At 38.2% G+C, this 144179-nt stretch overlaps 1 protein-coding gene across 1 annotated transcript; it reads left to right on the forward strand.

Annotated features, from left to right (window-relative positions):
* Positions 1-54880: 54880 nt before the first annotated feature.
* Positions 54881-119436, forward strand: TXLNB (taxilin beta). Its single transcript, XM_032339363.1, has 10 exons — positions 54881-55034; positions 57277-57720; positions 65896-65987; positions 72096-72266; positions 87775-87969; positions 89791-89910; positions 93850-93924; positions 100218-100310; positions 116735-116830; positions 118085-119436. Exons 2-10 carry the CDS (start codon positions 57291-57293, stop codon positions 118916-118918), a joined length of 2106 nt encoding a protein of 701 aa, XP_032195254.1. The 5' UTR covers positions 54881-55034; positions 57277-57290; the 3' UTR covers positions 118919-119436.
* The last annotated feature ends 24743 nt before the right edge of the window (positions 119437-144179 follow it).

The raw sequence follows: 144179 nt of genomic DNA on the forward strand, positions 1-144179 counted from the left end.
TCTAGAGGTCCTACATATTAGAGTAAAAATGAAAATGTAGTCCTACTTCCACTGCAGTCCTATAAACTATTAGAATTTACATAGACTGTTGATGGGATTCTGTCTCTGAAAGCTACCAAATTGAGAATAATTTAGTAATAAGATAAGCGATATTTTTAGTTCCAGTGGCACAATTAGTTTTGGACTCAGTAAAGGTCATCAATCTTAACCAAGCAGAATTTGTATTTTTGCATATATTATTCAGAAATGATGTATTTGAACTTAAACCTTAAATTAGAAAAACAGAAAGAAGTTTGTCCAATTAATTATATCCATATTTGGACAGACGAATATGTATAACTTTCCAGGTAATAAATATCCTTATCTTCTATCTAGGATCTTATTTATAATTTACTATTTCCCAGGAGATAAAAGCTAGATTCTATCAGAAACCTATTTCCCTTTCTACTCAGTTGTATGGCACAACATTGTATTTGTAGCTGAGATACACTTATTTTGGATGTCTACTTTGGCAGGTCCCTTGTGGGGTACAGGTAGGGGTGGGGGTAAAAATTGATGGGAAAAGAAATTAGGCTGCCAGCTCCTGCCATGTGCTTTCAACTCAAATCAGCTTGTTATTTCCTCCACACGTCTTCAGCCAGCATATGGCAAAAACATCAGTTCATTTTCTCTTCCCTTCATGAGTGAATTGAGGTCATCTCTTGTGCAGTCATTATTCAGTAAGGATTATTCCGTAGGATGATTTGATTTCCTATTGTCTTGTCTACTCTTGTTTCCACCTATATTTACATCTCATTGACTCTCAAGAATAATGTCTTACTCAGCTCTATTCCATCTGTTCCTGGATATAATGAAGATTCAGTTTCTAAAGTGCTCTATTCCTGCATCTGAGTCTCATCCCAGCAGTCTCACTTATGGACTATCTGACCTTGGCCAAGACAGTTATACCCTCATTGGCTTCAGCTTCTTCTTCTAGACAAAGGGAATAATTATAACTATTCCCTTTATTAATGTGCTTTGAAAAATCATGGGGGATCATTGGAATGTACAAATTTAATTGTCGTGGCTATGCATCCACACGTAATCTCAGACATATTCAGTAGATTGTCATTTTGAATTAGTGGATATTCAAGGATGATACCTGAGATAGTCACTCAGCATGTATGAGCACCTGGACTGTCCAATAACTAATTTGTTCAGGCTTTGTAGTTACCTTCTCATCAGCAAAAATTGACATTGAGCCGTAGAAACTTGGTTCCTTTGTTAAACATGGACACCTTGGGCCAAAGCAAGCCATATGCAAGTGCTGTTGGAAAAATTGAAGACAACATTAAGAGAACTAAGAAAGTAATAATTATTAGTCAGAAAAATAAAGTTTTAAATATATTAAAGAGTGGAATCTTGAATTTGGCCATGTGACTCTTGATTTGATCATTAGTGACTCTATTATGTGAAAGACTCTGCCATATTTATTGGATATGAAAGAAGAAAAAGTGATTGAAGAAACTATTTCAGCTAGAACGTTAGCCAGTGCAAATATGGAAATTTGTGGGGGGAAAACTGTATGTTAAAGTACTTTTGTAACTTGAAAAATTCCAGATGGGTTCAGCTGTCTCTCTCTTGAATGCTAAGAACCTGCTATACAAGGCAGTGTGGAAATTCTGGGCATGTTATTATGGTCCCACCCAATGAGATAATGCTGATCATATAGAAACTACTTTTAAAAGATTTTTTCTTCTAACTGCTACATAAAAAGTCTAAGTATTTAAAACTCCCTAGAGCTCATATTCCATATTCCTGACTGAGAAAATAGTAAGCTGTTTAAATTACTCCTAAGCATTTGTTTAAAACTAATGACTAATTTAAAAGTGACTATGATTGTGTATAAATGCTCATGTCTTTCAATTTATCTGCTTTTCTTGTATGAATCTATCCTAAGAAAATAGTCCAACATATAAATGTTTATTGATTACAGTATTTATTTTTTATGTAGTGAAAATATCCACTATTAAGGGGATGATTCTGTAAATTATGGTTTAAACATGAAAGAAAAGTGCTGTCATTAGAAATGACCCTTTAGCAGACTTTAATGAAAAGTAGAAATTCTGTGACAAAAAAATTTAAAGTTCAGAATAAAAATTCATTTACTGTTTGATTTCAGCCACATAAAGATGTGTATCGATAGGGGTGCCTAGGTGGCTCAGTGCATTAAGCCTCTGCCTTCAGCTCAGGTCAGGATCTCAAGGTCCTGAGATCGAGCCCCACATCGGGCTCTCTGCTGAGCAGGGAGTCTGCTTCCTCCTCTCTCTGCCTGTCTCTCTGACTACTTATGATCTCTGTCTGTCAAATAAATAAATAAAATCTTTTTTAAAAAACTGTATTGATAAAAGTCTGAATGCAAACCTGTAAAAATGCAATAGTTTTCGAACACTGAAACAAAGACTTCTTTATATTTGATGAACTTTCCAGGTGCTCTATGATGTATACATGTCACCTTTACAGTCAGGAAAAAAGTTGAAGGGAAATTTTAAATACTCAGTCTTTCTTAAAAATAACAATATTATCTGCAGGAATGATGAGCAAATGAAACACTACCCCATGTCAGGAAGTGGAAGAGTGGTTGACAATCCACAGTACCTGTGCCCTACAGGCGTGTAAATGTCTCCCAGCTCCCCATTTGCCACTTATGAAATGTTTGTTTATGAAGCTAGAATGTTTCCAAAGCTAGTAAAACAGAAATCACTGATAGTATCAAGAAGGAAATTTGAAGATGCTTCTGTTACTATCCAAAGCAGTTATTTATTTACAAATATTAGACTAACTAGATACTGGGTACTGTGTGCATAGGGCATGGGGAAATAACACAGCAGGAGTACTGCAGCGTTTACAGCCTCATGGTAGAGCTACATGGGAAGCAAATCATCATTTAACCCAAAGCTAGAAAGGTTAGGGTTAGCAAAGATGAGGGTTAGCAAAGCCAAACCGAGGACTAAGTCAGGCATGGGGCAGTCTATACACCAGCTCTTGGGTGGAAGAAGGTGAGTACCTAGCATTCTCCAACATCCAAGCCTCCTTTTCTTGCCTATTCACAAAGGATTCTACTGTTCAGTTCCTTTGTAACTGGGTGGAGCGATGTGATTTTAATTCTGTCCAGTAAAATGTGAGCAGAAGTGACATCATATCTTCCAGGCTAGTGCAGTCTCTGTCATCCTCTGACCTTTAACTAAAGAGGTCCCGGGCATGCCTTGGGTGGCTCACTTGGTTAAGTGTCTGAATCTTGATTTGGGCTCAGGTCATGATCTCAGGATCCCAAAATCATGTCCCAAGTCAGGCTCCATGCTCGTTGGGGAGTCTGCTTGAGAGTCTCTCTCTTTTTCTCTCTCCTTCCGCCCCTCCCCTACCACTCATGCCTGCTCTCTGTTTCCCTCTCTCTCAAATAATAAATAAATCTTTAAAAGATCCTGAGATCCAGGTTACAGGATCATGCTTCAGTCACTGAAAAACCACATGGATGGCAGTTGTCCTGGGGAGTCACATGGACCCACAGCTGACTGTGCATTGATAAGAAATAATTATTGTGCTCAGCTGCAGAGAATGGGGAGTTTTGTATTTCTAGTGTAACTCAACCTATCCTGTCTTAAACAGGGATTATATTTATTTATCCATCTATTTATTTATTTACTTATTTATTTGAGAGGAGCGGAGAGAGAGAGAATCTCACAACCCTGATACCATGACCTGAGCCAAAATCAAGAGTTGGATGCTTAACCAACAGAGCTACCCAGGTGCCTCTAAAACAGAGATTTTAAAGATCAAAATAGTATGATTAAATCAAGTAAAAGGGATGTACATTTGGAAATAAGAGTGTTAATTTCCTCAGCTATGGCTGACATCGTTATTACGTGGTTCCCAAAGGGATGCATTCCCCAGCGTTAGCAGTTGGTGCTGACTCCTTTTTTATTTTCCCCATGACAGGTTTCTGGAACACATGTTTTCCCAGCCCCATTTGTTTAATTTCTGCTCAGACCTCCCCTGTTGCAGTTATGTTTATAGTATATTTCTCAATAGACTACCACCAATCCTTAACAACTCTTTCTTTGAAGACTTGTCTTGTAAATGTAAAACTCAAATTTTAATGCCCAATATGAGGTTTCTTTGCTTCATTTTCTAGAACACTGTCATCACATGTATTGGCCATGTACAAGATAAATAATGTAAAGAGAAGGCACAGGAAAGACTACAATGCTGCAACATAGTAAACTCAACTCAGAGTACTGGTGCAGTGGAGAGGTGCCTGGCTGGCTCAGTCATTAGGCATCCAATTCTTGATCTCAGGGTTGTAAATTCAAGCCCAACATTGGGTGTAGAGATTACTTAAAAAAATAAAATAAAATCTTAAAAAAAAAAAAGAATAGTACAATGGAGAACATTTGGGGCATGCTACAGAAATGTGCATTGCCATGGGTGCAGATTACAGTCTGCTGAATTACTTTTCATTGTTTAAATATATAATAATAGTTGACATTACACAGGGCTTACCATGTGTTAGTACATTAGAACAGAAGAACATTTGGCACTTGCATCAACTCTTACTTCAAGAAATTAATCAAAGACTGTTCCCACTTACAATATCCTAAAACCAATGAACAATAAAAACTGTATAGTCGTTTCCTCTAATGAGATGCCATTTCTGAATTGAAATTTTCACTCTTGTTTCTTTAGTTTGTTCATTTATATTATAAATGGTTTCTTTATTTAAAGAGGAGATTTCCACAGTGTGGAGGACTTAGCCAGTTTCAGCTCTGACCTTCCTGCCACACACCAGGACTGCTGAGCCAGGCAATTTCTGTTTGGCTCAATAATAACTTAAAAATGTAAATTAAATTAAATTAAAATAATTTTAAAATTATTTTAAAGAGTTGATTAGAAATTGCAGAAGAAAAACTTAGTGTGTTTGAAAGCATAGCAATAGAAACTATCCAAAATTATCATTCCTCAGGGCCTTGCTTATCTCTTATGTTTGAGGTTCTTGGCTCTGCTGGAAAGATGAATCATATGTTGGGACTAAAATATTATATCATTGCATATTCCAAAAATAAAGAAAACTATTTTTCCTGAGAAAATAATATTTTATTCATTCATGTCTTGAACTTTCTGATCAGATCTGTGCTACAAAAAATTCTTGGTGATATTGTGTTCTCTTACAAAACTTTATCTTGTCATATCGTCTCATAAACATTATTTGCTGGTTACAGGAAAAGCAATATAGAATGATTAACAGATAGAATGATAAACAGATAGAATCCCAATAAGTCTAAGCCTGTGACAAAAATTGGCACCATGGTCTTCTGCTTAGGACCAAGATAGAGTAACAGATACTAGATCTACTCTCTTGCCTAACCCTGGGCATCAGGAAAAAAACATCAATGACTGAGAAATGAGGAATAAATCAGGTAAATCTTATGGTTGCCTTCACGTGGAAATTAAGGAATTTCCAGGCCACGGCACAGAAAAAGAACCCAGGAACTCAAAGCAGGCCCCTTGCATCAAGGAGAAGGAATTTAGAGTCTCAGGAAAAAAAGGTAGCTAGAGTTGACAGGCAAAGTACTAGAGACTATGGCTGGGAAAGAACCACCCAGAAGTATTAGAACTCACCATGCTTAGTGTTCACCCAGGACTGGGAAGAGTGCCTGTTCCCACTAACTAGACTAAAATACTTCATAATTCACAAACTATTTGGTAAAGCATCTTGCTTCAGTAGTGTGGGATGATTAACCTTGACAAAACCTTACACTAGGACTGCTGACCACATCTTAAAAGCAATTCATGAAAGAATCAAATATTTTCAAGTAACCTAACTGCATCCCAGAACAATGTTCGAAAATATTTTCACTAACATAAGAATATCCATCACAGAATGAGAAAAAAATCTACAATGTCCAGCATTCCATAAAAGATTATGAGGCATGCAAAGAAGCAACATACAACCCTTAATGAGGAGGAAAGTCAATCAACTGAAAACAACCAAGATATTAAAATTAGCAGAGAAAGACATTAAAAGAGTTGTGTTTCCATATGATCAAAAGGACAGACACAGATGATATAGAAAAGACCTAAATCAAATTTCTGGTGATAAAAATTTTAGTAATGAGATGAAAAACAAATCAAATGGAATTAAGAGTAGATTAGAAAAATAGGTAAGATGCTTCACAACAATGTGAATATTCTTAACACTATTGAACTATGTACTTAAAAATAGGAAAGATGGTAAATTTTATGTGATGTGTTTTTTACCACAGTAAAAAATTATTTTAAAGAGTTGCAGAAGAAAGCTGCAGAAATTGCAGAAGAAAAACTCAGTGGTTTGAAGACATAGCAATGGAAACTATCCAAAATAAAGCAGAGAAAGAGAAAAAATAATAAGAGTGTCAGTGAGCTGTGGACAACTTGAAGGTACCATATTTATGTATGTAGTAGAAGTCTCTGTAAGAATGGGTGACAGAAAGAAATTTGAAGAAACAATGACAATAATTTTCCAAATTAGGTGAAAACTATATATCTGCATATCCAAGCTCAACGAATCCAAGAAACAAGATTTAGGAAAAGAGAATACACCAAAACACATCATAATTGAATTTACTGAACCAGTGATAGAAAGAAAATTGTAAAAGCAAGAATAAAGCAAAAACAAACAAACAAACAAACAAAAAAGACCTGTTAAGTACAGAGAAATAAAGATAGAGAGATGATAGCAGATTTCTTGTAGGAAACACTGCACATGAGAAGACACTGAAGCAACATCTTTAATGTATTGACAGAAAAAAACAAAAGAGAAAACCTGTCCACCTAGAATTCTACACTAAGCAAAATATTTTTTAAGAGATAAGGCGAAATAAAGACTTTCAAATGTACAAAAGATGAAAAAAATTCATCATCCACGGACTTGCTACATAAGAAATGTTAAAAGAAAAATTTCAGGAAAAGATAAGAAAACAAAAAGGAAACCATAGAATTAGAACAAATAGAAAACAAACGGCAAAATAATAGGCTTCAGCTTAACTAACACCTAAGCGCCCCAGTAACTTAATTGTCAAAACATCCCAGTTAAAAGGTAGAGACTGGGGTGCCTGGGTGGCTCAGAGGGTTAAAGCCTCTGCTTTTGGCTCAAGTCATGATCCCAGTGTCTTGGGATCAAGCCCCTCATCAGGCTGTCCCCTTGGTGGGGAGCCTGCTTCCTCCTCGCTCTCTGCCTGCCTTTCTGCCTACTTGTGATCTCTCTGTCGAGTAAATAAATAAAATCTTAAAAACAAAAAAAAAAAGGTAGAGACTGTCAAATCAAAAAAATTTTTCAATGTAAGACCCACCTATATGCTGCATATAAGCACTGCATAGAAAATGATAGAAAAAGATGTACCCTGCTACCCCGAAGTAAGGAAAGCTGGAGTGGCTATATGAGTATCAGGCAGAATAGATGTTAAAGCAGAGTATTATCAGCTTTTTCAAAGGTTATTTCATAAGGATAAAGGAGTTAATACCTCAAGAAGGTATTAAAATATAAATATTTATATAATTGATAACAAAATACTTGAAGCAGAAACTGAGAGAACTACAAAAGTGGACTAATCCACAATAGTTGGAGATTTCAATATTCTTCTCTCAATAGTTTGCAGAAAATCTGCAAAGTCAAAGAAGAGTTAACAACATAATCCATCAATTCTATTTAACTGATATTTTAGAACACTCCAATGTACAAAAGCAGAATATATCTTTTTTTTAAGTGCTCATGAAACACTGACCAAGATAGACCATATTCTGGGCTATAAAAAAGTGTCTCAATCAATTTAAAAGATTCAAGTTATACAAAGGATGATCTCTGACCATAATATAGTTATTAGAAATCAATGACTAGAAGATCTTTAGAAAATTTCAAATATTTAAAAACTAAATAACACAATTCTAAATAACCCATGAAACAAATAATAAGTCAACAAGGGAATTAGAAAGTGTTTTAAACTAAGTAAAAATAAAAATAAACTATTTCCAAATTTGTTAGATGTGTTTTAAAAAGTACTTAGGGGAAATTTATAGTATTAGAAAGTGAAACTCAAGTAACAGTGGGAGAAAAAATGAATCAGATCAGAAAGCAATGAAATAGAAACACAAACCCAGCAGCGAAAATAAATGAAACAAAAAGCTTTGTTTGAGAAGATCAATAAAATTAGAAAATCTCTAGCCAGGCTAATCAGGAAAATAAAGAAAGTAGTCATAAATCACCAAATTCCACAAATAGATGTAATAACAGTCTAGATTCTACCAATATTAAAAGAACAATAAAGTAATATTACGAAAAACTTTATGCCAATACATTTGACAGCTTAGAAGAAATAGAAAAATTCCTTGAAATACACAAACTTCAGAAAAAACAGGTAAACTGAACAGCCCTATGTCTTTCAAAGAAATTGAATTTGAAGCTAAAAACTTTCCCACAGAGAAACTTAAGGCCCAGATATTTTTACGGGTAAAATTTGCCAGACATCTAAGAAAGAAACAATACTAATCACAAAATATTGCAGAAGGTCAATGAAGAAGGAATACTTCCTAACTCAATGAAGCAAGCATTACCTTATACTAACACAAGACGAAGACCTCAAGAAAAGAACACTACAGAGTAATACCTCTCATGACATGCAAGTAAAATTACTCAACAGGGATATTTTTTTTTAAAGATTTTATTTATTTATTTGACAGAGAGAGATGACAAACAGGCAGAGAGGCAGGCACAGAGAGAAGAGGAAGCAGGCTCCCTGCTGAGCAGAGAGCCTGATGCGGGGCTTGATCCCAGGACCCTGAGATCATGACCTGAGCCAAAGGCAGTGGCTTAACCCACTGAGCCACCCAGGCGCCCCTCAACAGGGATTTTAGCAAATTGAATTAAAAAATATGTTAATAGGCTACAAGGACCAAGGGGGAGGATGTTATCCCACAAATCCAACAATGGTTTATCATTTAAAAATCAATTAATATATTTCACTATATCAACAAAATAAAAAGAAAAAAAAAACACATGATAATCTAAATAAATGCAGAAAAAGCATTTGATAAAATCCAATTTCCATTCCTGGTAAAAATTCACAGCAAGGGAACTTTTTCAACCTAATAAAGGGGAAAAGGACATCTATGAAAAACCTAACTTCATTCTTAATAATTCTTAAGCTAACTTCATTTTCATAATGAAAAGCAAATGTCTTTCTTCTATGATCAAAAATGAGACAAAAATGTCAACCTCCCCAATTTTAGCCATCATTTTATTCGAGGTTCTTGCCAGCGCAGAAGGTAAAAAGAAAAAATAAATAAATGAAAGACATCCAAATTGAAGAGGCAGAAGTAAAATCTATTCGTAGATGACATGATTGTCTGTAGATAATCCTATGGAATTGATAAAAAGCTACTAGGACTAGCAAGTAGACTCAGCATGCAAGATCAATACACAAAAATCAGCTGAAATTCTTTATACTAGTAATAAACAATCAGAAATTTTAAAAAGCAATACCACTAATGATAACATCAAAATGTGAAATAGGGGTAAGTCTAACAAAAGATGTGGGAAACTTGTACAATGAAAACAATAAAACATTGCTAGGGGATGTAGTAGAATTTTTACGTATATGAAGTGGTAAGACCATGTTCCTGGGTTGGAAAACTTAATATTGCTAAAATGCCAATTCCCCTCAAATTGATCTATAGATTCAATGCAATCCTTATCAAAACCCCAGCAAACCCTCTTGTGGAAACTGTCGTTTATTTCAATACCAAATTTAAAGGGAAATATATAGAAACTGGAATAACCAAAACAAATTTGAAAAAATTGCCAAAAAATAGCCAAAATTTTTGAAAAAAAAAAAAGGCACAAAGTTGGAGAACTCTCAAAACCATATTTCAAGACCTAGTACAAATCTATGGTAATTAAATGGTATGTGTTTAACATAAAGACAGACAAAGCATTACTGGAACAGAATAGAGTCCAGAAACGGACCAACAGATACATGGAAAACTAATTTTCAACACAGATGCAAAAGAGACAAGATAATCTTTTCAACAAATATGCTGAAATAATTGAGTATTAGTATGCAAAAATATGGATTAATCCATACATCTCACTATAAATACTAATTAACTCAAATGAGATCACAAATCTAAAAGAAATCTTACAACTATGTGAATTCCAGAAGAAAACAAAGCAATATCTTTGTAATCTTAAGTTTAACAAGACTTCTTAGATAGAAGCCCAAATGTAAATTTTTTTAAATCGCTCAGAAATTACGCTCTTTGAAAGACACGAAGAGAGTAAGAAGCCACTGACCAAGAGAAAATATTTTTAAATCATATATATGAAAAAACACATGTGTTTAGATTACATAAAGAACTTCCAAACAACCCAATTAAAAAATGGGAAAAGACTTGATTGAAAAAATTCTTCACCAAAGAAAATACACAGATGGTAAATAGAGCCAAAAGATGTTCAATATCATTAGTCATTAGGGAAATACAAATTAAAGCCAAAATGAGACCCTCCCACATACTTAATAAAATGGCAAAATTAAAAACTGACCATATGAGTGTTGGTGAGGTTGTGGAGGAATTAGAACTACCAAACATTGCTGACGAAAACGTGAAATGATGTAAAATTGTACAACCCTTTTGAAAAATAGCTTGGCCATTTCTTAAAAACAAACTATATCCCAACCATACAATGCAGTTTTTCTACACCTAAATATTTACTCAAAGGCAAACAAAGCATATGTGCACACGAAGTCTTGTATATGAATGTGCATAGCAGTTTGTCATAGCAAAAACCTGGAAAACACACCTGTGTCCATGGACAGGTGAATTGGGTAAATAATTTGCAGTATACCCATCTAATGGGACATGCATCAAATATAAAAACAAATGAACTATTGAGAGACACAATAACATGGATGGATCTCAAAACAATTATGTTCAGTGAAAAAAGGCAGAGAGGAAAGAATACATACTGTGCTCCATTTACATAAATGTTTAGAAAACAGTGAATAATCTATAATAGTCTATATAATTTATAATAGTCTAATTATTACCAAGAGGCATGGAGAATCTTCTGGAAAAAAATGGGTATTTTCATTACCTTGACTGTGGATTGGCTCACCAATTTAAATATATGTCAAAACTTACAAATTTTATACTTTAATTATGTGCATTTTCTTTTATGTCAATTATACCTCAATAAAACTGTTAATAAAAATCTTGCAAGCTAATGTTCCCCAATTGCATAAAATTTACTTTGAGTCACCATCCAAAAACTTTATAAGGTTTATTTTTCCTCTTCTCTGTTTTTACAACCCTGGGAGTTAATCTGACAGACAAATGTCCACAAATTCTATCTGCCAAAGACCACAAATTATCAAATCTGTTGTCAAAGATGGACAACCGCTGGCTTGGGGCTTGATATATGAGCTATGGAATCAACACATTAAACCGTGATAATTTTCCAGAATTACCCCCAGTTCAAGTTAGCACATCTGCCAAGCTACTACTGCTTCTTATATGCAGTATCATTGTTACTTCAAATTCTTGCACACATCCCACAAAATGGCACTATTTTATCAGCGATCATTTAGAATCACAGTGATCGCTTTGGGTGAACTCTAGCTATTTCCCAAAACTGTCCATCTTAGAGTCATTTAAAGCAAATGGGCAGTCAAATCCCTAATGTTAAATGTACTGTTTTTTTTTTTTTATTATTGCTATAGAGAAGCTTCTAAACAAAATTCTGATCCTCTAATAACCTTTAATTACAAAGGAAGCTCCAAAAGCCCATAGCTTCACAGAGACTGTCTTTTGATCCAATGGCAAAGACCTACCTTGCCTCAAGGTTATAGCAGCCACTGCCAAATTTATGGTGGCTTCTGCTGGCACAGTTTCAAGGTCTTCCTTAGAACTGGTGTTATACAATTTGGCACTTAAATGAAAATAAACATTTCCAGCAAACTGGCTTATATCCTACAAGATAGTCTTGCTCACTCCTTGTTGCTTTGAAATGTTCCCTGGAGTTTCGTGGGTGAAATCTGAAACCCGCCTCTGTACTCAGAGGGCACAGAGAGACTGAACAAAGAGGTGAGCACTCCAGGTTGGTAAGAGGCAGATTTAAAAAGCAAAGGGAACTTACATACAAAGCTTGTCTTGGACAGCAAGATGAGCGGATCCCTACGTCTGTTAGCCAAACTTAAAACTTTATAAAGAACACCTAACTAGGTTCAGTCATGTAAGCCTTGCAGATGTTCTCAACAAATCACTGTCCCAAGATTGTGTCCTTGGAACAGCCTCTGGGAGCGAGAAAGGAAAGCGGAACCCACATTCCAGGGGTGGGGGACCTGATTGCCCAGGTCCCACTCAGGGGTCAACTGGTAGTCACGTCTTCTCAATGACCTCTCCCAATAACCTCTCCCAACACTCCTTTATAAATTAGTAGCCACTGTTTTAACACTTTCTACCTTGCTGCTTCCCTTCTCAGGATAAAGAGAAATGCACACAACTAGGGGTAACATCATCTATGACACCTCCTTAAAATTAGATATCCCTTGGGCAAGATTGATATTTAGGGGAAGAAGCCTAAGTTGAATGAATTAATCCTGAAATAATATTTTTTTAAAATCCTGATTTGATTAAGTTTATTCTGAATTGGCCAAATTAAATTTTTCACTAGCTGGTGAAAATTAATATTTATGACAGAAATTAATTTTGATAATAAAAGAATTCTTAAAGTTGTATTTCATGCACAATTAAAGTGCAAACTGATACATTTGCATCCATTAAAACAGCTTCCTTCCCTGCTAGGAGGAACCAGGTTCCTAGATGATTTCATTTGGACAGGAATGGAGTGCATTCTACAAGTTCCTAGATAAGGGTCTCAGGCTAGAATTTAAAATAATTCCACAGCAAGGATAAAGGAGGTTATGGAACAAGCTGATTGAAGGCTCTGGAACAGAAATAGGAACCTAACCCAGATTTACATCCAAATTTATTTGAATCCAAACCCATGTTCACTCTCTTTCTAAAGAGGTAGCCCAGGGTTTGAAGTCCAGTTCAGCAGTCTGGAGTCTGGGCAATATGGCCTCTTACATAAAAGGAGAGATTACAGTGATCTTCAAATATGAGAGAGCATCTGTGAACACCTGCCCTTAGCAAGTGTTTAACACCTTTTATTTAAAATAATAAGTATCTAGTAGAATGTCAGGTGATGTGTACCCTCCAAAAAAGGAGGCTTTCATACCTAATGATCAGTTTTCTGGTCAAGGAGAAGTGTAGTCAAATTGGCAGGAAAGAGGCAGCAGGAGTTTTGAATGGGCTGCACATGATTAGGTGGCGGTCAGAGGGAGTCAGGAGAATATTTATACTTGCTTTTTCAGCTTCTGTCTACAGTATTACTCACTGCATAAATCTTGCAGGGGCTTTGTTGAGACCAGTTCTAAGTGCCTGCAGAGCTAACGGCCCCGCCTTTTGGATATTATTATTTCACCTACCTCTGTTGGGAGACAACTAATAGAACTTCCCATTAAAGGTATTTCTGGATTCAAAATTTACTCATTTGCTGCTGTCGCCTGATCTGATCTCCTTACGTATTCGCCAGTGTTCAATGATTTCAGTTTCATTTGTTCTTGTGTTTTACCTCAACTCATGTTTTCCAGCTACTCCATTCACCATCCAGCTTCCCCTGACCCGCCTCAAGAACAAAAAAACAACCATCCCAAAAACCTTTCTGTATGTTTCTAATACCAGCCTTACCCATATGTTATAGCCTCTAAGATTATAAAATCAATACAAATATTTTTCTTTTGAGACAGATTTCATCATCACAGCCATGAAAGAAACATAAGATGATTTTTAGTGTTGATTTTTGAAGATGAGGACGCCTAGGGAATGGTCTGTTTGTTGGAAGATGAGTCACATTTGGCAAAGGTTTAAATGAAACTGCAAATTTGATAAATCTGTCCAAGGTTTAAGAATATTCAGACATCTTTCTTCTCAAGAAAATCCCCATGGATCTCTTCAAGAACAAAAGCTTCTCTACAATGGCTTCAAATGATTCAGACATAACTTCCTGCATATACGCCACCAAAGGGATTTCTTTACTTTTAGTAAGACCATTAGCTAGCTTGCCAAATTCTTCAGCATAACAAAATTATAGGCCGTTTCTCTCTTGGGCATGCTGAAATGGTGAAAATTGCCCGGAGAAAATTGAAACCCTGATAATTGATTTTCTTGCTGTTTTCAAAAGACCCAAACCTTTCTAAGATTAAATTGAAACTTTTCGGGAAGAACACAATCAAGACCATAGGGAATACTGCTAGATTCTTAGAACAGTTTCACAGCTAAAACCTATACATGACATTTCTTGAGACACAGATTTAGAATTAAATTATTTTTCTAAAATAGAACTCTTCTCTTTGGGCTTATGAAGAATCAGCTAATTTAGTTATGCTATTCACTTTGTACTTAGAATCTGGGAGCCAAGAATTAAAATTATTAAAAAAAAAAAGGTAACTATTGGCTGTGAAAAGAAATTCTTCATATTATAAACTTAACATTGAAAAATAAATCTATCTCCCCATTAGTGAATTTCAGATAGGGACTTTGTTGACCAAATGACTGAGATATGAGACCTTTAGTTTCCCCAAAAAATACACTTCTAAGTGATTAGACCATGTTGTCAATGTGATTGTGGGGTGTATATATTTCCAAATCAAGATACTTTATGGTTGTCCCAAGACACAGACTGGATCACACAATACCATTGTTAGTTGATACATGAAAAACCTGTTCAACAGTTGAAGGAAACTTTATACATATATGGAAGTCCTTACCATATAAACACTTGGTTACCTTTTCTAGGATAACTGTATTCCACAAGAATATCTGGACTATTAAGAAAAGTTCTTTGAATCATTATTTCTTGAACATGAAACACCAAAATTTAAAATCTCAACTGATATGAATGTCCTTTATTTCTAAAGACCTAGATGAGAGGAAAGGGTTCATGAAAACACCTATAAGGTTATTGCCTTCAAATACTGGCCGGCCTTGTGCTTGGAACAACCACATTCCATCTTAGAGTGAATATTTATTCTTTTTGCCCAGAGCATCCCATCTCCCTTATGGTGGTAGGTAAGAGTACTCCAGTTTTCCTTTGAGGGAACAAACTCATCCCTACAGCATGTGTGTGGGAATAGTCACTCTACTTCAGATGTGGGGACTCAGCCAAGTTGCTCATTTTGCCATGTACTCACCATGCTCCCCACCTAACCCTAGTGATTGGTTGAAGCATGGGACGGGCCCAGTAACCCAAAGTGAGGCCCAGGAAGAGTGTGTGTGCATCTCCAGAAGTATGAGGAAACTACAGTAAGTGATTCTCTTTCTGCAGAACTTAAGAGAAGAATATTATGGATCTTAGTCCATTGAGGGCCACAGAGTAGATGCTAGAAAGGGACCCTAGTGATACTGTTTAAGCACAGAATTAAGCAATACCTAAAATTAGCTCCATTTCATCAAAAGAAACATTAAATGTTGTCAGTTCAACCTTCAAATATTTGCAATGAAAAAAAAAATCCTAATTGGCATTTGAGCTTCTGCACTGCTCAACAAAAAACATACACATTTTATATCTTGATAAGATTGTTATAAACAAGTTTCGGAAGGGAACTTTCATTAACCTGAGAGAAAACAAACACAAGCATAAATAGCTATGTGTAGTTTATAAGTTGTGTATACAACTATCCGTTTTATAGCAAAGTTGCAATGTTTTAAATTCAAATACTTTTTTTAAAAAGAACTATAATGAAGGATCTTGAATAGAGCCAATAGGATCAATAATAGGGGTAGATTAGGAACATAGTTTCCATATTATGGCTTTCACAAGAGCATCATAAAAATAAAAACACAAATTCCAGTTTTGACCAATGATTTTACTGTTATTTTACACGGCTTTATAGGTCATAATCATCTCTCCTCATTCTATAATTCCAAGACATTTTTCCCATTTAATAGTTTATTTGAACAAACATTTATAGCTGGATGATGATAGTTACTCAGTCACCTCAAGAGGAATGTTGACTCAAAGACACCTTTCTGCTTACAGAATCCTTTAGAAACTATCTTGAGAGTAGGGTGTCTGGGTGGCACAGTCAGTTAAGTGTCTGACTCTTTTTTTTTTTTTTTTTTCAAAATTTTATTTATTTATTTGACAGCAAGGGAGGGAACACAAGTCGGGGGAGTGGAGGAGGGAGAAGAAGGCTTCCAGCAGAGCAGGGAGCCTAACATGGGTCTCAACACCAGAGTCAATCCCAAGAGCAGGGATCATGACCTGAGCCAAAGGCAGACCCTTAATGACTGAGCCACCCAGGTGTCCATAATCATCTGACTCTTGGTTTCAGCCCAGATCCTGATCTCAGGGTTGTGAGATCAAGCCCTACATTGGTTTCCACAGTCAGTGCGGAGTCTGCTTGAGATTCTCTCTTGCTCTCCCTCTGCCCCTCCCACTTGTGCTTGTTCTTGCTCTCTCTTTAAAATCAATCAATCAATCAATCCTTAAAAAGGAAAAAAAAAAAAAAAAGAAAGAAACTGTCTTGAGTGACATGTCTCAATCCTGGCCAATTCTTTACTCTCATTAGTATCTCAAGTATAGTTTCCTCAGAATGGACTTTATGAAATCAGTCTTATATACAAAAGATAATTCTGCTGTCACTCCAAGTTATAAATTCTTTAGAGCATTTTATTCTTTTGAAAGTATAGGACAGATTTCAGATGCCGGGTCTGGGTTTCTCACTGTGTTGTAAGGAGAAAAAAAAGATGACCATCTGACCACAAAATACTACTTTATTTTTCCTTCATTCTCATGAAGTATTCAAATTAAAGTCAGAATCATATTGGTATTTGTTAATCACTTAAACGGTGTTCTTCCCACTTGTATGATCTTGGTATCAAAGAAACCAGCCTTTAAATTCTTAACATGCTGGCAAAATGAGAAGAGGTAAGAGTAATATTCTGAAAGGCAGAATAAAAGGGTTAAAATGTACTAAATTTTGAAAACATTAAAATTAAATTTTAATTTAATTTTAATTTTAATGTTTTCAAAATTTAGTACATTTTAACCCTTTCAGTTTTTGTGTATGTATGTATGCATGCAGGTGTGTGTGTAAAGGCTATTATTTAGATCTTAGTTAAATAGCATCTATTCAGCCTTCTGAATAGGAAGATGGCCACATGGACAATAGGAAGAAAAATCTGCATATCAAGTCAGTTGATCCTGCAGATAATGGTATGTTTGGCAAATCATTCTTAAAATGTAATTCTAACCAAAATCAGATTTAGAATAATGCCCTACTGAACCCAGAAATTCAGGGTGGAAACTTGAGTAGGAGACATAGAAAAGAACGATTTTTTTCTGTTCATTTTAGGATCCATTATCATAAGTAATATTTGAAAAAGTATATATTGATTTCTACTTAATATCTTTTCTTAATAAACTTTGCTTTTCTCTCAGATTAGTTCATCTCTTAGAAAGCAACATCCACATAGTATCTTAACTCCTCCCTGAAAAGTCTTTGCAAAAGTTTAACACTATCCTTTCAGTATCTGTCAATGGCCAATATATAAAAATGGTCTGATTCATAGAACTTTTTGTGTCTCATATAAAATAATATTTAAAGGTAATGTCCACTGTGTTATCATTGCTGTATGGATCAATGGATCCATGTCAGGAATTCCCCCTGGAACATAATTTCTGCCTGCTTTGCGATGTCAAGAATACCGTTTGCTTGTTTGTTTTCTTACAATATATAGATATTTCTTCCATAATATCGAAAGAGACCTCTAGAATCCACTAGACTTCCTTTTGGTCTTGTCTACTAGGAAACTAAAAGTGTATATTGCCAAATTTAGTTTAAATTATATTTACATACTGTATTGCATTAATGATACAATGTTAGATTTCTGTGGCAGTAAATTTATTTCTATTAAAATTCTGGTCACTCTTTCATTCTTCATATTAATTGCTTTGTCTAATATCTGGGAAATATCCAAATAGTATGAAATTTCCAAGTTTTATTTGGAAGTAAGGGTAAAGTAACATATTTTAAATATATGTTACCTTCTTAATTTACATACAGTTAAATTAAAGTTGAAAAAAAATCATGTATATGAACTTTCTGGTACTAAAGCCAAAAGCATTGTGAAACTGGAGAGTAGTTTTCTTTATAGTAAACCATAAAGAAAAGGCTAAAGCTTTTCCCTAAAAACAGATAAGGAAACACATCTAAGTGGTGATTAATAGTAAATGAAGTAACCTGAAATGAAATGTCCCATGTCTTCTGATATTGCTACTCTAGATTTTGCCTTTATTCATTGCTTGATTTATATTGTATATATACTGTCATCAGGAAAAAAAAATGGTTTCCCTCTCTCCAAGGGAAGTTCAACCCTTTTAACATACATGCAACTCTAAGGGAGGAAGGGGACACTATTCATCCAGTAGTGTGTTCATTCTTCCAACAAATATTTATTAAGTACTCGCTATGTATTAGGCATTGCATTTGCAACCTTATTCTTATGGAACTTCCTACCAAATGGAGATAGATATTAAACACACAGAACAAAAATGTCAGATAAATGTACAAATAAATATTCAGGTCAGATAAATATCTCTATATATAAACATAAATATGTCAAAATGAGAAGTGCTATGCAGAATTCAAAAACAAGATGTGAAGAGGAAGAACACAGGAAAGGCAATATATATCAGGGGATCAGGCAAAACAACTCAGAGAAAATGACATGTATGCTGGACTCTGGAAGAGCTGTATGAGTTAGCAAGGTCAAGGAGGGCAAGAGCGAGAATATTCTTAGCAGAGAAAAAAGCTGGCAGAAGGGCCAGAGGCAAGAAAGATCCTGGCACCTTTAAGGAACTGAAAGACCAGTAAGGCTCAGCTTAAAGAATGAGAGAGGAGTGCAGAAACATGGTACAGAAATGAACACCTGTTTAAACCACCAGATCAGTCAAATAAAGCCAACAATAAGGCAGAGAGCAGTAGATATGACAGACTGATTGCTCTTAGTCTCTCATTGTTCCTTGACTGAAATAGAAATTTATGTATGTGTTTTTGGTCATAATTTTTAGTAAAGTGAGTTTTTCAAAAAAGAGATAATAAGTCCATGGCTGCTTGGTGCTCTCAGAGGCTGAGTTGTTCTCTCCTTAGTCAACAAATATTTATTGTACTAGGGCTCGGTATACAAAAGTGAATAGAGGAAACACCTCTCCTGCCCTCATGCAGCCATCAGCCTAGGGAAGATAAAGCCAAGCAGGCAGACAAGCATGGGGGACTTTCTCATGGATGAGCAGTGGTAAAGGTGGCCATTCCATGGAGGACGGAAGGGAGAAAGCAGTGTGGTTGAAGCCGGTGTGAAGTTTAGACAGGAGCCCAAGGCCCTGGTGGGAGAAGGAAATATTCCCCATCTAAGAGACTTGGACTGAGAAGTATGGGAGGGGGGCTGTTCTGATGCCACCACATCGGTCTTGCCTGGAGTAAATCTCTCCTAGTTCTTGATTAACCTAAGAACATTTTATTTTCTTCTCCTCATAAATAGGAGGTACTACTGACTTGGGGAATGATTCAGCTTAGATCAAGGATTTTTAAATAAACAATCGTTTTACTGCAATGTAAAATATTTGACAATTAAACGTCAGATTGTTTGACTCTGTGTGTTTGCCTTTGAAGGAAATGGTGGTTATAAGTGGGCATAAAAATTAACACCCCTTGAAGAATGAGGAAGTGACTCTTGCAGTTAGTAAATTGTTTCGGTCTCTGACCACAGAAGCAGAGGCTAGCATCAAATTTGATTTACAAAGTAAATATAATTTCTACAGTTGGGTTCAGCCTTTTATTTCTTTAAAGGATATATATTTTAGTTTGCACTGTGAAAAACACAGATTAGCATTTTTCAGAACATTAGAGATCAAACATAGTATCATAAAAGGAACTCATTTTACCTTCTAGTCACAGATGATGATCTGTGTGACTAATGTCACTAAGTCACAACATGTGACTAATTTTGGGGGCTCTGCTCTTACCCACATATTATTCCATATCTGTTTCTTTATGGCAGCAGAAGACAAGACTCCAGCACTCGTTCATCTGTGAGATAAGAATATGAATATACCAGAATTTTCTCTATGCTATCTGATCAAGAACAACAGTCTAATATTCTTGACTCTGGGAAGTATTGACATACGTTTGAATTCAACTCAGGATTTTTTTTTTCAAAATAGGCCTTAATCATTAAAAAATCATTCTATATTCAAATTAAAACAATTTAATAGAACTTTCCTTTCCAGAAACAATAACATAAGGAGCAAGGCATTTCATAAACTGTGGTCCTAAACTAGTCACAGTACAAAAATAAATAGACACTAAGTACACCAGTCAAACAGAGACAAAAATAAGTATAAATTAAGTACACTAGTCAAACAAAGACTCTCTGTCCCTTGAGCTTGAGAGGAAGTTGGACAAACTTTGGCCTGGGGTTTCCCAAACCAAATTTAAGCTCAGGCTGAATGTTTAACATTTGGTGCTAGGATATGGTGAACAAAGATAGAAATCATAAATTAATGTCTATGTCCCAGAGTGCTTTTCTTTGTTTTTGTTTTTCAAAGGTTTTATCTATTTGACAGAGAGAGAGAGAAAGAGAGAGAGATCACAGAGGGAGAAGCAGACACCCTGCTGAGCAAGGAGCCCCATGCAGGACTCAATCCCAAGACCCAAGCCAAAGGCAGACAATTAACCAACTGAGCCACCCAGGTTCTCCCAGAGTGCTTTTTAAAGTAAAAAGTAGAGTTGTGAGAGTTAAGTACACAATGACCTGAACAGAACCCGTCTGTATGGAGATGACAATAAACAGGATGGGGTGGCGGGGGTGGGGGACTCCTATTCACCTTCTCTGCTCAATGCTCCTGAGGATATATTTTGGTGTATAACCCTGCAGGCACCAGACTGGACATGGGATGGGCCCTGACAAAGGCAATCCATGGAGTATCCCCTACTGGAAACTAGAATGGACCAATTTTGAGAAATAGGGGCTGAATCAGTCAGAAGTGAAGGATGGGAGCAGATGTGAAAGGAAGTTCTGTAGTAGACTATAAAGCCTTTGCAAACTGAAGAGGAAACAGAAATTATGAGTAAGCAACGGAAGTTAGTAAATCAGTCTAGAGAGGAAAGTGGAGCAGATGTGCAGAGGGAAGACAATGAGACACAAACTATGTGCCTCATCTCATGATTCTTGGTGACTTTCCCACTCATCCCCAACTCAAGTCCACGTATGTCCCCATTGTTATATAAGTAAGTTGAACAGTAAACAAACGTTTTTTCTTGGGTCACTATAATCAATCTCTAGAAGTTCCTTGCAAAAAAAGATGTCCTAACCATACACTAATCAATCCAAGTCTCTACTTCATCTTGTGCTGACCCAAACATCAACACTGAGAAAATTACTTCCTATGTCTTTAAGTGAAGAAAAAACATAGTCACTTACCCAAAAGGAAGCTTCTTACTGAAAAGACAACTGACATTCCTCCTGATCTCTCACAGAAATCCTGGCTTAATATTTGAAAATGAGGAAAGACCCAGAGGGCATAAGGGATTTAGGGAAATGGACATCCAAAAAGTAATTACCCCAAGATTCTCTGTCCTGGGACACTCGCTGTTCGGTTAGCGAATGTTTATGCAGGACTCAGCATGGGGGGAAAACCTGACAAAAATTCCTGCTCCACGCAACACGCAGATTAGAAGAGAAGATAAAGAACAAGCAAAGTAAGTAAGTATGATACACAGTGTGTTAGATGAGTTCTAAAGAGTAAAGCAAAATGAACCATGAAGATACAAATCTGGGGGTGGGGAATATTGATATTTTAAAGAGGTGACAAGGAAGCATTTGCTAGTAATGTAAGTTTCATATGAAGAAATGGAGAAAGGGAAGGCTCTCTCCTCACAGACATCTGTGAAAACAGGTTTTAAGACAGAGTAAACAGCAAATGCAGAAGCTCAATGCAGGGTGTTGGAGTGTTGGTAGAAAAACAAGGTAGGGAGCATGGCTGCAGTGGAATAAATGAGAGAGAGGTGAGTGAGGTCTGGAGGTCTCAGGGGACCAGGCTTTACAGAGTTTATGGCCTTTGACTTTTACTTTGAAGGGATAGGAAACCACTGGAGGATTTAAGCATAACAGTAATGCAACATAATCTACATTTTAACAAGATCACACTGACGGCTGGATTGAAAGTAGATGGAAGGAGGCAAGAGCAGAAGAAGGTAACAAGTAAGCGCAGATGCAGGTAACAAGACACTATCTTAATAATTCAGGGGATAAATAATGATGATTATGGCAGGGTGATAGCAATGAAGAGATGAGAAGTGGTTGAATTCTGAAAAAAGAACTGAGAGGACTCGGTGCTGGATCAGACGTGAGAAAGGAAAGAAAGAAGGGAGTCATTTGGTCTGAGTCACTAGAAGAATGGAGTTTCCATTTTCCATAATGTAGAGGACTGGAAGAGGAACTTCTCTGGAAAGGAATTTTAAACGATACATTTTGGACATGTTAAATTGTTTATGTCCAACAAATATGCCCAGGTGGAGATGTCAGTAGACAGTTTGATATATAAATCTGGAGTTCAAAAGGGTGATGGGGTGGAAGCATTTAGGTGGAGTCAGTATAGATAGAAAAGAGGTCCGACCACTGAGCTCTGCAAGGCTCCCACGCTGAAAGGCTGTGTGTCAGTTAGAATACAATCCACTGGATACAGTAGAAAGCCCAAATAACAGCATCTTAAAGAACGTAGACAACTGGAAGTAAGACCTCCAGAGCTAGTAGGCAATCTATGATATCAACAAAGACCCTGTTCCTTTTCCTCTCTGTTCCACCATCCCGAACACATGGCTTCCATCTCCACAGTTGCCTCAGAGGTGCAATATGGCTGCCATAGCTCCTGGCAGTATACCCATTTCAGGCAGGAAGAAGGTGAAAGCAGAAAAGGGCAGAAGAGCTCTACAGGCAGTGCCACCCAGTGACTCCTGCCTACACAAATGGAGAGGAGAAGAGATTCTGACTCTGAAAGCAAACTCCTGGATGAGAATCCTGTCTCCGCCATTCATAGATGCGAGGTCTTGGGAAGTCAATTAACTTGGGCAAGTTGATTAATCTCTGCCACAAATTTGCCCTCTGAAAATGAAAACAATAATAGCTCTTACATAGACATTGGTGTGAGGAATAAATGAGATAATATGCTTGGAAAATTCCCTGCCCAGAGTAAATGCTCCTGAGTGGGCTGATGTGGTTATGTTTCATTTAATAAGCCAAGGGGTAAGGGAGGCCAGAATACAGATTTTTATAAATTCTATGTAGACCACTAGTAGTGTCTTCTATAGAAGAGAATGGCATAAAATGGTGTAAAAACTTCTAGACTAGAAGTCCTATGTCTGGCGCTGCTACCCGTTCAGTGCAGTGTTTTAGATAATTCAACTATCTGAAGATGACTTTAGGCATCTGTTAAGAAGAAATAAAAAAACCTGCCCAGATTTCTTCTCTAGGATATTGGAGGATCAAATGAAGTATACATGAAGCAGAGTATTTTCTTAATTATCATAAAATTCCTTCCCATTCTAACCCTACATATGCTTTCTTCCGCTGATGTTACAATTTACATTTTATATTTAGTAAAGTTTTCATGAAAGTAACAGACTTTTCTTGGAAAAAAATGAAAACTACAGAAGTATGTGTAGAAAAATTAAAATTATCCATAATCCCACCCATGTAGCATGCTTCCTCACATTTTTTCCCCTGTGTCTGTGTACATAAACATTTGTGTATATCTACAAAGGTACATTTCATCCTACAATAACAATTTTTTAGCTGATGAATAATTGACATTTTATATTAGTTTCAGGTATACAACATAATGATTTAATATTTGCTCATATTAAGAAATTATGACACCAATAAGTCTAGTTTACATCCATTACCATACATAGTTACAATTTCTTTTCTTCTGTTGAGAACTTTTACAATTTACTCTCTTAGAAACTTTCTATTATGCAATATAATATTGTTAATAAAAGTCACCATCCTGCACATTATACCCCCATGACTTATTTGTTTTAGACTAGAAATTTGTACCTTTGATCCCCTTCACACATGTCACTCCCCACCCCAAACTCTGCCTCTGACAACCACTAATCTGTTCTCTATATCTTTGAGCTTGTTTTTTTTTAAAGATTTTATTCATTTATTTGACAGACAGAGATCAAAAGTAGGCAGAGAGAGAGAGGAAAGCAGGCTCCCCACCGAGCAGAGAGCCCGATGCGGGGCTCAATCCCAGGACCCTGGGATCATGACCTGAGCCGAAGGCAGAGGCTTTAACCCACTGAGCCACCCAGGTGCCCCTTGAGCTTGTTTTTTGTGGGTTTTTTTTTTTATTCTACATATAAGTGAGATCATACAGTATTTGTCTTTTTCTGTCTGACTTCATTTAGCATGATCTCAAGGTGAAAAACGACAGTTTTAAACTCACCTTACCCCTTGATCTTATATCATGAGCATGACCCCATGTCATTAAATGGTCCTTAAGAGCTACAAAACATTCCTGTTCATAAATGTGTAATAATTCTATTTTTATCCTGTGGGTATTTCAGTTGCTTCCAATTTTTGTTATTATAAATAAGCCTGTAATGAACATTCTTATGACTAGAAATATTTCAGCATCCTCTGATTATTTATTCAAGATAAATTATTAGAATAAAAATAACTAAATCCTGATAATGAATATTTTTAAAGCTTTTATTACATTTTGCCATATTGACCTCTAGAAATCTTGATCAATTTTACATCAGTGCGTTAAGAATGTGTTATCAAGGAGTTCTTGGGTGGCTGAGTCAGTTAAGCAGTCAACTCTTGATTTCCGTTCAGGTGATGATCTCAGGGTTGTAAGATAAAGCTCCAAATCAGGCTCTGTTCTGGGCATGGAGCCTGGTTAAGATTCTCTCTCTCCCTTTTCCTCTGCCCCTCCCCATTTGTCCATTACTGTAATTTGGAGTAGGAGACAGATAATATTGTCATCTAGTTCTTTTAGGTTTCCTGATCAAGAGGAGCCACACTTAGATTTGATTTAGAGACCCCTATGAACCATCCCCTAATGAAGAAACAATCCCACACCAGAGACACTGGAATTTGAATTTCATACTGTGACTGAGTGGGACTTTAAAGATATTACCCTCAGAGAAGAGCTGAGTATATTTTGTATGCAGGAAGCAAAGTAGCCTGAATTTAATTACCAGAAAGGTGGATTGTGGTGGTCATTTTTCCCAAGGTAGATTTGTACTTCCCCTGAAAGTTGAGGCCAAATGACTGGTGTTGGCCTCACTGGTGTTGGAAGTGTGGATAGGAGTGATGATTTCTTCACTGGCTACTGTTAGCCAGGGAAATACAACCATGTGTTCCCTTTCAGAAAGTGGTACTTTCTGAGGTCTGCCACATTTGTCCCCCATCTCTGCATGTGCCATGACATAGTCTCTATCTCCTTCAGTAATTATTCCTATTTGTTCTCAGTCCTGCTCACTCAGAGGAGTGCCCTTTTCTTTTGAAAGTGAATATTGATGGTAATTTCCAATATCTTCCTCACTGACCCTCTTCACACTGTCCATTCTTCTCTATAACGCAATAATTTATCAAAGATTTCCATGAAGATTCACTGATCTCAATTACTTTTGGCCATATTTCCATACAATACAGATTTTGTAGGATTTGTTTCTTGATGACCATGTGGCTGTAGTGTGTTTTTAAATTATTTTTAAAAGAATCATTATACAGTAATATTGATCTTGTGGGATTATATAAAATCCCAATACATAAAAGTCCATTTCCACAAGACTTAACACATATTTGTAAAAACACCACCATAATCTATATACAGAACAATTCCATCATCCCTAAAATCTTCCCTGTGCTATCTCTTTACAATCATACCTTCCCTACCCTTAACCTCTGGCAACCACTGATCTGTTCTCTGCCATTACAGTTTTGTCATTTAGAAAATGTCATATCGTTAGAATCCTGTATACAAGCTTTTGAGACTGGATTCTTTCACTCAGAATAATGTCTTAGATCCAAGTTGTTGTATGTATTCATAGTTGGTCCTTTTTTACTGCTTACTAGTATTCCATTATCTAGATATACCAGAGTGTATTTATCCATTTATCCACTGAAAGACATTTTGTTTCCAGTATTTTGTCACTGTGAAGAATTCTACAAAATTCATGTATAGGTTTTTATCATAAATAGGTGTTGAATTTTGTCAAATTTTTTTTTCTGTATCAACTCTTCAGACTAATTATATGGCAGATTGCACTGATTGGTTTCCAAATATTGAGCCAGTCTTGCCTTCCTGGGATAAACCTCATGTATTGTATTATTCTTTTTACATATTAATGAATTCAGTTTGCTAATATTGTGTAGATTATTTTTACATCATTTCCTCTATCCTTCCATCATTAAATTTTCTAATTTAATTTTAATAGATATGAGATCAAATTTATACTTCCTCTTGTTTTTCTTTTTTGGGTACCATTTTTGTCTGGTGTTAGCATCAGAATAACATTGATCTCATAAATTTCATTGGGAGGCATTCTCTCCTCTTTAATTTTCTGAGATTATGCAGAATTGGTGTTATTTCTTTAAATTTCAATGTAATTTGTCAGTGAAACAACATGAAACTAGACATTCCTTTTTCAGATTTTATCCAGCAAATTTAATATCTTTCATAGTTATAGGACAGTTCAAGTTATCTATTTCTTCTCAGGTGAGTTTGGGTAGTTCTTGGATTTTTTAAAATTTGGTCCATTTCATGTACATTATCAAATTTATGCACATGGATTTTTTCTTAAGATTTTATTTATTTATTTGACAGAGAGAGAGAGATCACAAGTAGGCAGAGAGTCAGGCAGAGAGAGAGAGAAGCAGGCTCCCTGCTGAGCAAAGAACCCAATGCAGGGCTCGATCCCAGGACACTGAGATCGTGACCTGAGCCGAAGGCAGTGGCTTAATCCACTGAGCCACCCAGACGCCCCTATGCACATGGATTTTTTTTTGTGGTGTTCTCTTATTATCTTTTTAATGTCTGCTTGCTCTGTAGCTATATTCTCTGTTATAGTTTAATTTCATTAAGGTCAAATGTGAAATGTTTTCCCACCTTCCTCATTGCTCTGTATGATTTCTGGAAGAAAAAAGTGGAAACATTTACAGCTAAGGTTCTTCTGCATTCTTAGTAAAACTGAAATATGAGAAAAATTTCCCTCAGATTTCCAGTGCCTCTTCTCTAACCCATGTCTAAGAATTTGGATTTTTGCTAAGAGTAACATATAGGAAAGAAAACAGTTCACTGGCAACAATTGTGTTTCTCCAGGACTGAAACTGGCAAGTCATAACCAGCTAGCAATAAAGGAGATTGTCTCTTGCACTGTAAATATTCTTTGTGGTTTTTAGAAGTTACTTGGAAGCAGAAAACCTAAAGGAAGAATGGGTAAGTGCTCAAAATTATTATAATTTTAATTTTCTAATTGAATTTTAATAGATATGAGATCAAATTTATACTTCCACGTTGGTAATAGGACCTATGTCTTATGTAATATTTTGGAAAATACATAGACTTAATTACTAATTAAACGCTGTTTCTTGGGGCGCCTGGGTGGCTCAATGGGTTAAAAAAAGCCTCTGCCTTCGGCTCAGGTCATGATCTCAGGGTCCTGGGATCAAGCCCCACATTGGGTTCTCTGCTCAGCAGGGAGCCTGCTTCTCCCTCTCTCTCTGCCTATTGTGATCTCTGTCAAATGAATAAATAAAATCTTTAAAAAAAAATAAAATAAAAGCTGTTTCTTAGGTAACTCTTATTTAAGAGGAGGGGAGGAAAGTTGGTAACAGGGCATTCATATTTACTTAAAAGATTGAATAATTTAAAACATTAGATTTTAATCACTTTAAGAAAATTTATGTTAAAAAAGACATGAAGTACTGTTATAAATTATGCTACAAATTATGAAATATTTTAGTTCTGTATTATTGACATAAGCAAAATATTGATAAAGTAGTAGAAATATACTTTTTAAACTGATAATCTTTTGACATTTTACCCACCTAATGGCCATTTTAGTGTGCTGTTTATTGCTGACTTTCTAAATTTGCCTATTGTTTCCTGTTGTAATTCTTTGTCAAATTCTTCAGATTTTTAAAAAGTGGCCCAGATTGTGACTTATTAATGTGCAGTACTCATCAAAACATAATAAATCCTGAACAATGCTGCATTTTCTCAGATCCCCCTAAAAAATTAACTACTTTTAGTGAATTCATCATTTTAGTCTATCCATTTATAACTTAATATTTGAGAGTCTCTCTACCTTAATCAATGCTAATGTGGATTTACTGGCAATAAATATGCTCAGATTTTTGTCTGAAAATCATGTCTTTATTGTGTCTTCACTTTGGAAAGATAGTTTTGCTGCCTGCAGAATTCTAAGTCGGAAAAAAAAAAGAATTCTAAGTTGGCAGTGTTTTCTTACAACATGTTAAAAATAGCATTCCATTATCCTCTGACTTTCATCACTCCTTGGAATAGATGCGTTTTGTCCTCTGGATACATTTAATATTTCCTTTTTGTCTTTAATTTTAGGCAGTTTTACTATAATGTACCTAGGTATGCTTGGGTTTTATAGAGATTCTTGAATCTTTGCTTGATATCTTGCATCAGTTTTGGACAATTCTTATTAACTACTTATTCCCCATTCTCTCCCCCTCTTCTCCTTCTGGGGCTCTAAATACACATCGAAAGAATGTCTCACCATTTGTTAGATATATCTTGTTCTCTTTTGTATTTTTTGTCTTTTTCACTTTACACTTTTTTTTTTTTTAAGATTTTATTTGTTTGAGAGAGAGAGAGAGAGTACATGAGCAGGGTTGGGGGGTGGGGCAGCAGCAAAGGGAGAGGCAGAAGCAGACTCCCCACTGAGTAGGGATCCCAATGCGGGACTCAATTATTGAGGATCCTGAGATCAGACCTGAGCAGAAGGCAGATGCTTAACCAAGCCACCCAGGCATCCCTTCATTTAACACGTTTACTTGGCAGCTCAGTAATCCTCTTCTCTGCTCTAATTTAAATTAAATTTGTCTGATGAGATCTAATTTTGATATTTGTGTTTTCCAAATCTTGAACTTTGATTGGATTGTGTTTATAGGTTCCAGCCTTCCTGTGGAATTCTCTTTTTATCTATTTTCTTAAATATTAATCACAATTATTTAAAAGTTTCTATGTGATAACTCTAATACATAGATCAACCAAAAGTCTGTTTGCTTTGATTTACTTTTGTTCTGGCCATTTTGTCCTGTTTCCTGGAATGTCTAATAATTTTTATTGAATGCCAGTCATTGTGAACAATGAATTATATGGGCTCTGGATAACATCCTCCTTAAAAGAAGTTGGGTGTGGAGAGAAGTCAAGATGGCAGAGAAGTAGCAGGCTGGGACAATATCAGGTAGCAGGAGATCAGCTAGATAACTTATCAAACCATTGCGAACACCTACAAATCCAACAGGAGACTGAAGAGAAGAAGAGTAACAATTCTAGAAATAGAAAATCAACCACTTTCTGAAAGGTAGGACCAGCAGAGAAGTGAATCCAAAGCGATGGGAAGATAGTCCGTGGTGGGGGGGGGGGGGGAGTCTGGCTCCTGGCAAGCGACAGAACAACAAAGCCCCAAATCAGGACTTTTAAAAGTCTGCTCCACTGAGGGACATTGCTCCAGAGACTAAACCGGGGTGAAGCCCACGTGGGGTCAGCGTGGCCCCAGGTCCTGCGGGGTCACAGAAGGATCGGGGGACTCGCAGGTATTAGAGCGGGGAAGCTGGCTACAGAGACAGAGCCAAGGAGTGAGCTCTCAACTCGGAGTTACCTTGAACCGTAATCAGTGGCAGAGGACACTGCTCTGTGAGTGGGGTCCCCACAAGATCTGAGGAGACACCCCCTGGAAGAACTCAGGGATCTGCGGGGTTCAGAGACTCCAGGTAAAGCTGTGTGCCAGAGACGCTTGGTCACAGGCTAGGTGAGCTTGGAGAGCGGCTGGAGGCCAGGGAGATGGGAGTGAATGAGCACTCCTCTCTGAGGGAGCATTGAGGAGTGGGGCCCTGAGCTCTCGACTCCTCCAGGCCAGAGATTGGAAGGCCGCCATTTTCATTCCTGTCCTCCAGAAATCTACAGAAAACATTCAGGGAACAAAAGCTCCCAAAAGCGAACCAGAGCAGATTACTTAGCCTGGCCCCTGGTAAGGGCAGTGCAATTCTGCCTCAGGCAAAGACATTCGAGAATCACTACAACAGGCCCCTCCCCCAGAAGATCAACAAGAAATCTAGCCAAGACCAAGTTACCAAGGAGAACAGCGGAATTCCAGAGGAGGAGAAAGCAAAGCATGGAATTCATGGCTTTCTCCCCATGATTCTTTAGTCTTGCAGTTAATTAATTTTCCTTTTAATTTTATTTTTTTCTTCTGCTTAATTTTTTTTAACTTTTAGCCTTTCTTCTTTTAACTTTTTTTAACTAGTTTATCTTAACAATACCTTTCATTAAAAAATAATAATAATAATAATATTTTTTGAACCTTCATTATTATAGTCATATTTTATCCTTCATTATATCTAACTTTATTTTTTGTATACACATAGGGTGTTTTCTTCTAAAAAATTTGGGGTACAACTTCTTCTAATAGATCAAAATATACCCTAAATCTGGCTCTGGGCTTATTCTATTCTTCAGCCTGAGCAAATTCCCTCCACCTTCTTTTTCTTTATTCTCCCAACCAACTTACTTTATCAACTCCTTTTTTAGAAATTAAAAAAAATTTTTTTTAATTTTCATCTTTTTAGGCCTATTCTATCCCTTCATTGTGTTCACCTTTATATATGTTTTTCATTCTTTAAAATTTGGGGAGGCAGTTTCTTCTAAGAGATCAAAATACTCCCAAAATTAAGAGGGTGACCCTGTTCTAGTCACCAGTCTAAGATATATATATATTTTTTTCTTTTTTTATATTTTTTCTTTATTTGTTTGCTTTTTTTCTTTTAATTTTTTTCTGAACTTCTTTTTATCCCCTTTATCCTCTCCATGATTTGGGGTCTCTTCTGATTTGGTTAAATCACATTTTCTTGGGGTCTTTGTCACCCTTTTAGTATTTTATTTGCTCCTTCATAATGACAAGATGACAAAATGACAAGGCAGAAAACTCACCACAGGAAAAAAAAAAAAAAAGAAAAAAAGAACAAGAGGCAGTACCGAAGGCTAGGGACCTAACCAATACAGACATTGGTAATGGTAATAATGTCAGATCTAGAGTTCAGAACGATGATTCTCAAGGTTCTAGCTGGGCTCGAAAAAGGCATGGAAGATATTAGAGGAACCCTCTCTGGAGAGAAAGAACTAAAATCTAACAAAGCTATTAACGAGGTGCAATCAAAAACGGAGGCTCTTCCTGATAGGATAAATGAGGCAGAAGAGAGAATTAGTGATATGGAAGACCAAATGACAGAGAATAAAGAAGCTGAGCAAAAGAGAGACAAATAAATACTGGACCATGAGGGGAGAATTCGAGAGATAAGTGACACCATAAGACGACACAACATTAGAATAATTGGGATTCCAGAAGAAGAAGAAAGAGAGATGGGAGCAGAAGACATATTGGAGAGAATTATTGTAGAGAATTTCCCTAATATGGCAGAGGGAACAAGCATCAAACTCCAGGAGGTGCAGAGAACCCCCCTCAAAATCAATAAGAATAGGTCCACACCCCATCATCTAATAGTAAAATTTACAAGTCTTAGCAACAAAGAGAAAATCCTAAAAGCAGTCCGGGAAAAGAAGTCTGTAACATACAATGGTAAAAATATTAGATTGGCAGCTGACTTATCCACAGAGACCTGGCAGGCCAGAAAGAACTGGCATGATATATTCAGAGCATGAAACTAGAAAAACATGAAGCCAAGAATACTATATCCAGCTAGGCTATCATTGAAAATAGAAGGAGAGATCAAAAGCTTCCAGGACAAACAAAAACTGAAAGAATTTGAAAACACCAAACCAGCTCTACAGTAAATATTGAAAGGGGTCCTCTGAGCAATGGGAGAGCCTAAAAGTAGTAGATCAGAAAGGAACAGAGACAACATACAGTAACAGTCACCTTACAGGCAATACAATGGCACTAAACTGGTATCTCTCAATAGTTACCCTGAATGTAAATGGCCTAACTGCCCCAATCGAAAGACACAGGGTATCAGAATGGATAAAAAAACAAAACCCATCAATATGCTGCCTACAAGAAACTCATTTTAGACCCGAAGACACCTCCAGATTTAAAGTGAGGGGGTAGAAAACAATGTACCATGCTAATGGACATCAGAAGAAAGCTGGGGTGGCAATCCTTATATCAGATCAATTAGATTTTAAGCCAAAGACTATAATAAGAGATGAGGAAGGACACTATATCATACTCAAAGGGTCTGTCCAACAAGAAGACCTAACAATTTTAAATATCTATGTCCCTAACATGGGAGCAGCCAACTATATAAAACAATTAATAACAAAATCAAAGAAACACATCAACAATAATACAATAATAGGAGGGGACGTTAACACTCTCCTCACTGAAATGGACAGATCATCCAAGCAAAAGATCAACAAGGAAATAAAGGCCTTAAATGACACATTGGACCAGATGGACATCACAGATATATTCAGAACATTCCCTCCCAAAGCAGCGGAATACACATTCTTCTCTAGTGCACATAGAGCATTCTCCAGAATACATCACATACTGGGTCATAAATCAGGTCTCAACCAGTATCAAAAGATTGGGACCATTCCCTGCATATTTTCAGACCACAATGCTCTGAAGCTAGAACTCAATCACAATAGGAAATTTGGAAAGAACCCAAAAACATGGAGACTAAATAGTATCCTTCTAAAGAATGAATGGGTGAACCAGGAAATTAAAGAAGAATTGAAAAAACTCATGGAAACAAATGATAATGAAAACACAACTGTTCAAAATCTGTGGGACACAACAAAGGCAGTCCTGAGAGGAAAATATATAGCAATACAAGCCTTTCTCAAGAAATAAGAAAGGTCTCAAATACACAACCTAACCCTACACCTAAAAGAGCTGGAGAAAGAACAACAAAGAAAGCCTAAACCCAGCAGGAGAAGAGAAATAATAAAGATCAGAGCAGAAATCAATGAAAAAGAAACAAGACAAAACAAAACAAAAGAACAAATCAATGAAACTAGGAGCTGGTTCTTTGAAAAAATTAATGAGATTGATAAACCGCTGGCCAGACTTATCAAAAAGAAGAGAAAGGACCCAAATAAATAAAATCATGAATGAAAGAGGAGAGATCACAACCAACAGCAGAGAAATACAAACAATTATAAGAACATACTATGAGCAACTCTATGCCAACAAATTTGACAATCTGGAAGAAATGGATGCATTCCTAGAGACATATAAACTACCACAACTGAACCAGGAAGAAATAGAAAACTTGAACAGACCCATAACCAGTAAGGAGATTCAAACAGTCATCAAAAATCTTCAAACAAACAAAAGCCCAGGGCAAGATGGCTTCCCAGGGGAATTCTACCAAACATTTAAAGAAGAACTAATTCCTATTCTCCTGAAACTGTTCCAAAAAAATAGAAATGGAAGGAAAACTTCCAAACTCATTTTATGAGGCCAGCATCACCTTGATCCCAAAACCAGACAAGGATCCTATCAAAAAAGGGAACTACAGACCAATATCCTGGATGAACACAGATGCGAAAATTCTCACCAAAACACTAGCCAATAGGATCCAACAGTACATTAAAAGGATTATTCACCACGACCAAGTGGGATTTATTCCAGGGCTGCAAGGTTGGTCAACATCCGCAAATCAATCAATGTGATACAACACATTAATAAAAGAAAGAACAAGTACCAGATGATACTCTCAATAGATGCTGAAAAAGCATTTGACAAAGTACAGCGTCCCTTCCTGATCAAAACTCTTCAAAGTGTAGGGATAGAGGGCACATACCTCAATATTATCAAAGCCATTTATGAAAAACCCACCGCAAATATCATTCTCAATGGAGAAAAACTGAAAGCTTTTCTGCTAAGGTCAGGAACATGGCAAGGATGTCCATTATCACCACTGCTGTTCAACATAGTACTAGAAGTCCTAGCCTCAGCAATCAGACAACAAAAGGAAATTAAAGGCATCCAAATCAGCAAAGAAGAAGCCAAACTATCACTCTTTGCAGATGATATGATACTATATGTGAAAATCCCAAAAGACTCCACTCCAAAACTGCTAGAACTTGTACAGGAATTCAGTAAAGTGTCAGGATATAAAATCAATGCACAGAAATCAGTTGCATTTCTTTACACCAACAATAAGACAGAAGAAAGAGAAATTAAAAAGTCAATCCCATTTATAATTGCACCCAAAACCATAAGATACCTAGGAATAAACCCAACCAAAGAGGCAAAGAATCTATACTCAGAAAACTATAAAGTACTCATGAAAGAAATTGAGGAAGACACAAAGAAATGGAAAAATGCTTCATACTCCTGGATTGGAAGAACAAATATTGTGAAAATGTCTATGCCACCTAAAGCAATCTACACATTTAATGCAATCCCTATCAAAAATCTCATCCATTTTTTTCAAAGAAATGGAACAAATAATCCTAAAATTTATATGGAACCAGAAAAGACCTTGAATAGCCAAAGGGATATTGAAAAAGAAAGCCAAAATTGGTGGCATCACAATTCTGGACTTAAAGCTCTATTACAGAGCTGTCATCATCAAGACAGTATGGTACTGGCACAAAAACAGACATATAGATCAATGGAACAGAATAGAGAGCCCAGAAATAGACCCTCAACTCTATGGTCAACTAATCTTCAACAAAGCAGGAAAGACCGTCCAATGAAAAAAAGACAGCCTCTTCAACAAATGGTGTTGGGAAAACTGAACAGCCACATGCAGAAAAATGAAACTGAACAATTTCCTTATACCACATATGAAAATAGACTCAAAATGGATTAAGGATCTCAATGTGAGAAAGGAATCCATCCAAATCCTTGAGGACAATACAGGCAGCAACCTCTTCAACCTCAGCCACAGCAACTTCTGCCTAGCAACATCGCCAAAGGGAAGGGAAGCAAGGGCAAAAATAAACTATTGGGATTTCATCAAGATCAAAAGCTTTTGCACAGCAAAAGGAACAGTTAAGAAAACCAAAAGACAACTGACAGAATGGGAGAAGATATTTGTAAATGACATATCAGATAAAGGGCTAGTATCCAAAATCTATAAAGAGCTTAGCAAACTCAACACCCAAAGAACAAATAATCCAATCAGGAAATGGGCAGAGGACATGAACAGATATTTCTGCAAAGAATACATCCAGATTGCCAACAGACACATGAAAAAATCCTCCACATCACTCGGCATCAGGGAAATACAAATCAAAACCACAATGAGATACCACCTCACACCAGTTAGAATGGCTAAAATTAACAAGTCAGGAAATGACAGATGCTGGCGAGGATGCGGAGAAAGGGGAACCCTCCTACACTGTTGGTGGGAATGCAAGCTGGTGCAACCACTCTGGAAAGCAGCATGGAGGTTCCTCAAAAAGTTAAAAATAGGGGCACCTGGGTGGCTCAGTGGGTTAAGCCTCTGCCTGCAACTCGGGTCATGGTCTCAGGGTCCTGGGATCAAGTCCTGCATCAGGCTCTCCGCTCAGCAGAGAACCTGCTTCCCCCCTTCTCTCTCTGCCTGCCTCTGCCTACTTGTGATCTCTATCAAATGAATAAATAAAGTCTTTAAAAAAAAAAAAAGTTGAAAATAGAACTACCCTATGACCCAGCAATTGCACTACTGGGTATTTACCCTAAAGATACAAACATAGTGATCCGAAGGGGCACGTGCACCCGAATATTTATAGCAGCAATGTCCAAATAACCAAACTATGGAAAGAACCTAGATGTCCATCAACAGATGAATGGATAAAGAAGATGTGGTATATATATATATACAATGGAATACTATGCAGCCATCAAAAGAAATGAAATCTTGCCATTTGCGAGAAGGTGGATGGAACTAGAGGGTATTATGTTTAGAGAAATAAGTCAATCGGAGAAAGACAACTATTATATGGTCTCCCTGATATGAGGAAGTGGAGATGCAAAGTAGGGGGTGTTGGGGGTAGGAAAAGAATAAATGAAACAAGATGGTATCGGGAGGGAGACAAACCATAAGAGACTCTCAGTCTCACAAAACAAACTGAGGGTTGCTGGGGGAAGGGAGGTTGGGAGAGGATGGTGGGGTTATGGACATTGGGGAGGGTATGTGCTATGGTGAGTGCTGTGAAGTGTGTAAACCTGGTGATTCACAGACCTGTAACCCTGGGGCCAATAATACATTTTAAAAAAAAAAAAAAAGAAGTTGGGTATTTTGCTTGTTTGTTTGTTTGTTTCCTAGGAGACAAAGAAGTTGTTAATCACTTTGATCCAATAGGGGATTGAGATTATTAAAATCGAAGACATCTTTGGAAATATCTGAATATAGTGTTTGTGTCTCTGAAACACTGTGAAACTATCCTAAGTTAGTTTGCATTTTCTGCTTTGTTGCTTACATTCTCACCCTGTGCAACTTACCAAATATCCCAAAGAAAAATAATTGCAGAATAATGGACTCACTTCCTTGCAATTCCCTTTATTCCAAGGTCTTAACTTCTCAAGTCTTAGCTACCTTGGCCATGTGGAAACCCAACTCCTGCCTACCCAACTTTGTGAGCATAATAAAAGTTCTAAGACTTCTCTTTCCATTTATCCTCTCATCTGTGCCCTTACCTATTAGAAAACGGCTTGAGAGGACCACCAGTAAAGAAGGTCATGTTTGCATCAATGCATTGCTCTTGTTTCCAGGATTTGATCCCACTAATCCTAATAGCCTCAGTTGTTCTCTGATGCCTCCAAAAGCTGGGAGGGAGGAGTTTAAATTTTAATACATTATTTTTTTTCATTGTTCTTTTTAGGGTAAGGGAGTTAATCTGATATAAACTACTGCGTCATAGCTAGAAACTTCCTTACAAAATTTTTGCATTATTCTCTATATATTCTTACCAAATGTATTTTCACCCTGTCATTTTAACTCATTATTTCAGTGAAAGAGATTTTACTATTATCATTTTTGTATAAAACTTGGTTTTTTAATTTCTTTCCATTGATAAAAACTAATACCATTTACACATTTTGTTTCTTTTCAGTCTGTAACTTTAATCTCATAATCCAAATTTTCTCTGTAAATTCTTTGTCTAAAACAGTATTCACTATAGTTCTCTTGATTAAATGGCTTATTTCTAAAGTTATAAGAAAGGAACTGTGATTTTTTAAAAAACTGGCCTGCATACCTTTTGTTCATGCCAGAATAAATTATTTTTCTTTTATCATTTGTTTTATTCTCAGAAGAATTTCAAGCCCCCTTGCCTAGATATCCATCCTTGTGTTTCATAGTTTTTGTAATACATTCTACTTAAACAGAATCTGAAACTCAAACTTCTCTGGGATGCCATAAATATTCTACTTGTATAAAATTTGTATTCAGAAGCTGTTTCTTTATTATGTCATTCATATAAGTAATAAGAGATGGCAAACAAATAATTACATGGATGCTGACTTAATCCAAAGAATTCAAAGATCATGAGTTTTACTCATAATTTACTTTCATGCCTGTAACAAATTCTTTAAAAAAAAATTTTTTTTAATACATAGTATTATTCCAGATAAAATTATTGTAAGGTTTGAAATCCCATTTTGTAGAGAAGAAAAGTCTTATAAATGAATACTAGGGCTACCTGCAACACAGAAGTCTTAAAAAATAAATCTGCAGCTGTGTTAGTACCCAGAATTTACCTTAACAGCATGAACTTTCCCCCCAGTTGTTTCTGAAAGCACCACTGAGCTTTGTCATATATGCTCCACAACAGATCCTGCTTGTGGTCTTTCTGGCCCAAACTCCTAGTCAAGGCACTCTTTCCCTTTCCCTGATATGAGTTCTCCATTCTGTAGGAGCAGCTCCACTGTGGAAAATGGCCATTGCTAACACCTAATCAGCCTAGGGGACAGACTTTTCCCTTAACTAAGGGATGCAGCTAAGTTCAAAATGCAGCAGATGATGACAGCATACTGTAGTTTTTTTGAAGTGTAGCACCCTCAGAAAAGCATCTTACAAATGCTACAAATGCTCTAGAGGAAGTTACCTTCACAGTTTAGACTCCACTTATTTTCAGGGTCCATATGGGTGCTCCCAAACAGAGTGAACGTAGTAAGGGTCAGGTTATTCTAACCCCAGGAATACTCTGAATATAAGTGTACCTAAGAGTCCAGATCACTCAAGACAAGTTGAGAAGGAATGATTTTTTTTTTTTCACTCTTCTTTAAGTCTAAGGTCCTAAGATCTGTTGCTCTTGCTCAAAGATGACTGAAGAAGAAACATCTTCACAGGAAGGTCCTGCCCTTGACCATAGGAAGGGCCTTGCATAAAGATCCCATCAGAACAATGACACCAAACAGAGTAGTACAGTATTGGTCATCCCGGATTCTGTCTTTTTTTTTTTCTTTTTAAGATTTATTTATTTGAGGGGGGATGGTGGAGAGGCAGAGGGAAAGAGAATCTCAAGCAGATGACCGGCTGAGCATTGAGCCAGAGGAGGGGCTTCAGGTGGGGGATCCAGGCAGGGTCTCCCCACAGGGCTCCACCTCACAACCTGAGATGATGGGCCAAAACCAAGAGTTGGGCCCTCAACTGACTATGCGACGCAGGGGACCCGAATGTTTGCTACTTTTTAAAAAGTTTCTCCAGCTTCTACTGATCAAAATTTCAAAAAAAAACATTAGGGCCACTTTGTCAACCAATGTCCTCAATGACACAAGACAGGGTGGTGGGCAGAAAGGTATAGGGTTGGCTAGCTCATCTAGAGGCTGGAAAACTTATGTTCTTACCTTAGCTCTAGATTAATTGTTATTTAAATAATTATTTCATTGTTTATGATATATTAGCATTTACTAAAAAATGCAGTAAGACCTGACGGTGTCTGGCAGTGAAGCAGAATGGCAGTTTATTTGTCAGTGCGATGATAATAAAATTTATCAAAAGAAATTTTTTTTTAATAATTAAAATACTTCTTCATTGGGTAGCTGGCTACCAATTGGGAATATGGCTCTGAAAGCTTCGTAATTGGAAAGATGAATAGAATAGCAATACTTTAACTGCCAGAAATTTTTATCTGATAGACTGAATGGTGGGAGTGGGAATTTGTTTTTGGGATAGATACCTTCTTTTTGGGGTCAGTTTCCCTGGTCTAAAAAGAAAAAAAGGTCAAGGGAGCACAGGGCCTGGGTAAGGAAGGCAAAGGGGAAGGCCCAAGTCAAGGATAACAATGCTAAGGGTGTACCTGCTCTCCCTTTGCCTGGACTCTCTGCGCTGGTCTTGGAATGGCTAATTCTTTCTGATCATTTGAATTTCAGCTCAAATATCACTTCACCAAGGAGGACTTCTCAAATCACCCTGTGCACAGCAGCCTCTAAGATGACTTCTTATTGTCAGGATCTCCAAGGAAGGAAAGGAAATAACTTTTAAATGAATCACTAAAGAAAACAAAATTACTGGTTTATTTTTCCCCTCCTTGTATGTAGAAGTACCATTGTTTATCAGTCATTCTAAGAAATTTATAGCTCTAAGCTCTAAATTTTAAGCAAAATTTCAAGAAGAAATTCCCATATTGTTTGTTAGATAAGAATAAACATACTGAATTTTTTCTGCCATCTGATGCTGAGATAAAAGACACCATCTTTGTTCCCAAGAAACACAGTCCAGTGGGGTTCTAGGCAAAATAGATCACTGTGATGAAATTGGATGAAAGGCTGCAATCATGGCTATTCTCCTAGGTAGATCTTACAGTTCCTACTTGATGCTCATATTAATATATTGTTTCAACCCTTTTAAGTTTTTCTCTGCTTAATTCTAAGTCTTTGGGGGATTGAAAGGTGTATACATATTAAGAAAGATGATTCCCTTTCTAATCTATAGAGATTATTTACTGATAGAGACAAATGAAGGCTCTGGATCCTTCTCAAGACCCTAGAATTAATGCAAAACTCTACTTATAGTAACCATGTTCATAATTTCACAACTCTGAGAGAAGTGATCACTCAGCTCACTTTCCTAGATTTACATTATAAACAATTTCTAATTCTTCCATCTACCTTTAGAAATCTACAGATCTTGTCCAGGATGATCCGTTTGATGTGCTTGGGATTCTTAAGCTATGTAAATAACTCCTTGCCTCTAAAGACTTACAAATTGAAAATATCATAAAATATGTAGATGCTTTTTCCATTTAATTTTTTTCATAATTGAAATTTGTGTTCCTTGATCAGTCCATAGATGCTATGAAGCTACTTGTAAATAATTCTTAATATAAACACTGAATGTTTAAAAATTCATGAGCTATAATCCATAGCAATTTTTTCAGCAGCTTTCTATCTTAAAATTTGTAGGCAAATTGTTCTTAAATAGAGGATCTCAAATACTGGTATTTTAAAATATTGATGATATTGATGATGTTAGATCTAATTTCCCTCCGACTTGTATTTTAATGCATATACACAAAAATTTCTACTCTTTGACAGCACATGAAAAAAGTAATAAGGAAAACTAGAGTACCAGCAACAAAGATGTCACAGTTCGAATGAAAAAACTAAGAACAGGGAGCAGGCATTGAGGGAAACGATTCTACTTTAAAAATGGATTTTAAAAAAGTAAATCATTTGAAATACTTGTCATGCCCAATACATGATTATGACTTCAAATTGTTCTTTAGTTACACTGCACATTGTAGGCTATTCAAACTGCCCTTCTGCAGCCTATGGAGTATTAACTTAACACAAAAGATAATCATTCACTTTTTAAAGAAGATTTGCAGTGAAAGGGGGAAAAAAAGGCACCTACTTAAATATGTTAAAAAGGGGGGGCAAGTAAAATAAGGGGTGGAATTTTTTTCTCCTTCAAAATGTCTTCCTTGGGGCACCTGGGTGGCTCAGTGGGTTAAAGCCTCTGCCTTCGGCTCAGGTCATGATCCCAGGGTCCTGGGATCAAGCCCCATATCGGGCTCTCTGCTCAGCGGGGAGACTGCTTCCCCCCCACCACCACTGCCTGCCTCTCTGCCTACTTGTGATCTCTGTCTATAAATAAATAAATAAATAGAATATAGAATATAGAATATATAGAATATATAATAAATATAAATAAATAGAATAGAATATACTTTATATATATATATATATATATATATATATATATATATATATATATATATATATAATGGAATACCATGCAGCCATCAAAAGAAATGAAATCTTGCCATTTGCAACAACTTGGATGGAACTAGAGGGTATTATGCTTAGCGAAATAAGTCAATTGGAGAAAGACAACTATCATATGATCTCCCTGATATGAGGAAATGGAGATGCAACGTGGGGAGCTTGGGGGGTATAAAAAGAATAAATGAAACAAGATGGGATTGGGAGGGAGGCAAACCATAAAAGAATCTTAATGTCACAAAACAAACTGAGGTGACGGGGGGTGGGGAAGGGATAGGGTGGTGGGGTTATGGACATTGGGGATGGTATGTGCTATGGTGAGAGCTGTGAAGTGTGTAAACCTGGCGATTTACAGACCTGTACCCCTGGGGCTAATAATACATTATATGTTTATAAAATTTTTTTTAATTAATTTTAAAAAGTCTTTCTAGAGCTACCAATAATTTGCATTTATAAAGAATTGGTACAAATACCTCTGGATTAGCAAGAAGAGACATCCAAGGACCATAGGTGAGAGCTAGTATATGATACTAACTGCTCTTCACTTTTAGCTTCTCTGGTTTCTGCAGGCAGTCTTCTATTGTTTCTTTTTTTTTTTTTTTTTTCCAGCATAACAGTATTCATTATTTTTGCACCACACCCCGTGCTCCATGCAATCCGTGCCCTCTATAATACCCACCACCTGGTACCCCAACCTCCCACCCCCCGTCCCTTCAAAACCCTCAGATTGTTTTTCAGAGTCCATAGTCTCTCATGGTTCACCTCCCCTTCCAATTTCCCCCAACTCCCTTCTCCACTCTAAGTCCCCATGTCCTCCATGCTATTTGCTATGCTCCACAAATAAGTGAAACCATATGATAATTGACTCTCTCTGCTTGACTTATTTCACTCAGCATAATCTCTTCCAGTCCCGTCCATGTTGCTACAAAAGTTGGGTATTCATCCTTTCTGATGGAGGCATAATATTGTTTCTTAGTGAGCCATCTCAACCTTTTCGCTTTTGCTTGCATTTATTTTTGTCTGAAGATTTGTCCTATCCTGTTGTCTTCTGGGGTTTTGTTTCAATGTGCACGAGCAAGCTCAGCCGACAGCCTTGCTGTTGCCCCTTCAAATCTTCTTGTCCTGCTCCATCTGTTGAAATGACCTTCTTTTGCTCCCTGTGGTGGCATTTGCCTTTCCATTTTCCTTCAAAGACATTTGCACAGGACACATTCATTCCCATGTGCATCGTTTAAAAAGTGATGCAAATGAATTTTGGAATTTGGCGATTGACTGACTTATAGCCACAAGTTATGGAGTCTTTCTACTGACATTCTTACCTTGTGTCAGAAGATGCCATCGAACTGATATATTGAGGATCAGCTAATTTCTGTAATCTTTACAGGTACAATAAACAAGTCAATAATGCTGAGTAAAAAACAAGGCTTAGCAGTAATAAATTCTAGTCCCTTCATCTTTTTTCAAATGCTTCATGTGATTTTTTTCCTTTTTGTTCATCATTAGGGAATCATGGTTTTTTAATAGATTAAATGTATGTAAGTTGACTAGATGATTTGTTACAACTTTGGCTTTTTTAATGTCACAACTTTGACTAGTGGTAGCTTCATTTAAGCACGTTCCTGTCTTTCTGATATGACTTCATTTATTTTGAAAGATTTCTTGCTTTCTGGCAGAAGAGGATTCAAACTGTCCAAGCTATATGTCTAGACCATGCATAGACAGATGTTTCTCCAAAGATCTTTAGTTTCTTTTAATGAAAAAATAGAGACACCAAGAACTGAATAATAGGGTGCAACATAGGGTAACATTGTTCCTAGGTTATTTCAATATCAAAGCTACAAAAGTTTTCTTTCTTTTCTTTTTTTAATCTTCTTTTGAAGATTTATTTATTTATTTTGGAGAGAGAGAGAGAGAGAGAGAGAGAGAGAGGAGCCTGATGTGGGGCTCGATCCCAGGACCCTGAGATCATGACCTGAGCTGAAATCAAGAGTTAGACATGTAACCAACTGAGCCACCCAGGTGCCTCAAAAGTTTTCTTTTAAAGTTTATACTGATATTTCTAATCCTGTTCTAAAATTACAATGTTCCTCTGTAATTTGATGAATTCTATAATCGTAGCACATTTTCTCTTACATAAGAATAACTTCTTTTCTTTATTTGACTAAGACTTCCAAAAGATACATCCTAATATCAATATGAACAATAAAGTCTTGAGTGAAGCTCACCATTCTGTATGCAGTCACTTTTATTTTGAGAGCATGATCCCAGAAAAGATGTGCATTCCAGCTACTTGGTTCTAAGTTCATTCTGAAGGCTTCATTCTTCATAGCTGTGAGATGCTTGTTTGACAAATGGTTTAAGTTTCACTTGTCTCAACTGGTTTTGAGTCTGAGGTCTTGGCATCCTCACAGCTGCCAATTCTGTGTCGGAGGAAGAGGAGGCTTTGGGTCACTACTTCTTTCTTGGTGCCAATATTCAGCTTTGGAAGGGAGCCCAAAAACTAGCCCAGTCCACTCTGAGAGGATGGGAAGAGTTTTGACCTCTGATCCACTAGGACTTTATGAGCAATTAGAAGTATAAATTCATTATCTAAGTGCATGCTGGACAAATTGATCTTTCTTACTCCTCTTTAATTTCTAGTAATTTCTATTTCACACATTTAATTAAATTTTAGCTCTCCTAAATTTTGCCTTTCCCCTGATACTTTTTAAATGTATCTTTCCCTTTTTCCTGAGCCACAAGCACATCCTTAAATATACCATACACTATTTCTTCATTTCCTTAGCAAATGAACATATCATGGAGTGTTTTATTTGCATTTTTTGAGCCCAACTGATTCCTCCCAGTTCCACTTCCATCCAGGGCCAGGTCAGCTGAAAGTGTTTAATTTTCTGTAGGGAGATCAAGGAAAGACTTTGTGTGCAAATACCATGATGTGTAAATTTGGGCTTTTGAGGTTTAGACACAAAGTCTCTCCTTTAACCTATAATCAAAACTTCGTGTGTTTTGAATATATCTCTTGATAAATTTTCATTTACCAAGACACATGTCTTTAATTACAGGTGACACTGGTATAGAACTCGAGTTTCTCAGGGGCCTTTGAACAAATAAAAGTACCCATTACTTAATATGTTAGGAATACAAGCTTCCAAAAATGACTTTGAGATATCAGAAGATAAGCAGAATATAACAAAAATAAGGAAGTTCAATAGAAATACTATGTACATTTACCTAACATAATTGTATACTTTCACTTGTTTTTATGCAGAAGTCTAATCTTGTGTCATTTAACCTTACTGAAAAAAACACAAAATCACATTAAATTTTCCAGTCTCATTATACACTGTAGGTATGATTACACTTCAAAATTTAACAGATTTTCAATACAGAATTACCCAATTTAAGAATAAGTAGTATAGAAAACCCACCAGATTATATTTTTGTTGTTGCTGTTATTCAACCCTTATCTTTCTAGAGCTGGGGGTTTTGCTATGAGGACAGATTTTAAACTGCCACTTTTTCCTCCTCTCAAAATTTGACTCAGGCCCAAGCTTCCTAGGTCTTCCTCGGCCTTAAGTTTTCTTATTGGCACAAAGTCAAATGTCTGTTTTTGACCTTACGTCTATGATATATAAAAAAAATTTATTTGAAGCAGCTTAATTCATATAACATTTAACTTCATCTACATACATATATGTTGCCATCTTATTTTTTAGCTAAAGACATATAACTTCATTCAAACAAAATATTCAAATACAAATTCTTTATACATTCTTTGACCAATAAATCTTCATTATTTCAATTAAGTGTATTTTTTTTTTAATTGTTGGCTTGTTGGGGCACCGGGATGACTCAGTTGGTTAAGCAGTTAAGTGTCTGCCTTTGGCTCAGGTCATGATCTCAGGGTCCTGGGATTGAGCCCTTTGTCCTAGGGCTCCCAGCTCAGCAAGGAGGCTGCTTCTCCCTCTCCCTCTGCCCTTCCCCCTGACTCATGCTCACGACTCTCTCTTGCAAACACACTCTCTCTCTCTTTTTCTCTCTCTCTCCAATAAATGAAAAAAATCCTTTAAAAAATTTTTTTGGCTTGTTGCCTCCCCCCCACCACCCTGCAAAAGTTTTTCATTCTTCAGATTCTAAGATCTCTGGATTTTAAATTTTGAATTTTGAAAAGTTATATCAGTAGCTTGTTTTGTTTTGTGTTCAGGCAGTGTTTGGCCTGTGTTCAAGCACCAATTTCCATGAACAGGTTTCTTCTGGTGAGGGCTCTCTGTCCCATTCAGTGTGGGACACTGCAGGACATTACTTCTTTTGGTGAGGACCCAAAACCGTTAGTGTTACACTGTCCTCTCCTAATCTACAGGGAAATAGTGATCATGCCACAGGAGCTTCTTCTTATTTCTAGACAAATGATAGAAGTCTTCCCGGCATCCCTAGAGGAGGGATGGCTTGTGGGATGTCATAGGAAAGTAGATACAATGCAAAGAACAACAGCAGAGATTGCAGAAGTTGACCTGGGCACTGACATCCCCAACAACCAGGTATCACTACTTTTTAATAATAGTTGACATTTTCCCCTTTAAAGTGCTAAAAGATATTACCTTTTGCCCTCAGGGATGCTATACAGATCCCCAAGATGATTCCCTTGAATTACCCTTCGTGTTTTTATTTTTTTGTTACTTTATCTATTTTTATCTTTATTTTTTTAGTAGGCTCCACACCCATTGTGAGCTTGAATTCACAACCCTGAGATCAAGACCCAAGATCAAGAGTCAGACACTCAACTGCCTGAGCCAATCAGGCACACCCCATCATGTTTTTAATGCTTTAGCAAAACTCTCTTAGATACCTATGAGAAAGGCAAGTAGGAATTTGTCCTTTCCAGATACCATGATTCCATCTGGCCACAGTCCAGGTTGAATGTAGGACCACCACGACATACAAAGCTGGGGAGACCCTTTAGTTTCATTGATGACCCCTGGGGTTAAAGAACAAGCCAGCTCTGACAGGATCCAACTACAGTTTGGCACCATTACTGATTAATTAAATTCTGAATGGATATTGAATGGGTTCCACTAAATGGTTTAAAAATGAATAGAAGAGGTGAGGTGCTTCCTTCCCAGTCCTTGAAACTGAACTAAGGAGCACAAATGGTAAATGAATCTAGACTCTAGACTAGGAAAACGAGTCACATAAAAGATCATTAAGAGCTGAAAAGGCTCTTAAAGATTAGATAGGCAGATAGACAAACTCAGTTAATGGTCTGACTCCAAAACAATAAAGCCTAGGCATCCCATACCACAAAAGGGACGTAGGGAGGAGACATAATAAGGAGGATAGAAAAGTGTCAGTGGTCTAAGCATTTGCTCACTCAGTCCTATCCCGCTGATCACCTCTGCCATTCTCAGGGTCTATGTTGTTCTAGATCTTATCAAAACCACATCAAATTATTGTGGAGGAAAAGGCTACATACTTAGAATTTAAAAATAGGTCCAGACTTTCTAAGAAGAACTACATTGCAAGAAGGAAGGAGAAGAGAACTCACCAGCTTATAACTAGGTGACCACCACACCCCTATTTTTTAACACATCAAAATGACAGGCTTTTCTTAAACACAAGTTCAACCTTAAACCCTTTCTGAGAATTGCTCTGTAATCAGCAGGGGAAAGGGTGCTTTATGACACTCAGGTAGGGGAGAGAAGAACTCATGACCCTCACAGAGGAGAATCAAAAGAACCTTTGATACTAAACAGAGAAAAGAAAAATGAACCTTGTAGTCATTAGTTACCGAACCTCAAAAAAGAGTTTTTGAAAGACAAGCCTTTGTCAAACCTTTGAAAGGAGGCACAATTGCTTGGGGTAAAACACCATGGATCTATCATTTTGGAAGACTTTATTCCTTTCTTTAATACTTGACAAGTAGGGCTGTTTTGTTTTGTTTTGTTTTGGTTTTTTCACCAAAATGTCATCTACCTAGCAGCAGGTCAGGTGGCTCTGGACAAAACCCCTGAATTCAAGGGAGATGGCAAGATGATCTGTGAGGTTCCTTCCCTTGCCAAGATTCTACAGATGCCACAGAAGTCATCAAATCCCAGAACAAGAAGGAATGAGAAGAGGGGAAATGTTGGGAGGGGGGATATACCTGACAGGGAGTCACAGCCCCAAACCACTGGTGGCTTGGCAACCTTACAGATGGGATCATCAGCAATTGGTATTTTCAATCTGTATCATTGCCTTCTTGTTGCCATTAATTTAGTGACCACAGTTCTTTTAAATGGGATGTATAGCCCGAGTTTTCTGTAGGGAACATGAGCCAGAGGAAGTGGGACACCAAAAGTTATGACGCCTCTGGAGTTCAGGAGCATCTGTCCCCACAGTTATGTTTTGAATATTCAAATGTCAGCAGTATTTTCCTATTGGTCTGCATCAATAAACAGACACTTACCTGAGGAACATCCTGGAACTCTGCTGGGCAAATCGCTGATGACACATGTTTTAGACAGGACAAAGGAGAAAAATGTCTCCATGCTTCAACCATGTGTCCTTCAAGCAGGCACTCAGAGGCTGGAATGGTAAAGCCCATTTCAGGACAATGTCATTGCTGCAGCCCTTGGCAGCTATTAAAATTCAGTTTTACCCTCAGTGGACACATTCTAAATGAATAAGACAACACAAAGCCCCATGCTCCCAGATCTCTACTATACTCAGCAATTTGGTAAAGAGGGGGCTTTTCAAAGATGAGAGAACCAAAATTATACATGTGACAGACTTCATTCTGACCTTCCTTGAACAAAATATTGACACAAGCCAAATCTCCCTTGTACAGTGCATGCAGCAAAATCTTGTTAATTCAGATTAAACAGAGAATCAGTGTAAAGAACCTTACTCTAAAATGTATCTGCATTATTTATAAGAAGAAATTCATGATTAAATTATTATCATGAAAAAAAATTTAAGTGTAATCAAATAAGGCTATTGAAGAAGTGGAGCTCCTTCCAAGCACAAGTGTAGCACCCAATATTTATGCAAATTTCAAATGATTTATTTTATTCATGAAAGCTAGTTCACATTGCCCTTTCTAGAGATAATCCTGTTTGGTTAATTCTTGTTTAGAAGTAATAAAACCAAAGTCTTTTCATAGGATGTAAATCATAATTTTCACTTCTGGAGACCAACTGTACATAAGAAGTACAAATTAAAGAGGCATCACCACAAAAATCGAACATTGTAATTTGTTGCATAGATTTTTGTATTTAGACTTATTGGAAATTATTTCTGTTGACCACAATCCTGCATTTTCTCCTTTTCCAGAAACACAGAGGTGTTGTCTGGTGAGTAGGAACAGAATGTACAAAGATTTGCTTCTTACCCCAAGAAAGTCTAATTCAGGCCAAGAATATACCATGACCAGGATATAATATAATAAATTCTCACATTTAACCTTGCTTCTATATAGCAACAATTTCAAAATGCTATTAGTGTAGAAAATATTAATTTCCATTTCACGGGTTTCACTTCAACATGTCATTATTTGAATCAGTTTACATAGATTACGTGTTCATTATATAGACCATATTTACTATGTTGGTCTCAAAACAGCCATATAAAATAGGTAGTCCCAGTTTACAGAGAAGAAAATTGAAGCTGAAGAAGTTAAAATATAGTCTAAGGGGGCACCTGGCTGGCTTAGTCTGAAGAGCATGAAACTTTTTATCTCAGTGTTATAAATTCAAGCCCTATACTGGGCAAGGAACCTACTTAAAATAAATAAATAAATAAAATATAGTCTAAGTAAAAGACAGATCTGGAATTCATATGCAACTACCTGAGTTTCACACTTATAATCTTAATTATTAAATGATTTCTATTTCTCTTAAATTCACAGTAAAGAACTATAAAATTAATAAATGCATATTTGATAAAGGTCTTAAATGAGTCATTTCATCTAATTTTCCCATACCCCATGCAGAAGTTTCTTCTTCAGTATATCTAAAAGAAAGAAAAATCAAGGCTTTATGAGATATTTCTGGTACTGAAGCTTTTGATTTTGGCTGCTAGTTCATTTCATCATTGGACAACTGTGATGGTTAAATAGATCTTCCTGACTCCAAGATGGCTTTATAAAAATCCTTCTGATCTCTTTTTCCTCTAAAATTCTATAGCAAACAAGAACAAGACATAAAAACTTATAACACCAATGAAACCAGAAAAATTGAATCCATAAACCCCAAACCGTAATGAATGAGGACTAGAACAAAAGACAGAATCGTAAATAATCGAACAGAAAAAGGATGCTTAACGGAAATGGGTTAGTGAGCTGAAGGAAAGGTAGCAGGAGAGTTAGAAACAAATAATTTTCCTGGTAGACTTTGAAAAGACTAAAGAATTTGAGGTTAATACTCAGCAAATAGAGGTACTATCAAAAGTAGTAGTAGGGGGGCGCCTGGGTGGCTCAGCGGGTTAAGCCGCTGCCTTCGGCTCAGGTCATGATCTCAGGGTCCTGGGATCGAGTCCCATATCGGGCTCTCTGCTCAGCAGGGAGCCTGCTTCCCTCTCTCTCTCTCTCTCTGCCTGCCTCTCTCTCTGTCAAATAAATAAATAAAATCTTTAAAAAAAAAAAAAAAAAAAAAAAGTAGTAGTAGGGCTGGGTTGTTTTGTTTTGTTGGGTTTTACTCTTTGTTTTTGTTTTTTTTTTAATATTTTATTTATTTATTTGATAGAGAGAGATCACAAGTAGGCAGAGAGGCAGGCAGAGAGAGAGGGAAGAAGCAGGCTCCCTGCCGAGCAGAGAGCCCGATGCGGGGCTCAATCCCAGGACCCTGAGATCATGACCTGAGCTGAAGGCAGAGGCCTTAACCCACTGAGCCACCCAGGCGCCCCACTCTTTGGTTTTTAATTAAGGGAGTGAACAGTCAAACCCAAGCGTCCACAATCCCACCTCACAAAGTAAAGTAACTTCTCTCCACCTTTTCAGGATACATAAGGATTGTTCTCTGGGGAAGCTTAACCAGAAAGACTCTCTGTTCACGGATATGAGGCCCAGAGGAGGAAGAAGGTGAGCAATAATGATAAAGGGGGAAAGAAGTTAAAGTTATTAGTCTCTAGATTTAAAAACCCATTAAGCATCCAATACAATAAATGAAAAAGATTCACATCAAATTTTATCATTGTGAAACTTCAGAAAAAAAGGGATAAAGAGGAGATTCTAAAGGTTCCACAAAGAGAAAAAAAGAAAAAAGGATCATACAAGAGATCAAGAATAAAAATGACTCCACTTTCAAGGAAAAAAAAACTGGAAACCTAAAAAAACAAGGGAATGAGCCTTTAAAAATTCAATAAATATGTCAAAAAAAAGTTTTATTAAAAAAGGGGGTTTGTTTGTTTGTTTACATTTTGTAAAAAAGTTTACATCTAGCCAAGCAATCAAGTAAGTATAATGGTAGCAAAAAAGGTATTTGAGACATACAAAGTCCCCCATAAATGCTTTCTCAGAAAGCCAGCATACAATATGTTTCAATAAATGAGGAAGTATAACATGAAAGAGGAAGAATGGGAATCAGGAAACAAGAGAGAAATAAAGGGAATTCCCAGGATGACATCAGGGGAAGTGCTAGGACCACAGCTGTGCAGCAAGCCAAGACTGTGCACCAAATTAGGCTATAGCAAGAAGTCAAGTCTCTGGGGATGTTTGTATGTGGGGGTAGTATCTCCAAGAAGATACTAGAATGTATAAATTGTCTGAGAGGTTTTACCTTGGACAAAATTGCTTAGCAAGGCATTTTACAGAACTTTTGTGCAGTTTGGGGAATACAGAGTACTCTCAATACTAAATAAATGAAAAGAAAAGGTAATCATTAACTCCAGGAAAAACTAAAAGTTACAAAAGAATGGAATTATATATAATCACCGTGCTTTACCCAATTTAGCAGTGAACATATTTCAACAATGAAAATATAGAATATTAATATGAGTTATATTTTATGAAGAAAATGAGGGAAATGGGGTATAGTTAAAATCTTGATTATTATGGGAAGACAGTAGGTAATGTCAAAAACTGACAAGCTGACAGGCAACAATCTAGGTGCCTTATTTATAAAGGAAAAAGTAAACCACAAAAGAAATAACCTGTGTTGGTTTAATATTACTATCCCTGGGGAACATGACAAGGTTGAAGAAACAGGGTGGAGAGAGGGACAAGGGATTATTGTTTCTTGTGATAAACTTTTTGTATTGGTATTAGAAATTAGACTTTATATTTTCTTATACCATTTGCATAAAAATTAAAATGTTATTTTCCAAAAAAAATCCTTACAACAGCTCAAAGGAAAATCACTGAGTTCTGGGGTATCTAAGTGGCTCAGTCAGTGAAGTGTCAGACTCTTGATTTTTTAGCTCAGGTTATGATCAAGCCCTGTGTCAGGCTCTGTGCTCAGTAGGGAGACGGATTGAGATTCTCTCTCTCCCACTCCCCTCTCCTTCTGCCTCACCCACTTCACTCACAACAATAAATAAATAAATCTTAAAAAAAAAAAAAGGTAAAATACTATTATTAATTTATTAAGTAAGACCCATAATAATAATACTATTATTATTAACTAATTAATTAAGGCCCAGTTCTTTGGGCCTCTACCATGCTACAGATGGGTTCTAGAGAGCTACAAGTTTGTGTGTTTTATTCATTTCAATAATAATTGAAAATGTATAAGTCTGTCCTGGATCACCTAGATAACTGGCATTTGGTGCCATCACTATCACGTGTGTATCTATCAACTTAGCTCGAAGTAGTGCAACTTTTTTTTAAGTTTTTATTTCAATTCCAGTTAGTTAACATATAGTGTAATATTAGTTTCAGGTGTATAATATTGTCACTCAGCACTTCCATACAACACCCTTGCTTACCACAAGTACACTCTTAATTCCCATCACTTATTTAACCCATCCCCCCACCTCCCCTCTGGTAACCATCAGTTTGGTTTCTACAATTAAGAGTCTGTTTCTTGGTTTGCCTCTCTCTTTCTTTCTCTCCCCCCACCCCCCGCTCTGTTCATGTGTTTTGCTTTATAAATTCCACATATGAGTGGAATCATATGGTATTTGTCTTTCACTGACTGACTTATTTCACTGAGCATCATACTTTCTAGCTCCATTCATGTCATTGCAAATAGTAAGATTTCATTTCTTTTTTGTGGCTGAGTAATATTCCATTCTTTTTAATATTTTTTTTCTCAGATCTAGGGTTAGGATTAGGGTTAGGGTTATGGCCAGGGTGAGAGTATTCAAGTAGCATTACTTTAATAATAGCAAGAAAGTAAGAAAGAGCTATAAATGATACATTCGTATCAAAGGAAGTCCAGTTGAAATGATAACAGGTAATGTGTATGAAAACTATGTAACCATGTGGATGGACCAAGTGTTGAAGAAATCAAGTCATTTCATAAGGCACACTCTAGAAGAGTATCATAAACTCAAGAGGACCAGCAGGCAGTACCATATTCATGTTGCAAGTAGCAATTTGGGTTCAGCAAATATTACCTGTCACATAAAAGTAATATTTATTTGAATAGTCCATATTTTTTTTGTTGGGCTTTTAAAATAATATATATTTAAAATTTGTATCATATAATAACTATAAGCAGAAGTTTATATCTATTTTTACATTAGTACATATTGATACAATGGATAATAAAATAACTTATTTCAATCATGGTAAGTTCTCTTTTTTGCTTTATTAATTTCAATATTAAATTATTCTGCTAATCCATACATTACTTAAATTTGAGAACGGACTTACTTTTTGTATTCACTGAGATATCTAACTATATCTGTTTAATGCACTCCAGTGTGCCACCCATTTGTGGCCCTCACCAAGGACACATTAATTTAGAAAGAAGTACTTTTTTCTCTCACCCATTTTAGTTTACCAACCCTATCATCAAATGATGCGTATTGTTGGGAACAGTTATCTATATATAACTTATACCTCCCCTGAACTCAGAGAAAGGTGTGAGAAATTGGGGATGGAATATTTTAGTTCTTCTTTACTACTGTAACAATTTACCATGAATCTAGCAGCTTTAAAACAACACAAATTTATTGTTTTACAGTTTTGGAGGTAAGAACTCCACAATGGGTTTCACTGAACTAGAATCAGGTGTCAGCAGAATTGCATTCCTTCTGGAGGATCTAGAGAATAATCCACTTTCTTCCTTCTCCTAGCTTCTAGAAATTTCCCAAATCCCTATTTCTGGCCCCACATCACTCTGACCTCTTTTGGAGTCCTTTTCTGACTCTGACCCTCCACTTCCCTCTTTTATCTTTAAGGACCCTTGTGATTACAACAGGGCCCACCCAGATAATTATGGATCATCCCTCATCTCAAGATCCTTGGTTTAATCACATATGCATAGTCTCAATGTCTCTTTCATCTTGTAAAGGAACATATTACCAGTTCCTGGGATTAGGATATGGACATCTCTCTGGTGGCATTATTCTGCATACCACAATGGGTGTCATTATGCCAAGCCAGTCCCAAGAGCAAGAAGTCTGATGGAGGACCCATGTTCTCTAGAAACAGAAGGAAAAGGGCATGGATGTAAGGTAAGAGAAAGGGGCATTTTAGGGTGAATGAAGAGAAGGTTCTTTTCCTGAGAAGGACTAAGGAGCAAATTGAAGACATAAGAGGGATGGAAAAACTTGGAAGAGCAGCTGGTGGAAAAGGCTCCAACTCAGGAAGAAAGAGTGACTACCTCCCCAGGGCTTATCTGCAATGTGAAGGCGGTAACATGCTTAAGGTGTGGGATGTGAGGCCAATTACACCAATTACCATGTTTCTGAAGATGCCACCAAACCCAGCCCCAAGAGAGCCACCTCGACTAGTATTTCAAACTTTACAAACAAACCGAAGACATCAGAATTCAAGTAGTTCTCCCACCTCCTTTTTGTTATGCCATTGGATTCTCCCCTGCCAAGATTCCTATGAGAAATCTGATGCTAATTAGACTTGCATAAGAAGAGAAAAAAAAGAAGATGAATCATGGACCACACTGGAAATAAACTAAGAAATAAGAAAATATGATCTCTGCCCAAAAGAACAGTGAAAAATTATACTTACAGAGGAGCCTATAGTGAGAGTTTTAATTTTTTAAAGGACAAAACATGGAGAGTCTGATATGATCTACCAGCTGCTTCTCTTTGCTCAGATACTTGCCCAGGAGGCAGCTACTGAAAGTTGGTGTATTTCTCTCTTGCTGTGTCATACACTGTTCCTTTCCTTCCCCACCCCCTCCCTGCTCTCCTGTCGCTTTGGTGCCTGTGAGTGTGTGTGTCGTTTCTCTCTCCTGAGTTAAGAACACAGCTGCCTGCCGTTCTCCGGCTGGCTGTCGCAGCTTCTCTGACTAGCTTTTCGCAGCCTCCTGCCTCTCCTCTTTCCGCTTAGCTCCTTGTCTTCTGGTAAGTGTGACAAACACTCCTCCAAGCCCTGTAAGAAGTTGCAGGGTGCGGTTTGTGGTGTTCGAAACTTGCAACTTTGAGATTGCCCGTGAACTGTGCAAGAACTTTCCATTGTTTTATTTATAATTGAAATGTGTTACTCAGGAAGGTATGTGGGTGATAATCTGCTGGATTCCCCATACAAGTGAAAAATTCTCAAAGAAGGAAAAAAAAAAGCAATAAAGTGTATTAAGAAGATAAAATTTAGAAATAATTTCTTGCTGTTAATTAATTAATATGGTAAGGAACAATTTAAAAGTAGCGGAATTCTTTGACTTTTTTTTTTTTCCTTTTTGTTGTTTTATCTTGAGGCTACTTTTAGGAATTGAACTGTCTTGTGGTTTACAAAGATTCAGTTATTCTGTTTTAAAGTAAATGTGGGCTATGAGTTTAAAGGATATCCATGGAATTAATATTAAAAACACCATTGGCTGTGGCCTCTGAGGAATGAAGAATAAATCAAATACAACCCAACTTTTGCAATTAGACTAGCCATACTAAAACTCCTGTGGAAAGTCAGTTTTAAATTCATTGCTTTGAAGTTGGGTTGACTTTAGATTTTATTCCATCCTCAGAAGCCTCCCTAACACTTTAAAACCCACATATGTATTTAAGCCAGTACATGTTTACTGCTTTTAGTTTTGATTTTAAAAGGATTCTCTTCCCTTGATTCGCAAAGAAGAAGGGCTAAATGCCATGGCTCCTTTTAGAAGAGCTTAAAATAACTTCTGACTGGACAGCAGGTGCCATGTATCTTTCTCCGATTTAGGGGAGGGTAAGTTATATATAGATGAGTGTACCCAGCAAGTAGGGGTCAGGATAAGGAAATGCCAGTGACGGAAACAATAAGGCTGTTTACTGCATCGTTTCATCATAAAGTTGGTGCATTCAAGTGGCCAAGAGAAAAAAGTACTTCCTTCAAAGTGAATGAGTACTTAAGTGGGCGGCCTAGGACTATAGGTTGAATTTTCCGTTCTTGTTGGAGTCCAAGCACTTGACAGCGCCTGCCCTGAAACAAAAGAGGAAGCTATGCAGTATGGGGAACAGTATGTTTTGTTTCTCCTCTCAGGCCACTACAACAGCAAAACCTGTGCATCATATTTTTATGCTGTTAATTAGCAGCATGACCATTAAGCACCATTTACAAATAAAATGCACCATCACTTAAAGGCCTAGGTCAACTCTATTGCAACCCGAGAAATGGAGATAGCCAGAAATCCTGAAATTCTTTGACTCAGCGTGGTCTTCAGCCCCTATTTTCAAAGAGGCCATATTATATGGGTTATTTCTCAAGTTCATTCCCTCCCTATTCATTAAACATTGCTATTTCTTAAAAATTACAGTTATCCTAGAGCTTCTTGACTGAGAAAAAAAAAAGAGTTGTAATCTTTTTCTTTTCCTAAAAGAAATTCAGTTTTTATATTGGAACAAAAAAGTATTATAGAAATTCAATAAATTATTATCTTGACCATCACCATGGTTCCAAACTAGTTTGTTGGTTAATTATTCCCTTCCTCCATTCTCCATTTTATTCCAAAAATGAAGCTAGTTTGAACCTCAGAAAACATATTTTATTGACGGATAATTATGTGTTGCTTATTTGAAAAAAGGAAAATACTTGAAAAACAAGAAAGTATTTCCTGTATATAGTATAATAATTCATTTATATCAATGTACTCATATTTATCAAATCTTCACTTATGAATTAGAATAGAGTTTAGGACTGCTGTTGTTATGAGTGCTTTTAGTAAGCTCTGTGGCTCTTGTATTAAATGTTTTAACTTTGAAATAAAATAACACCACTTTAAACATTTTAAACACCACTTTAAACATTTAAGACATCTCTGTACTTACAATGACCATAAGTCTACATAGAATAATGTAAGAGAGGGGTAACACAAGTTGGCTTAAGCAATATGATAAATATAAAATGAAAAACAATATCTTGAATTATTCCATTAATGTCAGTGAAAGGAATTTCTACTGGAATTAAAGACCAAAACCAAAAATGTGCTAATAGTGTGAATTGCTTTGGAAAAATGTCTCCCACTGTTTCTACCTAACTAATTGCAACATCAAGGGTTTGTGAAAGTACATTCATTTTATGTTAGAAATTATAATTAGTAGGTGGCTTTTGGGAATATCCATACCTTTTACATTTAACTGCGTTAACTATATAAAACTTGACTATGCTTACCACTAGATACTATTCCCAGTATGGAGGTGAATCACTCTGTACAGCTCTCAGGAGAACCCCAGTCAACACCTCCAGGGGACAGTTCATCATTACTGAGTCAAAATGGCCTGGAGAAGCAAGATGATAAGGATTCCTCAACCACACTCCAAACAACGGAGGATAAGGCAGGTGTGCAGTCTGAACAGGGAGTTCAAGATATCTCTGAGGAACTAAATCGACAACTGGAAGACATCATTAACACCTATGGGTCTGCTACTGAAAAAGAGGGTCCCGCCAAGGCAAAGGAGCCACCTGAGAACATAGAACCACTGGACAATGAGGATTTGGACGGTGATGAGGCCACTGAAGAGACGGAGAGAGAACACTTGTCTTCTGGAGAACCAACCACAACCAAAGAGCCTGTCAGCAATAAAGAGCAAAAATTGGAAAAGAAAATCCTTAAAGGACTAGGCAAGTAGTTATGTTCTAATGCATGACTTTCCTTTGATAATTCCTTCATCAGGAAGGGGCACTTCCTCCAACCTTTACTAAAAGCCGCATCTCATTTTTGGATTACTGTAACAGCTTCCTGTAGGGTCTCCCTACACTTCCTTTGCTATACTTGGTGCTTAGCCGCATCCTCTCAAAAGAGAAGTGAACTTTTGAACATGTTACTCACCTACCCTGTTTCCCCAGTGGTTTCTCACTGTTCTTAGGACAAAGACTAAAATTCTTAACATGGTCTCTCAGGCCCTAATGGTCTAACCCAAATTAGTCTCCCTAGCTTTACCTCCCATCACTCTACACAGCATCTGCTTCCTGGACTCTCTGCCCCTATCACCACCACCACTATTACTGACTAATGGCTAATCATTCTTATCTTCTCTATCAGTGGTTTGAACATAGCATGCTTTATCCACAAAGCCCACATATATCCTATTTTCTCTACCTAGAAATCCCTACATGTTCAGCCCTTTGGGCACTTAACTTAGCATTTAGTTCACAATTCAAGTGGCATTTTCTTAGCCCAACTCTAGATAAGGTCTTCTTGTTTTCCATTTCTATTGTATCTTTTATCTTTCCTTCTGAGCATTTAGCAGTATATGAGAATGTTACTTTTTGTGATATTTGCTTAATGCATGTCTTCCCTTTCCCTAGCTTGTTTTAGCTCAAGAACAGGGACTGTGTGTGTATTCAGACATCACTGAATGCCTAGTGTTTAAGATAGTGGATGACACATGCCAGGTGATCAATAAATATTTGTTATAAGGATGAACGAACAAGTAAATGAAAGGGAAATTGCTTAAAGCAAAGCTAGTAGAATCTGGATTTAAACAAAATATAAATATAGAGATTGTTTATATCTAAAATGATTACCAGATTGCTGAGTTGTATGTTCTATTACTATATAAAATATTTTTTATTTCACAAAACTCTTCAAAAGGTATCAATTATAGAATGTCAAAAATTGCACAAAATATTTTTATTCTCATTAGTTTATTGATTCAGCAAATATGTATTAATACCTCATCTTTATGAGGTACTGTACTAAGTAAACAAAGGTGAATAAGTCATCAAGACCCTTTGGTTAAGGAGCTCTAAGCATGGAGAGAAAAACCTTGTTTTTCTAATTGTAATTGTAATCTAATATGTTTTATAGGATACTGCTAAGAACAGGCATGGGAAAATTTTAGGTGACCATGTGGGATTTTACACCAAAAATGGCTGTGAAAGAAAGATGAGTTAATTTATTTGCTAGGTTGAAAGCATGTTACTGTACATAGGAGAACACCTCTGTCTGTCTTCCTTGGTGAATTTCACTGTGACACTCTGTACAAATACCACTTTCTATATGATACATTCCCAGACATGCTTAGTAAGGGTTAGCATCACCTTTCTTACTTCTCCATTAAATTTTATGCATCAATCATTTGTTTATATACCTGCCTCCCAAGGGAGGCAGAAAATCTATCGGGGGCAGCTATAATGTCTTACTCATTTCTTGAAGATAGTGTGGCAAAGTGAAAGGTCATGGGCGCTGGAGTCAGAACTGGGTTTAGATTCCAATAACCAGGTATCTATAAATCCCAAAATATGTCTGCTGGCATGGGATATCACTACCTTACTTAAAACCCATTGTGGGCAATGTTTTCAAGAAGGGCTAAAAGACACATTTAAATAGGACATTTGACTCACCCAACATAAAGAATAAAATAACCCAAATAATACTTTAAAAATATCTACCAAGTTGCAAAGTGCAAGACTGGAATCACTCAAGGGTACTGGATATTTGGGAAAGAGAATGAAGTTGCTCTATGTTCAAAAGCTGTTTTTCCTTATCTAGCCAAGGCATTTCAGAAACGTCCCTTTGTATTAGCCATCACTAAACTTCCCATAAGACAGTACAAAATCACATCATGGAAGGTTATGATTTCAAGTGTTCCTCATGGAAAATTCTTTTTGCTTTATCACTTTATAATTATTTCTACAGAGGAATATGTATGTGTTGTATTGAGAGGACATGAAGAAAAGTAGGGGTAAAATTAAAGATGACCAACTGTGGTTTCTTCTCTGTCTTCCCTGAGTTATTTCAAAATCTATAGTGATTATTTAATTACCCGATTATCAAAAGAACAGTAGAGAAAGAAAACATTCCACAACTCTAATTCCACCACTCTCTCCAAGTTACCAGATTTCAACTGAATGTTTGATCAGAACCAATGTTTGCGAAGCCAGTGCCCACTTGTGTCCACCCTAACTACATGTGTCTCTGAACACCATTGGAATATTCTTCTAGGCACTGTAATGTTTCAGCTACATTATGGCTTAAACATTTTTAGGCTGATCAAAATATATAACCACCATTTTAAACATGATTTCAGCTACCTATAAGTAAGTAGCTTTAACAGACTTCCTAGCTGTTGATCGTCTAGACCAGTAGTTTTCAAACTTAACTGTGCATTAGAACCAAATACAGAATTTATGAAAAATGCTGTTCCTGAGCACAGAAATTCAGAATTGGGAGGATTTGAGTGGAACTAAAGCACCAGGGGCAATTTTTATATATACTGCCGAAACAATGATTCTTCTGTTTCAGAAAGTTCTTCTTCCACCCTTTTGAAGAAAAAGTGAAGTGCTGACGGTGGTCTTCTTTAGAATCTATTAAATCATTTTACCAGAACCTGAAAATATATCCTTAGATTTTGCTTAGCTACTTGATCAAAGATGAGTCTTCCATTATTTCATGTTTATCCGATAATATCTGCTTTATTGATATTTTTGAGATGATGAAACATTCTGGCTCTCTAACCTAAAATTCTCCATAGTATATACTTTGGCATATTTGAGATTTCACAAAAAGTTAAAGATTATTTACTGCCACAATTCTTTGACTTTTTCTATATACAATGAAAATCTTCACTATAGATGGGCATAGTTTACAATATTTTCTGGACTAATTGGACCAAAGAGATCCTTCTTTCACAGAACACCTTTGATTATTTGGGAAATGTCTCTACAACCCAAGTACCCAGGACTTGTTTTTCCCTGAGAGATTTCATATGCTCCCCACAATCAACACACTGTACACCAAAGCAGTTAGAAGAATGTTTTTAAATCTCTTTAGTGGATAGAGCCATTTTCCCCTTGGCATCTGAACTGAAAGAGACAAAAACAGAGACACGTCTTAAGTAACTGACACGTCTTAAGTATCTCCCTCACCGCTCCCACCCCACCCTCCAGACTCACAGATTCTTATTAATCACTTCTCTGCCAATAGTACGTGGGCCGCACAAGCACCACATAGTAATAAGCACAGAACAATGATAAAATATAATATACTTTCTGATATTCCGGTTGATAACCGATTGAGTAGGAAATCAGAGGTTTGAAGCATAAGCCTGGGAAGAAAACAAAGCTGATCCACAGGTCCAGTCTGAGTTCAGAATACATCTAGTCAACCCACTAATTTTATAGACAGGGAAATTGAAGCTTAGAGAGTTTAAGAGTCTACAAAAAAAAGGTTACTCAACTAGTTGATGTGATTGTGAGATGAGTCATAAAGGAAGCAAGGGGGCAGAACTGAAGTCACTAATATTGCAGGACTGAAGATACATACAAAGTAATTGGTATATTGGTTAAGGAGCATTTACCATAGCTCAGTTAATGGTTTTGCCTTCAGTTACAGGTGACTTTCAGTTGTACCTACTGAGGAGCTTGACTAAGATGGTGGATTCCAAAATGTCTTTAGAAAACCATTTGCTTACTCTTCCTTAGAAAGGGTACCTTCCCAGATGATTTGTTTCATCCATTTTTAGCTTGATTTCTAGTTTCACTGCAAAAGGGGAATAAACTGTTGCCTTAATACAACTGCTAAACTTTTGGAAGAGATAGTAGGAGACCAGAAGAATTCAGGGAAAAGAGGAATCAACAGAGATGGCAAGGTTCGTGAGTAGATTCACAGGGAAGTTAGATTTTAGACCAGGTCCTAAACAGAGAGAGAGATTTAAAGAAATAGGTCAGTTGGGACAGAAGAATATAACTTGAGCAAAGTAATTAGCACTCTCTTCTGATCAGAATTAGGAATAGATGTATTGATTTCTTGCTGTTCTTCCTGGTATTTTTCTTTTTCATTATAAAGTTTTGTTTTATTTTGTTTTCCCTGGAATAATCTCTTCATTTTTAGACTCTTAAAGGGTTTTTTTTCCTTTTAAGAAAGTTTTCTTTATAGTTAGAGTCAAGAAATTACTAATAATTCAAACATATCATCAACTGACCTAATAAGAAGTCCAGGTCCACTCCCCAACTGGGTGAGAGGCAAAAGTTCCAAGTACATAAAAAAAAAACAAAAAACAAGGTGACTAAAACACAAAAGATATAAAATGTTGGTCAAATAAAAACAGTGTAACTAGAAAATACAGAGTAGGCAGTATTTTCAAAACTGATAAGCCATTAAAACAAAGCAAAACAAACAAAAACCAGACTATGAGAAGTAACAATGAGGGATAAGAGAATCCTGATAAGTTTTAGAAGTCTGTTGTTTTTTTCCCCAAAACATTTTGGAAAGACAAATATACCATCCAAACATTGTTAATTTTATTGTTGTCTAAATCAAGATAAAAATGGTTAAATTTATTCCAGTCATGGAATCAACAAATCTTAAATGCTAAACTCAGAACCTATTTAGTCAACTTAATAATTTTATAGAGAGGAAAATTTAGGCCTAGAGAGTTGAAGAGTCTATAAAAAGGGTTACTGTGTCAACCAGTCAGTGACACAGTCTGTTTTAGAACCCAGAGTCTAGTCCTTATCCTTAGTCCAGTGTGAATTTAAATACACTGTCCTTATAATCAACATACACAAATCTTATTTCTCTCAAAAGATATCTATAGATACTCAGAAATTATTTGTATCAGAGTCACTATTTTTAAATTATGTTAGAAAACATAATTAACATTGAAATTTGAATCTGGGTCTAACATTTGAAACAGAATATTCATGATCTTTTCTAGCTTTAAGATTCTGCCATAACACATAGAAAGCAGGGAGGGAGAAGAAAGACACACTTGTGTGTCCAAGACCAAATTTTAACCCCAAATTTCTAGAAGATAATTTTGGTAGAGAAAAAGTCAGGGTTTAAACACTTATCAAATCTGCATAAACTTAGTATAAATAGTTACCACTATGCCAAAAGTTTAAGAAAAATTCCCATCCTCATTTATATAGCTGACTTCATTATCTCAATTTAAGTGTTTTAATTTCTTTGATATAAAAATCTTTCCTTTGTAGTATAATACTCCCTTGGTCTACAACTGTGCCTTTGGCCATAGCCACGTGTGAGTGTGACACAGCCGTTCTTGTTGCTCATGTGGCCCTACCCCCTTGTAGACTTACTACTCAACTGAGTGTTTTGTGGAGGGAGGGCCATATACCCTTCATGTGCCTTCCCCATTTTCAATGGGGACTTCAGGTCTGTCCCTCACTTTTTTTTAATGACTAATCTCACAATCACACTGCTTCAGAATGACACACTGGGGGAAAGACAGGTCACTTGTTCCTAATAAAATGTCTCTGACAAAAAGTCAGTTTGTCTCTCGTGTCTGACAATATCACCAAATGATCTCATTTCTGTGGAATTGTAATTACAGCCTCTAATAGAAAGATGAGCAATCCCTTTCCTAGTTCTCTTCTCCATGATAATACCACACAGCATTCTAGTCTGGCAAACCAATGGAAGCCTAAAAATTAAACTCCCTGATGTCACAAATTTATTCATTCTGTGCATGCCTATCTCCAAGTTTCTGGATATTTGTGTAGTTTTTGTTGAAGGGCAAAATAAGTTTTGAAGGATAAATTGATGCTTCTGAATGTTGACCTTTTAGGCAAAATAACAGGATGTGAGAGCAGAAAGATCTCCATGAGGGTGCCCTAAACAAAACCCTCTTCTCATGGTTAAAGAAAATAAAAAGTTAAAATACTTGGTGTGGAGAGAAAAAGAGACTTATTGTACTCACTCAAATGTTTCTATCTCCCTCAAATGAGACACATAATGGTTTTATGTGACCATAATCATACTGAGAGGTTTCCTAAGCATATATTCAATGGCAGAGGTGAGAGTAAGATCTGTCATTCACAAAGTCAATCACAGAGTTGTCTTCAGGACAGTCTTCATTTAATTCACCTGCTACTAATGTGCACATGTTGGCTTTGCTTTGTTCCACTATTACCGACATTTACTGAGAGCTTGCCATGGACCAAACATGATCTCAGTTCTGGGCCAAATCTGATCCACAGCAATCTCTTTCCTCCAATAGATGGCACTCACTCAGGACAACAGTCTTCATGTGGCCCCTTTCCCAGACTGAAGACAAGGGGAAGGGATGTCCCGACCAATGCACATCTCTCCTGGTTGCTTAAGAACGAACTCTGAGGGCGCCTGGGTGGCTCAGTGGGTTAAGCCGCTGCCTTCAGCTCAGGTCATGATCTCAGGGTCCTGGGATCGAGTCCCGCATCGGGCTCTCTGCTCAGCAGGGAGCCTGCTTCCCTCTCTCTCTCTGCCTGCCTCTCCGTCTACTTGTGATTTCTCTCTGTCAAATAAATAAATAAAATCTTTAAAAAAAAAAAAAAAAAAAAAAGAACGAACTCTGAGCACAGGCACAGGGGAGATGGGGCAGCAGTGATGACCAGTTTAAACTTGGCTCAATATGTCATAGGCCATAATTGGAAAGCTGGTGGGATGCCTCTCACACCCACCTTCTCCCGGTCTTAGGCCTTAGGTCTCTAATCTGAACTGACTCACTGGGCAGAGATGGACAAAACCAGCTGTTAGCAATGAGGTCATGTTTTTTAAGAAAAAGTTTCCTTTTATTTCTCTGAGTTTCCTGGCATCCAAATTCCACATGGGAATGAAGTGATTTAGAGCAAGTCGACAAACCTTGGATTCAAGCCTTGACTCTGCCAGTGTTAATTATGTAACTTTGGACTTTGCTGGGCCTTAGATTTTTAATCTATAAAATTAACCATTTGTCTGAATCTTCTTTAAAGTCCTTCTAGACCTAAAATTCTTTGATGCCATTAAAGTTAGCAGATATAGCAAATAAAAATACAGTATGCCAAGGAGAATTTGCACTTCAGTAAACAATGAAAAAAATTTTTAGTATAATCATGTCTCATGTCCTGTATTTCATCTGGCAAGCTTAATTTCATGCCTCTCCAGGATAAAAGCAAATACTCTAGCAAAAGGGAAATGCCTATTCTTGGGGAAAGGTTGTCAAAGTTGTTAATATTCTCACACAGATTTACATCAGGAAACATGGCCTCTACTGTGTGGATTGACCTTCCTATTCTAATTAGACAGACTGGCTGTCACTCTGTTCCACCTTGATCAGACAATTTGAAAAGACATCCTCAGGGGTACGTGCAGGCCCCAGGGTCCCTCTCCTCCCTTCCAACACTCAGCCCAATGGCTACTTTAAAACAAGATTTCCAGGCCCACAGAAAGGCAAATGGGGAGGCTGAGCTGAAGAAGACAAAAGGAAGAACAATGAGGAAAGAGAAGAATCTGAGATTCACCATCAAATAATCACGAACAGATGAGTCTTAAAATGTAGCATAAACTCCAAGTGGGATCAGAAAAGGAGACTGTCAACAAAGATTAAGCCTGGGTGGGAGGAAGGAAGGGCCAGGAAGGCTGAACCCAGTATCACAAGAGACCCAAAAAGGCCTGTGGATAAGGCTCTCCAAGTCTTGGCTTGGTTTTCCTTCTATGTTGGTTTAATTCTCTGCTAGGTAGGAAATATGAGCGGAACATTCTATCCAAACCTCACAGAATGCATTCACACAGAAAAACAAGACAACTGGTTACCCCCCTAAAGAGAGAAAAAAAGTACTGAAGGCAAAAAACAAAACCCAAAAATGGCAGATGAAACTGTCCAGACTCTGTGCTTTGGACTGGAAGTCTAGAACTGCACGCATCAATGCAGGCAGTTCGGTGGGTGTCAGAAGCTTTGATTGGCTGCTCTGCCTCTTTTTTTTTAATTAACCAATGGGGGAAAACAGGTGACTTATACAAAGTCAGCATTTTTTATTCTTTTGAATATTTTCAAAATATTTTTCTAAATGTCTTGATGGGTTTTGTTTTCTTTAAAGGCAAAGAAGCCAATGTGTTGATGCAAAATCTGAACAAGCTGCAAACACCTGAAGAAAAATTGGATTTTTTATTCAAGAAGTATGCTGAATTGGTAAGATGAGCTCTTTGTGTCAAAGAGGTTCAGGCCCTGGTTGGAGCTGAGAAAAGGCCATTCATTTTTCGGGGACCTCATTAGAGACCATAGCTGGTTACCTCACACAAGCCAAAGCGAGAATCCATAAGAGCAGAATTTTTTTTAAAGGAAAAAGAAAGAGAAAAACTGAGGAAAAACAGCACAACCAAGAAAGAGGATAGCGCTGGAGTCTATTGAAGTCTAACCTTCAATTATATGTATAATTTGGGGAACAGAAGAGAGAATTAGAGATCATTGAAAATTGCAGATATTTTAAAGTTCTTTTTGGGTTTGTAAGAACACAGAAATATACTCGACCTAAAGGCAAACTTTCATTCAGTTCTTGTGCCTAGGTATTTTGAGGAGCCCCCTCAGGAAGGCAGAGGGATGAGTTTTTCCTACCCTCAGCTTGTGACCCCTTTTCATTTGAGCTTGAAAACTCTATTCATTCAGTCAGTCAGTCATTCAACCATTCATTTTTTCCTCTTTGATCTACATTCTTCTCCCCACCCCACTGTGGCAGTGTTTGATGTGGGTTGCTTTATGCCCAGTTCTAGGTCCTCCCCAGGCAGGGTCTCCCTGTGAATAAGGCCATTGGGAGGCAGGGAAGCCGCTCAGAGACATCAGAGAATCTGTGAAGGGCACTGCCTCCCCGCTAGTACTCTTCCAATGGGTCAGTTTGGAAAAAGAGGAGGGTTCAGTGAAATCAACCTCTCTGTGAGAAGAGTGCCATTTGAGGTCTGGGCACTACACCCCAGGGTGTGCGACCCTCCACAGGGATGTGACATTCTCTCACATGATGCTATCCAATGTGCTCCTCCTTCCCATCGGCTTCCTTTTTTTTGTTTTAAGATTTTATTTATTTGTCAGAGAGAGAGAGCACAAGCAGGGGAAGGGGCAGAGGGAGAAGCAGGCTACCCAAAGAGCAGGGAACCCAGGCAGGGCTCAATGCCAGAATGCTGGGATCATGACCTGAGTCAAAGGCAGACACTTAACAGACTGAGCCACCCAGGCATCCTCCTGGTTGCCTTTAAAAAAATATTTTCTTTATTTAAGAAAAAAGATATTTTCTTTCTTTAAAAAAATATTTTCACTCACTTATGTCTTTTGGACAAGCAGTGACAGAATGATACTACGTCCACAGAGCAAAACACTTCCTCCAAGCGGCAGGCTGAAGGCAGATCTACCTTGCAGCTAATGAAGTTTGGTTCAGAGCCTCTCACTAGCATGGGCCCCTCTGAGGCTCTGGATGCAATGCTCTTTTCTTAATTTTGAGGGTTGTTTCTGTGTGCTTTGTTTTTAAAAGAAAGCCTCCAAAACTGAATGAACTTCAGGCACACAAGCCCCTCATCTTAACCCTATTGATGGACTGGAGTTTGACAAGTGACTTGTTTTCTTTTTTTTTCTAACTCCCGTCCTGTGGTCATGTTCCTCCCTTTCTTCTGTCACCTTGCTTCATCTTCTTGGGCTAAACAGTCCTGCAATAAGCCCAGAGGGACTCCGAAACCCTGAGTCAGTGGCTGATTGTTTAACTATGCCAACAATTTTTAATTGTTTTTTAATCACGTAAACCCCATATCATGATGATATGAGAAAAGCTGCAGACACAAGCAAATATATCACTAATCCCATAACATAAATCACAAACTTTATCTGTCTTCATTCCCAGTTCTGCTATAGAAGAAGATATAATTTTTATAACAATTATTATTATAAGGTTGATACATGATTTGGTATCCAGCTTTGATGACTTATACGATGGACAATTTCCCATGCAGTTTAGAGTCTTTATAATTATATTTTGTAATAGTTGTGTCATTTTTTCATGGAGTGGCCATTATCTCCTTGTTCTCTGATTTGGGGACACTGGATTCCTTCAACTGTTTACTTTACCAAATACTGCTGCACTACACATCGTCATGCATTAGATCTGTTCCTTCTCCTTCGTTTTATGATCCATGATCCCAATCCAGAATTGGGATTACTGAATCAAACTGCATGAATGCCTTTTGGTTTTTCAGGTGTTTTTTAAATGGTCATAGTATTTTCCAAAAGAATGGCAAAAATTTATAAAGTGAGTATCAAGTGTTTCATTTTGTTTTTATCACAGCTTATTTAACATTAGCTGTTAACCATCCATGGGCAGTTTCAATGCCATAAAATAAGTTTGGTTTCAAAAATATTTTTCCCAAAAATAAGGCCCCCATTCTGGGTCCATCCTTGATCTCTTTGGTACTTTCCCATATCATTTTCCCTTTGCCCCTCTGATTTACCTCCTTTTACCAAAGCCATTCATATTTCTAGTGCCATGCTCCATACTTGACTAGACTGGGCAGCGTTCCAGCCATATGGGAAGCCATGGGAGGGGCTGCAGCCCTCAGCAGCACATCAGAGAAGCATCACTTGTCCCGTCTGCCTGAGATTCTCTTCCTGAGCCACAGCTGTTCACCCTAGGAACTTCCTCCACCTACTCACCTTCCCAGTCAGGTAGTCACTCGATGAAGGTTATCTTTCCAGAGAGCCTGCTCAACTCAAGCCTTACTTACTGTACATTGGCATTTATATCATGTCCTATAATAAACTTTAAAATCCAAAAGGTCATTCTAGAAAAAATGAATAGGAGAAAATTGGCCAAAACCCCATTAAATTTCCTTTTCAGAAAGGAAAAATTGTGAATAATTTCAATCTTTTACTTGGAGACAAAAACCTATTTCATTGCTCACTGATTTGGATATTAATATAAAATGTGTCTGACATGTAAGTGTTAACATAGAATAAATCATCAAATTCAAAGCTGTGAATCAAATTGCCACTCTAGCTCACTCACCCTTCCAGATTCTGAATCCTATAATATCACCTACTATTGTTTTCATTAACAAATAAGGATACATTTATTTAAAAAGATACCACATGACCTGCAAGAAGTACTTTTTCTGTGTCCTCAGTTTTAATGTAGTTACAACAAATCACTAATACTATTCTGATTTAATAATTGGCATTAATTTATTTTAACTTAATAATAAAAAAGGGAGAGCAAGAAAAATAGCAGATAAAAATCTAATATGCCTGTCACAATAGTATAGAAGCACTGTGATGTCTAATTGCATCATTAAATCACTAAGCCAGGAAGAAATCTGACTGAAGTTGACTTGGTTGCAATATGTTCACTTTCATTCATTAAGAAACCATATATGGGGGCACCTGGGTGGCTCAATGGATTAAAGTCTCTGCCTTCGGCTCGGGTCGTGATTCCAGGGTCCCGGGATCAAGTCCTACATGGGGCTCTCTGCTCAGCGGGGAGCCTGCTTCCGCCTCTCTCTCTCTCTCTGCCTCTCTGCTACTTGTGATCTCTAACTGTCATATAAATAAATAAAATCTTTAAAAAAAAACATATATGTATTCACAAGTCTGAAGTATTTGAATAAAATTAGCCACAGGCTTTAAAAAATTGTCAGAAAGTTAAGGGTTTTTATTTAGAGCATTCAAGAGAGACCTAGCTAAATGTCAAAGGTATATAATTTTGCAGTAAAACTAGAACATTACCTGGTTGATAAGCAAGTGAAGTCATCTCTTCCAACTTACGAAACCCACGCAGGGTATCCTCCTCCTGGTGCTCAGGTAAATCCATATGGGGCAGTGCTCCCCCACCAGGTACAGTAGTCAGTATCTGTCTGGAGATGTTATGAATGCTACAGTTGTAGGGGGTGATATTGGCATCCAGTAGGCTGGGGACAAGGATGTGGCTAAAGAGCCTGCAATGCCCAAGATAGCCCCCCACAACAAGAAATTACATGGCCCAAAGTCTAAATCAATAGTAAATTTCAGAATGTGTAACAATATGTAAATTTCAGAAAGAGATAATAGGTCATTCAAAATCTAAATATACTCTCTCTCTCTAAAAAAATTTTTTACCTCTGCCTTCGGCTCAGGTCATGATCCCAGGGTCTTGGGATCAAGCCCCACGTCAGGCTTTCTGCTCCACAGGGAGCCTGCTTCCTCCTCTCTCTCTCTGCCTGCCTCTCTGCCTACTTGTGATCTCTGTCTGTCAAATAAATAAATCAAATCTTTAAAAAAATAAAATAAAAATAAAATAAAATAAATTTAAAAATAAAAAAATTTTAATTAAAAATATTGAAAAACAAAAGAGGGGAGGCACCTGGGTGACTCAGTGGGTCAAGCATCCAACTCTTGATTTCTGCTCAGGTCATGATCTCAGGGAACTGTGCCTGGAGCTCTGTGCCCATAGGGAGTCTGCCTGAAATTCTCTCTCTCCCTCTTCCTCTGCCTGTTCCCCCACTTTTTCTCTTTAAAAAAAAGAAAGAAAGAAAGAAAGGGAGAAAAGAAAGGAAAAAAAAATCCAAATATAAGCACAAATATAACTGTGGTCCAAAATGAAAAAACTCATCCGTCCTGTTAACAGGAGGTTAGCACAAGAAGCATATAATAAAATACCAATGATTGTCCAATTGAATCTCAAGAAGGAAATCAATTTCAATCAATGTTTATAGCAATATGGGTTCAATTTTTCCTGATGCTATTCTCACTAATAAATAAAAATTGCCCATAAATGTGATGCTAGAATACCATGTATGAATATCCCCAGCTTACTCCAGCAATGATCACTGTGTGGCAGGAAGAAGGGAGAAAGATATAAGATGTGAACTGAAGAGAATGTGACAGTCTTGTTTGGCTAGTTCAAAAAGAACAAATACTTTTTGAAGACATGGAAACTGAGGCATACATGAGTGTTCATATCATGTGTGTCATCACTTGCATCAGGCTCTTGAGGGCACAAGGAACACCTGGGGTCCAAAAGCTCCAACAGTCTCTCAAGGCTTTTCCTCCCCTTGAGCCAATAAGGTCATAATCAGAACACCCTCCTGGATTAAGCATCATTCGGGCACTCAGGGAACTGAGTCCACCAAAGGAAAGGCTCTGGACGAAGAGCTGTCTTTGCAGACAGCCTCACTGACTATCCACCTGAGATCAACCTGCCTGGAGTGTGCTGTCTCGGGTGGATTGATTGATTGATCCCCAAACTCCCCACACTGGAACTATAATTCCATTCAACATTGCCAAATTCAGCAAACGAAAATACAGGACACAATTACATTTGCGTTTCAGATAAATAATTTTTTTTCACTAAAAGTGTCCAATGCAATACTTTTGATATGCTTTTACTAAAATTTAATTTCTTAATTATTTGAAATTCAAATGTAACTGGATGTCCCACATTTTATCTTGCAACTCTCTCCCAGAAGTATAGCACCCCAAGATGGAACATCCCATGGCACTCAGGCTTCATTTTCCATGTCAACCCTAATACTTTATGGTAGCTGCTGGAGGAGTGTGAGAAGAGACCCCAGCTAAGGTTGACAAAAGCACGCATGTCATGATGTGTTGGCCATAAGCATGGAGGGTGAAGGTAGGGTGGTCGGAGGACAGGGCATGTTAAGGATACTTGCCATTCATGCTGTTGAACTGTGCAGCTTCTACTTCTGAAGTTGGGGGAAAATTGCCGATGCTGGGTAGTTGAGAGGTATTTTTCTCTTCTCCCCCTGTTTCACAAACCACAGACTTCATCTTCCATTTTACCAGGAAGCTGTTTTGTGCTTTCCTATTAAAAAAAAAAATTGCTCTAAGTTTGTTTTGAGAAAGAATTGTGAGACCAAATATACACCAAGCAGACACACTGTGGACCACTGCACCAAGACAAGGCATTATCATGAATTCTGAGAGCCTACAGATTCCAAGATGTGCCCTTCCCTATTGACCAGTGGCACTAGAGAGACTCAAGAGAAAGGAAATGATTTCTGACACCAAAAAGAAAATCCGAGTAAGAAGGGATTGTTATAATGATAAGGGTAAAGCTATAAAAGATATGTTCGAAAAGCTGTATCTACAAGTATCGCAAAGTCCCATTTATGAGGTTTATTTGACTGCAGAGGGTTGACCATGATAACAACAAAAAAAAATGTTTCCAACAACCACAGAGTGGTCTTTAGGTATTTCCTCTTTTGCTGCTTTTCTGTCAACTCAAAAGCGATTCCTGCCATTTTCTTTCATGTTTGCACCCCTTGTGTCTAGCTGGACGAACACCGCACTGAGCAAAAGAAGTTAAAGCTCTTACAAAAGAAACAGGTACAAATCCAAAAGGAAAAGGACCAGTTACAAAGCGAGCACAGCAGAGCTGTCCTCGCAAGGAGCAAACTGGAGAGTCTATGCCGGGAGTTGCAGAGACACAACAAGACACTGAAGGTATGTATCACCACCGCTCTGAAAAACACACTTTTTGGCATGCTGCATAGGCACAGGCTTCTCCCACTCATGGAAAGAGCATGAGTTTCTGACCTACAATAAGTTATTTTAACTCCCCAAGGCTGTTTTCTCATCCTTAAAATGGGGATTATATTATATTACTGTGTGGCCAGGGAAAAATTAAATAAGGTCATATACATAGGGTTCTCTGTAGTATCTGACCCAGAGCAGGCTCCCAATAAAATGTGTGCCATCCCCCTTGCTTTTTTATTACTTCAAGTTTGTTTTATTATTTAAGACTCAGCTCTACTGTTTAAAATACAAATTTGTAAAAATACAACAGTTTTTGTATTATAATGAAATCTGCAAGACATGAGAAAAATGGACATAAAGCTAACTGACATTAAATAGCAAGATTGAGAGCCAAAAAGTCAAAAGTCAGCTGAAAAAGAAGCTACTTGGAAAACCACTGAAGCTCTTCAGACTTAATTATTCAATCTAAAGATAATGGACTGATCACTTCATTCAGTCTGCATGGATTTCATTAATTATAGCATAAGCCTGTAGCAGTGTGCCTAATTTGATTACATATAGACACTAGCTCCATTCAATGAAGCAAGAATCAGGGCTCTCCAAGATAATACTACAGGCATCCACAATCCCCTTTCCAGTTGAAGATCTTAAATGTTTTGACAAACAATAATTAATTAGACACCAACATTTCCATGAGATAGTTATTATTACATACATTTAGAAAGCGATCCTTTAAGAAGCAAGAGATTAAGATCACTGCTGTGTCTGCACAACAGGGTTGGGGAAAAAACTAGAAGAGAATCATGGCTCTTCATATTCCAGATTGGTTTCTGATATCTGGGAAATGGAAGGCCAGCCTGGTAAACTATAACCCTTAGATCACAAGTTGTAGGAGAAGGGCATCTGGCATCTATTCAGTCATTGCTCTGGGGACAGTCAGAAATACAGGTTAAATGGGGGCCTGGGAATGAGAGCATTATTCTGTACTTGAGATACATATTCAAGTAAATAGCACTGTGTGTTTACATAAGTAGTGTTATATTGTAAGGAGATAAAAATTAAATCAGATAAGAGTAGAAAGGTTATCAACAAGAATATTTGAAGAATGGGATGGGCTGCCTAGGTGGATCCATTGGTTAACTCTTGACTTTGACTCAGGTGGTGAGTTCAGGGTCATGCGATCCAGCCCCATGTTGGGCTACAGGCTGGGCGGGGAGCCTACTTAAGATTCTCTCTCTCCTGCTGCCCCTCCCCCTTCTAAAAGTAATTAAAAAATTACTTAATTAAAAAATGGGATCATGGGGCTTGGGCTCTTTGAGTAGCATTCAAAGACAGAATGATGGAAGTTAAGGAGACCCGGTACATATAGCCACACACCCTCACTAATGGCCTCCAGTTACTGGCAATGAAATTAAGTATCATTATTACACTAGAACATGTGCTAAATGCCTTACATATGTTGTTTTATTTGATCTTCACAACAACCTTGCAAGGGTTAATATTAATAGCTCCATCTTGTTGCTGAATAAACTGAGACTTGGCAATCTAAATCGGTTGTCCCAAGGTCATGCATATATTAAGTATCAAAATCAGGCTTCAGATTCAAAATATTTTCTGAGTTCCCTCCTCAGTTTTTCTTTGACCCATGGATTATTTAGAAGTGTTGCTTAATTTTTATGGCCCATGATATATGATCTATCAATGAACATACTATACACACTTGGAAAGAAGGTATGTTCTTCAAATGTCAGGTATAATTTTGCATAAGCAACAATTAGCCTTAGATTATTTAGGTTTTTACTGAATTTTTGTCCAGTTGTTCTATCAATTACTGAGGAAATCTCCTAATATAATTAAAAATCTCCTAGTATAATTGGGAAACTGTCTACTTCTCCTTTTAATTATGTAACTGTTTGCTTCATGTATTTTGAAGTATTAATTTGACATTTGTGATTGTTATGTCTCCTTGATAAATTGTTTAATCGCTGTGAAATGTCCTTCAGTAATGATCTTTTTCTTGATGTCTACATTAACTGATATCAGTAAAGCCCCTCCAGTTTTCTTACTCTTATTGTTTGCATGGTATATCTCCTTCCATCCTTATTTCCAAACCTCGCCTTTATATATAAAGTGAACCTCTTATAGACAGAATATAGTTAGATCTTGTTTATTTTCATTCTTATGATATCTGTTAGAGCACTAGTCCATTAACATACAGTGTAATTATTAGTGTGGTTAGATAGGCTTCTACTATTTTGTTATTTTTCACTATTTGCCCTCTCTGTTTTCTGGTCCTCTATTTTTTTCCCCATCTTCTTTTGGATTATTTGAATATTTTAAAAATTCCATACTAATTTATCTCTTGGATTTCAAGTTATACTTCTTTGTATTTTCAGTGGTTGGTCTGTGATTACTTAAATATTTGTAACTTTCCAGTCTAGCTAGAGCTAATAGTGTCTCACTTTATATAATGCATAGAAACACTGCAACCTAAATAGGTCCATTTACTGCCCCCCCTCAAACTATTATTGTTATGTGCATTACATTTGCATATGTTTATAAAGGGATCATGACCTAGGCACCCAGGCACCCCTGTTCGACCTTTTCCTATTGTCCCACAAGTCCTTCAGTCTCTTGTATGTTCTTCACCAATCTTCTTTCTTCTATCTTCAGATTAGATAATTTATATTGGTCTAGCATGACACTCACTGATTCTTTTCTCTGTCATCTCCATTCTCCTCTAAGTCCACCCAGTGATCTGAAAATTTCATATTTTGCTGCTTTAACTCCAAAATTTCCATTTGGTTCTTTCTTACAGATTTTTTTTTCCTCTCTTGAGATTTCCAATATTTTCATTCATTAAGATAGTATTTTCCTTTATAGTTACTAAGCATACTTATAATACCTGTTTTTAAATTCTCATTTGCTAATTCCACATCTGGGTCACTATGAAATAGGCTTCCTCTTATTATCTTTCCTTATAAGAATGGGACACATTTTCTTAACTCTTCATACATCTAGTCATTGTAGACTGTATCCTGGATGTTGCAGCTGTTGTGTTGTGGAGCAACTATACTACAACTATACCATTATACTCCCTGAAAATGTTGTTGTCATTCTTTTTAAGCAGGCATTTAACTTGATTAGAGTCAAATTACAAATTCCCTCTCTTGGGCAGCAGCTCAAACTCAGTTCATTTCTTTTTTCTCATTAGGCTGCTTTGAGTCTACCCTGCACATGTGTGTTTCAGGGTCAGCCAAAGATTTGAGCAGAATTTATTCACAGAATTTAGGGTTCTTTTTCTTTTTCTCTCTCTCTCTCACTCTCTTTTTTGGAACTCTCCCATCATCTTCCAGGAGCTATAGCTGCCCAGAGTGCTTCATTCTTCACATCGGAAAAATGGTAGGTAGGTTTTCTATGAGAGTTTTACCCATCCCATGCAGATGCTAATTTCAGTCTGCATTCAAGCTACAAGCTAGAAAAAGAGAGAGAGAGAGAAACTTAGAGTATACCATTCCCTATTTATAGGTGTTAGCTTCCCTCTAGCTTTTGCCTGACTCTATCTCCAGTTCTCCAGTGTTTTTAAATAGTTATTTCTTGCATTTTGTCCACACCTTATACTTATTATGCATAGAAGTGTCAAAGCAGTATGAACTTCCTTGGCCATACTAGTAAAACAACCTAAGTATATCTGCATCTAAAATCCATGTGTTAGGAACTCGGGAAGATATAGAAAAAGAATGCATGCCAAAATTTTACACACACACACACACACACACACACACAAATAGCAACTATTACTATTCTTTATTAAAACTGATTCTTCAGTAAGTAAAAAAAAAAAAAAACCCCACAAAAGCTCATAATTTAGGATCATGTAAAAAGAGACAGATGAAAGTCTGAGACATGGGTTTATTTCAATAAAATACTCATATATTTGAAGCAATAAATGTGAACTTCGAACTACTGAAAAAGAACTGGCTAGTTAGAGATAGGTAAGTGTTTTGGGGAATATGATTTTAGTAAATAAGTAGGATTTGTTATCAGAGTATCATAGAATTTTAACATGGAAAGGACTATAAGACTCACCTAGTCCATGTTACTCGTGCCTGTATGTAAATTAATAATTTACTGATTCACTGAATAAGCACTCACTGGATATCTATGAATGGTGTGCCAGGCACAGCACCAGTTCTAAGATGCACAGTGCTACTTGCACAGTCTGTTTTCTTAGTAATTTCATATTTTGCCCTTCAATCTTATTTGCATTATTAATTTCCGTTTTGAATAATGTACTGGATAAGGAAATTTTTTTCTCTGACATCATCCAAATGATTACAAATTCTTTCCCAAAAGAGTCAAATTTTATAAGATTTCTCTAGTTTTTTTCTCCCAGTGAGAAACGGTGTACTGTGAAATGCAAAATGCTGCTTTGTGAGCCAGGATTCAGCACTATAATGGTTTGGCCTGTGTTTAAACCATCTTAACACCCACACCTTCTTTCTGTAGCCAGTTGCCAGTGACAAGCTCAAACTTGCAGATTATCCTGGGGTGTTTCTTTCATTTACTCATTCATTCATGGATGCAATAGTTATAAACGCAAACAGCATGCAGATCATGGTCTATAGTTCTACAGCTAGGAACCTATTGACTTCTTCTTCTTCTTCTTCTCCTTTTTTTTCCTGCATTTTTTTAAAAATTTCTTTTCAGCGTAAAAGTATTCATTGTTTTTGTACCACACCCAGTGCTCCATGCAATTTGTGCCCTCCTTAATACTCACCACCTGGTTCTCCCAACCTCCCACCTCCTGCCCCTTCAAAACCCTCAGGTTGTTTTTGAGAGTCCATAGTCTCTCATGGTTCACCTCCCCTTCCAATTTCCCTCAACTCCCTTCTCCTCTCCATGTCCCCATGTCCTCCATGTTATTTCTTTGCTCCACAAATAAATGAAACCATATGATAATTGACTCTCTCTGCTTGACTTATTTCACTCAGCATAATCTCTTCCAGTCCCGTCCATGTTGCTACAAAAGTTGGGTATTCATCCTTTCTGATGGAGGCATAATACTCCATAGTGTATATGGACCACATCTTCCTTATCCATTCGTCCGTTGAAGGGCATCTTGGTTCTTCCCACAGTTTGGCAACCATGGCCATTGCTGCTATAAACATTGGGGTACAGATGGCCCTTCTTTTCACTACATCTGTATCTTTGGGGTAAATACCCAGTAGTACAATTGCAGGGTCATAAGGAAGCTCTATTTTTAATTTCCTGAGGAATCTCCACACTGTTTTCCAAAGTGGCTGCACCAACTTGTATTCCCACCAATAGTTAAGAGGGCTCCCCTTTCTCCACATCCTCTCCAACACATGTTGTTTCCTGTCTTGCTAATTTTGGCCATTCTAACTGGTGTAAGGTGGTATCTCAATGTGGTTTTAATTTGAATCTCCCTAATGGCTAGTGATGATAAACATTTTTTCATGTGTCTGATAGCCATTTGTATGTCTTCATACAAATGAAGTGTCTGTTCATATCTTCTGTGCATTTTTTATATGATTATCTGTTTTGTGTGTGTTGAGTTTGAGAAGTTCTTTTTTTTTTCTTTGATATTGGTATTTTTTTTCAATTTTTTATTTTTTATAAACATATATTTTTATCCCCAGGGGTACAGGTCTGTGAATCGCCAGGTTTACACACTTCACAGCACTCACCAAAGTACATACCCTCCCCAATGTCCATAACCCTTCCCCCCTTCTCCCAACCCCCCTCCCCCCAGCAACCCTCAGTTTGTTTTGTGAGATTAAGAGTCACATATGGTTTGTCTCCCTCCCAATCCCCTCTTGTTTCATTGATTCTTCTCCTACCCCCTTAAGCCCCCATGTTGCATCACCACTTCCTCATATCAGGGAGGTCATATGATAGTTGTCTTTCTCCGCTTGACTTATTTCGCTAAGCATGATACGCTCTAGTTCCATCCACATTGTCGCAAATGGCAAGATTTCATTTCTTTTGATGGCTGCATAGTATTCCATTGTGTATATATACCACATCTTCTTTATCCATTCATCTGTTGATGGACATCTACGTTCTTTCCATAGTTTGGCTATTGTGGACATTGCTGCCATAAACATTCGGGTGCACGTGCCCCTTCGGATCACTATGTTTGTATCTTTAGGGTAAATACCCAGTAGTGCAATTGCTGGGTCATAGGGCAGTTCTATTTTCAACATTTTGAGAAACCTCCATGCTGTTTTCCAGAGTGGTTGCACCAGCTTGCATTCCCACCAACAGTGTAGGAGGGTTCCCCTTTCTCCTCATCCTCGCCAGCATCTGTCATTTCCTGACTTGTTAATTTTAGCCATTCTGACTGGTGTGACATGATATCTCATTGTGGTTTTGATTTGTATTTCCCTGATGCCGAGTGATATGGAGCTCTTTTTCATGTGTCTGTTGGCCATCTGGATGTCTTCTTTGCAGAAATGTCTGTTCATGTCCTCTGCCCATTTCTTGATTGGATTATTTGTTCTTTGGGTGTTGAGTTTGCTAAGTTCTTTATAGATTTTGGACACTAGTCCCTTATCTGATATGTCGTTTGCAAATATCTTCTCCCATTCTGTCAGTTGTCTTTTGGTTTTGTTCACTGTTTCCTTTGCAGTGCAAAAGCTTTTGATCTTGATAAAATCCCAATAGTTCATTTTTACCCTTGCTTCCCTTCCCTTTGGCGATGTTCCTAGGAAGATGTTGCTGTGGTTGAGGTCGAAGAGGTTGCTGCCTGTGTTCTCCTCAAGGATTTTGATGGATTCCTTTTTCACATTGAGGTCCTTCATCCATTTTGAGTCTATTTTCGTGTTTGGTGTAAGGAAATGGTCCAATTTCATTTTTCTGCATGTGGCTGTCCAATTTTCCCAACACCATTTATTGAAGTGGCTGTCTTTTTTCCATTGGACATTCTTTCCTGCTTTGTCGAAGATTAGTTGACCATAGAGTTGAGGGTCTATTTCTGGGCTCTCTATTCTGTTCCATTGATCTATGTGTCTGTTTTTGTGCCAGTACCATGCTGTCTTGATGATGACAGCTTTGTAATAGAGCTTGAAGTCCGGAATTGTGATGCCACCAACTTTGGCTTTCTTTTTCAATATTCCTTTGGCTATTCGAGGTCTTTTCTGGTTCCATATAAATTTTAGGATTATTCATTCCATTTCTTTGAAAAAGATGGATGGTACTTTGATAGGAATTGCATTAAATGCGTAGATTGCTTTAGGTAGCATAGACATTTTCACAATATTTATTCTTCCATGGAACGTTTTTCCATTTCTTTGTGTCTTCCTCAATTTCTTTCATGAGTACTTTATAGTTTTCTGAGTATAGATTCTGTGCCTCTTTGGTTAGGTTTATTCCTAGGTATCTTATGGTTTTGGGTGCAATTGTAAATGGGATTGACTCCTTAATTTCTCTTTCTTCTGTCTTGCTGTTGGTGTAGAGAAATGCAACTGATTTCTGTGCATTGATTTTATATCCTGACACTTTACTGAATTCCTGTACAAGTTCTAGCAGTTTTGGAGTGGAGTCTTTTGGGATTTCCACATATAGTATCATATCATCTGCGAAGAGTGATAGTTTGACTTCTTCTTTAGTGATTTAGATGCCTTTAATTTCTTTTTGTTGTCTGATTGCTGAGGCTAGGACTTCTAGTACTATGTTGAATAGCAGTGGTGATAATGGACATCCCTGCTGTGTTCCTGACCTTAGCGGAAAAGCTTTCAGTTTTTCTTCATTGAGAATGGTATTTGCGGTGGGTTTTTCATAAATGGCTTTGATAATATTAAAGTATGTGCCCTTGATCCCTACACTTTGAAGAGTTTTGATCAGGAAGGGATGCTGTACTTTGTCAAATGCTTTTTCAGCATCTATTGAGAGTATCATATGGTTCTTGTTCTTTCTTTGATTGATGTGTTGTATCACATTGATTGATTTGCGGATGTTGAAACAACCTTGCAGCCCTGTAATAAATCCCACTTGGTCGTGGTGAATAATCCTTTTAATGTACTGTTGAATCCTATTGGCTAGTGTTTTGGTGAGAATTTTCGCATCTGTGTTCATCAAGGATATTGGTCTATAGCTCTCTTTTTTGATGCGATCCTTGTCTGGTTTTGGGATCAAGGTGATGCTGGCCTCATAAAATGAGTTTGGAAGTTTTCCTTCCATTTCTATTTTTTGGAACAGTTTCAGGAGAATAGGAATTAGTTCTTCTTTAAATGTTTGGTAGAATTCTCCCAGGAAGCCATCTGGTCCTGGGCTTTTGTTTGTTTGGAGATTTTTAATGACTGTTTCAATCTCCTTACTGGTTATGGGTCTGTTCAGGCTTTCTATTTCTTCCTGGTTCAGTTGTGGTAGTTTATATGTTTCTAGGAATGCATCCATTTCTTCCAAGTTGTCAAATTTGTTGGCGTAGAGTAGCTCAAAGTATGTTCTTATAATTGTCTGTATTTCTTTGGTGTTAGTTGTGATCTCACCTCTTTCATTCATGATTTTATTTATTTGGGTCCTTTCTCTTTTCTTTTTGATAAGTCTGGCCAGGGGTTTATCAATTTTATGAATTCTTTCAAAAAACCAGCTCCTAGTTTCATTGATTTGTTCTATTGTTTTTTTGGTTTCTATTTCATTGATTTCTGCTCTGATCTTTATTTCTCTTCTCTGCTGGGTTTGGGGTTTCTTTCTTGTTCTTTCTCCAGTTCCTTTAGGTGTAGTGTTAGGTTGTGTACTTGAGACCTTTCTTATTTCTTGAGAAAGGCTTGTATTGCTATATATTTTCCTCTCAGGACTGCCTTTGTTGTGTCCCACAGATTTTGAACAGTTGTGTTTTCATTATCATTTGTTTCCATGAATTTTTTCAATTCTTCTTTAATTTCCTGGTTGACCCATTCATTCTTTAGAAGGATGCTGTTTAGTCTCCATGTATTTTGGTTCTTTCCAAACTTCCTCTTGTGGTTGAGTTCTAGCTTCAGAGCATTGTGGTCTGAAAATATGCAGGGAATGGTCCCAATCTTTTGATACCGGTTGAGTCCTGATTTGGGACCGAGGATGTGATCTATTCTGGACAATGTTCCTTGTGCACTAGAGAAGAATGTGTATTCTGTTGCTTTGGGATGAAATGTTCTGAATATATCTGTGATGCCCATCTGGTCCAGTGTGTCATTTAAGGCCTTTGTTTCCTTGTTGATCTTTTGCTTGGATGATCTGTCCATTTCAGTGAGGGGAGTGTTAAAGTCCCCTACTATTATTGTATTATTGTTGATGTGTTTCTTTGATTTTGTTATTAATTGGTTTATATAGTAGGCTGCTCCCATGTTGGGGGCATAGATATTTAAAATTGTTAGATCTTCTTGTTGGACAGACCCTTTGAGTATGATATAGTGTCCTTCCTCATCTCTTATTATAGTCTTTGGCTTAAAATCTAATTGATCTGATATAAGGATTACCACTCCTGCTTTCTTCTGATGTCGATTAGTATGGCAAATTCTTTTCCACCCCCTCACTTTCAATCTGGAGGTGTCTTTGGGCTTAAAATGAGTTTCTTGTAGGCAACATATAGATGGGTTTGGTTTTTTACCCATTCTGATACCCTGGGTCTTTTGATTGGGGCATTTAGCCCATTAACATTCAGGGTAACTATTAAGAGATATGAATTTAGTGCCATTGTATTGCCTGTAAGGTGACTGTTACTGTATATTGTCTCTGTTCCTTACTGATCTACCACTTGTAGGCTCTCTCTTTGCTTAGAGGACCCTTTTCAATATTTCCTGTAGAGCTGGTTTGGTGTTTGCAAATTCTTTCAGTTTTTGTTTGTCCTGGAAGCTTTTAATCTCTCCTTCTATTTTCAATGATAGCCTAGCTGGATACAGTATTCTTGGCTGCATGTTTTTCTCGTTTAGTGCTCTGAATATATCATGCCAGCTCTTTCTGGCCTGCCAGGTCTCTGTGGATAAGTCTGCTGCCAATCTAATATTTTTACCATTGTATGTTACAGACTTCTTTTCCTGGGTTGCTTTCAGGATTTTCTCTTTGTCACTATGACTTGTAAATTTTACTATTAGTTGATGGGGTGTGGGCCTATTCTTACTGATTTTGAGGGGCATTCTCTGAACCTCCTGAATTTTGATGCTTGTTCCCTTTGCCATATTGGGGAAATTCTCCCCAATAATTCTCTCCAGTATACCTTCTGCTCCCCTCTCTCTTTCTTCTTCTTCTGGAATCCCAATTATTCTAATGTTGTTTCATCTTATGGTATCACTTATCTCTCGAATTCTCCCCTCGTGGTCCAGTAGCTGTTTGTCCCTCTTTTGCTCAGCTTCTTTATTCTCTGTCATTTGGTCTTCTATATCGCTAATTCTTTCTTCTGCCTCATTTATCCTAGTAGTGAGAGCCTCCATTTTTTATTGCACCTCACTAATAGCTTTTTTGATTTCAACTTGGTTAGATTTTAGTTCTTTTATTTCTCCAGAAAGGGCTTTTATATCTCCCGAGAGGGTTTCTCTAATATCTTCCATGCCTTTTTCGAGCCCGGCTAGAACCTTGAGAATTGTCATTCTGAAATCTAGATCTGACATATTACCAATGTCTGTATTGATTAGGTCCCTAGCCTTCGGTAGTGCCTCTTGTTCTTTTTTTTTTTTTTTTTTTTGTGGTGAATTTTTCCACCTTGTCATTTTGTCCAGATAAGAGTATATGAAGGAGCAAGTAAAATACTAAAAGGGTGGCAACAACTCCAGGAAAATATGCTTTAACCAAATCAGAAGAGATCCCAAATCGTGAGGGGGGGAGAAAGGGGATAAAAAGAGGTTCAGAAAGAAAGAAAGAAGAAAGAAGAAAAGAAAAGAAAAGAATTAAGAAAAGAAAATGAATAAAGAAAAGTATAAAAAAGAAAAAATATATATGTATATACATATATATATTAGATAAACTAGTTAAACGTTAAAAAAGAAAAGGATAAAAGTTAAAAAAATTTTAGCAGAAGAAGAGAAAAAAAATGAATAAGAAAAAAAAATTAAATTAACTGCAAGACTAAAGAATCATAGGGAGAAAGCCATGAGTTCCGTGCTTTGCTTTCTCTTCCTCTGGAATTCTGCTGCTCTCCTTGGTATTGAAACTGCACTCCTTGGTAGGTGAACTTGGTCTTGGCTGTATTTCTTGTTGATCTTCTGGGGGAGGGGCCTATTGTAGTGATTCTCAAGTGTCTTTGCCCCAGGCAGAACTGCATAGCCCTACCAGGGGCCAGGCTGAGTGATCCGCTAGGATTTGCTTTCGGGAACTTTTGTTCCCTGAGCGCTTTCCGTAGAGTTCCGGAGGACGGGAATACAAATGGTGGCCTCCTGGTCTCCGGCCCAGAGGAGCCGGGAGCCCGGGGCCCCACTCCTCAGTGCGCCATCAGAGAACAGTGCCCAGTAACTCCCGTCTGCCTGACCTCCGGCCGTGCTCCAAGCTCACCAAGCCTGCGACCAGTTCAAGGTAACCCTGAGCTGTGAGCTCACTGTCGGCTCTGTCTCTGTAGCCGGCTTCCCCGTTCTAATACCTGTAAGCTCTGCGACACTCAGACACCCCCATCCTTCTGTGACCCTGCGCGACCCGAGGCCACGCTGACCCCGCGTGGGCTTCACCCCGGTTTAGCCTCTGGAGCGATGTCCCTCAGCGGAACAGACTTTTAAAAGTCCTGATTTTGTGCTCCGTTGCTCCACCGCTTGCCGGAAGCCGGCCCCTCCCCCCCCCGGGGTCTATCTTCCTGTCGCTTTGGATTCACTTCTCCACCAGTCCTACCTTTCAGAAAGTGGTTGATTTTGTTTCTAGAATTGCTGTTATTCTCTTCAATCTGCCAATGGAGTTGTAGGTGTTTGCACTCTAGATAAGCTATCTAGCTGATCTCCTGCTATCTGAAGTAGTCTCAGCCTGCTACTTCTCCACCATCTTGACTCCTCCCCCAAGAAGTTCTTTATAGATCCTGGATATCAACCTTTTGTCTGTACTGTCATTTGCAAATATCTTCTCCCATTCCATGGGTTGCCTCTTTGTTTTGTTGACTGTTTCCTTTGCTGTGCAGAATTTTTTGATCTTGATGAAGTCCCAAAAGTTCATTTTTGCTTTTTTTTCCTTTGCCTTTGGAGACATATCTTGAAAGAAGTTGCTGTGGCTGATATCAAAGAGGTTACTGCCTATGTTCTCCTCTAAGATTCTGATGGATTCCTGTCTCACATTGAGGTCTTTTATCCATTTCAAGTTTATCTTTGTGTACGGTATAAGAGAATGGTCGAGTTTCATTCTTCTATATATAACTGTCCAATTTTCCCAGCACCATTTATTGAAGAGACTGCCTTTTTCCACTGTGTATTTTTTCCCTGCTTTTTCAAAGATTATTTGACTATAGAGTTGAAGGTCCATATCTGGGCTCTCTCCTCTGTTCCACTGGTCTATGTGTCTGTTTTTATGCCAGTACCATGCTGTCTTGGTGATCACAGCTTTGTAGTAAAGCTTGAAATCAGGTAACGTGATGCTGCCAGTTTTATTTTTGTTTTTCAACATTTCCTTAGCAATTAGGGGTCTCTTCTGATTCCAAACAAGTTTTAGGATTATTTGCTCCAGCTCTTTGAAAAATAGCGGTGGAATTTTGATCGGAATGGCATTAAAAGTATAGATTGCTCTAGGCAGTATAGACATTTTAACAATGTTTATTCTTCTGATCCAAGAACATGGAATGGTCTTCCATCTTTGTGTCTTCTTCAATTTCTTTCATGACTGTTCTGTAGTTCCTCGAGTACAGATCCTTTACCTCTTTGGTTGGGTTTATTCCCAGGTATCTTATGGTTCTTGGTACTATAGTAAATGGAATCAATTCTCTAATTTACCTTTCTGTATTTTCATTGTTAGTGTATAAAAAAGCCACTGATTTCTGTACATTGACTTTGGAAAACTATAAACTCCCAAAATTGAACCAGGAAGAAATTGACAACCTGAATAGACTGATATCTAGTAACGAGATTGAAGCAGTGATCAAAAACCTCCCAAAAAACAAGAGCCCAGGACCTGACAGATTCCCTGGGGAATTCTACCAAACTTTCAAAGAAGAAATAACACCTATTCTTCTGAAGCTGTTTCAAAAAATTGAAGCAGAAGGAAAACTTCCAGACTCTTTTTATGAAGCCAGCATTACCCTGAGCCCCAAAGCAGGCAAAGACCACACCAAAAAGGAGAATTTCAGACCAATATCACTGATGAATATGGATGCTAAGATTCTCAACAAGATCCTAGCAAACAGGATCCAACAGCACATTAAAAAGATTATCCACCATGACCAGGTGGGATTCATCCTTGGGTTGCAAGGATGGTTCAACATTTACAAATCAATCAATGTGATAGAACAAATCAATAAGAGAAGAGAAAAGAACCACATGGTCCTCTCAATTGATGCAGAAAAAGCATTTGACAAAATCCAGCATCCGTTCCTGATTAAAACATTTCAAAGTATAGGGATAGAGGGAACATTCCTGAACTTCACAAAATCTATCTTTGAAAGACCCACAGTAAATATCATCATCAATGGGAAAAAGCTTGCAGCCTTCCTGCTGAGCTCAGGGACATGACAAGGATGCCCACCCTCACCTCTGTTGTTCAACATAGTATTAGAAGTCCTAGCAACAGCAATCAGACAACAAAGAGAAATAAAAGGTATCCAAATTGGCAATGAAGAAGTCAACCTCTCTCTCTTCACAGATGACATGATTCTTTATATGGAAAATCCAAAAGACTCCACCCCCAAACTACTAGAACCCATACAGCAATTCAGAAACCTGTTGACTTCTAAGCTAAGCTAAAGCAGTAAGGAGACAATCACTATATATAATATATATTATATATATATATTATATATATTATATATATTTGGTAAGAGTCATCGAAAAAAAAAAAATATATATATATATATATATTTTTTTTTTTTCGATGACTCTTACCAAATGGCTATAATCATGCTTGGTGAAATATATATAGTGAGTATTGGCATACAAAGATCACAGAAATAACATCTCAGTTAATATCTTCAGATTATAAAGTGCGGGTATTTCCTATAATATTCCTAAGAAATGTTTTTGTGACTTAATTATGATTCAGATATCAGGAGATTTATTGGAGTAGAGAATATGTTAATAGTGTAGAGGAAAGAGGATACCTAATGGTAAGTTAATGTATTTTCAGAGCATAATTCTTAGCATCAGTTTTTATTTTGATCACATTATTCTACTATCATAATACGGATTTGCACAATTACTTCTATTTAAATCATTTATTTCTTTTTAAAAATCCTGTTACATAATTTGATCACAGAAGGCAACTAAATGCAGTATAATTTTCCTTGCCAACCATGAAGCAAGCTTTCATAATAACAATTAGTCAGAACTGAAAGGCTTCCTAAAATGCCTATATCATTTTTCAGCAGTGTCTCTATCTTTGGTATGATATAGCAAGATTAAACCCTTTGATTCTAAAAGAATGAGAGGAATCATCACAAAGCAAATAATTCTCAATATAGATATGGGGGAAATTTGGGCACATTGTTGGTAGTTAGCAATGAAGGGAGGGTTTTGATTTAGGAGAAAAGAGAACAGAAATGATATAAAAGTTAATTTCCAATTCTTGAAGAGAGGGAAATTAGATGTTTCATTTGAGAGTTAAAGAAAATTTGGAACTTAAAATTGCTTTCAAATTCAAAATCTATATTGAACATTTCAATTACCCTATGTGACACATGCCCTGATCATTCTTTCAGAAATAAAATATCCAGCAAATTTTCTAAGATTTCTTTTTACATTTCTGAATTGCTAAAATTGATCTATAGCTATTTAGCTAAACTTGTTTTCTTTTCAAGCTTGCTGATGAAGGTTTTTCTTACTAAGAAAAAGTTTAATATTGTGATCACTTGTATTTACAAAACTTGGATAATACAATTATGTGTTTAACATGCCATAGTTTTTGTTTTTTTTTTTAATAAAGGAATATAAGATCTATTATTCTTCTTTCTATACCAAACCAAGGTAACATAGGATCTGTCTCAACAATCAGTAAAGCTGAATGGCCTTTTTTCCAGGCCACAGCCAAGAGATCAAAACCCACCTACTGCATGTTTGATAGAAATTGGTACAGTATAGGCACTCAGCACTCAATGGGAGACCCGTCATCTTTAAAACAAGCCTATTCATCACTAACTATCAAGTTCAAGACCCTCATTGCACCTTCTCTGGGCAACTGTGTATTTACAACTGAAACTTATCCTCATATATTTATTTTGGTCCTGAACAAGTTTAGCTCCAGAGAACAGAAAAAATGTCCTGCTTAATGCTCCACACTGATCTCCTTTCACTTACCTAACCCTGAGTTCTATAAACCTGGATGCACATAAACCAGCATAACAAGAAACTTTGCTTTTTATCCACAGGAGGAAACACTTCAGCGGGCACGAGAGGAAGAAGAGAAAAGGAAGGAGATCACAAGTCATTTCCAGACCACTCTGACGGATATCCAGGCCCAGATTGAACAGCAGAGTGAGAGAAATATGAAGCTGTGTCAGGAGAACACAGAGCTTGCAGAGAAACTGAAAAGCATCATTGATCAGTATGAGCTCAGAGAGGAGGTGAGAACCACATCAAACAACTTAGGGGCACTATATATAGATCCAGATCTGGGCTGTAAAGGTGGGGGACTTGGTAATAAGAAAGCTATGGCCAGCCCTCTCAATTGGTTAATGTTTAGGATTAGATTTCTTTTACTAGCCAAAATAAAAACAGGTGGTATTACAAAATACCTGGCTGAAAGCCATATGGGATTTCTCTAAAACTGGAATCACTGCAAAGCAAAGGCAATAAATAGGAAGTAGTAGGTCATGAGCACAGTTACCTTTGAAAATAGTATTTCTCAGCTTTTTAAAAACACTTTCTATAGAGCCAGGAAATATCTCACAGACTTCTTCTTAACAATCATCATGTCATCTAAATGTCATCTACACAGTCTGTGTTCTATATGTCCCACAAACCAATAGTAGTATTAATAATATAGTAATTATAATATTAATAGTATTACTTATTCAGCACTGAGTTTGTGCTAGGAAAGCTGCTGAGTACTATACTTTACATATAATATGTCATTTCATTGTTTCAACAATCTTATGCATTAGATAATACCATATCCACATTATATGGGTGGGAAGCAGAGGTTGAGATTAAATCACTTACCTATAGTCACAAAAGCCAAAAGAGTTTTGTTTTCAGTATTTTACATTAGGGAGACTATGAGGATATTTTGCTATTCCAAAATTGTATCTTAATATTTAATATATTTTTAAGACTCCAGAAGCCTTCTCAGGGTTTTTATATATCATATTATTTACCCTATCCCACCCAAATTTTAAGTCTGCCTTAAATGTCACAGAACATAATCAGAGTGGCTCTGCTGACAACATGCTAAGATTTTATCAAAAGAAAAACTGAGCCAATAGCACACGGAAACAATAGGTAAACCAAGAAATCCTTCACAGTAAGTCAAAATGCCATGCTACCATTTTACCTTGTCACCAAGATCAATCCTACTCCAGAGTGGAGGTTCAGGCAAAAGCAAAAGGGAAGAAGCTTAAAAAAAAAAAAAAAAAAAAAAAATTTCCGTACTCTTCAGAGAGATTCCCAGATAAGAATGGCCTGGTAGACCAGTTGTACATTCTTGAAATTGGTTCTAGATAAGCCCCAAGGCTAGAATTCCATAGGTCCTCTTGTCAGTGGGACCTCCTAATGACCAAGAAATTTACACTGAAGTAGAATTTGAAGCTTCTCTTCACTAAGCTAGGCGAGAGGTCAAAAGATGCAGAGGAGGTAGGAGCACATTTGCATATCAATTCATCCATGACCCTTGGCCTTCATCTTGCTCACCAGAGCAACAGAGTTGAAGTGGGGAGGGGCTCCCTCTCAGTCCCAGACCCTGGGCCACAGACTGGTCCTCCAAAGCTGCCTTACAACCCTTGAGACAAGAATGTGGAAGAGAATTCACTATGATAAATTATATGAATATGATTAAAACCAGTTTCAGAAATTGCCAAAATACTGAGTGATGGTGCTGTAGCTCTTGCAATATATATCAGTCTGCCCTCTAGCATAATAAGCAGCATCATACTTAGTAGTTGCTACATTTAGACAAAGTTGGGAGCTTCTGGAGCTAACATTACTGAACTCTGCACCTCAACCTTTTGTAGAGCTACTACTTTGCATAGAGCTAAATGCAGGGGGTTTTACTAATTTACGATTTTATACAAAGCCATAAGTGATGCCAGTGCATTTATTCACCCTACCTCCCTTTTCTTTAAATCTCAAAACCTATAAAACATGTGTGTTGATATTACTTTTTTAACTTACATTTCTCAGCACCAATAATAAGTGAAGCTTGATATGTGCCATTTCTTTTCTCTTAGCATCTGGACAAAATATTTAAACACAGAGAACTGCAGCAGAAGCTGGTGGATGCGAAACTGGAACAGGCCCAAGAAATGATGAAGGAAGCCGAGGAGCGACACAAACGCGAGAAGGAATATGTACTTATCAGTGAGCTTGTCTGGTGTACTTGGGGGTCAGAGAACCTCTGAGAAAGTTGTTTTTGACCACAATCACAGAGCACTAGACTGATGGAGGGAGCTGAGTTTCTCTAGAGAACTACATTGGCCAGCCCACAGTAGGCATGGTACCTACATGGTTTTTGACATAAAATCATCATGCATCCATTCAACAAGCCTTTTTTAAGCACCTGTCTTATACTAAGCATCATCTAGGTGCTGGGGGATAGCAGTGAGCAAGACCAAGAAGGCCATATCCCAGCACGGAGACTAGAATCTAACTGAGACAGGACAGGCAATAAGCAAGCAAAAATGAAGGAAAATTTCAGATAATAATTGGTGCTATTAGGGAAATGGGGAACTGAAAGGGGGCAGAAGGAGGGAGCTACTCTAGATAGGGTGACCAGTGGCCAAGTTGTATAGCTTTTTAAACTTGAAAAGTAGTTTGGATTTTACCCTAAACATACTGAGAAAGTCTAGGTAGTTTTAGCTAAGGAAATGACATGATCTGCCTTGCATCTGTTAACAGATGACCTTAGCTTCTGGGCGGAAAATGAATTGAAGAGGGACAAGGAGTCTACTCCAGCAATACGGAAGAAGCCTGATGGCGGCTTGGGTTGGGGACATGGCAACGTCCAGTTGGGGAGCTGGGCATGCATAGAAGTTTTCAGTGCAAAACCAACAGTCACTGCTCTGAACTAAAGATGGTGACAGTGAGGAAAGGGAACAGTCAGGGATGGCTTCTGAGGTTGGGGTTTAAGAAACTAAGTGGTGGCTTTTAATGACATCTCACTAATTCCAAACATTCTGAAAACAGCTGTAGGGCCATTCTGCTGATGCAAGAACTGAGAGTTATAGAAGATATGTGACTTGTTTAAGGTCACACACAGCTAAGTGATCAAGATGTGTTGGTCACACTTCCAACACATCACATCTCCAGTGTGTCTGTCTCCAAAACCTAAGCTCTGTGATTGTACATCACACTCAGAGGTGTGTTTCAGAGGCATGCATCGAAGTGTGTGTCTGTCGCTGGGGAGAGAGAGTTAAAATGCAATCAGTGGACCAAACATTCAAATTTGGCCATTTAACAACTGACCATAAACTCTGTGATTACCTAAAAACAGACTAGAATCACTTCAGTTTGTTAGAAGAGTAATTTAATCATAACTTCAGTTTCCAAACATAGCAACAAAGGATGAATTTTAGAGAACATAACCTGACAGACACTGGATAATCTCAAATCAGAAGTCCATGGGCTCTTAATAAAAAAGGTTAAGTTGGGGCACCTGGGTGGTTCAGTCAGCAAGTGTCTGCCTTCAGTTCGGGTCATGATCCCAGGGTGGTGGGATCAGCTCCCACATCACACTCCCTGCTCAGCAGCGAGTCTGCTTCTCTCTCTCCCTCTGTGATCCCTCTTGCTCTCACTCTCTCTCAAATAAATAAAACCTTTTTAAAAAGTATGTTGTTAAATCCATCTCCAACTGGCTCTCAAAATAAGAAATAAAGCATCTAATTATTAGTCAGAATCCAAGAAAACTGATATGCTACCATTGGCGTAATTATCCTCTTAGGAAAACTATGCTCCCTTCTTTGATATATAACATAAGACCTGACAAAAGAATAACTAGGCAGAGCTTCGTTTGAAAGAGACTAGGGGCAGTTTTGAGGTGACCCAGCCTTAGCAAGAAACTAGCATGCTACCCTTTTTTCCTACCCTCATGTAGCAAAGCAGCAGATTTTAGGCCAAAAAAAGTAGCCCCCTCAGTTCTTCAGGTTCCAGCTGTGATGCTTCTTATTGAAAGCAGTGAAATATCAAGTCAAAGCTGGAGGGTTCTTTCATCCCAAGCAGAACAGGCAGCCACCTTCTTCCCTCTTGGTCAGGGAACCACCAGTCACCACTGGGCTCCTCAGCCTGCTCATTGAAGCAGGGGATCAGATGGCCAGAGAGGAGCCTACAGGTCTTGGACTCCACATCCGCCCCAGCCCTCCATGGGATGGGTTGATTTCACTCCTACAACAATTAACCTTCTTAGCTCGCTGAGAGGCATAGAGGAACAGATAGAATCCATTTTACAAATGGAGAGGTTGAGCCAAGAGAAAAAGATAAACTTGAATACTAAAAAAGATGCTTTCAAGTTTTTTTAAATGATGACTTTATTGTTTTTTGTTCTGATTGCAAAAAGTGGACATTTTTAAAAATAGGAGCAAAGAAAAAGGAAAAAATAAATCAGCCCGTCTTCATATATACTAGAAACTTCATAAGCTGATGGCCACATAATTGACTAGCCAGATTAATCCATGATGTCCATCATTCTCTCTGTAAACACACTAAAGATGCCCACCACATCTGTGCCTAGACAGCCATTTGAGTGTCTATACATGGGTTCCCAAGTTAAGTAAGATGGCAGTGACCAAGAATCAGCTCTTTGCTCCCAAAACTTTTCTTTCGGTTATTCTTGCTTTTGTATTATGAAAACCAATAGAACGACAAAGAAACTGATAAAATGTAAGTGAGAAAAGAAAGTTGTTTCTATGAAAACTATGCTTAAGGCTTTGAAAGACAAAATATAGACAAATAGCACAAAACGTGTTATTTTTGGAGTCGGAGTAGCTATAAAAGACTGGGAGAAAGCTCTACAACTCCAGAGAATTACCCAATCAAGCTTCTTCGTAATACCTTTAGGTCTGTAGGTTCTAGTACTATTGTTTTAAAAAGTAAAAAAAAAAAAAAAAAAATATATATATATATATATATATATATATATATATATATATATAGTATGTGGCACATTATGGACATAATCTTTATAAAAACAAAACAAACAACAAAAAGCTTCTCTAAATTCCAATCAGAAGACCCATACCCCAAAGACCGCAGCCCTCTATCAAAACCAATAAATAGGCATCTGAAGTAGAAATAACATGGTTTTTATTTTTATAAAGATAGGTTTCTTTTCTTTCTTTCTTTCTTTCTTTATTTCCTTATTGGAGTGAGAGAGCACAAGCAGGGGGAGGGCCAGAGGGAGAAGGAAGAACCATACTTCCACTGAGTGCAGAGCCCAATGCAGGGCTCCATCTCACAACCTGAAATCCTGACCTGAGCCAAAATTAAAAGTCAGGTACTTAACTGACTGAGCCGCCCAGGCACCCCAAAAATAACATGTCTTACATACGTGTGTGTGATTTTTATACCTAGAACAACATTTTCAATTAAACCCATCAGCTCCCAATTCTGACCATCTTTGATATGAGGGCCTTGGTTGTATGAAAGGCTGTCTCTTGGAAGAGGGATAAGACTTACTGAGTAAATCTTCTATAACATTTGGCATAACAGGTCAAAATTCTAACCCAGTGTTTCTGAAAATGTAATCCATGGAACACCAACATCCAAACTGTTTTGGGGATTTGCTCTCACTATAGACTGTAATCACACCGTGTACTTCCCAGTTGACATTGTTTAAGGGGGATCTGCTTTTTATCATACTCCTTAGCAGATTCTGATGCATGCAGCGGTGGAGAACCATGGTCTAAGAGGACAACTTTGAGTTTACTCTAAAGAAACATCTGCTCACCCCAATGATTCAGGTGGAGGTGTTCTGGAAATGGTCGAGCAGAGGCTGGATGACGGTTGAACAGGATTGCTAGAGGAGGTTCCAGAATTTGGTGGGAGGTTAAGTTTTATGTAATTCGTGCTTTAGTTGTAGGTTATTTTTCTCTTTTTTATCCATTAGAACCAGATTTTCAGTGGAGAATCCAACTGTTTAGCTGCTTTCTTAGCTTTCCTAAATACTTTGCAAAGTTGCCAAAAAATTACTTAAGAGGGTTAGTTAGCAAGTCATTAAGTTTTAGACACAAATTATCACCACATGGTGATGTAAAGGGCAATTTGACAATCTTTTCATGCATTCTCTCTCCTCACAGTTGCTGAACCAGGCAGCAGAGTGGAAACTTCAGGCCAAAGTGCTGAAGGAACAAGAGACAGTCCTACAGGCTCAGGTGAAGGGGGGGACAACAATGCATGGGGTGTGAAGCAAAGCTAGTCTGTACCAGGCCTCATGTGTGGCAGGTCCGGGGGGTACAGGACTTAGAAATGAACCCTAACTTCATATTTATGATTTTAAAATAAAAAGAAAAGCACAATATTATCTCTAAGAAAAATAAATGCTCCACATAACATCCAGTCAGATGGTTTGCTGACACACAAGTGAGGGCCCTGAGATGGCCAATCGGAATGAGCTGGTGTTTAGGTTCCTGCCTATCTGTTCATAAAACATCCTCTCTCTCTCCTCCCTGTTACCTTACTAAAGCAAGAATAAAATGTAAACTGATCAAATGTACCATCTAGAATATCCTTGCTTTTTAGATATGATTTATAACAAAAGGAAATTAGAAAATAAAGTCAGCACCAAAGTGTTGTGCTATCAGAAGTTGGACTTGACAGTGGTTAATGACTAGAAACAATAGACAAGTAGGGAACAATTTTGATTTGGCTTTGTGATGTCATGTGTGTGTTCTGAGGAGACTGCAAGAATTCCTATTTCAGACTCAAGAATAAAGCCTCAGGCAACAGACGATTCTGTCCATCTTTTCCATGCCCCCGGGCTCTGCCCTTCCAGCAAACGTTCCCTGTCGTGTTCCAGATGTCGTGTTCCAGCATCCCAGGGCTGAGCTATAGAGTGGTGCTAGCTCCCCCACTGGGAGTCCCAGAGCTACAAGGACTATAAGTCCCAGAGAGCAAATAAACTCACAATATGTGAGGAAATCACAAGCCTTCCAAGCTGGGCAGCGTTAATTTCAGATTTGCTTAATTCACTTGTAAATGTTTATGTGTAGACTGCTATATCCTTATTCACTATAAAAAACAAAACCAAAAACTTGTTCATTGCCTGAATGAACAAGTTCAATGGACACTTGTTCATTTTTAAAGAGGCAAATAAGAGGGGACTTGGGTGGCTCAGTGCGTTAAAGCCTCTGTCTTTGGCTCAGGTCATGATCCCAGGATCCTGGGATCAAGCCCCACATCGGGCTCTCTGCTCAGTGGAGAGCCTGCTTCCTCCCCTCTCTCTCTCTCTGCCTGCCTCTCTGCCTACTTGTTGTCTCTGTCTGCCAAATAAATAAATAAAATCTTAAAAAAAAAAAAAGAGGCAAATAAGAAAAGTAAGAGACAAAATCACAAATCTTATCACTGCAGATAAAAACACAGATAGCATTTTCATATCTAAACTTCCTAAAGCAGACTTTTCCAATGTGTGAACCGAATGCAATGATAATTGTTTTCCCTCAGTAATATAAAATAACCCATCAAAACTGTTTTTAAATACTGATTACATAGGAATTTGAAGCATGTTTCCTACTCTCAATAAAATCAAAGGATCAACTCTAGAGTTACAACTCAAGCTCATCCTTTAGGTTAGTACAGAGCCACCACATCATGGTTGTGGGGTAAGTGGTAGGCAGTGGTCACTCTAACCAGAGGTGGGCAGGAGGAGAGGAGGTGTGACCTCACAGTCTTGGAGACAGTTCAGAGAATCAGGGCGGGACTCCTTGCCCTGTCTCTGCCCCATTCACAACACAGAGCCTTGAGGGGTACAATAGATGATATTTGAAGCTCTTCATTGTTCGTGACAAGCAATCTCTACTCCTCTATACTAAATAGTGATAATGAGCCTGAGAAGGGTAGGTTAATACCACTAAACTCTGGGCTAGAGTCATGTCTTCAGCTGGCATCTAGGCGTTTAAAGACCTGTAGAATAAAACATAAATGTGTGATCCAATATCCCACCAATATCCCCTCAAATTCGAAAAAGCTTCTACCAGGGGTTTTTTGATGTGCCCATGTTCCTCGCTTGTCCCTCAGTACTGGACTGAGTGACTGAGTCCAAGGACCAAGATCAGAGTCCTGGCTCTTCTGCTCAGAACTTGTCTGACCTTGTGCAATTCATCTGAACCTCTCTACACCTAAATTTCTTTGTCCATAAAACAAGAATACTGTAGTACCTCAGTGATCCCAAGCTGGAGTTCTCCGAACTCTGGGAGCCTCATCAATTTTCAGTATTTCCAAAACATAACAGCATACAAGGCATCAGCTACTGTCTAACATATAGTTGTTTTTGACATTCTATCAGCACTCCCTCAGCAGCTATGGAAGGCAATTATTCACGTGTTTGGTTAAGTTTATAAAAGGAAAATGAGTAAATGAATATGTAATATATGCAGTTTGTTTTCAAGTTATGCATGCAAAGCACTTAGATCCATGCCTGGCCCATAAGAAGTATAATTAATTCAACCAGTATTGATTGAGTACACACTCAGTGCTCAGCCAGATTCTAGGTGTTGGAGATATACTAGTCAATAAGAGAATCAAAAGTCCCTGCCTAATTAAATTTGCAATCTAGTGATAATGATAATTTTAATTAAAATGCTAACAATTAGTGTATGAGCTAATACAACTATTATTTCATATGTAAGGATCTACATAGGGATGTATGAGACAAAAGGAGTCTGTAGGGGCAAAAAAAATTGAAGAACAGCTAGAAAAGACGATCTCCAGACCCTGTCCAGCTCTAGTTCTTGAAGGCAGAGAACTTCCAGGATTGAAGCAAGTGGCCCCAAGCTAGGTTAACCTTGACTTATCCTCTACTTTCCATCATGTGGGTTCTGTGCAAGGACCCTCCCTTGTATGTCTCTTGTCTTCAAGGCACTTTTCAAAACTCCAGTAATAACTTAATCTTCAAGAAGAATATAGAGGTCTCCAAGCCCTATGTCAAATCATGTTTAAAGTTCTTGAAAAGTAGCAACATTATATTTTTAAAACCTTTAAACCTTGAGAAACAAAATCTACTACAGGTCAGTGTGCTTAGCCTTTAAACACTTCCTTTGGTTTTACAGTTTCTTTGAAGGAGCGGGGTGGTCAGAGACAAAGGTCTTAAGTCCATTGAGACCACTTCTATGGTCTGAGCAAAGGAAATAACAAGGACAGATTGTGTTTTACTAGACAAAATCACTTTCAGCCGTAAATAAACAGCTTGCCAGTTTGGGGCATGGTTTTCACTTAGGGAAGGGATGTCTGGCTCTCAATTATACAAACCAAGGCAACAGAGTAAATGTCAGCAATGATCAATGGGATGCAATTGTCACTACAAATAGAGTGTTCACTGGATCGATACGGATGAAGATGGTGGATGTGGAAAGTCAGCAGTACTAATGACGCAGCCACAAAAATACGGCCCAAGGGGGAAGATCACCGAGTAAATTGTTAAAGACAGTAATCATAGCCTTTAAACCCCGAAGTCCTCACCTTCCGTAGAGAGGATAAGAGGAGATTACTCTGCAACTACTGTAATAACTGGACTTGTTCCCCAAACAAATCTCACAGGTTTGCTAAGACGATTCCTAGACACGCTTCTATTTCCTATATGCTATGAAAGTTTGTCATTAAAATTCGGTGCTCATTAAAAGAAGGTATGTGTTGCTCACTCACTTAAAAGTGAAAATGTTGGAGCAAATTGTTGTTTTTACTGACCCTAAAATGGTTTGGTCCTATTTCTGCCTCTGGCAGAAGTACTGTGGATGACCTCTGGATGTCCCTTCCATGCCTCTCTGCAATACCAAAATAAGAGCAGGCATATGACACATGAAACCAAACATGCACCATGTCAGCATAGTAGTGAGAGGGGAGGTACTACCAAGCAAACTGGCATAAAGTAAACAGGAAGTGCCCCTTTTTAGTTAGTGTAAGTAAAGAGCCTTAGGGTTGGTTACCTGAGAAAAGTATAATCCACACAGCTTTTGCCACCTACAACAAAGAGGTCAAATAGGAAGAAAAGCTGAGTATGAAAAATAGTTCTAAGAAGGGAAATGAGGACTTAACTGTTTCATGGGTGTTGAGTTTCAGTTTTGCAAGATGAAATAGTTCTGGAAATCGGTTACACAACAACGTGAATAGAAGTAACAATACTGAACTGTGCACTTAAAATAACTGAGATGGTAAATCTTATATTACATATAATTAAGAAAGAAAGAAAGAAAGTTGAGGGGGAAAAAAAGGAAAAGAAAGAAACAGTCCCTAGGAAAAAGCCAGGAGAAGGGGTAATGAAATGAGACACCACTTCCTGGCACTCGGGGTGTGTCTGCCTTCTCCATCCCACAAGAAAGCAAGAGGAAGAGAAACAAAATCTGCCCAACATATACACCCGAAAGAACGTTCTGCCCAAAGGAAGGGCAGAAGCTGCCCAAGCTGGGTGCGGCTGTCCCTGCTGATACTGACAAGGTTGTGCCCAGGAGGTGGGCAGCACATGCGCCCACTCCCGCTCCTCCTGTGGGCAGTCTGCGACTCCAGGGCTGCAAGAGTGTGTTTGGGAGGACCTGCCCAGGAGACTGGAATATCTGCCACCCTCCTGTAACTCTGCAGGAATTACTGAGCAGTGTGGAAAAGAAAGGAGAGAAAGTCAGAAAAAGAAGCTTAACAGGAGATAGGACCAAGAATGCAAAGGAACGGATTTTGCAATAGAAGGTGAAGAAGATCATCCTGGAGTAGCTGTTCCCACCCTAGACCACTAGATCATGTGCAGTGTAGGTAGCCAGTCCCATACAAGCTTATTCTCGGATTACGGAGCTTGACCTACTCAGGGCCCTGAAATCAACTCAGTGGATCCCAGCAAGTACTTTGAAAAAAACAAAAACAAAACAGAATTGAATAGGTAAAGAGTGTGTTGCACATAGTGAGTTAACGCGTAAGGATTGTCTTATGTGCTGTGTGTGTGTGTGTGTATAAAACCCTGGTGTACCTTCCTGGCCATGACTTCCCTGATGCTCCTTTACTCAGGCTTCTTTAACCTGTGTGCCAAGGAATCACGAGAAACAAATTTTAGACCACTAGAGTTGCCCTGTCACATATTCACAGAGCTAAGGTGTGATTTTAAGGTGATGGTCAGCCATTGTTTGACTTTGGGAAAATTTATCCCGTGGAGAGGTTTTATATTATCATTTCATTGTTCTTGTTTACTATGGTAAAAGCTCTGCTATTCTAAAACATTTGAGAATAAGCCATTCTAGATAAGCAGATTTTCTGGGATCTAGGAGTTCAGTCCCATACTCTCTCTACCTCTCACCCCCAAGACTGAGAACTCTCCAATCTATTGGCTTCCAGTCATTTGTTTTTTTCTGCTTTTGAAATGACAGTGTCACAAGTACCACCAGCTAGTCATCTGGTGCCCATTTGAGGAGTTGGAGCTGCTCCAGGCATCCAACAGTACCAAATACTCATTTGAAAATTCAGGCTTTACTAACATGTACCATCTATATTAAATCTCCACTCACTCAAAGCATGCTATTCTAAAATCATTTTTGAAAACAACATTTTATTATTGCATTACTGTCTCTAGCAACACACTCTTTTTCCCTGCCCTGCTTTATTCCTACCCCAAACACAAGCCTTGGAATAAGGATGTGGATAGAGAGGTACAAGGTACCACTCCCATGGTGAGCCACACACTTGCCAACCCTAACCCATATGATGTCTAGTATTGTATGCATATTAGAAAAGGCATTCCTTCCTCAAGACTCATTCTTTCCATCTGTAGAAAACTGGTATAATAAACTGATTTTGATGAAAAGGGACATTTAACTGCTATTGGCTAGAACACTGTATTCATAAACATACAAAACCAACTTGACTAAAATGTAAAGGGCGGCTGCTCAGTGTGGACCAAGCTGTATAATGGCAGCCATTCATGTCTGGTCCACCTTTTCTACCACTTCTTTTCATTCTTATACATTCGCACTCCAGGTAAGTGTAAGGCTCGCCTTCTCCACAAAAACAAGGCTCACGTGATCACCTGCCATGTTCACTTCCTTCTCTGACTGGCACTGTCCTTAATGGAGCTGGCACTTTGTATTCACTGTCCCACAGTCAAGCTGTCTTTGAGACTATCTTCCTATCAGGAGCGCAAGACTCTCAAAAACAGTAGTCATGTGTTAAATGTTTTTGTACATAGAGTCAATACGTAGTTCAGTGCTCAATAAAAGTTTGTTGGTAAAAGTTATGATATAATGAAATGGCAATGACACATGCTATTTTTTCATTTTTCCTTAAAAATGTACTTCAGTCATACTCACTGACTTAGGTTATTCTCATAGTAAATTAAAAAACTGAACATACTACTAATATTGTATTGAGAATTCCCTTAAGTCATTTTTCTTCTCAAATAATGAACAACGACATGTTGTTTTGTTCTGGAAGCATTCTGAAAGCAACCCTAAAATGGATCCACTTTTTTTCATATTTACAGCTTACCCTCTACTCTGGAAGATTTGAAGAGTTCCAGAACACATTAACAAAAAGCAATGAAGTGTTTGCCACTTTCAAACAGGAAATGGATAAAGTGAGTATTACTTACCCCCACAAAATCCTAATGTTTTCTACTTTGACAGGCAATTCTCCTTTGGGTTTTTTTGGGTATTTTGGGGGGTATTTTTCTCTCATTAAGATACTTCAGTGCATTTCATAAAGTAATGAAACATTTACACATGCAAATAAGATTTAGACTGTATTTTTTATTGGTAAGTATTTTTCTGGTGAATTAATCTCAGAAAGAGTCCAAAACACTAGGATACATTTTCACTCTGAGAAAGAATATTTTCCTTTTTTCGGCCATGGAGAGCTAAGGGGTGGGGGTGGGGGGAAGACAAGAACTGGCAATTTAGCACTATATTGTTTATACTAATTTTTTTAATCTTATTTTTAGAGACTGAAAAAACAACTTTCATAAAAATATGCAACAGGAGAATTTTAGAATAGAAAAACCATTTCATGCAATCTTTATTAGAAGAGAATATATGTAGTACATTATAATTGACAGTACCTTGATTGAGAAGGAAGCCTGTATTCAAATTCTAGGTGTGTTGTCATTCCTCAAGTAGCACTAGACAATCCACTTAACTTCTTTCCAATTTTATTTTTCTTATATACACATTAAGATACCATTTCCGTTCCCTATTTTACCAGATTGTGAAGTTCAAATATAAATTAGTGTGCCTTTCAAGGGTTTTAAACTTTCTTATAATCTTTTACAAATATAAGGTGATAAATATTATTATTAGACATAATGCTTAAATTTTATTCAATACAATATTTTCCCAAAATAAAATCAGTATCAGAACTGTGTTTCTTAACAGGCACTGGCATTAACTTTTTTCAAGTGCACAAAGCATCCTTTTAAAGACATTTTCTTGGGGCATCTGGGTGGCACAGTCAATTAAGCATCTGCCTTCAGCTCAGATCATAATTCCAGAATCCTGGGATCAAGGCCCACATCAGGCTCTCTGTTTAGCAGGTAGTCTGCTTCTCCCTCTCCCTCTGCTCATGCTCTCTCACTTGCTCACTCTCTTTAATAAATAAATTTTAAAATTTTTTTTCTTAAAATTATATGATAAATTTCACAATTCAGTTAACCAACATAAATAGGTGAATACTTGTTAAAATTATAACTTATTCCCTCCAAGATGGCTCTATCTGTTTTTCAAAAATCTTTTTTTCACTATGGAGTGTTAAGACTAGAATAAATATTAGAGTAGAAAAGTGTTTTTGCTTATTTCAAAATTATTTTTGAGATTGGAATAAATATTAAAACAGGAACTTTTAATCTGGAATTTATTTATAGACTTTTAAAGTCAACTTGAGAATTAGCGCGCGCACACACACACACACACACACACACACATAAACTGATTTGCATATTGTATTTCTTTGAGTGTGGTTCCATAGATTTCATCAAATTCTTAAAGAGGTTGCTGACTTTAAAAAGTATCTAAACTACTAACTTGTTAAGATGCTCAAAATTAAAAGCCATTCAAGTCTCTCCTAGCTTCTCTATAGAGCCCAGGGGCTAACAGCCTGGGCCCAGTCTCTGGCCTCCAGGCATACACAGCCTCAGACAGCATGGCACAGAGCAGCAAGTGTCCAGGTATGGTTCTTCCAGAGAAACTGCACCTGATTACATGCCTGACCTTCACTTCGTCCAAGCAGAGCAGAGATCCAACAAAAAGTTTCAGGCTCAAAAAAGAGGGGCTGCATTTTATTAACATCTGTATCTTCTGTACCCAGCTCCTTACAGGTTACCAGCAGATACTCCACATATGTTGTATTAAATGGAATGAAATAACTCTAGTCCCACTCTTCTGCTAACTCACCTGAATATTCTTTCACCTCTTTGAGCCTCAGTTTCCCCACTGATCAGTGGAGGTGAAAACAGAACCTTCCTTATGAGACTGTTTCAAGGATGAAGTTAATAGAGCATGTAATCGCATTATATGAATCCCACCACACTCTACAAATGCAAAGACAGGGAGCAGGAAGATGGTAGTGGAGTAAGAGGATCCCAGGTTCATGTCATCCTACAAACACAACTAGATAGCTATCAAACCATCCTAAATACCCTAGAAATTGACCTGAAGACTGACAGAATGAACTCTACAACCAAAAGGAAAAGAGGGCAACATCAAAGAATGTAGGAAGTACAGAGGGAGCTGTGGTCATAGAGAAAGGTGAGAGAGTGACAGAGAGGAGCACACAGGGGAATGCACAAGGAGAGCATTTCCCCAAGCCATTGGCTTGGAAAATGAGAGGGGCTAAATTTTGTGAGTTCTTGCAACCAGCGGGTCTTAAAGCTTGGACTTTTAAGGCCAGCAGTCTTGGCTGGAAAGAAGCACACAAAATAACCAGGGTAGACAGTGTGGAAACAGCAATGTGAAGAGCACCTGGGGCACACAGTGAGGAGATTATTCACTCTTCTCAGAGTGTGTCCCTGAGGGGCAGCGTTCACTGAAACGCCTCTCCAGGAACAAAGGAGCTGGCCAGCACCATTTTCCTCCTCTGCCCCTTAGCATAAATGCAGAGCTACCTGCAGGAAGCAGCACAGCACAGACACCAGCCATCACAGCACACACTGGAGACCTGCCCTGAAGCACCAGGCTCTGGGCACTAAATGACCTTTGCTTTATAAGGCCCTTATTTTCAGGAGCAGAAGACATAACTGGCCTTTATAACACTGAGAAGAAGACTTAAACAAAATGTGAAGATGGAGAAATTGATCCAAAATGAAAGAATAAGATGAGACCACAGCCAGAGACCCAAGCAAAACAGATATAAGTAACATCCCTGATGGAGAACTTAAAGCAACAGTCATAAGAATACTCACTGGCTTGAGAAAAGAAGAGAAGACACCAGTGATATCTTTTCATCAAATCACAGAGATGAAAGAGTTTGAAAAGAATCAGAGATGAAGAATGCAATAAATGAGATTGGAAACAGGCTTGTTGCAATGAACATCAAGCTGGAAGAAGCAGAAGGACAAATTAGTGACCTGGAAGACAAAGTAATGGAAAGTAAAGAAGCTGAACAAGAGAGAAAGAAGACTCATGCAACATGAGAATCAACTTAATCAGTGACTCCATCAAACGTAGTAACATTCGTATTATAGGAGTCCCAGAAGAAGAAGAGAGAGAAAAGGGGACAGAAAATTTATCTGAGGAAATAATAGCTGAAAACCTCCCCAATCTGGGGAAGGAAGCAGATACCCAGATCCAAGAGACACAGAGAACTCTTATCAAAATAAACAAAAGCAGGCCAGGCCAACACCAAAACACACTGTAATTATATTTGCAAAATATAGTGATAAAGAAAAAAAATCTTAAAAGCAGCAAGACAAAGTCCTTAACTTACAAAGGAAAAGCCATAAGGCTAGCTGGAGCTTTCTCAACAGAAACTTGGCAAGCCAGAAGGCAGTGGCATGATACATTCAAAGTGCTAAATGGGAAAAATCTGCTCCTAAGAATACTCAATCCAGGAAGGCTATCATTCAGAATGGAAAGAGAGAAAGAGTTTCCAAGACAAACAGAAACTAAAGAAGTTCATAACCCCTAAACCAGCTCTGCAAGAAATATTAAAGGTAACTCTTTGAGTCCAAAGGTGAGACCTAAAGTGAGAGTATAAAGGCAGGAAACACAAAAGCAGTGAAAATGATTATTTCCATAAAAATCAACTGAGGAACTCTCACTAAAAAGGTATAAAATATAACAACATATATCTAAAACGTAGGAAGGACAGGAGAAAAGAATGAGTTCAATCCTGAATGACCATCATCTTAATATAGACTGCTATTTGCAGAAGAGGTTATATATGAACCTAATGGTAATCATCATATATCAAAAATCACTAATAAACATGCAAAGAACAAAGAGAAAGAAATCCAAATACATCACTAAAGAAATCAGCAAAACATGAAAGAGAGAGACAACAAAGGATCAGAGACCACAAAGCAAGTAATGAAATGGCAAAAATACATATCTATTATAAATAATTTATTCAAATGTAAATGGACTAAAAGCTCCAATCAAAAGACACAGGAGTCTGGGTGGCTCAGTGGGTTAAGCCGCTGCCTTCTGCTCAGGTCATGATCTCAGCGTCCTGGGATCGAGTCCCGCATCGGGCTCTCTGCTCAGCAGGGAGCCTGCTTCCTCCTCTCTCTCTCTCTGCCTGCCTCTCTGCCTACTTGTGATCTCTGTCTGTCAAATAAATAAATAAAATATTTAAAAAAAAAAAAAAAAAAAACAAGACCCATCTATCTTCTGCCTACGAGAGACTCATTTTAGACCTAAAACACCTGCATATTGAAAGTGAGGGGGTGGAGAAATATTTATCATGCAAATGGATGTCAAAAGAAAGCTGGAGTAACAAAAGCTGTATTAGACCAACTAGACTTTAAAACAAAGACAGTAACAAGAAAGAAAAAAGGGGGGGAGCTCTATATAAATAATAAATAGGACAATCCAACAAGAAGATATAATAATGGTAAATATTTATACACCCAACATAGAATCACACAAATATATAAAACAACTCAAAACTAACATAAAGGAATTAATCAATAATAATACAAAAAAAGTAGGGGACTTTAAGTTACATCAAGGCACAGATCATCTAAACAGAAAACATACAAGGAAACAGTGGCTTTGAATGAAACACTACACCAGATGGACTTAACAGATATATTCAGAACATTCCATCCTAAAACAGCAGAATATATATTCTTTCCAAGTTCACATGGAACATTCTCCAGAATAGAGCACATATTAGATCATAAAATAGGCCTCAATAAATACAAAAAGATTGAAGTCATTCCATGCACCTTTTCTGACCACAATGCTATGAAGTCAAAGACAAGAAAAAATTTGGAAAGACCATAAGTACGTAGACATTAAACAGCAGTCTACTAAACAATGAATGGGTCAACCGGAAATCAAAGAAGAAATTTCAAAATACATGGAAACAAATGAAAATGAAACCAAAACCTTTGGGATGTGGTAAAAGTGGTCCTAACAGAGAAGTATACAACAGTACAAGCCTATCTCAAGAAGCGAGGAAAATACCAGATAAACAACCTCATCTTACACCTAAAGAAGCTATAAAAAGAACAAAAAGGCCTAACACCTGCAGAAGGAAGAAAATAATAAAGATTAGAGCAGAGGATGTGAGGGTGATCTGGCTGCAACATCTATCACTCCATTGATCACAAGGGTTGATTCAGTGGATGTGGCTGGGTAGGTGGGTGTCGCAATAGAAGAGGGACATTCTTTAGTCAGGGATATACGAGCAGTTGCACTCCCCTGCCAGAACCCAGATAAGCTCTCAAGGTCCATTTGTAGGCAAAGCTGGGGTAGTCAAGCTTCCAAGACTCCAGACACATCCAAATGAGGTGCTGCATGTGGTAGTCTTCTTTTCTTTAAAAATAATGGTTAACACAATTAATAAGAAGAATAAAGATTAGAGCACAAATAAATGATATAGAAACTTAAAAAAAACAATAGAATAGACCAATGAAAGCAGGAGCTGGTTCTTTGAAAAAATTAATAAAATTGATATACCTCTAACCAGACTTACCAAAAACAAGAGGAAAGGACCCAAATAAGTAAAATCAAAGACAAAAAAGGAGAAATAACAACCAACACCACAGAAATATAAACAATTATAAGAAAACACTGAAAAACTATATGCCAACAAATTGGACAACTAAGAAATGGAGAAATTCCTCGAAACATATAAATTATCAAAACTGAAACAGGAAGAAGCAGACTGATAACCACCAAAGAAATTGAATTAGTAACTAAAATACTCCCAACAAACAAAAGTCTGGATCAGATGGTTTCACAGCCAAATTCTACCAAACATTTAGAGAAAAGTAATACCTATTCTTCTCAAACTATTCCAAAAAATAGAAGAGGAAGAAAAACTTCCAAACTCATTCAACAAAACCAGCATTATCCCAATACCAAAACCAGATAAAGACATTGCTAAAAACAAAAAACAAAAAACAAAAAAAAAAAACTACAGGCCAACTTTCCAATGAACACAGATAAAAAATTCTCAATAAAATATTAGCATACCAAACCCAACAATACATTTAAAAAATCATTCACCATGATCAAGTGGGATTTATTCTTGTGTTGCAAGGGTGGTTCAGTATTTCCAAAGCAATCAATGTGATACATCACATTAACAAAAGAAAGGACAAGAAACATGTATGATCGTTTCAATAGATGCAGAAAAAGCACTTAACAAAGTATAACATCCACTCATGCTAAAAACCCTCAACAAAGCAGGTTCAGAAGGAACATACCTCAACATAATAAAGGCCATATATGAAAACCCACAGCTAATATTACCCTAAGTGAGGAATAACTGAAAGCTTTCGCTCTACAGTCAGCAACAAGACAAAGATTTCCACTCTCACCACTTTCATTCAACATAGTACTGAAAGTTCTAGCCACAGGCATCAGACAGCAAAAGGATATAAAACGCATCCAAATCAGAAAGGGAGAAGTCAGACTTCCACTATTTGCAGATGACATGACACTACGTATAGAAAACCCAAAAGACTCCACCAAAAAACTGCTAGAAATGATCAACGAATTCAGTAAAGTCATAGAATATAAAATCAACACACAGAATATGTTGCATTTCTCTACACCAATAATGATTCAACAGAAAGAGATTATTAAGAAAACAATCCCAATCAGTATTGGAGCAAGATGGCAGAGGAGGAGATATATATATCATCAGGTCCCAGGAGTTCAGCTAGATGGTTACCAAACCATCCTGAACAGCTACAAATTCAACAGGAGATTGAAAAGAAGAGCAGCAATGCTAGGAACAGAAAATTGACCACTTTCTGGAAGGTAGGATGTGTAGAGAAGTGAATCCAAGACAACATAGGGAAGAGAAACTGCGGGGGCAGGGGGGAGGGGGCAGCTCCCAGCAAGCAGTAGAGAAGCACTGCACAAAATTGGAACTTTTAGGAATCTACTCCACTGAGAAACGTCATTCCAGAGGCTAAGCAGGGGTGGAGCCCTCCTAGGGACAGTGTGGCCTCAGGACCCACGGGATCACAAAAAGACCAGTGCTGTCTGAGTGCAGCAGAGCACCCAGGAATCAGAGTGGGGAAGCTGGCTGCAGAGAAGGAGCTGGGGGCGGGGATGCTTTCAGCTTGGGGTTACCTTAAACTGTGGTCTGAGGCACAGTCAAGCCACTGCTCTTCGAGAAGTGACCCCAAAAGTGGCAAATCTGGAGAGATCCCTTCCTTTGTCCTCTGGGAGGAGTGGCACGGGAACAAGTGGCAGGAATCTGCTGGTTTTGGAAACTCTGAATGGGGCTGTGCACCAGAGATAGAAACACTTGGTCAGGGTGCCTGGGTGGCTCAGGGGTTAAGCCTCTGACTTTGGCTCAGGTCATGATCTCAGGGTCCTGGGATAGAGCCCCACATCGGGCTCTCTGCTCAGTGGAGAGCCTGCTGACCCCTCTCTCACTCTGCCTGCCTCTCTGCCTACTTGTGATCTCACTCTCTCTCTCTCTCTCTCTCTGTGTCAAATAAATAAATACATAAATTCTTTAAAAAAAAAAAAAAAAGAAAGAAACACTCAGTCACAGGCCAGGTGAGCTCAGAGTGTGGCTGGAGACGAGGGAGTGGGAGGGATTGACTGCTTTTCTCTGAGGGTGCATTAAGGAGTGGAGCCCAGAGCTCTCAGTTCATAAGGGGCTGGAAATTGGGAGGGCACCATTTTCATTCTTGTCCTCCAAAGCAGTACGGAAAGCATTCAGGGAACAAAAAATCCCAAGAGCAAAACCAAACAGATTGCTTAGCCTGGCCCCTGGCAAGGGCAGCAATTCCGCCTTGGGCAAAGACATTTGAGAATCATGGCAACAGGCCCCTCCCCCAGAAGATCAGCAAGAACATCCAGCTAAGACCAAGTTCACCAATCAATAAGACCTGTAAAACTTCAGAGCTATGGGAATACAGCACATAGAATTCGTGACTTCTTTCCCATGATTCTTTAGTCTTTCAAAGTTAAATTTTTTATTTTTTTTCTTATTCTATATTTTTTTATTTTTCCTCTTTCGTATTTCCTCTCTGCTCCACTGAGCAGAGAGCCCAATGTGGGGCTCTATCCCAGGACCCTGAGATCATGACCTGAGCCAAAGTCAGAGGCTTAACCCCTGAGCCACCCAGGCATGTTTTTTTAAGATTTTATTTATTTATTTGACAGACAGAGATCACAAGTAGGCAGAGAAGCAGGCAGAGAGACAGGAGGAAGCAGGTTCCCTGCTGGGCAGAAAGCCTGATGCAGGGCTCGATCCCAGAATCCTGGGATCATGACCTGAGCCGAAGGCAGAGGTTTTAACCCACTGAGCCATCCAGGGACCCCTATTTTAACGTTTTTAAACCATTTTATCTTATCAGTACCTTTTCAATAATATTCTTAAATTTTCATTCTTATAGTCATATTCTATCCTTTCGTTGTATTTAAACTTATTTTTGTATATAAGTTTTTCTTTCTTTAAAATTTTGGAATACAGTTTCTTCTAACAGAGCAAAATGTACCCAAAATCAAGTGTATGGCCCTGTTCTATTCACAAGTCTAATATGTACGTATGTATGTATGTGTATATATATACACATATATATAATATATATAATATACTATATGTATACTATATTATATAATATATATACATATATAATGTATATATACTATATATAAATATATATTATATATATAAAATATATATGTATATATATACATATATATATTATTTTTCTCCTCCTTTCTTCACCTCTCGGTTTTAGGTCTCTTCCAATTTGTTTAGTGTACATTTTTCTGGAGTCATTGCTACTCTTTTAGTATTTTGTTCTCTCATTCATCTATTCTTACCTGGATAAAATGACAAGGCAGAAAAATTCACCTTAGAAAAAAGAACAAGAGGCAGTACCAACAGCTAAGGACCTAATCAATACGGACATTAGTAAGATGTCAGATGATGAATATCAAGGTGATAGCTGGGCTTGAAATAAGCTTGGAAGATACTAAAAAATCCCTTTCTGGAGAAATATAAGAACTAAAATCTAACCAAGTTGAAATAAAAAAGCTCTTAATGACAGACAATAGAAAATGAAGGCTCTTACTGCTAGGATAAATGAAGCAGAAGAAATAATTAGTGATATAAAAGAACAAGTGATGGAAAATAAAGAAGCTGAGAAAAAGAGAGATAAACAACTATTGGACCACGAGGGGAGAATCTGAGAGATAAGTGATACCATAAAACAAAACAATATTAGAATAATTGGGATCCCAGAAGAAGAAGAAAAGGAGGGGGCAGAAGAAATATTGGAGCAAATTATAACAGAGAATTTCCCTAATTTGGTGAAGGGAACAAGCATCAAACTCCAGGAGGCACAGAGAACCTCCCAAAATAAATAAAAAATAGGTCAACACCACATTACCTAATAGTAAAACTAACAAGTCTCAGTGACAAAAAGAAAAATCCTGAAAGAAGCTCGGGACAAGAGGTCTGTAATATATAATGGTAGAACTATTAGATTGGCAGCAGACCTATCCATAAAGACCTGGCAGGCCAGAAAGGACTGCCATGATATATTCAGAGCACTAAATGAGAAAAATATACAGCCAAGAATACTATATCCAGGTTGGCTGTCATTGAAAATAGAATGAGAGATTAAAAGCTTCCAGGACAAACAACAACTAAAAGAATTTGCAAACAACAAACCAGCCCTACAGGAAATATTGAAAAGGGTCCTTTCAATATTTCAATAAGAAAGAGAGAGCATAAAAGTAACAGACCAGAAAGGAACAGAGATGATATACAATAACTGTCACCTTACAGGAAATACAATGGCACTAAATTCATATCTCTCAATTGTTATCCTGAATGTAAATGGGCTAAATGCCCCAATCAAAAGACAGGTATCAGAATGGATGATTAAAAAAAAAAAAAAAAAAGACCTATTGATGTGTTGTCTGCAAGAAACTCATTTTAGACTCAAAGAAATTCAAGAAACTCTTTTTAGACCCAAAGACACTTCCAGATTTAAAGTGAGGGGGTGGAAAACGATTCACCATGCTAATGGATGTCAAAAAAAAAAGCTGGGGTGGCAATCCTTATATCAGATAAATTAGATTTTTAAGCCAAAGACGATAATAAGAGATGAGAAGTACACTATACATACTTAAATGATCTAACAAGAAGATCTAACAATTTTAAATATCTATGCCCCTAACAAGGGAGCAACCAATTATATAAACCAATTAATAACAAAATCAAAGAAACACAGAAACAATAATACAATAATAGTAGGTGACTTTAACGCCCCCTTCACTGAAATAGATCATCTAAGCAAAAGATCAACAAGGAAATCAAGGCTTTAAATGATACACTGGACCCAATGGATATCAGAGATATATTCAGAATATTCAATCCCAAAGCAAAAGAATACATATTCTTCTCTAGTGCATATAGAACGTTCTCCAGAATAGATCACATCCTGGATCCCAAATCAGGTCTCAACCAGTACCAAAAGACTAGGATCATTCCCTGTATATTTTTGAGCTACAGTGCTTTGAAACTAGAAGTCAACCACAAGAGTAAAGTTGGAAAGAACCCAAATACATGGAGGCTGAAGAGCATCCTACTAAAGAATGCATGGGTGAAGCAGAAAATTAAAGAAGAATTGAAAAAATTCATGGAAACAAATGAACATGAAAGCACAACTGTTCAATCTTTGGAACACAGCAAAAGCAGTCCTGAGAGGAAAGTATATAGCAATACAAGCCTTTCTCAAGAAACGAAAAGGTCTCAAGAATACAACCTAACCCTACACCAAAAGGAGCTAGAGAAAGAACAGCAAAGAAAGCCTAAACCCAGCAGGAGAAGACAAATAATAAAGATCAGAGTAGAAATCAATGAAACAAACAAAAAGAACAGTAGAACAAATCAACAAAACTAGGAGTTGGTTCTTTATATGAATTAATCAGATTGGTAAACACCTGGCCAGACTTATCAAAAAGAAAAGAAAAAGGACCAAAGTTAATAAAATCATGAATGAAAGAGGAGAGATCACAACCTGCAACAAAGAAATACAATTATAAGAACATATAATGAGCAACTATGCACAAGGAAATTTGACAATCTGGAAGAAATGGATGCATTCCTAGAGACATGTAAACTACCAAAACTGAACCAGGAAGAAATAGAAAACCTGAATAGACTGATAACCAGTAAAGAGATTGAAGCAGTAATCAAAAATTTTCAACAAGCAAGAGCCCAGTACCAGAGAGCTTCCCAGGCGAATTCTACCAAACACTTAAAGAAGAATTAATACCTATTTTCCTGAAATTATTCCAAAAAATAGAAATGGAAAGAAAACTCCCAAACTCATTTTATGAGGAAGCATTACCTTTATCCCAAAACCAAAGACCCCATCCAAAAGGAGAATTACAGAACAATATCTTTGATGAAAATGGATACAAAAATTCTCACCAAAATAGTAGCCAATAGGATCCAAAATTACATTAAAAGGATTTTCACCATGACCAAGTGGGATTTATTCCTGAGCTACAAGGTTGGTTCAACATCTGCAAATCAATGTGATACAATACATTAAAAAAAGAAAGAACAAGAACTATATGATACTCTCAATAGATGCTAAAAGAACATTTGACAAAGTATATCATTCTTTCTTGATCAAAACTCTTCACAGTGTAGGCATAGAGGATACATACCTCAATATCATATCATAAAAGCCATCTATGAAAAAACACAGAGAATATCATTCTCGATGGGGAAAACCCACAGCGAATATCATTACCGATAGGGAAAAAACTGAGAGCTTTTCGCCTAAGGTCAGGAACATGGCAGGGCTGTCCACTATCACCACTGCTATTTAACATAGTACTAGAAGTCCTAGCCACAGTTATCAGACAACAAAAAGAAACAAAAGTCATCCAAATTGGCAAAGAAGTCAAACTCTCGCTCTTTGCAGATGATATGATACTTTATGTGGAAAACCCAAAAGACTCCACTCCAAACTCCTACAACTCATACAGGAATTCAGTAAAGTGTCAGGATATAAAATTAATGCACAGAAATCAGGTGCATTTCTATACACCAACAGCAAGACAGAAGAAAGAGAAATTAAGGAGTCGAATCCATTTACAATTGCATCCAAAACCACAGATACCTAGGAATAAACCTAACCAAAGAGGCAAAGAATTTGGACTCAGAAAACTATAAAGTACTCATGACAGAAATTGAGGAAGGCACGAAGAAATGGAAAAATGTTCCATGCTCATGGATTAGAAGAAAAAATACTGTGAAAATGTCTATGCTACCTAAAGCAATCTACACATTTAATGCAATCCCCAGCAAAATACCATCATTTTTTTTTCAAAGAAATGGAACAAATAATCCTAAAATTTGCGTGAAACCAAAAAAGACCCCAAAGAGTCAGACAAATGTTGAAAAAGAAAACCAAAGTTGGTAGCATCACAATTCCAGACTTCAAGCTCTATTACAAAGCCGTTATCATCAAGACAGTATGGTACTGGCACAAAAACAGACACATAAATCAATGGAACAGAATAGAAAGCCCAGAAATGGACTCTGAACTCTATGGCCACCTAATCTTAGACAAGCAGAAAAGAATGTCCAATGGAGAAAAGATAGTCTCTTTAACAAATGATATTGGGAAAATTGGACAGCCATATGCAGAAAAATAAAACTGGGCCATTTTCTTACACCACACACAAAAATAGACTCAAATGAATGAGACAGAAATCCATCAAAATCCTTGAGGAGAACACAAGCAATAACTCAGCCACAGCAACTTCTTCCTAAAAACATCACCAAAGGCAAAGGAAGCTAGGGCAAAAATGAACTATTGGGACTCATCAAGACCAAAAGCTTTTGCACAGCAAAGGGAACAGTCAACAAGACCAAAAGACGACTGACAGAATGGGAGAAGATATTTGCAAAGGACATACCAGATAAAGGACTAGTACCCAGAATCTATAAAGAACTTATCAAACTCAACATTCAAAGAACAAATAATCCAATCAAGAAACGGGCAAAAGACATGAACAGACATTTTTACAAAGAAGATATCCAAATGGCCAATAGACATGAAAAAGTGTTCAATATCATTCAGCATCAGGGAAATACAAATCAAAACCAGAGCGAGATACCACCTCACACCAGTCAGAATGGCTAAAATCAACAAGCCAGGAAAGGACAGATGTTGGCAAAGATGTGAAGAAAGGGGAACCCTCCTACACTGTTGGTGGGAATGCAAGCTGATGCTGCCAGTCTGGAAAACAGTATAGAATTCCTCAAAAAGTTGAAAATAGGGCTACCTTATGACCCAGCAATCACACTGCTGGGTATTTACCCTAAAGATACAAATGTAGTGATCTGAAGGGGCACATGCACCCGAATGCTTATAGCAGCAATGTCCAAATAGCCAAACTATGGAAAGAACCTAGATTTCCATTCAACAGATGAATGGATAAAGAAGATGTGGTATGTATATAATGGAATACTATGCAGCCATCAAAAAAATTTTGCTGTTTGCAATGACGTGGATGTAACTAGAGGGTAGTATGCTAAGCAAAATAAATCAATCAGAGAAAGACAATTATCATATGATCTCTCTGATATGAGGAATTTCAGAGGCAAGGTGGGGGGGTCATGGGGGGTAGGGAGGGAAAAAATGAAAAGATGGGACTGGGGGGGAGACAAACCATAAGAGACTCTTAATCTCACAAAACAAACTGAGGGTTGCTGAGGGTGGGAGGGTAGGGATGGGGTGGCTTGGTTATGTGCTACGGTAAGTGCTGTGAAATGTATAAGACTGATGATTCACAGACCTGTCCCCCTGAAGCAAATAATACATTATATGTTAATGAAAGAAAGAAAGGAAGGAAGGAAACAATTCCACTTACAAGCACCAAAAACTATGTGATACCTAGGAATAAATCTAACTGAAGAGGTAAAAGACCTGTACTCTGAAACTATAAAACGCTGATGGAAGAAACAGAAGATGACAGGGGCATGATCCCAGGGTCCTAAGATCAAGCCCCACATCCAGCTCCCTTCTCAATGGGGAGTCTGCTTCTCCCTCTCCCTCTGCTGCTCTCCCTGTTTGTGTTCTGTTGTGCTCTCTCCCTCTCTCTCTCTCACAAATAAATAAATAAATTCTTTTTAAAAAAAGAATCTGAAGATGACACAAAGAAATTGAAAGACCTTCCATGTTCATGGATCAGAAGAACAAATATTGTTAAAATGTCTATATACCCAAAGCAAATCTACACATTTAATGCATCAAAACACCTACAGCATTTTTCACAGAGCTAGAACAATCCTAAAATTTATATGGGACAACAAAAGACCTGAGATAGTCAAAGCAATCTTGAAAAAGAAAAACAAAGCTGGAGGCATAACAATTCCAGATTTTAAGTTATATTACAAAGCTGTAGTAATCAAAAGGGTACGGTACTGGCACAAAAACAGACACATAGATCAATAGAATAGAATAGAAATCCAGAAATAAACACACAATTTTATGGTCAATTAATCTTTGACAAAGCAGGAAAGAAAATCTAATGGGGAAAAGAATGTCTCTTCAACAAATGATTTTGGTAAAACTGGACAGCAGCATGCAAAAGAATGAAACTGGACCATTTTCTTATACCATACACAAAAATAAACTCAAAATGGATTAAAGACCTAAATAGGAGACCTGAAAGCATAACAATCCTAGAAGAGAACACAGGCAGTAACTTTTTTGACATTGGCTGGAGCAGCTTCTTAGATACACTTCCTAAGGCAAGGGCAATAAAAGCAAAAATAAACTATAGGGAATACATCAATACATCAAAATAAAAAGCTTCTGCACAGTGAAGGAAATGGTCAACAAAACTAAAAGATAACCCATGGAATGGGAGAAGATATTTGCAAATGACATATCTGATTAAGGGTTTGTTTCCAAAATAGATAAAGAACTTTTAAAACTCAACACCCTAAAAATGAATAACCTGATTAAAAATGGGCAGATGATGTGAACAGACATTTTCACAAAGAAGACATCCAGATGGCCAACAGACACATGAAAACATGTGCAACATCACTCATCAAGGTAATGCAAATCAAAACTACAAAGAAATATCATCTCACACCAGTCAGCATGGCAATAAAATTAACAACTCAGGAAACAACAGGTGTTGGCAAGGATGTGGAGAAAGGAGAACCCTCTGCACGGTGGGTGGGAATGCAAACTGGTGCAGCCACTATGGGAAACAGTATGAAGATTCCTCAGAGAGTTAAAAATAGAACTGCCTTATAATCCAGCAATTGCAGTACTAGGTATTTACCCAAAGAACAGAAAAATACTAATTCAAAGGAAAACAAGCACCTTAATGTTTATGGCAGCATTATCTACAATAGCCAAATTATGGAAACAGCCCAAGTGTCTATTGACTGATGAATGGATAAAGAAGATGAGGTATATTTATACATGCAATGGAATATTACTCAGATAGGAAAAAGAATGAACTCATGACATTTGCAACAACATGGGTGGAGCTAAAGAGTATTATGCTAAGTGAGGTAAGTCAGTCACAGACAAACACCATGTGATTTCACTCACACATGGAATTTAAGAAATAAAACAAAGGAGCAAAGGGGGAAAAGTGAGGGGGAGGCGAAACAGACTCTTAACTAAAGAGAACAAACTGATAGTTACCAGAAGGGAGATGCATGGGGGGATGGGTGAAATAGGTGATGGGAATGCAGGAGGGCACTTGTTGTCAGGAGCACCGGGTAATGGATGGAAGTGTGGAACCACTATACTGTACACCTAAAACTAACATTACACTGTATGATAACTTACTAGTATTCAACTAAGAACTTTTTTTTAAATGTAAAGACTGAGAAAATAAAGAACTGTCTTTGCATAGCAACTTTTCAGATGTGCCCAGATAGTATCAACATTTTAATGGTAAAGAGCCTGTTTAGCTTTCCCACTGATAGTTTCTTACTCAATAATGTAAAAAAAAAAAGAAAAGAAAAAAGAAAGAAATCTAAATTGCAAGCTTATTCCTGTGACTAAATAAAGCTACTTTTACTTTAAACTAAGGAAAATACAGTGACAAAAGAAGGGCAGACTTAAGGAGCTTCCTTCTTCCTGAATGGGCTCTGGTCCAAATAAGTTCGTTCAACACTGACCTAGATGATTCATAAATATATATGACTCTCCGCACTCAATCTTCATTCCGCAACATCAGACCTGTTTGCTTCAGCAGCTAGAAACAAAAGGACTTTTCTTAGCGTCACATATGGAACTAATAGCCTTTTTTGATATATTAAGTCTTTTGGATTAACATTAAAATATTCCAATTTCTGTAGACAACTAAGAAAATGAAGAAGTTAGAGAAGGACACAGCCATGTGGAAAGCCCGGTTTGAGAACTGCAACAAAGCTCTGCTGGACATGATTGAAGAGGTAAGAAGACTTCCCCCAACTTATTTTCCTCTGTTCAGTCCAAATACTCATACTCAGAAGATTATTATGATTGAATAGTACAAATTATAATCTTTGAAAAAGAGCTGATTGATTTTTTTTCTGAGATGTGACCTATGAAATTATAATAAAAATATTTAGAGCAAAATGGAATGGGGTCCAGATTCACAAAGAGCTTTGTGACCCTAAGTCACCTGCCTACTTGCCGAGTCCAAAGCTGTCCTCAAATCAGCTCCATGCCTGCCCAGCTGCATTCCTTAAAGACAGGACAAGCATCTTACTTGTCTTTGAATTTCCCCAGTCCCTGGCACAAAGCAGGTGCAGAATATATTAGTGAGTTGATTTGAACCTATGAGGGAAGACAGCAGCCTGAGCACTCAGGGTATGTACTACTTGATAGACAGATGTGGGGATGTATTGTTTAATTCTTCCAGTAGCCATTTAATTACAGATAGTATGTCAAGCTCTGTAGATGTTAAGGCAAAGGTACATGGTCCTGGATCTAAGAAGCGGAGCTTACAGGGAAAGGTCTCTCCGTATCAAAAAGCGAAAAAAAAAAAAAGTCTTAAAGGGTACCGAGTAGCACAAAGGTGGGGGCAAAGAGTAAGATGATTAGGAATGATTTCATGCACAAACACACCAACATTTTGTACAGAAAAAGAGGAGAACTGAACAGTTTGAGCAGGCAGCATCATGAATTAGTGTGTGGGGAGTTTCTGTCGTTATAATTACTCTTCTAACAATTCGTCCCAAATTGCAACCAATTCCAAAGAGATGAGCTTATTATTCACCAACATAAATCAAACAGTTGCTGGAATCGCATACAGCAGTTTATCTCTAGACTAGATGAGGCACTGCTGACAGCCACGTCCCCCTCCATCTCATTGTGCCACTGGAAGACGTCTCAGTCTTGCAAGCAGAAAAATGCATGTACTTTAAGATTTTGGAGGCCCTGGACTGGAGCAAAGAGAAGCTTTGCCCTCTTCCTCTCCCAAAGGAAAGGATACAGTGATTCAAACTCTACCCGAGTCTCACACACAATGGAGAAACAGCTGTGATGCCCCAACCGGGTGTCTGTCCAGCCACCTCTAGCGGTCAGGCCCCAGGGTCTGGTAGACAGATTCCTGGGCAAATGGTTTTGCTCCTCTCCAGAGAGCATCCTGTCCTGACAATTTTGCTTTGTTGATTTATGCTTCTCCCCCCACCCCCACGCTTTCTACTATTTTCAAATCACAGAAAGCACTGAGAGCTAAAGAATATGAGTGCTTCGTCATGAAAATCGGGAGGCTGGAGAACCTCTGTCGAGCTTTACAAGAAGAGAGAAATGAACTGTACAAGAAAATTAGAGACGCAAAAATGCCTGAAACGGATGACCGAGGTCAGCACACCTCCGACGAAGAGCCCGAGTCCGCCGTGTCTGGGGGCGTGGGGGTTGATACAAAGGAAGCCGAGAGCGTTCACAACGCTGTGAAAAACCTGGCCACAGCCTTCATGGTCATTCATCACCCAGAGTCACCCCCTGACCTGGCCAGAGAAAGCCAACCGGAATTCGGCAGTCCTCAAGGGGGTGCTGACTCGGCCCTGCGGGAGCCGGAACAGTCCCCTCGGAGCCCTTTATGCCCTTCCCGGCCTCCCCCAACTCCTCCGGCGGAAGCCGAAGGAAGCCATGAGGCAGAACTGCCCTCCAGGCCCGGGAATCCCCCCGCGGGGTCGGGAGCACAGGCCCCAAACCCGGGTCTCCCTGCAGCAGCCCAGGCTGACCAGCCGCCCCAGAAGCCGGAGGCAGAAGCTCCCAGTCAGGCCCCGCAGTCCCCCGCCGAGGCTCCCCTCCCAGCGATGGAGGCAAAGGGTTGGGCTCCACCAGCCAGGCCAGCTGAGCAGACTCCAGCTGGGGTGCCCGCCTGTGGGCCCAGGAGGCCGCCGCCCCCACCCCCACCGGAAGCAGCGGCAGAGGGGCTGCCCCCACCCCCACCGGAAGCAGCGGCAGAGGGGCTGCCCCCACCCCCACCGGAAGCAGCGGCAGAGGGGCTGCCCGAAGGGGCCGACACCAACCTGGAAGGAGTAGACTAAGCTTCGCTGTGCTTCCGAAGCTCTTCTTCCTGCCTGTACATCGTCATAACAGATTGTCTTCTGAAAAGGCATTAAGGGCTAGGGTTGTCTAAGGGAAGAGACTTAATTAGAATCAAGACATTTTCAAAGGTTGTGCAGAGCACTCTTAGCCTGTGCTATTTGTTCTCGATTTATAACCCATTTGCAGCTTTTCCGTTTAACACGGGTTGATAGTATAATTTTCCCAAATGGCAACAAAACATACAAATAGAAAATTCATATTAGTTCTCCATTGAGATGGTATTTATTTCAGTTTCTTAATCAACAATTAGATTTGGTATTTCAACACTTCACTACAATATATAAATATAGAAAAATGTGATGTTTCATTTTATTTCCCTATATAGTTTTGATAGGCTCCATAGCAAGTAATGGATGTCCAGGTTCCATTTAAGTATCTACCTAATATATGCATACATATGGCTGTGTCTGAATGTATATACATATATGTGTATGTTTCAGAGTATATACATATGTGTGTGAATATATACATATATGAGTTTATGTGCCAATATATACATGTGTGTATTTTATATTATATATACACATATTTTTATATATACATATATACATACAAATATATACACATATACATATATACATACACACACACATATATATATTACACATACATTTCATCCCTTTTTGGAGTTCTGTCAGGTAAAATATTTAGATGGTAAGCAAAAAAATCATCTATTTGCTTGGGGTGAGAGTAGACTAATGCTCTGTGAATCAGAAGTAGGTTGAGAATGCAAGTATTTAGGCCACATAATGTTGGGCTAAAACAAGTAACCGAATGGTAGATCAATAAATCCAGCCAATTGGCCAATTGATCAAATGTCCAAACAGCACTCTGCACACATTGTGAGTGTGCAGAACACATAGACACATAGTTGTCACAAGAGGTTGTAAGCAGAAAAGGAGAACAGTCACAGCTATAGACCACTCACCTCTTCCAGATGCCTCTCAGATACAACTCAGCATATTGCCTTGCTACCCCATGTAGTGAGGCAGGGACTCGTGGCTACCTGCATGGAAAGGACTGGAAGTGAGTTGTGATCCAGGGCATGGAGGGACTGAGGGTCCTCAGACTGACAGAAGGTTATGCTCTTACTCCTGCCTCCTGTGCTATAGGAGTCTTGAGAAATAATGTTCACCTGCCCCTACCAGGTCCCTAGCTCCCTCACTGCCATCTACTGCTCTCTTTCCAGAGGGTTTCCCACCACTTCTTGCCATCATGGCTTTCATGTATATTCTCAAAGCACCTGCACATTTTTTCCAACTTCTTCCCACCCCAGACTTTACAGGAAGTTTTACCCAGCCTTCATCTCAATTATTGCTAACTAAAAGCTATTATTTTTCCAAAACAGAAGTTCACACACGATCTCAATAGGAGTGATGAGGCATACAAACCAACACATTATCTGCTTTTTGGAATTCTCTACAAAGAACAAATGGGTCCCTACTCAAAATGGTTTGAAAAATACGTAAGGACTCAGAAGAAGGCAAAAGCTGGAGACACCTGGGGTTGTCTACATGAGTATTACATTACCCTTGCTGGACACGAACCTCTAATACCGCTGATGGCATAAGTTACTCAACCTAGGGTAGAGGGAGACTGGAACAGTGAAACTGGAAGTAAGGGAGAACAGAAGGGCAAAGAAGAGAAGAAGGGGAAGAGGAGGGAGAAAATGAAAAAAAAAAAGTCTAACCCAGCCCTACCTTAAAAGTTGAATTCAAATAGAAAAATGGATGAAGGCAAGATTCTCTACTCTTCCTCCGGAAATCTATTCTTCAGTGTCACGGGAGCTTTCTGCCAGGGGACACAAAGCATGTAGGCAGCAACCAGATGCTCCAAATATTGTAAACTGCATATAACTTGTTTGAAGGAGACAGTGAGGGTAAGAACAAAATGCTAATCAGGGAAAAAAAAAGTATATCACTGTTTGAGAAACCACATATTTTTATTTATTTTTTTTCCATGGATTTTTAAAGGCTTGAAATACTATAACCACAGATGATCCAGCCAAATTCAACATTACTGGAAATCTTAGAGATTTAAACATTCATTTCTTTCACAGCCAAATGCTCACCATAACAATCCAGGAGGGTCTCCTTTCCCACTATTTACAGAAGCTAAACTTCCAAGAACAGAGTAAGATTAGATAATCATAGTAAAGTCTCAGTCTGAATGCTTTGCACAAGAAACAGGAGCCAAAATCCAGTAAATCAAATATTCTAATACCTGGAGTTCTTTTTTTTTTCCATCCAAAAATCTTTCACAGCAACACATTACTTAATACTGTGCATATCTTGGGTCGAGTTTCAATGCAATACCTTGCCTAAAATTTGCAAAGCTTAATATAGGCTCTGGAAGGATTATTTTAATATTCAAAGACTGTTTTATTATAGTCCTTTGTATTAAAATTCGGCCTTATGAATTATAACAATAACTCATAAGATCTGAAAGAATAAGGAACTTCTATTCTTTATCAACTTCATGTAACTACTTCTAGAGATGCCAAGTCTACTTTCCAGAAACACCAGTATTGTTTGTGTTTTCTAAATTAAAAAAATGTAATTTATGTACCTATTAAAGTTACTTCTCTTCCCAAATGCCTACTTTTGTTACTTCCATGGGTCAATAATACCTAAGAAAGAGTCTGGCTTTATTTTGTTGGTGGTGACATTTTTGGTCTCTGAGTAGAACATAAATATAATGAACACTTTGATCATCTTGTGGAGTGTGTGTGTGTGTGTGTGTGTGTGTGTGTGCGCACATGCACGCACAGTGAGAGAAAGAGAAGGAGGGAAAGAAGAGAGAGAGAACATGACTGCCCAGAACTAATGAGAGAGCAAAACCCCAACTCCTCTGCCTGGCCCTCAGCTGCCAGCAGTGATCACGTGGCCTGTGTTCCTCTTCAGTGCCCGTCTCCAGTGAGACTGTTTCCAGGGGTTTCCCTGCCATGTGAGCTCTCAGAAACACTCTGAGGAGTAAGGGAACAGGTGTGGAAAGTGTCAGCTCATTTTACTTCTACCTGGTCTTTTTTTTTTTTTTAAGATTTTATTTATCTATTATTTGAGAGAGAGAGAGAGCATGAGAAGAGAGAGGTCTGTGGGAGAAGACTCCCTGCAAAGCAGGGAGCCCAATGTGAGACTTGATCCTGGGACTGCAGGATCATGACCTGAGCCTAAGGCAGCGGCTTAACCCACTGAACCACCCAGGCACCCTCTACCCAGTTTTTCTAACTGCTCCAAGAGTTTCCCTAGTAAGACCCAAGAGGCCTGACTATTCTGCCTTTTGCTTTTCTCTCTTCCCAATCTATACTGATCCAGGAGGGGTTTCTTGAACAAAACATTTCCTAGTATGCTCAGAGAAGAGAAATATTTAGCTAAAATGAAAAAAAAAAAAAGATTAAAGCTCCTTTTTTGCCTGGGATAGATATAAATTTTTAAAATGTGTAACTATCTAGATATATCTAGAGCTACTTTTAAAATAGCTCTTTCATTCTCTCTCTCTCTCTTTTTTTTTTTTTTTTTTTTGAGATAATGAAGTATTATGTATTGGCTCTAAAACAGAAGCTGCTTTTCAATAAGACTAAGATATCACTAGGGGAGAAATCATTTCAGGAAAATGTTCTCAGCTCCTTCTCCTCTAATTGGCAGTTTTATCCAGCAGTTTGGAAAAATAAAAGTAATTTAAAATATAAAGAATTAGAGTGTCTGACTGGCTAAGTCAGAAGAGCATGAGACTCATGACCTCGGGATCGTGAGTTCAAGCCCCACCTTGCTTATAGAGCTTATGTAATATGGAAAGAATTCCCTAAGAGAAGATAGGAAATAAAAATGATGACTCTGGTCTCTAACATTTGTTGCCTTCATAAACTGGCAAGAAAGATTTAGACTAGGCGAGTAGGGTATATGGGTAAATTTTCACAAGGTTTAAACCGTTTATATATCTGAACTTAACAACCTAAAAGTTAAAGTTATCATTAGATCAACCACAAGGGCATTCCACTTGAATAGAAGCATTCATAAATGATGTTACTAAAGATTTTTCTCAGTCCTGTGAAACTGTATCTTCCATACTTGAAGTGAAGTCTCCTTGGTAGTAGCCCAAGAGAAGTTCTATAAATACCAGTTGCTGGGGCACCTGGGTGGCTCAGTGGGTTAAAGCCTCTGCCTTTGGCTCCGGCTTAGGTCATGAACTCAGGATCCTGGGATCGAGCCCCGCATCGGGCCCTCTGCTCAGCAGGAAGCCTGCATCCCTTCCTCTCTCTCTGCCTGCCTCTCTGCCTACTTGTGATCTCTGTCAAATAAATAAATAAAATCTTTAAAAAAAAATACCAGTTGCTACTGTATGTGTGTGAGTGTTCCCACAAACACACACGGGTGCACATGCACACATAAACACATGAGTATAAAATTTGTCCTAGATTTGATGCTGTTCCTGTCGGTGAGTTTACACCTGTTTTTTCAAAAGACATTACTATTCCTTTCCTGACAAGGACAAACTATGAGAAGAAATCATTTCCTGTATAGATAAGGATATTTGATAGAAACACTTAATCAGCAAAATAAACCCACAAGTTCATTGATTCATGGCATAAAAATTATCCACAGAAGATGATTCACTCTACCAGGAGATAAGAAACAAGATCAATGTTTTACAAAGTGATATATCCTAACGTTCAATTACCTCATGTCAAAATTAAAACATACCAAGGTATAAAACTCCTTATTTCAGGGCTGACAGTCAGTATGACATTTTATGTCAAATAACACAAAACCATCACAGAAGCCAAGTAAGAAGACATTAGGGTAAGAGAGGGAAAGAAGCGAGAAAAAGAGACTTTCAATCTGAGAGCTCATACAAAAATGAAAAATAAAAAGGATAAAACTTTAAGAGCAATAAAAGGAAGAGACACATGGGTGGATGGGCCCTTTTGTGAAAGCAAGACCCCCCTGGGAGCAAGAGCCATGACAGCATTAACACAGCTTCCTCCCAGGGGATTCTTACAGACATGTTTCTCAGTGCGGTTGCTTTAGTGTTTTTCTTCTTATTTGCCTTTCTTCTAAAATAATAGATGCATTCTTTTCTGTAAAAAAATAATAATGATAATAAAATTATATCATGGGATGTGTAGAAAACAGAGAGAAGAAACAATTATCCCTAATTCCATCACCCTAACTTAACCAGGGTCAGCATTCTCTCTATCATTGTATATTTTATATCCTCTCTCTTTTTTATTTAACATGATTTAGTTTGTCTTTGGGGAAGGGGACAGTAGTTCAATTGAGAGTAACAGCTATTAACGGCTGCCAGATTTGAGTGTTTATGTACTCAACTCTTACACACTTTACCATATATACACACGGAAGTATATTATGCTATTTATAGAATAAACAAGACTATGCAAATACAAATACACAGCATTCTCAAACGTTGTTTGGAAAAGTCGTGCTATGCCTTGCACTTGGATGTTCCACCACATGTATACACATTTCCAAGTAAATCTGGACATAGCTAGAGTGAACTTGACGCAGCTCAAAAAAGAAAGAAATATCCAACTCTAGAGACAAACAAATGCAGTAACTGAGAAAATAAGAGAAAGGGTCAAACTCAGGTTTATGAAGTGACAAGAAGCATATAACACCACAAATCATAGCCTTGGCTAAATAAAGGTCAATGTTCTAAAATAAATTTACACTCTTTGACATTAACAAGACAGTTAGTGCTTTTGTTGCTCTAATGAAATGATGGTCACCAGCATTAGCTATAGCATATCCATAAAATAGCCAGGCTGAAAACCAATGTGAACTTGAGATTGATCTGACATCTACCAGGCAGATGCAAGCAGCCATGGGGTAATCAGAGAACCCATATACTAAGAAGACTTGAAAGTCAGGGTTCAAATTTATAGGAATAGCAAAACAAGGATGCCTTTCATTGCACCCAAAGTCATGAGGCTAAACATATGTCAGATGTGATATCATAGGCCAGATTTATTAGAAGATAGTCAAGTTCTGCCCAACCCAGTATAATCCCTTGCAGACTATTTTAATACTTAGTGTAAAGGAATTCATGTTCAATCACTTGTTTTCTTAACATCCTTATCAAGGAGTTAAGTCTAAGCTTAAGTCTAAGCAAGGTGGAAAGGGATAACACAAGTCCAGGAATCAGGCCATAGAGTCCCTAGATGACTGGGTGACTTTGGAAAAATAACATCTCTGGGCTTCAGTTCATTCACCTTATAAAATGAGAGCCTTAGACTGTATGATGCCTGAGGGTTTTGGCATCTCTGATTAAATCCTCAAGAGACTTAAGAACTTCTATAGGGCTTTCCACAGCCCAGGGAGAGCTGTAATCTAAGAGATCTGCACATCACCTTGGGTACTTCTATTCGAAATCAGGCAAGGGGAAAGAGACAAGATATTACCCAAATAAAAGAAATGCTTTTAATTTTAAAAATTAGAAGAAGTATTAAGGAAGAAATCACAAATTCTTGGAGTTCTTCAACAAATCCTAAAGACCATCTATGTATAACTTGACTCTATTGGCTCAGGACCAGAAGGCCCGTATAACTTGACTCTATTGGCTCAGGACCAGAAGGCCTGGTTGAGCCTGACAATTCCTGGGCACTCAGTACCAAGGGAAGGGTCTGCAAGAGATGCTGAGAGGCTCCACACCCCACTAAATGTTCTGCAACCAAAAAGCAGGACAGTGACCTTCAGCAGCATTTTTACCACAAATGGTACCCAGATCTCCAAGTGGAAAAGTTATGTTCCTGGTCGAGAAGGAGGGTTTTATGGAAGGTGTGTATAGTTATTTGTGTGAATGTATATGAGTGCATACTTGTATGTGAGGGTATGTATAAGCCAATGTATGTAATATGTGCCGGAATATGTGTATAGTTTTTGTGTGTGCCATGTGCACATAGTTCTATGTGAAGGTTCACAAGTACATGTGACAGTATTTACCCATAAAAAAATCGACATGAGCCAATATACATGTGTGTTGTTATGTGCAAGTTTATGACATGTGCATGAGAAGACTGAGAACTAGAATCTCAATACCACAGATGTGATTTGAGGCATGTGGCTAGCTTGGTTTTCACAGGATCGTGGCTTGTTGCAGGCATTTGTTCACATGACCAGTCCACTTTTGTTTACAGTGGCAAAGGGCTTGTTCTTTTTTGGCTGACAGTCTGCCTTCTAAGCAAACAGGCAGGTGGGTGAAGCTTCAGGTGTGGGGGCAGGTGCTCTTGAAATAATTGCACACACTACCAGCCCTGGGTGATACCCCCATTGATGCACAACTCTCAGCCTCAGCCAAGGCTCTGGGTATGTCTGGAGATATTCTCATAGACTAGCCACAGCTTGAGCAGGGAACACAGGAGGTAGTAAAAAATATATATAAAATATATATATATATATGTATATATGGCAGACATATATTATATATATATATGTCTTTACTAAACTATCAGCCAGCTGAAACTAAGCCGCTGAATATTAAGACTGTTTCTTTGAATTAAAAACCAAAGAGAAAGTATCCAATCCATTTATGGTTTTTTTTAAATTTTTTTTAATTTATTTTCAGCATAACAGTATTTCTTATTTTTGCACCACACCCAGTGCTCCTTGCAATCCGTGCCCTCTATAATACCCACCACCGGTACCCCGACCTCCCACCCCTCGCCCTTCAAAACCCTCAACAATCCATTTGTTTTAATCATAAATGAAGGTAGCAAACCAGACTTGATTGCAGATGCTACCAGCCAGTCAGCCAGTCATGCCCATGACTCATCCTTTGTGCAGAGAGATTTTTTGCTATGATACAATTCACCTCCCAAAATATCTAGTATTGACTAGTGGTGTTGTCATAGCTGGACCATCTGGCTTCTCCCTTGCCTGTTATTAGAAAACCGATCCAGAAATCCTCCAAATCAGTCTGGGAGAAATTTAAAGCAATACCCAAAGGAATGAGAGTGAAAGCTTTTTTATAACAAATTAATTGCCTGCCATACAAGTTAACTGATGATCTTCAAGAGTTAAAGGAAACAAAACAACTAAACATAAATAAAATTTGAGACAAGAACAGAATGGGGAAAAATAGTCACAACAAATAGAACAAAGCATTAATATTCAGGATACAAGTAGAAATCACAGAAAGCAATATGAAAAGACAAAACAACCCGGAAGGAGGTGGAAGAGGCTGAGGGAGCAGCCTGCCAGATACAGGTGATGGGAGACAGGGATAGTGTCTATGGAGAACGTAAAAACAGTAATGAAACCAACCACTAGTCGTCAGTCTTCTTTTCCCACCACCATGCAATCCTGAATAACACGAAAGTTGTCCTCACTTCCAAGGACGATCACTCCCACTATGTAGCCCACATTTGCATACCACTGGCATGAAATATGATGGGCAGTTCATGGAAGAAGAAATGTAAATGACCAAAACACAAGAGGCCAGTAAGAGAAGGGAGATATTCTATCACTTTTGCCCATTAGACTGACAAAAATGTAAATATTCATAATATTCTATTTTAGCAAGGATGAGAGCAAATGGATACACTCAAAAACTGTTGGTACAGGGGCGCCTGGTTGGCTCATTCGGTTAAGCATCTGACTTTGGCTCATGTCATGACCCAGGGTCCTGGGACTGAGCCCCAAGTTGGGCTCCCTCTCAGTGGGGAATCTCTTTCTCCCTCCCCCGTCTCCCCACTCATGCTCTCTCTCTTTATCTCTCAAATATAAATAAATTCTTTAAAAAGAATTGTTGGTACAATATGGGACCATCTTTTTCTTGTCCATTTGTAGGAGTTCTTTGGAAGGGCAATTTGGCAGCTCGTACTCAGTTTTTCTAATGTGCAAAAACAAACATTATTTGGCCAAGAACAGACATATGGCTCTTGCCTACCTGCATCTTTTCCCTGGAGGAAGCACTTTGTCCCAGATACATATAATCTGGATGGGGCCAACAATCACAGAGTCCTAGTCCTCCAGGCCAGGGCTGGCCTCAGGGCTGGGCCTAGAGCTGGAGAGCACTTGCTGCAGGATTTGGTTCAGCCAGTGGTAGCTCCAGGATTTCCACAGAGGAGCTTCTGGAACAATAAACAATCTGCTTTAAAGAGGGGCAGGAGGTTATTTGACTTGTCCTGAAGCCCGAGCGGCTGCATGGCAGCCACACTGTTTTGGCTTCTAAGTTATCTCGGGGTTTGTGGGTACAGAAACCCCACCAACCCAACGTGCCTAAATTCACCACAACGGGTCCAGTCTAACTAAATGGTTGATTCTTTCTGCTGTCCACATGGAGATGGCCTGGGGGGGGGGGGGGGGAGCAGGATAAAGTCCAGGGGGAATGAGTGGAGTTGAAAAATGAGGAGAAACAGAAACCTGGTAACCCTATTTGGGCCCTGGATCCAGTTTGGTCTTTTCAGATCAAATAGTTTCCCTTTTTGTGAAGAGGATGTGAGTCAGGTTGCTGTCATTCACAATCAAAGAGCTCTGAGTCACAAAGACGAGGAGAAGTTCAACTAGGTGAAGTGTGGCACACCAAGAAAAGAGGTTAAAATTGTAATAACTGAATGTATAACAAAATGTTTTAAAAATCTCATTTCTCACTATAATTTTTCAGCTTCTCTTTAGAAGCCTCTTATCACAAAAATGATGAACTAGTACAATATAGATTTTTCCATGTAACCCACCACCCAGGTCGAGAAATAAAACACCACCCAGCATTTTAGAAGTTCCCCCTTCCCTTCTCAATCACTACCCCCCACCCTGTTCTCCAGAGGAAACCATTGCCCTGATGAATAACAACATGGATTTGTTTCTGCCTCTGTGTGTGTATGCGTGTATGTCTTGTTTTGTCTTGTTTTTTACTTTGTTAAAGTGTTCTTTTGTGTCTGCCTTGTTTTTTTGCTGCAACTGTGTCCATGTGTCCAAGCGTTGTTACACTTGTAAGAGCAATTCATTTATTTTCATTGTCCTATAGTAATCAATGGTAGGACTCCACCACAACTTATCTATCCATTCTAATGTTGACTGACATTCAAATTGTTTCCAATGATTGGCTACTACAAATAATGTTGCTGTGTGATTTCCTAGGTGTATACTTCCAGAAATTGTGGGGCTATATGACATATACCAAATAGTTTTCTAAAGAGATTGAACCAATTGTTTCAACTACCAGGGCATGAGAGTTCCAGTTGCTCCTTGTCCTCTGCCTGGGATCATCAGCCATTTTAACCTTAGCTAGTTGGGTGTAGGCTGTATCTCACTGTAGCTTTAATTTGCCTCTCCTGGATAACTGAGGTTGAACCATCTTTTCTTACAGTCATTGGCCAAGTGGGGAGATCCTCTTTTGTGAAAAGCACATTTGTGATTTCCCCCCACTTTTTTTCATATTAAGTCATCTGGGTTTTTTTCTTGTTCATTCAGAGTTCTTTGTACTTCTAGAAAAACTTTACTAATTAATGTAATAATAAATTCTTCTCCTCTGTGGCTCTGTGGCTTTAATTCTCATAATGATACATTTTGATAAGCAGTTTGTCAATTTAATGATGTCTAATTTATCAATCTTTACCTCTTTGACAAATACATGTGTTTGCTATTTAAGAAATCTTTGTCAGCCTCAAAATTAAGAAGCTGTTCTTTCATGTTATCTTCTAGAAGCTTTATTCTTTTACCTTTTACATTTAGATCCACAACCTACCCAAAATGAATTTTTAAGAGAAAGTGATGTAGAGACTCAGATTAATTTTTTTCTGCATGAATACTCCATTCATCAAGCATCACTTATTTAAGCAAAACATTTTCCTCCACTGCATTTTTAATGATCTTAGTTCTAAACTGAACATCCATTAGTGGGTAGGTCTTTTTCTAGACTTCCCGTTCTGTTCCCCTGATTTATTTCTCCTTGCACCAATACATTGTTATAATGACTATAGCTCTTTTTTAATTTAAGTTCAGTTAATTAACATATAGTGTATTATTAGTTTCAGAGGTAAGTACTGTAACTTTATAATAAGTCTTTATAGGCAATAATCCAGGTCTTCTACTTTGTTGTTCTTCAAGATAGTGTTGACTATTCTTAAATTTTATTTCCATGTGTAAATTAGAACCAATTTGTCAATCTACATACATATACACATAAACATGCTGGGATTTTCATGAGGATTGAATTTAATTGATAAATTTGGATTTAATGCAAATCCATTTAACTTAAATGCAAAGGATTAATATCTTGAAAAATACAGCTCCCAATAACTGATTTAAAAAAAAAATGGGCAATCTATGAAAGAAAATTAAATCTCTAACTTAAATCCCAGATAGCTTAACTGAAGAATTCTTTTAAATGTTTAAGGAAAGAACATTTACCATATTCAGTCTCCCAAAGAAGAGGAAAGCAAGGAAACTTCCCAACTCAAAATGACAAGGACATTATAAGAGAATTAAGATTAATTAAAATTAACCTCTTGGTTAGAGAGAGATTAATTGATAAATCCATTTGGGAAGAATTGATATTTTTATGATATTGAGTTTTCCAATCCATTAATGTGGTAAAGATCTCCACTTATTTATGTCTCTTTGATTACTTTTCAATAATAGTTTATCATTTTCTGGTGTGTTTGCTCATTTTTCATTAAATTTAATTTGGTGTTTTGTGAGGACATTTAAAATACATTTATTTAAAGTGTTGCATTAACTTTGGAATAAACTCAACGTGGTCATGAAGTAACATCCTTTTCACATTATTAATTTGGTTTGCTTATATTTTGTTTAGGATTTTTGCATCTATGTTCATGAAAGAGGTTAATTTTAATTAATCTTAATTCTCTTATAATGTCCTTGTCATTTTGAGTTGGGAAGTTTCCTTGCTTTCCTCTTCTTTGGGAGACTGAATATGGTAAATGTTCTTTCCTTAAACATTTAAAAGAATTCTTCAGTTAAGCTATCTGGGATTTAAGTTAGAGATTTAATTTTCTTTCATAGATTGCCCATTTTTTTTAAATCAGTTATTGGGGGCTGTATTTTTCAAGATATTAATCCTTTGCATCTAAGTTATCAATTTTATTGGCACAAATTGTTCATGATATCTTTTTAAATTTTTAAAAAATTCTTCAGTATCTATAATATTTGTTACTCCTGATAGTGGGAATTTATGCCTTCTCTCTGTGTCTTTTATTAGTCTTACCCAAGTGTTCTTAATTATAGTATAGTGTTCACAAAACCAACTATTGGTTTTTGGTTTTATCTATTTTATTTTCTCTGTTGTACATTTTGTTTTCTGTTTTATTAATTTGTGTCAATTTCTAGATGTTTAATTTGCTGTTCTTTCTCTAACCCCTTGAGATAGATGTTTAGATCACCAATTTCCTTCCTTTCCTCTTTACTAACATATGCATTTAAAACTACCTACAAATGGCTTTTCCCTACATCCCACAAGTTTTGATCTACTTTATTTGTTACCATTCAACATATTTTCTAATGTTATTTATTCTCTGACATATTTTCTTTAAGATTTTATTTATTTACTTGAGAGAGAGAGAGAATGAGAGGGGAGAAGGTCAGAGGGAGAAGCAGACACCCTGTGGAGCTGGGAGCCCAATGAGGGACTTGATCCTAGGACTCCTGGATCATGACCTGAGCCAAAGGCAGTCACTTAACCAGCTGAGCCACCCAGGTACCCACTCTCTGACATATGTTTAAAAGTATATTTATTCCTTTCTAAACAGAAGATTTTCTATGTATCTTTATTTTTGAATTATCAGCTTAATTCTGCTATGATCATAATCCATATTCTATGTGATTTATTTGAAAATTTGTTGGAACTTCATAGCCCAGCATATGGTCAATTTTGGTAAGGGTTCTATGTGCAGTTGTTGAGGGCAATGTTCTATCTAGACCAAATAGGTCAGTTTTATAGGTCATGTTCAAATCTTCATCCTGTTTGATTGATTAACTTATTGATTTTTAGGTCATTAGTTCTATTAGTTACTGAGAGAAGTGTGTTAAAATATCCTACTATAATTGCATGTTATTTTTTAAGTTTTTATTTAATATAACTACGTATTTTTATATTTCTCCAGTTTGTTCTTCAAGTATTGCCTTGTATCTTACTAGGTGTATGATTATGATACCCTTACATTGGAATGAACATTTCCTTATTATAAAATTTGTTTTTATCTTTAAAATGTTTGCTACTTTAAAGAGTACTTTGGGGGCACCTGGGTGGCTCAGTGGGTTAAAGCTTCTGCCTTCGGCTCAGGTCATGATCCCAGGGTCCTGGGATGGAGCCCCGCCTCAGGCTTTCTGCTCAGCAGGGAGTTTGCTTCCTCCTCTCTCTCTGCCTACTTGTGATTTCCGTCTGTCAAATAAAAAATCTTAAAAAAAAAAAAAAAAGGAGTACTTTGTCTGATATATAAGTAACTGAGCTTTCACTTGGTTAATATATACATGCTATATCTTTTTCCATCCTTTTATTTTCAACTTTCCTAAAATCTTAACATTTGCACCATGCACATGTATACAACACTGATTTGAGTTTTGTTTTGTTTTGGTTTTTAGTTTATTTATTGTATTTTGTCCAATCTGATGATTTGCCATTTAAAGAGAATTTTTTATACCTTTACATATGTTTTAACTGTTATATATAAATTTAAACTCACTGTCTTGATATTTGTTTTAAATTTATTCCATCTGCTTTGTGTTCCTCCCACACACACATACTTTCTTTTCATATCTTCTTTTGGACTATGAATGTTTATTATTTTTATTACCCCATCTCCCCCCTTGATTAATTGTTTTTAATTATACAATCTTTCATTATGCTTTTAGTGGTTACCATGGAGATTTCAACATTTACCTTTAACTTGGTCAAGTCTAATGAATAGTATTACATTCACCATTTCCTGCCCAAAGCAAAACCTTAGTACATTTAACTCCATCCAGTCCCTTTCTATGTCCTTTGATTGACCTTCCAGTTTATGGTCTCTCTTTTCAACTATATCTAAGCCATGTTAAGCTACTCTATTGAGTTCTTAATCACAGATAAAAGATATGAATGTTCAAATTCAGAAATTGCATTGGATTTTTTATAGTTTCCTGTGCAATTCTCTATCTCATCATTTAAGTTCTTGAACATACTAATCATAAATATTTTAATGTCCTTACCTGATCACTGCAATATCTGGATCACTTCAGGGTTTCCTCCCCTTGGTTTATACTGGATGGTTTCTATTTGGATACAGGACATTCTCTATTAAAAATTTTTTGAAAACTAAAGTTCTGGATAGTATCATCTTCCTGAAGGGAGCTTATTTTTGCTTCCAAGAGGCAGTTACGGTGGAGCAGATTACCTCATTCAGCCATAAATTGAAGTGATTTGAAGTTGGACTTCTGCCTTTTTAAAGAGTCATCCATTTCTTATGGCTTATGGTATAGTCATTTAAGGGTCCCAACCAAAAGTCTGGAGTGTTTGCCAGGACCCTAAATCATTGGCTCTCGCTAAACTCTAATTTTTGTTTCTGATACTTCATAAAACTGCAGGAAGCTTTACTTAGCTTCTGAGCCTCTCAGCCACAGTTTGGATATTTGCAAGTGCCTGAGGGGAAAACAAGTCTCATCATCACTGGTTTTGTTTGGTGGTTATTGTAGTTCTTCTTCTTCTTGTTTTCCTTTTCTTGAGGACCTGTCACCTCAAAATTTTGCTCCCCAGGTAGTTTTCCAATGCCTTCAAACAGATGTTGTATGTATTTTCTCCAGTGTTTCTAGTTGTTCTTGGAGGGAAGTTTGCCCTGCAACAAGTGATTCCACCTTTACCAAAAGTAGAATTTCCACCCAGCTTGTCTTATGAGCAACAATTTTATTTTCTTGAGATTCTGGAGATTCATCGTATTTCCTGTGAGCTCTAAAATTAAATGATTCCAATGACTTTGTCTCCTTCGAGTTTCTGTTTCTTATAAGAAGCAACCATGAGGGATCTTTATTGTTGTTTTAGCTAATATTTTGACCTTTATTATTATATAATAAAAATATTAAATATCAACCAAGGTTTGAAGGGAGATAAATAAGTTTTAGTCCATGTGCCAAAGAGTCGGAGGCCACAGCTGATCCAGCAGGAAAGTGTGCCTGAAGAAACTAAAGATACCCCCTCCCCCATTGGTGGTAGCAGTGTATGTGCTAGGCAATTGTCAGATAATCCCAACCTGTGCATCCATCCTCTGAGAAGTTGCTTTGTATCCACTTAAATTTTCAAGCAATTCAGCTAGTGCCTCTCTCTTACAGTGGGTTAGGATTTGCTAACGTGAAAGATACTCCTCCCATAAACTAAGAGACTAGCAACAACCAAACCCTACTGACTGGTGGGTTCCCATCACTTTGTATAAGAATTTAACAGGTTTGAATTAGAGAGAAGGGGGTGGGGAGCGCATTGTTGGTAGTCTTAGTACATTCAGGCTGCTATAAAAATTGTCATAGACTAAGTGGCTTATAAACAACAAAAATTTATTTCTCATATAAAAGGAGGGTGGGAAGTCTATGATCCAGGTGCTGACGGATTGTGTCTGGTGAGAGCCTGCTTCCTGGTGCATAGGTGGCCATCTTCTCACTGTGTCTTCATGTGGCAGAAGGGGCAAGAAAGCTCTCCTGAGCATCTTTTATAAGAGCAAGAACTTACAGTCATGAGGGCTCCACCCCATGACCTAATCACCTCCCAAAGGCCCCACCTCCTAATGCCTGCTCACTGAGGGTTAGACTCTCACACATGAATTTTCCAGGAACACAGTCCATAACTTGGTTGAAACTCAGCTGTCAGAAAACAGAGGTTAATTATGGTGGCAATATTTTCTAAACCCAAGTAGAAGCACTTTATGACAAAGGCCAATACTCTTCTCTACAGGCAATAAGACAGAACGTTAGAAATCAAGACTGACTGGGAGAAGCCAGCACAAAGGGATGAAATGTACAATTCTGTCAGTGGTTCAAGATATTCTTGATTTTCACTATCTGAGTTCCAAGATGAGGCTTTAGGGAGTTGCCCATTTTGATGAGATTTTCCAGAGCCCTGCCGGGAGGGAAGAGCCTGGGGGGCGGAGGGGTGGCCTCAGCTTCCAAGCTGCTCCCTGACCCAACTATCTGCCGGGAAGCAGATAACTGAATCCTAACCCGCTTATTTTAGCCAGCGGCTTTGCCCCTGGTCTCCAGTCTCCCAGTCAGCTTCCAGAGGCCTTTACTCTGAAACTGCCTGGGAACAGGGACAGATGGCAGCAACTGTCCCCGCACTGATAATGGGCTCGAACCGCTGCCTGCCCGCCAGAGCTGCTTTGAGTTGACGATTTGCATTCCCGCCTGCCCAAATCCGCAGCCTCCCTTCCCGCCAGCTTCGGCACAGAGAGGACGGGAGCGCCACCTACTGGAGTACTGGGGGTGTAGCCAGCCACGCGGCCAGCCCAGGCCTGCTTGTCACCCAGCAACGGCGCTGAAAACCACCTTTGTACAGCGATTAAGTAGGCCTCATCTTCTGCCAACTTCAGTGACTGCTGACCACAGCTAGGCTGAAAAAGTCTCAAGGAAGTTTATTCTGCTCTGAACAAACGAAAGCAAACTGCAGTTGGGATCCAGGCTGCATTCCACTTAAGTGAGAAGTGGGCGAGCCAGCAAATGCAGAGTTTAACACAGAACAGTCATTAGGTCCTTAAGCCGGTACTGGACCCTAGTGAGGCACCAGGACAGAAGGATGAATGGCCTCCCGTCGACAAACAATGGAAGGATGAGGAACCCATGTCTGAATTCCACGACTGACAGCACGCACTCAAGAAACCCAGCCAGGACTGATTCTCTCTAAGTTTGCAATTTGGGGGATCTGAATTTTCCATTTTTCCCTGAGTTCTAGGGACACTGTCACAAAGCTCAGAGGAAGAAGTCATGATGACTTCTTTATTATTGGGCTTTTTGAGTCACCAATTAACACATGATATATTTGGAATGTTGTTCTCAAAATAGCTGCTTTGCCGGCGCTGTAAGCATCCTCTGGGTCGGCTCTCATAAAATCTTGCCATGACAACTCTCAGAGGCTAAATCCTTGCCCTGGATTCCCAAACTCTTCTCCATGTGTTAATAGCACATTTCTGACCGATGAAATACATTTGTCGATATTTTTAACATCTAATGACATCAGAAAAATCTTACTTGAAATACATGCGTACATATTTACGTAAGTTAGTAAGTAAACACCCTAGTAAGTCCAGAACCCAATCTGGTGACTCGTTCACACATGCACAGCTGGGCAGCCAAACTGAACACCCCGAGGGGGCCCTCCCCCACTGAGAGACTCTGGGATTAATAAAATAAAATAATCATAGATGCCAATATGGGCAGGAATCTCGAAACGTCAGTTCAATCTCTGACCTCACTCTGAGCTCCAGGGCCCTCTAGACTCCCTGCCAAAAGGTCATCAACACTTTAAAACACTTTAGTGATGGGAAATTCCTCCAAAGCAGCTCGCTTGTTGTTTAGATGATTCTTCCTTAATATCAGCCAGAATATGATGTAATAACAGCCTACATTTGTTAGACACTGTTTTGTATATATAATAGCTTATTCTCCTCAATCATGCTGCTAAGGAAGATACAGATATTACCCTGCTCTGCACATGAGGAACCGAGGCTTCGGGAAGTTCAGAGGCTGCCCAGGGTCATCCAACAAGCAGGAGATGACTCATGATTTGAACACAGGTCGTCTGACAACAGAAGCTCTCTGAATTACGGGTTCTGCATAGTGTAAGGATTCCCACCTCCTCTAACTTCTGCTCATGGTTCTCGGTCTACCCCCTTAGGCCACAGGAGCATCTAATTTCTCTTCCACGTGACGGCTTTGGTGCTTAGCCTAGAGGAGGTGCTGGCTCTTCTCCCAGCTAATCAGCCAGGCCTTTCAACACATCTCATACAACATGGTTCTTATCCCTCTCCTTCCCCGGGCCCTCTATTTTGACATGCCCCATTTGGTCTATGTCCCTCTGAATGTGTTCCCCACATCCTAACATTACCATATCCTTGATGTGGTTTGACTAGTGCCATCTTGAAAGCATGACCACAGCCGGGATTCTAGACCAGCGCTGTCCAACACAACTCTCTGTGATGACAGAAATGTTGTATAGTTGCCCTGTCCTACTCAGGAGCCACTAGCCTCTCTTGGCTGTTTAGTGTTTGGAATTAAAACTGAGGTTATTAAAACTGAGGAACCAAATTTTTATTTTATTTCATTGAACTAATATTATTTCTAGTGAGTACATAGTAGAGAATGTAGTTTGGATTCTGTATTTCTAAATCACATCCCGACCCATGCTGACCTGAATGTTCTCAATAAATTTGCCATTCCTGGGGCACCCAGGTGACTCAGTTGGTTAAGCGCTGGACTCTTGGTTTGACTCAGGTCATGATCACAGGGTTGTGGGATCAAGCCCAGTGTCGGGCTCCATCTCAGCATGGAGTCTGTTTAAGATTCTCTCCCGCCCCCTATGCACTCTCTCTTTCTCTCACTCTGTCTCTCAAGTAAATAAGTATTTTTTAAAAAGGGGGCGGGGGTATGCTATCCCCATCCTATCTCAGTTGGGTTTTGGGGCCTCCAAGTATATTTTATATTTATCTTTGACAGATGTCACTTCATGACCATTCCAGTTTTTAAAATCATCCCCAATCTGATTTTGTCATTCAGAGTATTTAGCGTCTCTCGTGCTCCATGTCACCTGCAAGTTGGCTAAACATACTGGCTACATCTTTACAAAACACAGCTAATGACGTGTGAGTAACACATATAGCTAACATTTACTGAGGGCTTTCTCATGCCAAGAGCTGTGCTGTGCCCTCCAGCAGTCTGTCTACAGATCCTCATCCATACCCAGGAATGACTTGATCCACCGCCCACACTCACCTGACTAGACTGCCTTCTGTAACAAGGAAACACATTCATATACGTGGGCACACACGCACACACACACAGAACAACACTAGAAAACCTCTTCCACAGAGATGTCAGTTATGAATCTACATGCTGCACACTGTCACTCAATCACAATTGTCCTTGCTTCCAAGACTATGTTTTTATCATGTTCACAAGAATTCCGTGAGAATTCTTGTCAAATCTCTTGTAGAAGCATGTATTCACAATATTTGTAAATGCTGCCCCAAACTACCTAACAACCTATTAAGAAATATGAGATCAACCTACCCTATTTTTTTTCTTGAACTCATCCTGACTCTAGGAACTATCTAATGGTCATTCCTCACTTAGTGATTCACTCATTCAAGGACACATTCCCTTGTCCATCAAGAATAATTCAAAAACTGAGACACTAATGAAAATTTTGCTTCAGCAAACTGTCTAGCTTGTCAAACAGCAGTAGAGATGCATTTAAAGTTTAGAGAAAAGAACAGTTTGGATTGAAAAGCAAGATTTCAAGGAGAGCATTTTTTTTTTAAGATTTATTCATTTTTTTTGAGGTGGGGGAGAGGGAGAAAGAGAATCCCCAAGCAGACTTCCCACTGAGCACAGAACCCAACATGGGGCTCAAACCCAGGATCTTGACATCATGACCTGAGCCAAAACCAAGAGTAGAAAAACTCAGCTGACTGAGCCACTCAGGTACCCTCAAAGAGAACATTTTTTAAATAATCACATGTCTAATAGGACATTAAATGAGATTTTCTTTTAAGATTTATTTATTTATTTATTTATTTATTTGACTGACAGAGATCACAAGTAGGCAGAGAGGCAGGCAGAGAGAAAGGAAGGGAAGCACGCTGTCCGTGAGCAGAGAGCCCAATGCGGGGCTTGATCCCAGGATGCTGGGATCATGACCTGAGCTGAAGGCAGAGACTTTAACCCACTGAGTTACCCAGGTGCCCCAAGATTTTTTTTTTTTTTTGCCTGTTTCCCCAATTTCAACTAAAACCCCAAGATAGGAGTACAAATGACAAAGCATCCCCCAGTCTTGAATCTGGACCATCTTGGCAGAACTTTCTTAAGAGGTGGCCTCAAACGCCCTCCAGTGGTCAGCTATCTGCAGTCCTTAGATGAGAAAATTAGAATGATAAAGAAAGGACAGTTGGTGGGTGATGATGTCTTGGCAGAGTTATCAGACTGCTCTGCCATCTCTTTCTCCTCTCTACCACAGATGGTAGTAGAAGAAGATGGTAGAGGTGGGTAGAGAATGTCTGTGAGGCCTCCGAAGAGGTAGAAAGAAAATCAGGAGAGTGCGTTGTCATGGAAACCAAGGGAAGGACCCATTTCAAGGAGAAAGGGAGTGCGGCAGCTACTGAGTGGCACTGAGAGGTTAGGCTAAGGAGCAAAGGCATAGCTTGTATTTAACTACAATGGCACACTGGCTTCCTTGATCAGAGTAATTTCCTCCAAGCAGTAAGAGTGGAAGTGAGATCGTAGTAAGTCAAGTGCTAACAACAGAAAATCCAGACAATTCTTTGAATTAGGCTGTGAAAGGGGAGAGAAAGACTGGTCAGTGAAGGTAAATGTAAATTCCAGGGAAGAATGTTTAAGATTTTCAATGATCAGTATAAAGTCTTCCAGATAAATCAACCTGCAATTTCACATGCATTCCAGGAGGTCCCATCCTGTGGTGTAGGGAAGGGGATGAGCCTTGAGGAGATCTGTATGTATACACACCTAAATGGGTGGTTTTTTTTAAAGACTTTATTTATGTATTTGAGAGAGAGAGAGAAAGCAAGCATGAACAGGGGGCGGGGGCAGAGGGAGAGGGAGAAGCAGGCCCACCCCCACTGAGCAGGAAGCCCAATGCAGAACTCCATCTCAGGACCTTGGGATCATAGCCTGAGCTGAAAGCAGCCGCTTAACTGACTGAGCCACCCAGGTGCCCCACCTGAAAAATTTAATAATCTTTAAAAGAAAGATCAAAGTTCATTTAAGTCCTGTTGCATTAATGAAAATAAAAACAAAAAAGTAGAAGAACCAGAGGATCATACAAAGTTTGAAATTCCTGAAATGTCCAATTTATGCAACTGTGGAAGACTTTATCAAGGTTTCTGAGAAGCTGGGGATGGTTTCAGCTAAACCAGAGGCACAGTTCGCACCTGTGAAACAGCCCCAGGTGAGCCCAATAAGATAAAATGTGCAGGGGCACGGGGTGGCTCAGTGGGTTAAAGCCTCTGCCTTTGGCTCAGGTCATGATCCCAGGGTCCTGGGATGGAGCCCCACATCGGAATCTCTGCTCAGCAGGGAGCCTGCTTCCCTTCCTCTCCCTCTGCCCACCTCTCTGCCTACTTGTGATCTCTGTCCTGTCAAATGAATAAATAAAATCTTTAAAAAAAAAAAAAAGATAAAATGTGCAACCGCATACACGCGGATATGATCATTGCCAATTAGGTTATTCATAAAGTCAGTTTCAGGTTTCTAAACTGACATGTATAACTAGATAGGACTGAGAAACTTTCAGATGGAGATCTTCTATACTGTCATTTCAATCCAAAGAAAACGACAAAATTAAAAATACATATCATTGGGGGGCACCTAGCTGGCTCTGTCTGTGAGTGTGCGTCTCTTGTTCTTGGGGTTGTGAGTTAAAGCCCCAGGTTAGATGTAGAGATGACTTAAAAATAAAACAGAAAAAAAAAAAAATAAAGGAATACATATCACTGTTGGGAGAGGAAGCAGTGTGTTATGGTGTGGTTCCTGTGGGAGGTGAGGGTCCAGAGCACACATGAAAGGTTAATTGTCACTAAGTAGGAAGCATTTGATTTTCTCTGGTGCTTTAAGCTTTGAGGCTGGTCTCTGGCCCCTCTCCAGGCTGGCTGTCCAGTGTTTGTCCTAAAACGTTTCATTCAGCCAGTTTGAGAAGGGGGTCATGCTTTCTGGGTTTGAGTCCTTTCACAGGGCCAAACAAATAACTCAACCAAATCTTGAGGAGTCAACAGACAGGAAGATGTGGAAGAATCAGGGTGGAGAATCTCTGAGGCAGAGGAAGAAAACGGGGAACAGATACTAACATTAGAAAGGAAAAGAGCCAATCATTTAAAGATAAGAAAGAAGGAATAAAGTTACAGATGCTGTGTAGTTTGGGAACTTGGCAGCAAGAAGTTGAAGGATTTTTCATTTGTTGCCTTGAATTTCAATGTGGAGTCAAAGGCAAGGTCGTCCCTGTGAATGGGGAGCAAAAGCAGTGGTGGGAGGTGGTTAAAGAGAATAAAGAGTTTTTTAAAATAAATAAATAAATAAAACCTGCCATGAAGTACATGCCTTGGAGACTAATGAAAAAAGAACAAAATGGTAGAGCCTTTGAGACCTGGACAAAGACCAGGAAGGTGAAGTATCCCCAAATCCATGGGTTTGGGGGCCCCTCCAGTAGCTTCCCAGGCTGTGTGAGGCCCCAAGGAGGTGCTCCAGGATACAAATGCCAGCTAGGATACAAGGAGTAAGCAAGATAATGTTAGCAAGACAGGAAGTGAAGCACTGGGCCATGAGTTCCAGGTTGGACTGGAGGACCTGTCACTCAGTAAATACTTGTTAACAGAGAAAGAAGAAAACTGGAAACCCAATAGTTATCCTTCCTCCCACCAAACATAATAATCACCACAACCTACTGACTTTATGTTGCAAATACCCTTCTCCACTCTCTTCACTTCTAGGATCTCACCATGGGGTCACCAGCATCCCAGCATTTCCCACATCCACTATTACTCACAGCAATGAGAACTTTTCTTAAACACTTAAACGTGCCTTCTCAACTCACTAACTTCCAGGAAAAGACCAAATGACCAACTCAAAGGGCAAGAGCAGAGGCCCCACTGATTTCTCTCTGGCCCTTATAGAAAACATGAAGTTGTTCCTTTGGCCACATACATATGAATCTATAAGAAAGGGGATATGGCGGACATCAAGGGAATGGGTACTGTTCAAAATGCAAGGCCCCACAGCTGTTAGCACGGCAAAACAAAAGTCTACAGTGTTACCTAGCATGTTGTTGGCATCGTTGTAAACAGCAAGTTAAGGGTAAAACTCTGGCCAAGAGAGTTAATGTGCGTGGTGGACACACAGAGCACTCTAAGAGCCAAGGTAGCTTCAAGACATGTATGATGAGAAATGATCAGAAAAAGAAAGAAGCCAAAAGGAAATCTTCTTGGGTTCATTGGCAGCACCAGCCTACTCCACCCAGAAAACCACACTTTACGAGAACCAATAGAAAGGAACCCATTCACTATAAATTCAGGGCATAGTGCGTATTCAAAACAAAACGAACAAAACTCTGAACTGTTCAAACTAAAACAGAAACAAAACCCTACACTTACCTTGCTTTTTCCTGCTCAGAGTCCCTCCATGGTGTCGTGAGAAGGATCCTAGCTGAAGATCAAGGTACTTCAGCCACACAGCAAACGAGATGGTTTTCTATTTCTCCTATAGACCCTCTCATCTGACATTGTCCAGTTAGTAAATGTCCCTCTCAGAGGGGCTGCCCAGATCCTAGATGAGATGGGATTGAACGTGCAAGGATGTTATAAGCAGAAATGCCTGTGAGAGAAAATTACGGAGGCAGAGGAGGCTGTTGGAGCTGGGGGGGCAGAATGCGGTCAGACACCCAGGGAAGGACAGAAGGGAGCCAGGTATGGGGAGCACCTGGCCTTGCATGCAGTCTCAGGAAGGTAGGGCAGGCTCCACGGGAGTCTGGGAGCTAAAGATGGCCTTTCAGTCACCCTGAGTCTCCCAGGAAAGGCACTGCCTTGATCACCGCGCTGTGCTCAGCCACTGGCTGGGAGCCACCAGTGCAAGCATGGCTCAGAGCTAACACGGTGAGGAATTTCAACTCGTGGCAGCTGGACCCTTGGTTTCTCTCCCGGTCACTGGAGGTCTGTGAAGCACATTCTTAGGACCACTTTGAGCTAATCTCAAATCCTTAATAAAGTATCACAGGTGTTATAAATTCTGACCTTCACCCACAACACCACCCTTACCCAACATTGCTCCAACTATAACAGACTTCTCTCAAGTCCAGAACATACCATGCTACTCTTTATCAAGCCTCTGTATGTTCTGCATCTGCTACGGAGAAAGCTCATCCTGATCCCACCCCCACCTTGGCTTAGCTGTCTTCCTTACTCAGCCTTTACTCTTGTCTTCCCTTAAACATCATCTCCTCAACTCCCCTGCCCATATCCCTCAGACTGGATTACGTGCCCCATGATGTGCTCCCGTGACGGTCAGTTCTCCTATATAGACTAGGTCAGATAAGTAAGCATCTGTCTAGCGTTTGGCTTTGTGGCCAGTTGAAGTAGCTGCATGATAGGTGGAACCATCTGTCTCATTCGCCACTAGACCCAAGGGCCCAACACATGGCCAATGCTCAAGAGAGGCAACAAACCATCTTGACTTCCTTCCTTCCTTGAAATCAGGTAGAAGGTGGCTGCCCGCAAGACATCAGGGCAATCACAGTCCTAGAGAGCCAGCTAAGGTTGAGGTTTAGGAAAAAAATTTAGTGAGCAACCTAAAGCAGGAGAATTAGAATAGAACGTTAAGTAAAATGGTATATTTTGTAAAGAAAAGTTAAGGCAAAGATCAGACCAACAATGTGACCATTTTTGCTGAATTGAGTGTGAATCTAGGCTATAACAATAGATATTTATCAAACAACATGGCACCTGAAGTCTCAATCAGTCAGGATTAAATTCAGCTGTGGATAGCAGGAGGCATGAAACATGAAGTTCTACACATCAGGGATCCTAGCATAAAACAGATGGCACATTCAAAGGGGTTTAACCAGAACAAAATTTAAGGAAGACATCATTACAGAGGTATGGCTGGATTAAGGAAACCAATAAGGAGTAGGTGAATGGGTGGGGAAGCTCCATGGGGTTAGCAAGAGCAGAAGGCCATTGCCACCTCTAGACCAAAGGGACAATGGAGGAATCGTGTTCCTGGAGCCCATCAAAGCTGAAGCCAGGGAAAGAGAGCACTGGGCAGGACCTCAGGCCACAGAGGAACAGAGCCTCCACTAGAACAGAAACAATGTAAGCAGGGTGGGAACAGAAAAAAATGATCATTCTCTTTTCCCCATTGATCTGCCAAGGGCCTCAGTGGGCCAAACCGAACCAGAAGTCAAAGGGCAAGGGAGCCTCCTAGAGTACAGATCATGGAAGACAGAGTGGAGAATGGATGTGGGAAGAGGGCTGCAAAAGGAAAATAACCAGCACAG

The sequence above is a fragment of the Mustela erminea genome, chromosome 4 (assembly GCF_009829155.1).
Source record: "Mustela erminea isolate mMusErm1 chromosome 4, mMusErm1.Pri, whole genome shotgun sequence".
Classification (NCBI taxonomy): domain Eukaryota; kingdom Metazoa; phylum Chordata; class Mammalia; order Carnivora; family Mustelidae; genus Mustela; species Mustela erminea.

Coding starts and splice junctions, on each gene's coding strand:
- TXLNB (XM_032339363.1), top strand. CDS start 57,291: ATGGAGGTGAATCACTCTGTACAGCTCTCAGGAGAACCCCAGTCAACA. Junction 57,721..65,895: donor GAAAATCCTTAAAGGACTAG/GCAAGTAGTTAT, acceptor TTTTCTTTAAAG/GCAAAGAAGCCAATGTGTTG. Junction 65,988..72,095: donor TCAAGAAGTATGCTGAATTG/GTAAGATGAGCT, acceptor CCTTGTGTCTAG/CTGGACGAACACCGCACTGA.